The sequence below is a fragment of the Elaeis guineensis genome, chromosome 2 (genome assembly GCF_000442705.2).
Source record: "Elaeis guineensis isolate ETL-2024a chromosome 2, EG11, whole genome shotgun sequence".
Classification (NCBI taxonomy): domain Eukaryota; kingdom Viridiplantae; phylum Streptophyta; class Magnoliopsida; order Arecales; family Arecaceae; genus Elaeis; species Elaeis guineensis.
Window position 1 is genome coordinate 89,087,846 of NC_025994.2, and position 144,179 is coordinate 89,232,024.

The 144,179-nt window shown below is 39.1% G+C and overlaps 9 protein-coding genes across 14 annotated transcripts in view; 5 read left to right on the top strand and 4 right to left on the bottom strand.

Moving 5' to 3' along the window:
* Window positions 1-22,475: 22,475 nt before the first annotated feature.
* LOC105054395 (carbon catabolite repressor protein 4 homolog 1) lies at window positions 22,476-37,575 on the bottom strand. Of its 4 annotated transcripts, none has more exons than XM_073252100.1 (12): window positions 36,878-37,575; window positions 28,409-29,171; window positions 27,917-28,003; window positions 27,743-27,826; window positions 27,584-27,670; window positions 27,408-27,494; window positions 26,489-26,542; window positions 26,300-26,391; window positions 26,073-26,187; window positions 25,848-25,998; window positions 25,558-25,711; window positions 22,476-22,793 (listed from the first exon to the last, which is right to left on the bottom strand). In XM_073252100.1, the coding sequence occupies exons 1-11, from the start codon at window positions 37,024-37,026 to the stop codon at window positions 25,566-25,568; spliced, it is 1,815 nt and encodes a 604-aa protein (XP_073108201.1). In that variant the 5' UTR covers window positions 37,027-37,575; the 3' UTR covers window positions 22,476-22,793; window positions 25,558-25,565. The 4 variants fall into 4 exon arrangements, with proteins under 4 accessions (XP_073108201.1, XP_073108198.1, XP_073108199.1 ...); XM_073252097.1 differs by having other exon boundaries at window positions 36,869-37,574; XM_073252098.1 differs by lacking the exon at window positions 22,476-22,793 and adding an exon at window positions 23,252-23,527 and having other exon boundaries at window positions 36,869-37,574.
* A 6,315-nt stretch (window positions 37,576-43,890) lies between these two features.
* On the bottom strand, window positions 43,891-50,564 carry LOC105054388 (uncharacterized). The gene is made up of 5 exons (XM_010935872.3): window positions 50,370-50,564; window positions 50,150-50,288; window positions 49,946-50,062; window positions 49,781-49,865; window positions 43,891-44,264 (listed from the first exon to the last, which is right to left on the bottom strand). The coding sequence occupies exons 1-5, from the start codon at window positions 50,450-50,452 to the stop codon at window positions 44,095-44,097; spliced, it is 594 nt and encodes a 197-aa protein (XP_010934174.1). The 5' UTR covers window positions 50,453-50,564; the 3' UTR covers window positions 43,891-44,094.
* A 6,953-nt stretch (window positions 50,565-57,517) lies between these two features.
* LOC105054377 (hydroxyproline O-galactosyltransferase GALT6) lies at window positions 57,518-64,297 on the top strand. 3 transcript variants are annotated; one of them, XM_073252101.1, is made up of 7 exons: window positions 57,519-58,707; window positions 59,224-59,364; window positions 59,549-59,838; window positions 59,927-60,055; window positions 60,156-60,329; window positions 63,000-63,107; window positions 63,658-64,297. In XM_073252101.1, exons 1-7 carry the CDS (start codon window positions 57,834-57,836, stop codon window positions 63,862-63,864), a joined length of 1,923 nt encoding a protein of 640 aa, XP_073108202.1. In that variant the 5' UTR covers window positions 57,519-57,833; the 3' UTR covers window positions 63,865-64,297. The 3 variants fall into 3 exon arrangements, with proteins under 3 accessions (XP_073108203.1, XP_073108202.1, XP_010934169.1); XM_010935867.4 differs by having other exon boundaries at window positions 57,525-58,707; window positions 59,224-59,456; window positions 59,551-59,838; XM_073252102.1 differs by lacking the exons at window positions 63,000-63,107; window positions 63,658-64,297 and adding an exon at window positions 62,671-62,980 and having other exon boundaries at window positions 57,518-58,707; window positions 59,224-59,456; window positions 59,551-59,838.
* A 6,571-nt stretch (window positions 64,298-70,868) lies between these two features.
* LOC105054366 (hydroxyproline O-galactosyltransferase GALT6) lies at window positions 70,869-75,989 on the top strand. Its single transcript, XM_010935859.4, has 7 exons — window positions 70,869-71,880; window positions 72,134-72,369; window positions 72,465-72,752; window positions 72,837-72,965; window positions 73,081-73,254; window positions 75,112-75,219; window positions 75,630-75,989. The coding sequence occupies exons 1-7, from the start codon at window positions 71,037-71,039 to the stop codon at window positions 75,834-75,836; spliced, it is 1,986 nt and encodes a 661-aa protein (XP_010934161.2). The 5' UTR covers window positions 70,869-71,036; the 3' UTR covers window positions 75,837-75,989.
* Window positions 75,990-89,091: 13,102 nt separating this feature from the next.
* LOC105054355 (glycerol-3-phosphate acyltransferase RAM2) lies at window positions 89,092-92,735 on the top strand. Its single transcript, XM_010935852.4, has 2 exons — window positions 89,092-89,807; window positions 91,590-92,735. Exons 1-2 carry the CDS (start codon window positions 89,187-89,189, stop codon window positions 92,487-92,489), a joined length of 1,521 nt encoding a protein of 506 aa, XP_010934154.1. The 5' UTR covers window positions 89,092-89,186; the 3' UTR covers window positions 92,490-92,735.
* A 14,651-nt stretch (window positions 92,736-107,386) lies between these two features.
* Window positions 107,387-108,819, top strand: LOC105054345 (LEAF RUST 10 DISEASE-RESISTANCE LOCUS RECEPTOR-LIKE PROTEIN KINASE-like 1.5). The gene is made up of 2 exons (XM_010935843.4): window positions 107,387-108,382; window positions 108,475-108,819. Exons 1-2 carry the CDS (start codon window positions 107,531-107,533, stop codon window positions 108,484-108,486), a joined length of 864 nt encoding a protein of 287 aa, XP_010934145.2. The 5' UTR covers window positions 107,387-107,530; the 3' UTR covers window positions 108,487-108,819.
* Window positions 108,820-109,915: 1,096 nt separating this feature from the next.
* LOC140855299 (uncharacterized) lies at window positions 109,916-111,161 on the bottom strand. The gene is made up of 4 exons (XM_073251173.1): window positions 110,849-111,161; window positions 110,649-110,741; window positions 110,387-110,488; window positions 109,916-110,293 (listed from the first exon to the last, which is right to left on the bottom strand). Exons 1-4 carry the CDS (start codon window positions 111,011-111,013, stop codon window positions 109,916-109,918), a joined length of 738 nt encoding a protein of 245 aa, XP_073107274.1. The 5' UTR covers window positions 111,014-111,161.
* Window positions 111,162-120,915: 9,754 nt separating this feature from the next.
* On the bottom strand, window positions 120,916-123,520 carry LOC105054334 (probable prolyl 4-hydroxylase 7). Its single transcript, XM_073252104.1, has 7 exons — window positions 123,329-123,520; window positions 123,163-123,220; window positions 122,943-123,047; window positions 122,119-122,176; window positions 121,867-122,042; window positions 121,731-121,791; window positions 120,916-121,299 (listed from the first exon to the last, which is right to left on the bottom strand). The coding sequence occupies exons 1-7, from the start codon at window positions 123,457-123,459 to the stop codon at window positions 120,992-120,994; spliced, it is 897 nt and encodes a 298-aa protein (XP_073108205.1). The 5' UTR covers window positions 123,460-123,520; the 3' UTR covers window positions 120,916-120,991.
* A 16,861-nt stretch (window positions 123,521-140,381) lies between these two features.
* LOC105054318 (probable prolyl 4-hydroxylase 6) overlaps window positions 140,382-144,179 on the top strand; it is a 4,121-nt gene continuing 323 nt past the window's right edge. Inside the window, exons 1-7 of the mRNA XM_010935818.4 lie at window positions 140,382-140,592; window positions 140,701-140,758; window positions 140,872-140,976; window positions 143,113-143,170; window positions 143,250-143,425; window positions 143,501-143,561; window positions 143,938-144,179. The exon at window positions 143,938-144,179 is cut by the window's right edge and continues 323 nt beyond it. Coding sequence (XP_010934120.2) covers window positions 140,423-140,592; window positions 140,701-140,758; window positions 140,872-140,976; window positions 143,113-143,170; window positions 143,250-143,425; window positions 143,501-143,561; window positions 143,938-144,179 — 870 coding nt within the window. The 5' untranslated portion in view covers window positions 140,382-140,422. The remainder of the gene's footprint in view (window positions 140,593-140,700; window positions 140,759-140,871; window positions 140,977-143,112; window positions 143,171-143,249; window positions 143,426-143,500; window positions 143,562-143,937) is intronic.

Sequence of the window (144,179 nt, forward strand, 5' to 3'; positions counted from 1 at the left end):
ATAAATTTACCATTGGATTGCGCAATGGCTGCTTCAAGATCTGTATATATGGATGAATAAAAATGTTCGGAATGCTTTGAGATTTATGCATGAATCGATCTAACGATCGACGTTGCAAAAGAGGATCAATCATTCTTCCCTGCAAAGGATACAACCCAAACCCATTTGAAGTGTATAGATAGACCTGGATCGAAAATAATGTGTAACCAATTATGCCAATGCGCGCATTCATAGCTTCAATTTAATTAGGATAGAGGTGGAAAGGCTATGGATGTTGCTGTCTGTCGTCTTCCTTGAGAGCACGTTTTCCATTCGAATGAGATCTTGATAAGATAGTAGCATACTTCATTATCAAAAATTTACATTTTTTTTACCCAAAAAAAGATTTATATTGTTTTGGTAAAAATTTTTTAAAAAAATATTTGCATTCTTTTTTATCCAAAAAAAAGATTTATATTTTTGGGTAAATTAAAAAAACGATTTATATTCATTGTTCTGTTTGACATATTAAGAGATATCAAACTTTTTTTTTTCTTGGAGAGGATATGATCCGGAGCCAAATTCATCAGTAAATGAAGAATACATCCTCTTGAAGAGAAACAAAAACAAAGAAAACCTATCCCAACGAAGCAAGCATTACCATGCCATGACGATCCTACAGGAGATCAAGCCTGGTATAATTACAAAAGGCGTGGACGGCTCCTTACCTTAGCTTTAAGAGGAACCTGCGAAGTCCCGTCCATTAAGAGATAAATTTTAGCGATCAATCCATCTAGTTGCTCAGACTTTGTGCAAGAAAACACTCTCGGCGTTTTCTTCATGCCACAATAACCAGCCAACAGCATTATGACCAATTTTCCAATACACCAGTTGAAATTTTCAGAGTTTTTATTCACTTACTTTGTGGTTAGCATCCTGATCGATGTAGTTAATACCCTTTTACTTAGTCCATATCAGCCGACACATTTGGATATTTCATCGATCATAAAGTTTTTCAGCCTTTCCATTTCTTGAAGGCAGTGACCAAATAAGATTGTTTAGATTGCACATTATCCGCCTATAATTCTTTGTTTTCTTTTGGGAGGGTGATCGATGATGGAGAGTAGTTGACCGTGGGAACAGCCGGTGAGCATTTATTAACTGTGTCATGGAACATGACCACAGAGGGACCCAGCCCAACCGTGAAGATAGAGATGGCTAACAGCTTGGCGTCGTAAGGGTGTACGTCAATATTAAAGCGTGAGAGCGCGCAATGTGAACGTGGCTAGGATAAACTTGGGCCGCTCATGGGAGAAATTATAGTAGGATATATTTTGAAAATATTTATTAAAAAATAGATGACCGTCTGTATTTATTTATATATATTAAAATATTAAAAAAATAAAAAATAGATAAATTTTAAAAATATTTGAATAGTTTAAATAAACATCATATAACCATCTCTTTTTTTATGGATGTCTCAATATAAACACGTGGCAGACGATGACGATCCAATCATAATTCTTTCTATGATTGATCCGATGATAGAAGAATGGCTATCTGAAGCTAGCCTGCTTCCCTCCTATGGAATGATAGAATCTATCACAAGCAGGATCAGCACACATTTGTTCTCAAGGGTTTCAGTTTCTATAACATGCAATTAAAAATTAACTGTTAGCATGATTTTAGATAATTACATAATGTTAAAGATCAATTTATAATATTTTTTTATTAATATAATGTTCGCTTGTATTATTTTTTTTTTTATAGAGCCTTATATATAACTCCTGATGATGTATTGAATGCAATAATATAGAAATACAAATTTCTTTTTCTCCCCCTCTATCTTCTATCTTTCTTCTGACACTAACCTTGTAGTAAGGTTTAGCAGGATTATAGATTAATCATGAGCTCATGAATTGTCAAAGATGATGTACTCACCAGCTCACGAGCATTTCAAAAAGTATCCATTCTTGATTAAACTTGAAATAAGGGATGAAAAGAACCACGAGAACATGGTTTACCTGCGAAGCAATGAGCCACTTTAGCATTGTGCCAAAGAAAAGAGGTGATCGAGCAAGACCCTATAACTTTTCTTCTCGATTTTGGTCGAAATCAAAAAAAATCTTAATGAGTCTGAGAGTTCTCCTGATCCTATACAGTCTTCGTTCTGTGTAGTTGCTTCATATTTTCAGGGAGGAAAAATTGTTATTGAGTGGGAATCCAAATGTGCCTTAGGATTTACTCAAAAAAAAAAAAAGAGAAAAGATGCCTTAGGAAGATGATTTTCTTGTTTGATAGAGCAGAAAATCATGGACAAAAGATGAGAAAAGAAGATTGTTCAAGTTCAACTTCAGTTTATCACATTCTCTTCTCACATGTGTAACCCCAGTATTCTTGCTTGGAGGGGTATATTCTTCTTAATACTTTGCTCTTTGCGCTGTTCTTATATACTTTTTCTGTTGCACATATCCATCTGAATAAAAATTAAATTAGGTGGCAATTCGTTGCTCCCCTTTTCTATCAAAAAGAAAGATGATGTTTTTGAAACATTTGGAACCATTGATATTGCTATCAAAATCCAATTGAAATACTGAGGTCGAACGAAGGCCGAGGTGAAGTGGCAAGGTCAGTTCCAAATTGAACAGTTTGCTCGGAGGAAGGTCACCCAGTAACCCCCGACACAGAGAGGGGTTAGTGTCGGTTATCGGGTGAGGCGGAAATATATCCTAACCGCTCGGTAACGGCTCCCATGTTGTGCACATGGAAAATCTTAACTGTATTAACCATGTGATAACGGTCGATCTGCTCGAGATGAGCTGTAACCGCCTCTTAATTGATGAGATTGGGTCATGATTTTAACGGGTGTTAACTGCCTTAAATACATCTGAATTGGAGGTACATCGCTTATTGCCGTTGGTTGGTCTGCTCGCTTTGGCTGACTTATCGGCTTTGATCAGCACGTCAATTTACACCGAGATCAACAGCTCAATCAATCCCTGAGGTTGGTGGCTCGACCGATTGTCAAGAGTACTGCCAGTTAGTTTGTTGATGCTGTGGTTGTCTCTTTGATCAGTTACCTAAGTTAGGTTGATGAACATATACCACATCAGTTGGCAAGACAGTTTCACCTAAATATTTGCTAGGATTATGCTCATTCTTGTGGGATAGTTTTCCCTTTTCCTCAAAAAAAATATGGTTATTTATTTAGCCATGTATTATTTTTTTTTTTTCAGTCTTGGTTCGCTCTTTACAAATGTTTAAAGAGTTTAAAGACTCAGGAAAGAGGCCGACCATCCCAAGTATTGATTTAGGTGCAGGGGTGGAATGGAAGACAAACGAATTCAGAACAGCAAAGTACACTGTAACGAGTATAATTGCACATGCATCCAAAAATATTTCCCCCTTCCTTTGGCGTGTGAACCGTATAAATACCAAACAAAAAACATGACAGATCACAACCGTATAAATACGAATTCAGAAAAGTTTCTCACGGAATTTGACCATTTTATTCCCGGAATGCCCCTGGATGGCCTTTCTGGGAAATTAGGGGCATGACAGATCTCGCGGCTCTTTACCAACCCAGGAGGTGAGCCCCTAGATGCCCCTGGACGGATCTATCATCAGCATATGCGCATAACTTATTTGCTATATAATAAAATAAATTCTTATACTTTGTCTTTATTAACATTTTAATTTTATAATATTTCTTGAAAGTATGAAAGATGCATGTACAGAAATATTGTATAGCCGATCTTCTGCCTATTAGATGATGCAGCTTTTTTTTCTTTTTTCTTTTCTCTTTTTTTTTTTAATTTATAGCGACAAGAGCATTTGTTATAATTTAAACTAGAATAATTTTAAAAAAAATATAAAAATATGTGATGAAGAATGGCAAAATATTTGTTAATGTATCAATGAAATTAAAAACTTATTTGGCTACGTAGAAGTGTTGTCATCAGTCGGACTGAGTTCGGTGCCAGTTGAGTCGGACAAAGTTCATAATAATCCAAAATATTACAGACAAATTTTAAGATCGAAAATCGAAGATCTGCCCGAAGATCTTTGATATAGAAGGCCACTTAGCCCGAAAGAGAGTTATTCACCCGACCATCAGCTCCAGGGGTGAAAAGTTAAAACTACTCTGGAATACAGAACTGCTCCAGGAGCCGCTCAATGTTCGATCCCGAAAGCGAAGAGACCTTCACATCCAAACTTGATAGGGATTTATCAATCGGATTCTCTGACCGATCGTTCGGAGAAGGAGAAGTCCTGGCCATAAGAACGATTCCAAAGAAGACAAGGATTCTAGAGGAAAGAACTCAAAAAGAAAAATGAACTTGATCTGAAAGTTGAAAGTGGTAATCTCGAACGTTGGGGCAACAATCTGGCAGAGTCCCGACACCAAAGACAACGAAAAGTAAAAATTTAGCTAAGAGCGACCCTATATATATAGGATTTTCCAACAACCAAGATGAAGGCGGTCAAATCTAGACCGACCATTGATCGGACGGTTCGACGCATCTGCCCCAGATCAAGCCACATTACCTCTATCCTAATAAACAACTCTGACCCAATAATATTTGAACATGTGGCATAAATCTACTTGTCAAAATCATATCGTCCGATGCCGAATCGACTTTCCAAAATGACACCTGACACTGACAACTGATACCAGATCGATCGATCAGTGTGACAGACGATCGTACCTGCCAACATGATAAAGTAGCCGATCACTCATATTTCGGAGAAAACGACATCAAAATCAAGACTTGATGTGACAAAACTCTCTTCGTCTAACGTGATAAACCACGTGACAATTCACGCATCGGCTCACCTTGGACTTGAGAGTGGCGGGCAACCATTGGGGTAAACCGACCGACCCTCGACTTTAGTCACTATGACTCCGACAATGCATCGGTCAAACAGATAGTACCGATTCTCCATCGAATGATTGAGCTAAGTGCACCGACCTACTGTCAGCTAATCAACTAAGATCGATTGACCGACTAGTATTCGACTACCACCGATCGACAGCGGACAACTTAGACCGTCGGTATGCGTCGGCATGACAGAGCTAATAGCCGACGGTCGCTCATAGATTCTGCCGACATAAAGTCGGTCATACCGACATATGGTCGGCAATCTGCTCAACATATCATAACCGTCACGAACGGTTATCGACTATATCACGGCTATTAAGGGGAAGTAACGCCCCACTAATTCTATATTTATGGTCCGATAATTTAGTGCCATAAAAAACGGAATCACGTACTCGACGGTTACACCAAAATCACCTATAAAAAGGAGAGGTAAGTGAACAGTACGAGTAAGCCGACTTTGGGCCAAAGCTCTGCTACTTCATACAATTAAAGTTACTGTTCACTAATTTTCTCTGACTTAAGCATCGGAGAGTCCTCGCCGGACATCAGTCCGATCAGTGTAAACGCTGTCTTGCAGGTGCTCGATACCGACGACAGACGATGGGGAGTTGGTCGCAATATTGGACAATAATCGTTTGCTAGTTCTTTGAGAATTTGATTGGTCTTTGATTTTGCTAGATACGTATCCTTGTCTGGTCTAGCGAGTTGAGTTGTCGAGCGAGAATTTTAGATGACAAATCCAAACCATATCACTTGCTCTTCACTTCCAAGCTCCAGCTATATTTACTCAGGCTTAAGCAAAGAAGTAGTCACATCAATCACTGGGTGAGACAATCGAGCAAAATTCGATCGATTAAATTAGCTTGATTCTTCTAGATCTTGCATTTAGTCATGGGCCCAATTTCTGCAGAGTTGGTTCTACTTTTGAAGTATCATGTGTGCGGATGGTAGATTTGGACAGTGGGCCATATCTGGCACGGTAAGATCCAGACCCATTGGGCCGTTGCCTTAACGGGTCGTGCCTGGCACATTTAACCCAACCCCCTAACCTGGCCCGGCTCGTGGCCCAGGAGATGGCAGACCGTGCCAAGCATGGCACGGCACGGCATGTGACCGGCATGGCCCATGGCCCGTTAGGCCCACCAACAGCCAGAAACGGTCATTTATATTTTTACCATTTTACCCCCCCTCTCGGTGGCTAATTTTAGGGGTAATTTGAGAAAATAAAACTATGTACAATTTTATCCCCTCCAACAATCATAAAACGGTCAGTTTTAGAAATAATTTGAGAAAGAAAATATTTAGATTTTTATAAATACAACATCCGATGGTGGCAGCACAAACACTACCAACGATTAGTAAGATTTTTATTATTTATTTTTAATTTTTAATTTTTTATAATTATATTTTTTTATTTTTTAATTATTAAGGTGAGTCGTCTCAATTTTTTTTTTTCCTCATTATAATTTGGAGGTTAGGCCTAGCCCCGTCCTTCTTGTATCATTTTGATTTTTATTAATAAACCAAAACCCCCCATCATTAGTCCATTATAAAGCGACTTTTTATGTTTATAAAAAAAAAATCCAACATCTCCTCACCTTTTTTTATATTTACTCCCTGATCCTTTTTAATTTATAAAAAAAATATTTTTTAAAATTCAAAAAAATCATTACAAGCCGTGCCTAGCATAGCTCATGACAGTTATAAATGGATTATGCCTTGCTTAGTCCGTGGATTGTACCAGCCTAGGCCTTTATAGGCTAAGCCGGGTCTAGGCCGTAGGCCACAAAATCCTCAACCTAGCTTGGCCCTCCTATATGGGCTATCCTGGCACGGCCAATTACTATAGCAAGTGGATTGTGCCTGAGTGCCGGGCCGTGTCATGAGCGGTCTGGCCCAGTATCCATGTCTAACGGATGGAATTTTTACGGTTGTTACCATTCCTTCTGGCGGCTCAGAGAAGGATCGATCCATAGGAGAATAAATCCTCCAAATGCTAAACTTACATGTGGCAATTGATGGATAGATAAATGGACACATGATGAAATAAACACTGATCAAGGCTCTATGTAATGGGACGGATATCTAAGGTGGTTACTCCACTTTACAGTAGCCATCTATCCTTTGGAGTCTTTCATCATGTGGAAGCTTCAATTCTTTTATCTTCTTCCTTTCCTTTTTCGATGTCCTCTTATCTGCTAATTCTTCCAACGAACCACCATCGGTTGGCTGCTTTCCTTCTCCTCTTTCTTCTACCTATTCCCATAGCTCTCTTTCGGGAGTGAACATCAAGCCAATCAATCAGGTCAGTTCGTTTTCTCTCATTGTTATGATGGCTCAAGTGGCATTGAATGAGAGATGGTGGATCCCAGCATAGAGGAGTATGTCTTGGATCAAAATGAGTTGAACCGATTTCACCAAGGTCATTTTGTTCTGCCCAATTTTTTATTGAGGTTACTCAGGATTGAGGAGAGGGCCAATGCTTGTTACCCTACCTAGATTAGCCTTCATGAGAACACTCTAAAGGCTGGGCTAATATTCCCTCTCCCTCCTCCTGTTATTCTTCTTCTGAAGAGCTTTCGATTTGTGCCCACTTAGTTGGTTCCCAATGCGTGGCAGACGATCATCGATTTCTTGTCTCTTCTATTTTTGCACAACATATAACTTACAATTGAACTATTCCATGCTTGTTAGATATTGAAGGAAAATCCTTCTGAGCAAAACTAGTGGCATATCTCAGCCTAGAAGGGGTTCCAGTTGTCTAGAATGGTCCTTCTTCATTCCACGACTAGAATGACTGCGACTTTTTTATCTTGTCTAATCAACCTTGGGGTTTTAATGCCTACTGAGGTACCCCCAATACACGTTTGAACCGAGTTCCTGCTCTTTTCGACACCAAGTGGTAGATTTTGGAGTGTTTATATAGCTTGAAGGCTCTTTCTATTTGAGAGGTGCTGGTTGAGCAGACTATGATTGTTGGATGGATGTCTGGTCAGAACATCATTTTTCAAGATCTTTTCAGTACTACGTGATGCAGCAAGAAGAAAGAAGAAATAAAATAAAAGAAAAAATAATCAAAATACGTAGATCAGCCACAAAAGGGCTCACCTTCACGGGACATGCAAACTTCACTATGAAAAGAAAATTTTACAAGAAGAGACCTCACCCTCAATCCTTGTACACCCAATTCTCTCTCACCTGAAGTTCCCCTCACAAAAGCTCTCTCTCTTGGAGGCCCCCCTGAACCCCTGAAGAGCCTGGCGACTGCTGTCCAGGAGCCTCCTGCTCCTTCTCTCACAGCATCCTCACGCCTCTCTCTCTCCTCTAGTTCGTACGGCGGCGAGAAAACAACCACGCCCTCCTCTGTTTCGTCACAGGCCTTTTTAAAGGCTTAAACAGAGTTTAAACCTAATCTAATTAGGTTTAAGAGTCCTAAACAAGCCAAATCAGCGTCCCAGACCGTCGGATCAAGACAGGGAGCCACCTGGGCCGTTGGATCGCGCTCCGGTCCACGGAATAGTACCGTAGACCGCGAGAAACGCGTGGGAAACGCCCACGCGGTCCACAGGCCGCGCCGTGGACCGCCCGATCCACGGTGGACCGGGGCAAGGGGGCCAGCAGGCCGCTGGCCTGGGCCGGAACGCGTGCATGGGTCTGGGCCGCGCCTGCGCGCGGGCCTGCGCGCGCCAGGGCCGCGCGCCCCGCTGGGCCGTGCGCCCACCTGGGCCGCGCACCCCGCTGGGCCGCGCGCCCGCCTGGGCCGCGGGCCTGGAACGCGCGTCCCACGCGGGCCTGGGTCCCGCATCCCGCGCGCCGCCGCCTGCGGCCGCGCCGCTGCCGCCTGCCGGCGGTCCTCCGCCGCCTCGATTCTCGTGCCGACTTCAAAAGCTCGTATCTCCTCCATCCGAGCTCCGTTTCAGGTGATCTTGGTCTCGTTGGACTCCGTTTTTCGCCGCAAACCTCGCTGTGGGCTCAATGTGGGCTGAATCTCGAGGCGTCAAATCCTAACAATCTCCACCTCGACTCGATATTCGGCCTCCTCCAATCTCCGAGAGCTTCTGGATCTCCTCGCCCCCATGCCCTGGGGCAATCGCCTACTGATCATGGATGGGCAAACATGGGAGTCGAGCCAGGCTGCTCGATTCCATCTCCGTCGTATGCTGTGCTCCTCCTGACCTGAGATCTGCTCGGGGCATCATCCTGCGGCAATAGGAATCTTACCTTGCGACGTCGCCTCTCGTCCTCCCGAGTCTCCTGTCTCGTGCCCGATCCGCCTCCTGGAGCTCCACCTCGCTCTGGACTCCACCTGGCTCCCGATGCTCCACCTCGCACTGGACTCCCTGCCAGGTAATAATGTCCTCTGCTCCCCTTCTTCCCCTCCAGCACAATCCTATCGCCGCGTAGCACCCTCAGGATTTCTCCACCAGCTACCATCCTGTAGCCTCTCGAATCCAGTCTGCTAAGTGAGATAAGATTCCGCCTGAAATCGGGTATGTATCGGACCTCCCCCAATCTCCTCACTGCACCGTCATGTGTCCTCCAGCTGACCGTCCCAATGCCGCTGATCGCACAGCTCGATCCATCTGACAGATATACAGTGCTCTCACTGTTCTCCAGGGAGTCAAACTGCTCCTCTCTGCAACATACATGATAGGGGCATGCAGAATCTAATATCCACTGCTGGGAAGAAGTAGATACCTCGTCAGATATCTCCAGGACATCTCCATCTGAATCACTGCCGGACGTCGCTACAGCAGCCACCGTCCGATTTTTCAGTTGAGGGCAATCTCTGGCTAGATGCCCCAACTCTTCACACCGGTAACACCTGGTTTTGCTCAAGTCTCTCCTGGACTTAGACCGCCCTCGTTGCGATCTCCTGTCGCTCCGTCTACCGTCTCCTGCTCCCCCAGAAGCCACCAAAGCTGAGCTACTGCCACCTGAGCTCGAAACTGGGTTCTCCCTCCTGAGAACCTCATTCTGGAGTATCGCCGCGGTGACCTCGTCCATCTTGATAGTGCTCTTCCCCACTAGAAGAGCAGTCACCAAGGACTCGGACGAAGAGAGAAGCGACGCCAGCAAAACCAGCGCCCTGGTCTTCTCCTCAACGTTCTCGCCAACCTTGAGAAGGTCGGTGAGGATCTTCTGAAAGTGGCTCAGATGCTCCTGCACGCTCTGTCCCTCAGTCATCCGCAGTTGGTAAAACTGTCTCCAGAGGAAAAGTATGTTGGTGAGAGACTTCGCCATGTACAACTCCTCGAGCTTCGACCACAGCACCGTCGGAAAAGTCTCGCTCAGCACATGGATCACCACCTCATCCGCCAGGTACATGCGGATGGTACTCACCGCCTGCATCTGTAGCCGTTTCCAATCCCGCACCTCCATGGTGGTCGGTTTCTCATCGCACAAAAGAGCATCGATCAACCCCTGCTGGATGAGCACGTCCTTCACCCTTGCCTGCCACAAGGAGAAACTGCTCTTACCATCGAACTTGTTGATCTCCATCTTGATTGTTCCTGTTTTCTCCATCTTCAGTCTTGCTCACCACCACTGCAATCTGCATCTTTGTACCACCTTGCTCTGATACCACTTGTTGGGTGGATGTCTGGCCAGGATACCACCTTCCAAGACCTTTTCAGTACCACGCGATGCAGCAGGAAGAAAGAAGAAACAAAACAAAAGGAAAAACAATCAAAATATATGGATCAGCCACAAAAGGGCTCACCTCCACGGGGCATGCAAACTTCACTATGAAAAGAAAATTTTACAAGAGGAGACCTCACCCTCAACCCTTGTACACCCAATTCTCTCTCACCTGAAGTTCTCCTTACAAAAGCTCTCTCTCTCTTGGAGACCCCCCTGAACCCCTGAAGAGCCTGGCGACCGCTGTCCAGGAGCCTCCTGCTCCTTCTCTCACAGCATCCTCACGCCTCTCTCTCTCCTCTGGTTCGTACGGCGGCGAGAAAACAACCACGCCCTCCTCTGTTTCGTCACAGGCCTTTTTAAAGGCTTAAACAGAGTTTAAACCTAATCTAATTAGGTTTAAGAGTCCTAAACAAGCCAAATCAGCGTCCCAGACCGTCGGATCAAGACAGGGAGCCACCTGGGCCGTTGGATCGCGCTCCGGTTCACGGAATAGTACCGTAGACCGCGAGAAACGCGTGGGAAATGCCCACGCGGTCCACAGGCCGCGCCGTGGACCGCTCGATCCACGGTGGACCGAGGCAAGGGGGCCAGCAGGCCGCTAGCCTGGGCCGGAACGCGCGCATGGGCCTGGGCCGCGCCTGCGCGCGGGCCTGCGCGCGCCAGGGCCGCGCGCCCCGCTGGGCCGTGCGCCCACCTGGGCCGCGCACCCGCTGGGCCGCGCGCCCGCCTGGGCCGCGGGCCTGGAACGCGCGTCCCACGCGGGCCTGGGTCCCGCGTCCCGCGCGCCGCCACCTGCGGCCGCGCCGCTGCCGCCCGCCGGCGGTCCTCCGCCGCCTCGATTCTCGTGTCGACTTCAAAAGCTCGTATCTCCTCCATCCGAGCTTCGTTTCAGGTGATCTTGGTCTCGTTGGACTCCGTTTTTCGCCGCAAACCTCGCTGTGGGCTCAATGTGGGCTGAATCTCGAGGCGTCAAATCCTAACAATCTCCACCTCGACTCGATATTCGGCCTCCTCCAAACTCTGAGAGCTTCTGGATCTCCTCGCCCCCATGCCCTGGGGCAATCGCCTACTGATCATGGATGGGCAAATATGGGAGTCGAGCCAGGCTGCTCGATTCCATCTCCGTCGTATGCTGTGCTCCTCCTGACCTGAGATCTGCTCGGGGCATCATCTTGCGGCAATAGGAATCTTACCTTGCGACGTCGCCTCTCGTCCTCCCGAGTCTCCTGTCTCGTGCCCGATCCGCCTCCTGGAGCTCCACCTCGCTCTGGACTCCACCTGGCTCCCGATGCTCCACCTCGCACTGGACTCCCTGCCAGGTAATAATGTCCTCTGCTCCCCTTCTTCCCCTCCAGCACAATCCTATCGCCGCGTAGCACCCTCAGGATTTCTCCACCAGCTACCATCCTGTAGCCTCTCGAATCCAGTCTGCTAAGTGAGATAAGATTCCGCCTGAAATCGAGTATGTATCGGACCTCCCCCAATCTCCTCACTGCACCGTCATGTGTCCTCCAGCTGACCGTCCCAATGCCGCTGATCGCACAGCTCGATCCATCTGACAGATATACAGTGCTCTCACTGTTCTCCAGGGAGTCAAACTGCTCCTCTCTGCAACATACATGATAGGGGCATGCAGAATCTAATATCCACTGCTGGGAAGAAGTAGATACCTCGTCAGATATCTCCAGGACATCTCCATCTGAATCACTGCTGGACGTCGCTACAGCAGCCACCGTCCGATTTTTCAGTTGAGGGCAATCTCTGGCTAGATGCCCCAACTCTTCACACCGGTAACACCTGGTTTTGCTCAAGTCCCTCCTGGACTTAGACCGCCCTCGTTGCGATCTCCTGTCGCTCCGTCTACCGCCTCCTGCTCCCCCAGAAGCCACCAAAGCTGAGCTACTGCCACCTGAGCTCGAAACTGGGTTCTCCCTCCTGAGAACCTCGTTCTGGAGTATCGCCGCGGTGACCTCGTCCATCTTGATAGTGCTCTTCCCCACTAGAAGAGCAGTCACCAAGGACTCGTACGAAGAGGGAAGCGACGCCAGCAAAACCAGCGCCCTGGTCTTCTCCTCAACGTTCTCGCCAACCTTGAGAAGGTCGGTGAGGATCTTCTGAAAGTGGCTCAGATGCTCCTGCACGCTCTGTCCCTCAGTCATCCGCAGTTGGTAAAACTGCCTCCAGAGGAAAAGTATGTTGGTGAGAGACTTCGCCATGTACAACTCCTCGAGCTTCGACCACAGCACCGTCGGGAAAGTCTCGCTCAGCACATGGATCACCACCTCATCCGTCAGGTACATGCGGATGGTACTCACCGTCTGCATCTGTAGCCGTTTCCAATCCCGCACCTCCATGGTGGTCGGTTTTTCATCGCACAAAAGAGCATCGATCAACCCCTGCTGGATGAGCACGTCCTTCACCCTTGCCTGCCACAAGGAGAAATTGCTCTTACCATCGAACTTGTTGATCTCCATCTTGATTGTTCCTGTTTTCTCCATCTTCAGTCTTGCTCACCACCACTGCAATCTGCATCTTTGTACCACCTTGCTCTGATACCACTTGTTGGGTGGATGTCTGGCCAGGACACCACCTCCCAAGACCTTTTCAGTACCACGCGATGCAGCAGGAAGAAAGAAGAAACAAAACAAAAGGAAAAACAATCAAAATACATGGATCAGCCACAAAAGGGCTCACCTCCACGGGGCATGCAAACTTCACTATGAAAAGAAAATTTTACAAGAGGAGACCTCACCCTCAATCCTTGTACACCCAATTCTCTCTCACCTGAAGTTCTCCTCACAAAAGCTCTCTCTCTCTTGGAGACCCCCCTGAACCCCTGAAGAGCTTGGCGACCGCTGTCCAGGAGCCTCCTGCTCCTTCTCTCACAGCATCCTCATGCCTCTCTCTCTCCTCTGGTTCGTACGGCGGCGAGAAAACAACCACGCCCTCCTCTGTTTCGTCACAGGCCTTTTTAAAGGCTTAAACAGAGTTTAAACCTAATCTAATTAGGTTTAAGAGTCCTAAACAAGCCAAATCAGCGTCCCAGACCGTCGGATCAAGACCGGGAGCCACCTGGGTCGTTGGATCGCACTCCGGTCCACGGAATAGTACCGTGGACCGTGAGAAACGCGTGGGAAACGCCCACGCGGTCCACAGGCCGCGCCGTGGACCGTCCGGTCCACGGTGGACTGGGGCAAGGGGGCCAGCAGGCCGCTGGCCTGGGCCGACCCGCGCGCGGGCCTGGGCCGCGCCTGCGCGCGGGCCTGCGAGCGCCTGGGCCGTGCGCCCCGCTGGGCCGCGCGCCCGCCTGGGCCGCGGGCCTGGGACGCGCGTCCCGCGCGGGCCTGGGACGCGCGTCCCGCGCGGGCCTGGGTCCCGCGTCCCGTGCGCCGCCGCCTGCGGCCGCGCCGCTACCGCCCGCCGCCGGTCGCCGGCGGTCCTCCGCCGCCTCGATTCTCGTGCCGACTTTAAAAGCTCGTATCTCCTCCATCCGAGCTCCGTTTCGGGTGATCTTGGTCTTGTTGGACTCCGTTTTTCGCCGCGAACCTCGCTGTGGGCTCAATGTGGACTGAATCTTGAGGCGTCAAATCCTAACATTGGTCAGTATCGAATTGAGCCCTGCTCGGCCCCAAGGTAAGAATTCTTCCCATCTTTTCAATTCTTCGAGTGGTTACTCATTTTTGTCACATCATCATTTTTTTCTGCAGACATTATTGATGTAGAGCTAGTGAATAGAATAAGGCAGCCATTGTCAAGCGCAGGACGACGGTGGAAGATCTCTCATTACCGGATGCTAAGAGGCCGCACGAGGCCTCACTCCCTCCTTCTGGTCGAAACACTGCTCCGACCACCCTGACCCATTGACCTATCTTGGCTCCTGCAACCCCCGTGCAAACCCAGAGGTGGAGACTCTACCAACTCCTCGGTCTGCTCCTATTGAAGTGCCGATGCCTCCCACTCGTTCTACCCCCAAAGAGGAGGTTTACTGTCCAATTGGGCCATTACATCTTCTTCCTTGGCTCTGGTCAAATCCAAAGATGGCTTGAGAACTGATAAGGGACATTATTCTCTGTCACACCCCCGATTCGAGATTGTGAATTGAGGATCGCGACAACCACCGCATACTTATGAAGAACTCTCTCCATAAGCATGCAAGGCATCTCATCACGATATCAATGCATCACAACGGAATAAATTTAAATAATTATTATTCAACTGTAATTCAAGTAATTAAATCAAATGTCTTACCTCCAATAATTTTTTTTTTTGCTATAATAAAATAATAGGTCTAAGTTCATTGAAGTTGACAATGCTAATCTCGCTTCTAAAAGCTCTGTCCCAATATTTCGTCCCACGCTCGAAATTAATTATCTGAATCTGAAAAATAAAAAGAAAGAAATGAGCTAGACAGCCCAGTAAGTAACAAATATCTCAACTAGATAATTCAGATATTATATAATTTTCAAGAATAATACTGCAAATAAACATAAGAGTATATTTCATGCTGATTTAATACAAATCAAATATTTTCAAATATTCACATATAATATAATCATAAATCCGATTCGATTCAAAACACTCGTAACTCAACAGCCTTGACTATGACCAACGTTTAACCCCCATTGGCGGGGTCCACAGAATATCAGCGCACAACCCCCATTGGCGGGTCCACAGAATACCAGCGCACAACCCCCACTGGCAGGGTCCACAAACACCAGCGCACAACCCCCACTGGCAGGGTCCACTGAGTACCAACGTATAATCCCCATTGACGGGGCCCACTGAAACATAGTTAGGCTGAGAGCATAAATTCGATCTGTATCAAAACACTTTGTATCATAATATATCATAATTTTTCTCACTAAACGTGTGCATAATCTACGTACCATAATATTTCAAACGCACTTTTCTTTCAAAACATAATTTCATAAATCATGCATAATATTCAGAGAATAATTATTTATTTTCAGAATAAATATGGAATATCTCGAGAAGATGATTCATTACTTACTTTCACGGAGCACTGATTGAACAGATCGACTAACTTCTAGGAGATTCTTCCGTACCTATTATCCAAAATTATATTTTTACATTAATTTTAATTCAAAATTCAATCTAACAAATCCCAAAATCAAAACCTCACTTAAAATCAGACTCTTTCTAAACTCGACCAAAATTATCAGATGAAGCCTTCCACTACGCTAATCCTAGAGGAATAACTTTAGAGAGAGAGAAATCCATCAAGAGAGAGAAACAACCTAGAGAGAGAAAATTTTAGAGAGAGAAAGTTCAATTCCAGAGAGAGAAAGTCAGGGTTCAGACTGAAAGAAGAGAGAGAAGAGAGAGAAACTCTCTCTCTCATCATTTTTTATTTATTTATTTATTTATTTATATATATAAATATATATTTATTTATTTATTTATTTATTTATTTTTTTTTTTCTTTTCTTTTTTTCTTTCTTTTCTTTTCTTTTTTCTTCTTTTTCTTTCTTTTTCTTCTTTCTCTTTTCTTTTTCTTCTTTTTTTCTTTTTCTTCTTTTTTCTTGGTTCCTTCCAAGCCGAATAGAGGACGGCAGTCCTCCGGCCTTGACCGGCCGTTCGGGCCACGGTCGCCGCGGCGGAGGCCGACGGTAGAGGGGGGCCATTCCCCCGATCACGGAGGAGCATGGCCGGCGATCAATTGCGATCGTCGATGCCGAAAAATTCACGGGAAAGAGACCAAAACAGAGGTCCCTTTCTCCGACCGAAAATCGGCGACTCTCGTCGCCGGCAGCCGCGCACAAGAGCATGGGAGGAAGGAGAAGAAAGAGGGAAGAAGAAGGAGACTCATCTTGGCCTCCGGTGACCTCGTCGGCGGGCAATCACGACGAGAATTAAAACGGTGTCCGCGGCTCTACTTCGAGAAAATCGGAGAGGAAAAGAGGGGAAAAGGGCCGATGTTGGGTTTCTAGGAAGGAGGAGGTCTTCTTATAGAGGACCCTAGGACTCCGAGGGTCCTAGGATTCCCGATTTTGCCCGGTCTCATCGGAGAAGAAGACTCCTATCGGGAGTCTTCTTCCCGGTTTGAATCATCTGTTTTTTTTTTTTTTTTTTTGGGCTTGGGTCTGCTGGGCTGGGCTTGGTTTTGGGCTATGATATTCTTCACCCCTAAAAAAAAATTTCATCCTCAAAATTTTTCGTACCTGTCACCATTGTATTGGAAGCCTGTGGATTCTGTTGAGTAAGCGTATAGACTCTTCCCTGGATTTTAGAAATCTGTCCACCACCCTTATGTTGTCCTTTATGAGTTCTTTGGCCAACTTGATTTTCAGTATTTAGCGGGCAGCTAGCAATTTTATGATCCTTCTGACCACATTTGAAACAAGCACCTGTATTTCAATAGCAATCTTTGTCTGCATGATTTTTGCCACATCTGGAGCACGGCTCACCATCAATCTGTTGAGTCTTATTGTCTACTGCTCCCTTAGCTGATCTTTTGATGTTTTTATTATTCTGTCCTTGTGTATCATTTGATTTTGCTCTCTTTCTTTGCTTTCTTTCTCTTTCCATGCGTTCTTCATTGACTTCCCTTTCAATTATCAGTGCTTTGTTTACCACATCTGCATAAGTTGTCAATTCATATGGAACCACTTGTTTTCGAATCTCAGTTCTCAGTCCCATCTCAAACTTGTGAACACGTTCTTGCTCACCATCCACTAATCTCGGAGCAAATTTTGCTAACTCTGTAAATTTTGCTTCATATTCAGTCACACTCATACCCTTTTGCTTCAAATAAATAAACTCTTGCTCTTTCTGGATCCTTATACTCCGGAGAAAATACTGATCATAGAATGCAATCCGAAATCTTTCCCAGGTAAGTATTTCGCCGTTTTGTTCATGCTTGCGCTGTAGTCGCTGACACCAGTTGTATGCTTCTCCTTGTAGTAAATAAGCTGCATATCGAATCTTTTCTTCATCAAGACACTCTTGGACAGCGAAAGCCTTCTCCATCTCCATTATCCAGTTGTCAGTCTCCAAAGGTTCAGTAGTCCCCTTGAAAGCTGGAGGAGCAAGCTTTTTAAATTCTGAAATATTGTTCCGTTGTATTGGTTGCTCTCCATGTTGTGGTGGTGGATGCTGATGTTGTTGTGTATCTCGTTGTATCTGCTGTTGTTCAAGCATTTGCTGCTGTATTTGTTGTTGCGCTTGTACCATCCTGATTAGGGTCTGCATTAACTGAGCCATATCTGGTTCCTGACGTGCTCTCGAAGCACTCCCATTAGGATCTACGACTCCCTCCTCCTGAGGGGTGCCACTGATCAGATGGGGAGTGCTACCATCCCGTGGTTGTGATGTCTCTCTTGCAATTCGTGAGTAGTTCTTGTCATTCTACGGGGAGGCATGGTAACCTTGTAGTAGTAAAACCTTATTAGATTCATTTATCTATTTGTTAGGATGGGTTTATTATGATGCTCATACTCTAACGTCTCAATATTCCTAATGTTTACCCACCTACACTCATACTATGTCAAATTCTATGTGTCATAATTTATCCACTTATGCTCTGATACCATATTAATTGTCACGCCCCTGATCCGAGATTGTGAATCGAGGGTCGCAGCAACCGCCGCATACTTACGAAGAACTCTCTCCATAAGCATGCAAGGCATCTCATCACGATATCAATGCATCACAGCGGAATAAATTCAAATAATTATTATTCAACTATAATTCAAGTAATTAAATCAAATGTCTTACATCCAATAATTTTTTTTTTTGCTACAATAAAACAATAGGTCTAAGTTCATTGAAGTTGACAATGCTAATCTCGCTTCTAAAAGCTCTGTTCCAATATTTCGTCCCATGCTCGAAATTAATTATCTGAATCTGAAAAATAAAAAGAAAGGAAATGAGCTAGACAGCCCAGTAAGTAACAAATATCTCAACTAGATAATTCAAATATTATATAATTTTCAAGAATAATACTGCAAATAAATATAAGAGTATATTTCATGCTGATTTAATACAAATCAAATATTTTCAAATATTCACATATAATATAATCATAAATCCGATTCGATTCAAAACACTCGTAACTCAACAGCCTTGACTATGACCAACGTTTAACCCCCATTGGCGGGGTCCACAGAATACCAGCGCACAACCCCCACTGGCAGGGTCCACAAACACCAGCGCACAACCCCCCACTGGCAGGGTCCACTGAGTACCAACGTAAATCCCCATTGGCGGGGCCCACTGAAACATAGTTAGGCTGAGAGCATAAATCGATCTGTATCAAAACACTTTGTATCATAATATATCATAATTTTTCTCACTGAACGTGTGCATAATCTACGTACCATAATATTTCAAACGTACTTTTCTTTCAAAACATAATTTCATAAATCATGCATAATTTTCAGAGAATAATTATTTATTTTCAGAATAAATATGGAATATCTCGAGAAGATGATTCATTACTTACTTTCACGGAGCACTGATTGAACAGATCGACTAACTTTTAGGAGATTCTTCCGTGCCTATTATCCAAAATTATATTTTTACATTAATTTTAATTCAAAATTCAATCTAACAAATCCCAAAATCAAAACCTCACTTAAAATCAGACTCTTCCCTAAACTCGACCAAAATCATCAGATGAAGCCTTCCACTACGCTAATCCTAGAGGAATAACTTTAGAGAGAGAGAAATCCATCAAGAGAGAGAAACAATCTAGAGAGAGAAAACAAAAAAATAGAGAGAGAAAGTCAATTCCAGAGAGAGAAAGTCAGGGTTCAGATGAAAGAAGAGAGAGAGAAACTCTCTCTCATCATTTTTTTTATTTATTTATTTATTTATTTATATATATATATTTATTTTTTATTTATTTTTATTTATATTTTTTCTTTTCTTTTCTTTTCTTTCTTTTTTTCTTCTTTTTCTTTTCTTTTTCTTCTTTCTCTTTCTTTTTCTTTTTCTTCTTTTTTTCTTTTTTTCTTTTTTCTTGGTTCCTTCCAAGCCGAACAGAGGACGGCAGTCCTCCGGCCTTGACCGGCCATTCGGGCCACGCCGCCGCGGCGGAGCCGGCGGCAGAGGGGGGCCATTCCCCCGGTCACGGAGGAGCGTGGCCGGCGATCAATTGCGATCGCCGGTGCCGAAAAATTCACGGGAAAGAGACCAAAACAGAGGTCCCTTTCTCCGACCGGAAAATCGGCGACTCTCGTCGCTGGCAGCCGCGCACAAGAGCATAGGAGGAAGGAGAAGAAAGAGGGGAAGAAGAAGGAGACTCACCTCGGCCTCCGGTGATCTCGTCGGGGGCAATCACGACGAGAATCAAAACGGTGTCCACGGCTCTACTTCGGAAAAATCGGAGAGGAAAAGAGGGGAAAAGGGCCGATGTTGGGTTTTTAGGAAGGAGGAGGTCTTCTTATAGAGGACCCTAGGACTCCGAGGGGTCCTAGGATTCCCGATTTTGCCCGATCTCGCCGGAGAAGAAGACTCCTATCGGGAGTCTTCTTCCCGATTTGAATCCTCTGTTTTTTTTTTTTTTTTGGGCTTGGGTCTGCTGGGCTGGGCTTGATTTTGGGCTATGATATTCTCCCTACCGATCAAGAGAATATTGAGGATGGTAGCATGAGGACTCTTTTTGATAAAGTCTGTCAAGTTGTTCAAGGTACATAGCTCCTTATATCTTGTAGATGATCTACTAAGTAATTCATTGCTAATAACTAGTCTTCTTTTTTCCAAGTGTTGCTTGTACCCCACTCTTTCGTGAACAATACTGCTAGCTTCGGCAGCATGATCTAGACATGGAGCAAGAGTAGGACTAGGAGGAGGTGAAGAAGTTAGATTTGCGGAGAGCCAAGCTGAAGTCCGCCATATAGAGCTGAAGAGCTTAAAAACTCAATGTGACATGGCACACCTTCAAACCGTCGAAGCGAAGAAAGAGGCGGCCGCCAAGCAATGAGCAGCTTTAATTGAGGAGGAGGTCCTCCAAGCTATGGAGGCTTAGGAGACTTTTGCAACTTATAAGAACAAGCTTGCCTCCACTACCACTTGACTCTTATCTTGCTGGCTTCTATGATTACTGCTGCAAGTGCAAAGATGCTTCACCAGGTTGAACGTCACCTGTCTTGTCCCACGCCGAGGAGGTGGATGAGGACGAGGATAAGGAATGCGAGGGCACATTTTTAGAGCACATGCAACATAGTGGTGATGTCCTCAATCCTTGTTCCCAAGCAGCTAAGATTTAGTGCATGTCTTTTTCTTTCTCTTCTTAGCGCCGCCTCAAAAGTGAGCTTAGTAGTCAACCTTACGGGGCCAATCTTCTTCCTGCTTCTCAATTGTTGAGGTATCCTAAAATTTTCAAATACTATTAATGAAGATATCTTTTATTCGTACCTCTATTTGCGTCATAATGTTCTCGCTATTGTGTTGTAGCTTGTTCTTGAGTAGGTTGAGCTCTTACTGACTACCTAATCAACTTGTTTATTCAGGACAATGTAGGGACCATCCGTGTAGCGTAGAGGCCTTGCCACCATTTTCATCGTTGTTTTGCCGAGGTTGCAGATTTTGGCCCTTTTAATTATACTAGCGATAGTTCAGATGCTGGAGTTCTTCGAGCCCCTACTCAAACTGGACGAGGTCGGGAACTCCGTATAGATTTTTCAGGGTGCATCTATGGTCAGTTCAGACCCTCACCTCTAGTTTATAATTAATTTCTAGTAGATGAGTTAAGCCCATTATTTTGCTGTTGCTGTGCAGCTTGATTCCCGACTTCAATGCCTTATTTTCGCACTTCAAAAGGTAGGTTGCTCGGTTTGTCGGATTTTTACTTGGAACGTCGGATCTCCATCCCAATACCCAATTCCCCTCATCTGAATAGGTAGATCATTTGGCACACCGGATCTTTTATCAATTGGATCTTTTGGATAGTTAACACTCGAGTGATTAAGATGATTGTCTCCCATTCCATCCTAGCAAGTGGGTACTTGGAAAGCTTATCCTAACCTACGTGACTCAAGTGTGGGCGTGTGGCGTCATCGGCAGTCTCTCAAAAAGACTTGTCCAACATTTCATTCATGATTATTTGGCTCCTTGGCTAGATCCATGAGAATAACAAGCCAGTAATATCTTGCAAGAGTCATCCTGACTTGCAATGCTCTTACGCAATGCCATCGATGGTCTCTTGTAGGACTCACGTGATATCTCGAACATGATTCAGCATTTTAGCTCATAGCCAGACCCACGAAAATTTTATTCAGGATCTTTGATAGGCTTGCCTCATCTTATTACTTTAAAAGATTTCTTAGTCAACGATCAATATCTCAGATTTACATCACTCAGCTACTTCTAGAACATAAAAGAGAGCAAAGAGCCTAATACACAAACATGGAGAACCACCTATCATACAGAACCGCCTGTTATTGAAGTAATATCATCTAAAAGTTGATCCTAAAAAGTGTAGAGCTCAAGAGTAACCATTATGACTCCAAAGCCTTTTTGACTCGGGTGGCTACGTTATTCTAGGAACTTTGGCACGCAACAGCCCTTTCCCAACTAAATTTCAAGAGCTCGACCCACCTGCCACCAAGATTGTCGGCTCACCCTAATTATTAGATGCCATGATCGTTAAAGGTCCTTAAATTCGAGTAATATACCAGTCAGGAAAGAGAACCAGCAATTACTAATTATTAGAGCAGATCACCCGATCATAATTCCTCGTTTCTCACTTTGCTATGTCACCAGTTACACTACCCAAAAACTTTATACATCGATGGCACGTTCTATAGAATGGTACCTGATGTCCAGTGTGAAGATGGCGTTCCCAAAAAAAAAAAAAATCAAGTTGATTCCAGGTCAACATGATCTAGAACTGCGAAATAATACCAAAAAAAAAAAAAAAGGCTCTCACACTCCCCGCACAACGCGATTGAAAATTCCACTTTGAGCGTTCCTGCACATCACGATTGATTAACGCAACGTTCCACCTTGCGGACAAGATACGGAGACTGATATATATATTCCGAACTTGTAATGGGTAACCTTCTGAAAAAAATTATACTAGACAATGGCTAAACAAAAGATTAGCCCTTAACTGTTCTTTAGAAGAAAAAAAAACATATTCTGCACAATTTCTGTGAGACACTGACAATGATACAAGTAGATCAACAATGAGCCCTCAAGGGAAACATCGCCACAGAGAACAATGAAAATTCTCTACCTCCTTTAAGAGCATCACCGGATGGACCTTTTATGATCCAACTACCCATACAAGACAAACAGGTCGAACAGGACGGAGAAAAAGACCTGTGGAGAAGAGGGAACATGAAAAAAAATAAAATAAAATAAAATAGGAGCGTCAAAACTCAGTTATTTATATAACCAAAAAAAAAAAAAGACTACAGATCCATTTTTTTCTCCAATATCCCTCTAGCAATACGAAGAGAAAACAATAAGGTATAGAACCATAGGATAACCATTTCTATACAACGGACTTTATTTCACACGAAAACGCTGCAAGACAACTTTATTCTGACTGGCAAGTATCTGAATCAATATTCTTGAATAATTTCACCTTGACTTATTCATAGTAAACTCTAATTCACAAAAATATTTTGCTAAGGCCACATTTAGCAGTCTAATCACAGAGAAAAGAAAAAACCGACCAAACCTCAAACAGACCCAAAAAATAAAAGCAACGCACACTCATTTGGCGGGTTCAACAACAGAAGCTAATAGCAAGATGACAAAAGCAAGGATTTCAGTTTTGTAAAAGATTTGCACTCCAAATAAAAATATATCAAACGGGGAAAGAGGGGGAAATGGTATTATTCTTCATTTCCTAAATTAATCTGCATGCCTACTTATGGCAAATACTTGCACAGACCTGTATTAACCATTATGCCCAACAAAATACTAAATTCCCTCTATTCGAAGTTTCAAACATGATGTTCCATTTAAAGTAGTATATTTCCAAAATATTCCGATGTAGTATATGTTAAACCAACATTTTCCTTCCATTATAGCAACCTTGCTTGATGCTGCAAGAAACAAGACCACTTTCAACATTAGTATGAATAGATGGATATGCCATCATAATGGTGTCCAACAAGTTGACATCGATATAACCAGTGGCCTTAATATCCTTGGCCACCCTAAAACCTCCGTTTGAAAATTTGAGCATTCTTAACGCAAGAAAGGAAATGCCAGATGGTCCTTATTTTTTCGAGGGAAACGCCAGAAGGTTTTTTCAGATGTGAATACAAGTTACTTATGAACTCGGTCCATGACAGTCACATGCAGAAACAAGTAGTATATTCTTTATCTTTGGTTTAGCTTACAAAGTCCACAAATCAAAAATTCTAATTTCATTATATTGGACACAGTCCTTGGAAAGCCTAAGAGGTTAAAGCTCAGATGACATTACATTTTTACCGATATGAAGTGAACAAGGCCAATGTATAGCAGGACTGCTCAATCACCAAAAGAAATGACAAAAATGCCTGAATTACCTAGTGCTGCCTTTTGCAGGTTCCAAATTATCATAGCTTCATCCCTAATTTGTTAGCACAAGGCATTGTTCTCATATAGTTCACGTTGATCATTAACAGTCCTTGCTATGTAGAAGTCCATGAAACCAGAGGTTAGGGGTAGCAAACGCCCTGGACAGCTCACGCCCAGCTTAGAAATGACTTGGTTCAGGATTGGTTCAAATGTAACCTAATTGAGCTTGAACCAACAACCTAGGGCTCAAAGGTAACTTCAAACCAAGATGAAAAATAGACCAACTGGATCATGCTCAGCTCTATTCGGCTTAAATTTATTTCATTTTTGAGTCTCCATTAAATGTTAATCCATATTTGAACCAAGCTCTGATTCAAGCTTAAACCTAAGTTGGTTCAAGCTTGAATCCATTTATAGCTTGATGTAGGATTTTCAAGCTGATCAATTACACCTGCTTTTGGCTCACTTTGAAATTAAAATTGAATCAAGCTTGAAACAGTGGTAAACAAATCACGCTTCATCAGACCAAGGCTCATTCAAGCTTCATCAGACCCAGTGCAACAATAAAATGGAATTAAAACATTATGACCCAATGTGCGCTCCAAGAATGCTGCCAAGTGAGCTGCTTTGAGGAAGTGCATGTATGGGCCTTCAGTTCAGTCAGCTTATCTCAATCACATGCTTTATTCAATTTAGGATTCACGCAAAACTTGTTATGAAGTTACACTCTTAACCTTTTCTTCCATCTCAGAGCTAAATCAAGCCAATAATTTCAGTGAGGAATAAAACAAGAGTCCATCAAAAGAAAAAATAATGAACAAATTGATTTATTTTACCAATCCTATCTGCATGCCCACAGCTGTCCACCAAACATAGGAGGATATTTGCATGCCAAATCACATTGTTGTCATGATAACGGCTAAAAGATCAACTGTCCTTAGATACGGAAGACAAACAACCAACAGCATGAATGGCACCAACAGTATGGCTTGCACATTGTTACATCATGCAGTGAAAGCATATGGTCAGAACATATACCCCATTTCATTAGAGAAAGAAATTTCCCAGCTATGTGATTTAGAGTCTATGGTTTTGCCACAGTAGTAGTTTTGTCTTAAGCCTGTCACAAGTTCAAGGCCAGGTGAAGAGGGGGAAATATCAGGTTAACTATTTGAATACAGGCAGAAAATATGATCTATCGCTGCTTCATAATCTAATTCCAGCTAGCACCCACATAAGAAAATTGTTGAGATTGTGTTTTAGGAGCTTCTATCTAGGTCATTTCAGGTTAGCTTCAACGTAGAAGTGTTTTCTATGGATAGCAAACAAAGCCGGTAGGGTCACAATTATTATAAAGAGTTCATACTTCTTTTAGAAACATCTGACAGTTTGTTACTCCATCTTATAAATATTTTGAAAAACACCAGATATGCATGAGATCTAGCAAGAAAATAAGTAACCTGATGGATAAGGGCATAACACACATTAAGTTATATAAATTCATGTCTTGTATAGCTTAAGAAAAAATTAGAGCAAAGTAAAAATAAGAAAGAATATTTGCATGCACCTCTAATTTCAACGTCGGACTCTAGGCTTGCACCGGAATTCTGCTAAAAGCGCTAGATGATCAGATGACCACTCAGCAGAAGGAATAGCTGTGTCTTTCCGCAAGCTTTCCTCATCCAGGAGTTCCAATAGTGATTCTACTGTCAAAGAGTCGGCTGAAACCACAAGATGCAACACAACTTAAGACAAATTGAACATGTGGTTTCCACATATCTCCAGACGTCAATAAAAACCATCAACAAAATAATGCTGATTCACTAAATTATAATAATAATTATAAATGTTGCCTACCTGTATAAAATATGTAGTCAACAGTGCCTATAAAGTCCCTAGTACAATTTGTGAATAAAGGTTCATTTGTTGTGGGATCCATTCTCCTCCTTTGTTGCTCTAAGCTATGACCAATCCCCATCATTCTTGCAAACGAAGAATATGCACTAACCTGTGATGCAGGCTACCAGTTAACAATGTTCATTCTAGAAGATTCAGGTCAAGTAGTGCAAGCATGAATATTACCAATGGAAGCTGGTGAGTTAACTTGCTAGCAGGACGCAAGATATTGAGGGGGTCCACAGCCAAGTCTGGATGCAGCTGATCTACTTTGCCCATTGCAAGAAGTGCATGAGGAGCACTACATCCATGACATTCTCATTAAATATTCATGTAAGCATGCGTGCATGTGTAGATACACACCAAAGGATACATGAACAAGCACTGAAAGAATCAAGAATAAAGCTGCATACCTTCCTGGAACTGAATTAAAATCGCCACACACCAACATTGGAATGTCTGCACTAACAGCAATTTTCTCCAATCCTTTTAAAAGAGTATGCACCTGAGATGATTACATCCATGATGACATTAAAGATGATTGGAATGAAAAACATACACAAAATAAACATATGAATATTGAAATATGATAGGATCAGAACCTGCCAGAGTTTAACATCTTTGTGATCCTGATGGACATTTACATGTGTATTGGCCTGCAAGGAAAGACCAGAGCAAAAACAACCCCAATAAATGAATAATAGTACGTGAAATAACACATGCACTTCTACAGAGCATGCCCATCTCTATTGCAAAAAACACATGTGAGGCTGCACATGATGACAGGTAATTGCATATCATATCAGCACCAGGGCACAATGAATTTTTTCTAACATAAATTAAAGACAAGCAAATAAAGAATAATTTTCATATTAGCATGGTGATATAGAACAAAAGCTACTCTTCAAGACCTGCAGTTATGTCTACCATAGCTAATGGCTCATTTACTAATGAAAATCAGACAAATAGATAGGTTGGACGCTGGGCTTAATCCCCAGCAAATGGTGTACTTGGGTTCAGTCTCACTTGAAGGAAGTTGTGCTTTAGTTGCCCTTGTTTGCAGATGACAACAAATATGCCAGCCACAAGACTAGAACCTAAAGGTCCAACAAGGTTTCTAACCTTATTCACTGTTTTCATAATGCAAATGGCACATTACCATAAGACAAATATAGAGTATTCACTTGGGTAGATTTGATTGGTTTGCCAAGCCTTCAAAGAGAAGGTGAAATAAACACCAGCCTGTAAAGGATTGCCTAACTGTATGACCATCAAGCCATTTTCTCCATGCTAAGACCAAAAGCCAATATGGACATCCAAGGAAACAGGGTGGGCCATTTAAATTCTGTATGGAACAGGAAAATGTGATATTTTAAAAGAGTGTGAAATACAATGCAAGTAATGTTAGTCTAGACTTTGGTCATATATGATAAATATGTTAAAAATCAAACGTATCCATCTACCCAAACAAAAACTAGCACGCACAAGTTAGCATGAGAAAAAGAAAAAAGCTTCACATACCACACAAAGCAGCTGCCTTTTTCCAGGATTATCAGCACCTTGATTACTGAATTTTGCTTCAAGTACCACAATAAGAGCTATATTATCCTATACACAAGGAAGACAGTTATGAAGGATCTTTAAAAAAACTTGCAAGTACAAGCTCAGAAATTTCAAACCAAGTGCAGGCCAGCAACCTTAATCAACCGACTCAAAGCCACTTTCTTCTGATTAGGTTGAATAACAGCATCTGTCAAAGATTGTGCAGCTTTATTGAATTCAACCTGCAAAATGAAATGAATTTGTCAGCTAAATGACATAGCAGTACTCAATGACTAATCTAAAAGTGTATCTACCTCATATTTTTTGACATGTGAAAACTTGTCCCTGCGAAAAAATGTTGCGCAACCATCAACTGCATTTGGATTTCCACTATAAACCTGAACCAACCACCGGTAGTTAACCATATTTACAAGCTGAAAGCAATGGAAGTTAAAGTTCCAGAAGCAACTGAGCATGTGAAACTTAACCTCTGATGTTTTTTTCTTGTAAAGTGCTTGATATCCATGCTTATCTAGTTCAGGTGCAAAAAACTCCTCAAAATGGTCACTTTGAACCTGAAAAATTTACAGCAATGCCACATTTAGTTTGCATAATTCTGTCCCAAGACTGAACATAGGAATAGTTTTTTCGGAATATTAAACCAGCCACATAATGAGTGATAACCACAATGCAGCACCAACATCTTCAAGTTAGTTAAGCTGCGGAAAGAAAAGAAATAGGAGCCAAAAATCTTTGAGACACAAGGCCAATATTTTTTTCCATAGCCAGAGACTTTGTATTCTATGTTTACCAACAAAATTCTACTGAAATTTAATGGCATCATTTTAAATTACAATGCCTAAACAAGAAATGAGGGAACCAAATTTATATTCTTCTACTCAACAAAAATTGTTCTAGAAACTGACCACTCTATATGATTCTCTCCATTATAAAAAATACCATAAATCAGAATTATGTACCTCTTGAAGACAAAGAATGTCAGCATGGTAACCAATAATTTCCCGTAACAAATTCTGTCTGCGGTATGGCCATGAAAGAGCCCAAGAGGGGCAATAGCTATATGATTCATTGGTCGCATATGCATCAGAGAGAATGTTGTATGAAAGAATTGAGAAGGTTCCAGAAGACACACTTCGGCTATCAGGGTCCATATGGCCCAAGACATCAACTCCATTCACTTGAATCATGCGTCGTGGAGTTGGAGTTGGAGGTGGTATCACATGTGACATCATAATGGTACTTGTATTTCCTATAGGTATTTTTGTATCAGCATCTATTGCTACACATTCAAACTTCAGAAAATGACCAATATCATCCGCCGTGGGTGTATATGTCCTTGATCGTCCGACTTCAAACAAGTTATCACCACTCCTTTCTGCCACAGTTGTGGGATATATTGGTGTGGAAGCATTGCTCAGGCTAGGGCTCTGGCCGGCATTAGATGTTGACGCAGAAATCCCTACATTTTTAAACCCAGATCCAGTACTACTAAAGCGTCCAAACATTTCCTCCTCCTCTGTTCCATTTTCATTTGAAGCATTACTTGCTCGCTCATGTAAAGCACGATGGTGCTGCCAGGCATCTGAAAAGCACATAGGTGTGCAATGGTAACTCCTGGCAACAGGTACTTTTGCCTTTAAACAAATCAGGCATTGCAATGTCGCTTGCTCAGTTGGATGTACACTGCATATGGCAAATTTTTGATCACCATGTACACGATACCTGCAGAACAGAATAACAAGAAATATATCTGAAACACCAAGTTATACCACTGGAAACAGAAGCATTTTCCAATTATGAACTTGTAAGAGCTATCATATCTGCAGCCATATATGTCAAACAATTCACCCTTCTGATCAAATATTAATTCAACTTGCATGCAGCAGGGGTGGCAAGAATTTTGTCAAACTGAAATTTATTCAATTTTACTTGCATTAAGGTTACCACATGAGAATTTTCAAAAGATCAAGTAATTTACTTGTGCATAAAGTGAAAGACAAACATAAAAACTGATACTTTTATTAAAGCAGAGTATTTAAAGGCCCAATAGCAGGCACAGGGTTTTATTATGATCACTCTATGAAATTTTTATTCTTGTTGGTATTGTACAATGCTTTCTCTAGTATGTTTAAATTTTTTTAAAAAATCTGCATAGCCAATATGTAATCCATCACCAAAGCTACAATGCCCAGCTTCCCCTACAAGCCTCCAGTGTTGCATTTAAAACTGGCACCTGGACTGCCACCATATGTATGGTCGTGCTGACATAATTTACAGATTCTTGGTAATTAAATTGCATTCCTTAGGGCCCATCGTTCAAGGTAACTTATGATAAAGACCACCATAAAATCCACCTTTTTCCTTTGAAAAAATATGGAGCATTTCTGGATTTATAAATATTTCAATTTAACCAGATTTGTTACATATTTAGCCATAAGATTTACAAATGACAGAATCTCAAAATTTTTACATGCAGTCTTAGATAATTAATATTTAGCTTTCAAAACAACTTTCAGCATCAACATTTTCAAAAGGATACTGACCTCCACATCCTGAACTTATACAACGCCAACATGCAACTTCACAAAATTTTCCATTATTGTTCTAGCATATACCATGCAATATCATTAAGATTCAAATGATAAAGCACCTAAAACCTGTTTCCTTTACCCATAATCTAAATTCAATATTGAGGTCGCAAACAGAGATGTCATCAAACTGAACATTATCAAAAGAAAAAAATCGCAAAGATTACTCCTCAAAAATCTAAACTCTTCATCGATGCAGCATCATTAAGTTCTTGTCAATAAGAATTAAAATAGATTTTCAAGAGATTGTTTACCAGATAAATGAGAGAAAAAAAAGTAGATGCTATCAGCAAACATGATCAGTATTTTACCATCAAAAGGCACTTCTAATGAAAGATCAATAAACAACATGCATAATGCAAATGATGATCATCTTTTTAGCAAGGAAACATGATCAGCCCATTTAGGAAACATTCCCAGTGGAAAGAGTCAGCAAGAAACGTCGTTATATGTTTAAAAGAACAAAAAGAAGAAGAAAATTCATCATTTCTGCTAGGAACAATAGATGCATAACAAGAACAAGAAAATGGTTAAGGAATATTATCTAAGAAGAGAAAAAAAAATATCACGCCTGCACCAGACCAAGTAAAATTTAAAGGCAAAAAATTAAAAAAGATCATTTATCAATACATGCTTATCTACATTATGACATAGAGTATGAAAGCACAAAGTCTATCATGTTGCTGGACTCTGAAGCCTTTGCATGTATTATTTATTTATTAATTATTAATTGATGCTGATGCTTCTCACGGTCTGAAGCTTCGCCGCCCCCCACCCCCCCCCCCAAAAACAACCAAAACACCACCACCCAAAAACTCTCCTCTTGAACAAGACATGCTGATCATTGCTTTACATACCATGAAAACTATGTTTCTACAATCTCCAAGATTTCCAGAAATGTCAGAAATTTTTGCAGAATTGGAACTGCAGGATATAATATGACATGACACAATCCACCTTTAGGTGTCCTACCAACATTGGCAGGAAGTGTTCAACATGTGGTATCTTTTCTTTTAAGTGCCATGCAGGGGCACTCTTAGTTTCAAGTGTTGAATACTTTAAACAAAGTACCACTAAGTTTTCATCGAATACTTTATAAAGTGTCACTATGTTTTCACTGGAAAGTTATCGCAATATTTTTTAATTAAAGTATCTTAATATGTTTTAAGTAAACTTAATTGCAGCAGAGGGATAATTTAAACGACTCATGAACCAATGGTCATTCTATAATTTCATTTGTTAGACAGCATCTCTCTCTCTCTCTCTCTCTCTCCCATTCCTCTTCATTTTCTGCTTGAAACTTAGGTACATATCTATCGACATGCATTTATGTACACAAGTATCCAAGGAATACTTAAACAACTTACAAACTCATGGCCGTTCCATTATAGTGTTTGTTAAACAGCAATATGTCTTGCTCTTTCCCCTTTTTAATTTGCCTTTTTTAAGATAAGTGACAAATGACAGATTATATCATACTGTATAGAAGCACAATAATTTCTCTCACAAACATTCACAGCCTCAGAGTTGGAAGAGTATCCTCGTCCTCCAAACCAAAATTGATTACTTTCTCACTTACTGCTAGAAATTCCTTCCATGTTTATGAGACTTTCATCCTCATCCAACACCAAAGGAATTGCTTTACTTTATTAGCACTCTATTGAGATTTTCTCTAAGGGATTGGTTTCCTGCTCAGCAATTAGTCATTCCCACATGAAAACATGGGCTGAGATACACGACCACAATGCCTCAGACCCCCCCCCTCTTTTACACCCTCTGGTTATCAAAACATCAAAAAGAAACAATAATAAATCAAGGAGATTACATCTATCAGAAGTTTGGGCGGAAGAGATGGTGTAGGTATTACTCTAACAAAGTTTCAAGTGGTTGGAAATTTGTAGTTGGATTCTCTCCTATATCCTACTCTCCCTACTTTGCTGATCTCCACTTTGTAGTTTTCCTCCTCTTCAAACAACAAGAAATCAACCTTCTTCTCTTTCTTACTAATTACATTAACTGCTCCTCAAGTAGAAATAATTTTCTTTCCTTCTCCTCTTAGTGGATCAAAGAAAAGCATGAATTTATTGAGTACCGAACATTTTTCATACATCCTCTTTTTGTTTTTTTTTTAATTGTTTATTTTTTAAAAGAAGAAGTTTGCTTTAGAACAGAAGATAAATTTTGATCACTGCATATGAAGGAATCTTCGATGACGAATCTAAGATTGTTGAGATTTTTTATCTTAGGGACATCGGTTGTTTTTAGTAATTCAATCACAGTTTTTATTTTGTAAGTACAAATTCTATCAACAATTTAATCTTTGTGTTATTACCTGTTCCTTGTTTTTGCACTTTAATAGCCTTCTTTTGCTCCAAATAATCTGTACATTTGTATTCTTTTGCTAGTTAACTAGTCTGAGTTTTCGATCCACCCAAGTCACCAAAAATCCAAGTGAGTTGAGTTTGCAATAAAAACTACTATTCAATTGCCTAGAGGAAGTGGTTTGATTCAAAATGAACACCAAAAACAGTGGGTCACACGATCAAATCCAAACATTCCAATGCACACCACTTCAATGGATATGGCTTTACCTACTCCAAACACCACCAAGCCCCCCATCCAAAACAAACACCAGTGATCTAATGGTACTTCAAGAGAATCATTTATGTATCTTTACGCATCTTCTTATTTTATTTGTTTGTCTCCTTCTACCTAAGCTTACTATGACGTGCCTATCTACAGATGCAAAACTGGTAAAACAGCTAAAATAAACTAATTATCCTAGCAATGTTAAATGAAATTAACAAAGGATAAAATGACTAGTCAATATTGTATCCATGTAAACAATATTTTCACTGTTACTAAAACCAGGTAATCATCAACCCAATTAAAGCAAGTGATGGTGCTAGATGGCAACAGCTAACCCCTAATAAAAATAATCAACCTTTTTGAATGATAGAATCTTCATAAATCAGCAAACTCTAATCAACCTCGGTCCTCAATCCGTAGCTTCTGGATATAAATTGTTGGCCCTCATAGGTTCCTCATCTCTTCATCCATTTAAAATTTTATAGAACAATGTTAGTGATTTCCTTTTTTTGCTTAATTACTTGTCCATTAGATGCTAATCAAGCACTCAAATAGGAGAAGCCCTATCTTATGAAATGTAATGATCATATGACAAGTGTTTCTATTTCCAAGCTATAAACATTGATGTCTCAAACAATATATGATATTTAATGAATTTTTATATTTAAGTATATCCAATCATAAATTTTGATTATTCCCCTTCTTAATGTGCTTTTGCATGTGAGTTTTAAACAGTACATATTCATATCTACATATATGTATGCATGTATGTATGCATGTGTACCTATGTCATAGCCCCATGTCAAGTTATTGGGATGTTATTTTGTATGACACCTAAGGGAGCTTAGACACAGCACTTTTGCCAATTATCAACATAAAATTGCATAAAATCCTCGGAGTATAAGCCGGAAAATGCCTTCTCTAAGGGGCCTCATTTCAATAATAAGTCTTGCTAATGTGAGCACCAAGCGCACATCTCTATGGAAGCTACCAACATCTCCCCCCACATGCATAGCACGTGCCAAAAAATGGTATATGCTACGAAACAGTCTATATGGGGAAAAAAGGAAAAGACAAACAAGTAGTTGATGACAAAAAAATCACGCATAATGGGTATGTGAAAAAGTACAGACAACATTGGTTTCCGTCAAATAGTGTGGTTTTCCTAACTATAAAAACAGCATTGTTTTCATCGGATTCAATTGGTTTATTCCTTTACTAGTGTTGTCATATATGCACTTGAGGTTAAAAAGAGAATACTGATATTTGATTTTTTTTTTTTAATGCAGTATCAATCACGTAAGGAATATAACAGAGGATAATGGTTGACTTGAAATTCAGTGAGAAAAGTATTTCTGCCCATGGTCAATGTCAGTTTAAGTGAATGATGAAGTCTTGCCAAACTGTGCCCTTATGCAGAAGGAGAACAGAAGAGAACAACATCTTAAACATGGAGGGGTGAATACCCTTCGGAATATAATAATGACAAAATAGCCGGATTAGCCAACAATGAAGAGCTACAAAAGCAATTAGAAAATGGCCAATTCTGATAAAAAGGATTAACATCTTGATTGTTTTGAGTAGCCCAAAAATTGACTTTAAATTGTCTAAATATCTCATATTTGGCTAGGGTATAATAAACACCCGAGAAAAGAAGTGTAAATTTTCCAGCACAAGGCAGCTGGCTGAGCTGTGTATTTTTCAAAAAAAGAAAAGAAAAAGAAATAAAGAATTACCCTCTTTTTAGTTACACCAAATCAGGTCCTGATTTTCTAATCATCAATGCGGTATATAGAAAAAGGATGAACAATATGGAAGTATAGGATATACATGCAAAAAAAGATGTTACAACAGCAGGCAAATGAATCATTGTATAAGTGCAACCAGTTAGGGTGGATGGAGCACTCATTCTAGATTTACTAAACTCAACTCAAAAATTAACATCCTTATGCATCCAAAGATCTCTTTAGATAGTGAGGAGGTAAAAACAAAATCGCAAAGCTGGTTGAATAAGTGAGTACTGGACAAGCAGAAGATCTGCACAAGCTGCCTCTGTAAAGTAGAGCCCAAGAAACTATGAAACTTGAACCACAATATAAGAGAAAGTTAGAAGGTCAAGTTTCTTCAATGAGAAAATTATGCTGGTCATCATATTCTTATCATTGAGAATTCATTCAAATAATTCTTGAGACAAACAAGATAAAAAAAGAAAAAGAAAAAGAATACATGCATCATTGCTACACATTTTATGTCATATCAGAAAACAAAGTGCTTAAAATATCAAAAAACTTAGTCTGATGTTCTTGCAAGGTTAATGAAAGCATCTAGAGAGCTAATGATAGCATTTGATGTGAAGGCCTGTTTGGAAATGATAGGAATGGCCCGAATCCTATAGGATCAATGGATTCTATGCATAAAAATCCTATTGTCATTCCTGGCCACTGTTTGGCTGGTTGAACTATGGGATACTAGAGCAGTGGGAAGTGGTGAATCCTATACGAAAAAATATATCCTCGGAAGTTTTTTTTTCTTTGCGATTATCAGGCTCTACCTTCCTGCCATCATCACACTCCACCTCCAAAACCTGATATGCCATACTCCACTTCCCTTGTTTTAAAGAGGACAAGACACAACAGGGTATGGTCCACTCCATATTGTCCTCCCCCATTAAAGTAGCATATAGGAAGAAATCAATAAGGCCCAAAAGAGACAGCTATATGTACACTAACTTGCTAAATATTCCCTGCCCTAGCACTGACAACCCAATTCAATAGAATTCAAAGCTAACCCAAAACCAAAACATGAGCAAACACCTTGTGAATTACTGTCTTGTTTTCTTGTTGGGAATATGGCTCCAAGCCTTGGTGGCTAGCCATAAGGTAGCCTTCAAGACTTTTCATTATCGATAATAATATAGATTCTTAAAAGAAATAATTATTTATAATTTATAAAATTATTTATTCTACAACCATTGTAATAAGAAATGACACATTTGGACAGTAGAAACACAGCTTGTTTAAAGATGCACAGATATATAAAACAATCCAAGTTTATTAAAAGAAATCATGAATGGAAAGATATTTTTACAAAAATAAAAATAAAGTGAGTTATCTACCTAATTGTTGGAAATGTTGAAAAGGGTAAAACAAGAGGTAGAGAAAGGAGGAAGAAGAGGAAGGAGAAGAGGGGGATCCTAATTTATTATCCAAACATATGATAGAATCAGTTACATGAGGTTTTTCTCCCAATAGGATTTTGTGTATAATCCTATGGGATCAAAATTTACATCCCATCACAAATTTTATCCTGAAGTTATAAATCCTAAGCACCCAAAGAGGCCCTAAATGTTGAAGTAATGCAACAAAATTAGTACAGAAGCTTGTAAACAATGTCCTATTAAGGCCAGAATGATGAATAATCTGCACAGATAACAATTTTGGCATCATCAACTAAGCATGCTCACCATGTGAAAGCATGTACCTTGATTGACTTTAATCTACCGAACAAAAATTAACAAATCATCCCAAATAGCCTATAAGATTTCATTAGACGTAATAATATATCTATACATATGGGGAAAATGGATTAAACACTGTTCATTTCGAAAGAGACTGTTCAATATATATTTCCAGGTCATCAGTCATAAGCCTCATACTATACAAATATTATTAACTATATTTTGATTAGTAATAGCATGCAGCATGCAGCAACCATGGAACCAGCAGGTTATCGATATGGATATTTCATTATCTAGAATACCCACATGATTCTCAACAACTAAACCTAATAAGCAAGAAAAGACTTAAAATGTTCGTCTTGGCTTCCAACTTCTGCAGAAGCTTTAAAACCGACAACGTGGAATTCCTCTATCAAAAACTTATTAGACTCACGTAAGTGTCCGAAAAGGTAAAGATACAAGAAATGCAGCATCAAGATGAAATACACACCTTTAAAAAACACATGAATGAATTCAAGAAACCATCATTTCAAAACATTGATATTCTGGAAACCGAGAAAGTGCCACTGGCAACAGATGATAAGGAGTACCGTCACAATATGAAATTTAAGCCGCCATCCAAGAGGGGAATATAATAGAGAAATCTTGGAGAGCCAAGAACCACAATCGAATCAAGAAACACCGGAAACCAATATCAAGAAACGGCATCTGGAGAGACAGTGTGTGCGTGTGTGTTAGCGCGCGCGCGCGCGCGCGAGAGAGAGAGAGAGAGAGAGCGCGCTCACCATTTATACCTCATGCAGTAGCCGTTGATGGGGGCGGACTCGGGGACATCCTCATTGGAGATGGAGTTATCCGGGCGCCTCAAGAGCACATACGGCGTTATCTCACAGCCGATGACGGGGATCTCCGACGGCAGATGGACTCGCAGCACGCTCAGCATGCTTCCCTTGCCTCAAATCCTTCGCTCCCAAGCCCAAACCCTAACCCTAACCCAAGAACCTCCTTCTCCGTCGCCGACTCCACGAATCCAAGATTATCACCGGACCGGGGGCGGAAGCGGCGCGGATCCGCCATCACCCGACCCTGGAATCCGCCAGGGTTGACAACTCCAATCTAAACCCTAGAATCGAGGGTCTCGAATGCCAACCAAACCAAGAAAAGAGGCTCCCTCTTTGGATAAACCCTAGGGCAGCTGAAAGAGAGAAGACATCAATCTCAAGAACCTCCGCTAGTGACCGCTCGATCGCAAACTGGAAACCCCTGGAGGAAGGGATGGAGAAAGGTCAGGCGAAGTGATTCGGGGATTGGGAGAAGGAGAGAGGCGAAGGAGAGGAGAATGGAAGGAGGGTAAGAGAGGAGAAAGTTTAGGGTTTAAAAGAAGGGAATGAGGGGAGTAGGATTACAGGGCGCTGCTACAAGAGAGTTTTTTTCTTTTGGGTTTGGGAGTAGTGGGGGATGCTCGCTCGCTCGCTCGTTCTTGGGGGGTCGTCTCTCCCGTATTTAAACGTGACTGTGAGGTAAGAACTGCCTTTTTTCTTTTTTTTTTTTTTTTAATTCCTTTTCCATTATCTCCTATCCTTATCTCCTGAGAATTGACGGAGCCTCGTAAATGTTCACCGCATTTTGTAATTGGCAACGTATTTCGAAAACAAGCTTTATTTTTGGCAGTTGGACTACCGTTTCATGCATGCCGGTCATTCTATGCCATGTAACATGAGACGAATATTGCGACACATAGAAGTGAGGGTGATTGTTTACCAAAAAAAAAAAATCAGGATTGTTGGGGGATGACACATCACTCATGCCAAAGAGACGTACCAAAAAGAGATCCATGATGATCATCATAATATTAATTAAATATAAATGAATACAATCTCAATGATAAATATGTCATTTTAAAACTATAGCAAAGCTATTTGAAGGAAACCATTCAATACGTAATGAGACAGTGAAAGATCTTAATTCGAACTCACCAATCTTTGCTCTCTGACTGATCTTTTTGAATGAAGTTTCTGATGGAGAACTCTATCGATCTCGTTCTGACCGCTGATCCTAACTTCGATCGTCGATCCTAACTTTAGCCGCTGATTCAGCCATCGATTTTGGTTCCATCGCAGGTCTTTAACCACTGGCATCAAAGTGATATTCGGACATCAGATACAATCTTAAAAGATTCTGACCCAACATCATCTTCAACAGAGGATTCTCCACCGATCCTCACCTCCAGTCGCAAGCTGTATTCTCTTCACTATTGTTGGCTACTATGTTGGAAGAGTCAACATCCATGCGGTCATATGAAGTCGCATCACTCCACGTAGGACCACGCTCTCCAATGACTGGTTGCGTATCGGATAAAGTCCTATCAAATCATGCTATCTCTGAGAGTGGCTGACTGGGCGTCGGATAAGATGACGTCCACCACCAAAATCTAAATCAAAAGAATTATTGTCTGGACCATGCCCAGTAGATACTCAAATCCCATAGTGGATAACATGTCACAGTAAACCTTGTATTTTATGAATCCGGACATCATGAGTGGTATGGATAGAACGGTCGGAATAGTCCCCCATCACTTTTCTCTTATGGCTCTTGACTCCTGATAAATAGAGGTAAAAAAGAAATACTTCAGGTATGCATATTTACATTTTGAAACCCTCTCGCGCTCCTTCTTATCTGTCTCAATTTCCTGACTTAACCATCGAAGAGTCCTCGCCGAAGCCAACTCCGATCAGAACTTATTTTACAAGATTCATCAAACTGTGACTCCAGTCGACTTCGATCAATCCGACCAGAGTCGAAAATCTATAGCAACAAAGGTGACGTGCAGAAGACTTGCAAGGCTAAGTTGCCCAGATTGGATTGGCATTAATTAAATGCACCCAAGGTACATTTCAAAGTTGTTCTTCATAATTTGCAAGAATAATTGATCATAGGATAAGATTGTATGATAAATCATAATGCAATTTATGGCATATTGATCTTAGTTTAAAGCTTTATATGTGAACATTACTTATGTGGAGACCTAGTTTCTAGGAGGTAAGAGGGGTGGATTGTCTCGCGCACCAATCGGAGGCTTTGCAAATTCCTGGATGACACATTGATCATTTTGCCTCTTTTTTTTTTTTTTTTTTTTGGAGCCGATAAGATGTTGTTTTGCTTTTTGTGGGTGAGGCAAATTGATTGATTTAGCAATGCAAAATGTTAAAAGAAAAATAATAAAACAAAAATGATGAGTTCTGTTGGTTGCAGAGTCACATTCACAAATAATTGGAGATTTATTTGATTTGGAATCTTTTATCGTCGCATCCCTTATGTTTGGAATTGGCTCATTATGACCAGCAAGGTGGATGGTTTCTGGTGCTTATTAGAGAGCGTCATCAAGGTGCAGGAAAGAGGGCTTGCCACTTTACACATTTTACTATTAAAGCAAAATCCTGGCCAAGGATTGAAATTTAAAATAGAATTACTGGTGCAAATGATTACTTTCACTGGTTGAAAGACAAGGCAAAAATGATATAATGCTACTTTGCAAGCACATGAAATGCATGTCAAATGTAAAACTAAAAATGAAAAATTTTATAAAAATGCAGTGACTAGTTATTGGCATGGTAATAAAAAGAATTATATAAACAAATATACTATTTATAAATAACCAAGCAATAAAAAGGTAATGGTCTAATGTTTAGATGGTTTTACATGAAATGCATGATATGAGTATTTCTATTGAGGTTGGTCAGAGAGATGGGGGTGGATGTGACTATTCAGAATGGCATCAAGAGAGATTGTCTTGATAAGTTTATTCTTCACAGTAAAAGAATTATATCAAGAGGTTAAGTTCCATCTTTTCTACCTTGTATCCACATTACGCTTGAGTATGGACTTTAGCAAGAATCGAATCCTATTTTCCCTTGCACAAGTGGCAAGAGATGGTACCACCATTTTTGTATCATTCTTAATTTTATGCAAATAATAAAAAGTTTAATCATTGAATGCTTGCTTAGATGGTACTTGGGCAAGAGGATAGGGATTCATTTCAGTTGGAATCAACTCCTAATGGTGAGATCGATATAAGATAGATAATGTATAGATTGGCCCCTCTTACTCTAAAAAAAATGTTCAATAAATATACTTTTTTAACATAAGCAAATTTAATATACCTAAAGATCTTAACTCTTAGTTTCATTGTTTAAGATCAATTATATTAAATAATGATGAGATAGGTGATGTGTGTGTGTGTGTGGTGTGTAATAGAAATAATAGTGGATTGAATGAAGTGAAAAGGTGCTTTTAGAGTATTAAATGATCAATGTATAGCTTGAAGAGAAAAATTATATAAAATAAAAATAAAGCTTGCAATATTACGTGACTCCAAATATTGGATAATAAAGAGAGTTCATGTAAACAAATTATGGAGGAAATGAAAAAGTTGATATAGAGATAGTAAAATTAAAAAGATAGGTGAGAAATGAATATATTATAAAAGTTACACAAATTATGAATGAAGTAATGAAAAATCAATGGAGATGGAATGTAGACATATGATGAAGATTTTAGAGTCTTCAATAAAAAAAAAGGACTTTTGGATTGTGTTAAAGGTGATGATAAAAAAGGAAAGATCATGAGATAATATAAATGAAATTGTTAGAAAAATATGGAGAAGCTTTGAGTAACATTAAAGATGATTCTCGATAGAAATATTTGACAAATGATAATTCACAAAGAAAATCCCAAATGGTTGAAAAAATGATTGGTGGTTATATCGTTAGCATTCGTTGAATATTATAATATTGTTAAGGATGCCAATCATTATAGTTTATAAAGTATTTGAGAAATTCTCATTATAGACATACTTCCCATGCACATCTTAACTTTAGCAAGGGTTTTCTCCCAAATAATTATTATAAGAATAATACAATAATATCCTTGAAGCTATATTTGTAAACTTTTAAAGGATGAAACCCTCATATGTGGCATGCAACAAAGGTTAGAGATTATATAAAAGTAGAAACTTCATTAATCTTACAAGTTTTAAAGTATTATTTATTAAGGTTTGAAATTATGTGAGTAGTATAATTACTTAAAAATACATTACAACTATAATAATATCATAAAGAGAAAGAAACCTATCTAACAATCTCAGAGCAACTTGATCAATTGAAGGAAAACAACCAAAGCATAACTTATAGCTCATAAAGGATGGATAAACAAAATCAAAAATAAAGTCATCTATTAAATTTAAGTCTCTATAATAGAGAAGTGAGATAAAATAAAAAAAAAGAGCAACGAAAAGAAAACTCATCGTTCATAAAAAAATGAAGAAAGAAAATTATAATTAAATTTAATTGTCTTTTACTTAAACTAGATTTAGAACCCTTGCAAACCTAGCCTTCAATGTATCTATATTCATTCATAGTGAGAAAAAAGTAAGATTTTATGAATATTTTCTTTAAAAGAAAAATAAAGATCTCTACAAACATGAAGTGAAAAGGGGGAAAAAATCAAAGAACTTATTCATGGCTTGGTTTTGCAATCAACAGGGATTTAATGAAATTGATGATTTATTATAATGTTAGATTTCCTATATCAGATGTTCCATTCCATCTTTTGCTAGACTTGGTGATGCTAACTTTATGTGAGCCATGTATATATTATATGAGAAAGAGAGTATTCTAAATTTTAAAATATTCTTCTACGGATACAATTTGTCAAGTTTTTGATCAAAAATATGTTTTGATAATTAATTGAATATGTGCTAAATCTCTGTTATTAACAATTTTAGGAGTTAATTGTGAGAATAATATTTTAAGCCTCTCTCACATTCATATGTTTTTAAATGGCATCCTTCTACAAACAAATTAATTGTTTGTTTCTATATGGAAGGAAAATCTGGTCATAATATCAACATGCTAAAGTCATTTTAACTTGAAGAACCTAGCAAGAGCACATCATGGTGTGTCCATGGGATGGCATAAATATTATGTTTTAAGAAAGAAAAGCATAAATCTAATCTTTATCTCATTTATATTTTTTATGATTCCACTTTTGCCAATTGGCTAATTGGTAAAGTTGATGTGATACTGATAATTTAGGTTCAAATCCCGCCCTCATCTGATTTCTAGGAGGCTTCCTCTAATCCTAATTATTGAAGAAAAAAAAAAATCTTTTCTAAGTATGAAACATAATCAAAGTATGTATTTTATTTACCAAACCTTTCATCTCCATCATAGATGAAATTATTCATTGGCTTTTATCCAATGAGAAACTGGAGGATTATTCTAGTTACATACGTAAGAAATCAAGAGATATCTAGCATCTTTCACGGCCAGATGCATCACCTTACAAATGAAATCATAAATCCAATGACATGCAAAATTACATATAATGTTGGTGAGGCAATCAGTTGCCTCAATGCTCTCGCTAAGAATGTGGGAACCATAAAAATTGGTGCAACCGATCCCCAAGGCTTGAGACTTCTAAGATATCCATGAGCAGAACCATTTTGGTATTTATCAAGCTTATTGCTGTGCTTGAATCACCATCAACCACAATTTGAAAGGGTGGAAAGTGGATAATGCCATGGTGATACCCTTCATGCTACCTGTAGCTCAATTAATGGTTCCAAACTAGCTTGTGATGAAAAATCTCTGGTAAGTAATTGCTCTAGCCTGACAATCATCCTTTGGGATTTGTGATTGTTAACCTCATAAAACCCTGGTTGGAGGGGAGCCTAAGAAACAAAGCAGGATGGAGAGAGCAATAGAGCACTGCCCAATAAAGCACCCTGATGTCATGGTTAACATGTATGATACTTGAAATATTCTAAGGCAAGAGAGTAAGCTAAATGGACAAAATATTGATAGAAAGATGTATCTAAACAAAAAACAATAAGATCATATATTTAAATATTTAATCCATGATTATGATAATTAGGAAATGTTTTTTTGGACATGCACTGCACATGCTTGGTTTTTGGCTTCATGATTTGTTTCCTCTGCTTTCTTTGAAGTCACAACCTCTTGCTATCCCATTTCTTCAGAGACTAGGAGGGACTAATTCCTATGACCACTTACCCTATACTTACCCTACATTGACTTCAACTAGAATAAAGCACTCAATCTCTTGCCCACCCAGTGACGAGATGATATTGTCCGGGCTAGTGCTCCATAGTTTTTTCTTCCAATAATAAGTGCAAAATATTCTAGAAAATCTTATTGAGATGAATTATGACCAAAATTATAGATTTTCAATTCTCTATCAAAAATACTTCACTGCAATCATTTTTTAAAGATTAATCACAGATTCTTTTTTCCCTCGGAACGGATCAATCTCATAGACTTTAAACATGACATTTTCAGGAAGGTCTCATCTAAATCTTTGTCCTTGCAATAACATGACTTTCACACAAACCATAAATAGTGTAGAGCATCAAACCCCAACACACAGCTTTTTTTAACAAACCAAACCCAGATCCAAGTGATGTTTGCCAGCAGTGCTTCGATATGTTCTGCTTGTTCAGGAACTAATACCAGCAATACTAGACTACCACTGAACTATTTCAATATTGTCAAGCATAACATTCTATTGCCTTCTCAGAAAAAGCATAACATTCTATCGAAGCTCTGCCACATGCAAAGGTTGAAAGTCTGTGAATATGGAGAGCAACCAGCAAAATGGCAGTGAATCATTCGGCCAAAACATAGTTTCTTCTGATGCTTTGAGAATCTATTATATGTGCTAAGTGGCCAAGATTGATTTACCTTCAAATTTGAACAATATTTTGACCATCATTTATGACCTGCTTCCGTTCCCCATATAAATTTCTGGTCATCAAAATTATGCATTGAATATTGTAAGAATTACAAAAGAAAGAAGGCGAATGAATTTTATACGACAGGTTAGACTACTGATCCTCAGGCTCTAGCATCACAACCTAATTCGAAGATTTTAATAGACAAGAACTAAATTGCACATTAGATCAATGTCCCTATATAGCAGGCCATGTTACAACTTATGAAACCTTTGTTGCAGCCACACTACTTGATTGAGAGCTTGCATTCCTCAGCAACAGATGTGGTGAGAGGAAAGACGGAATGATCAATGCCAGCACCAGACAGAGGAGACCTGCAATTGCTACCAACCAAGCATCATGTGGAATCCCGAGCATTAACTCATCACACACTGCAAAAAGAAAATAATATTACAACAAAAATAAAAGAAATTCCATGGTGTATAAATTGCAAATTCTCAACATTGATCCTCTAAAAAAAGAAAAAGAACGTTTTCACAATTAGCAAGGGGACTTTATGAGGGGTAATCTTATAAATGAAGAAAAGTCAAGGTCATATTTCCTAGATTTAAATGGCTCTCTATTTGTATTCCACCAGCAAATACAAAGACAATGTCCAGAACAGACTCAACACCTTAAGTTGGCATTACATAAATGTTGGCTCAATATGTGACTAACATTTTACACTAAACAACATTTGGAAACAGTTTCCTGATGGAAGTGTGCATGTGCAAGTCCCCTACTTTAGCAAAGACCCTTTTAACGTTCAAACAAAGAAAAAAGGGGAAAAAAAACCACCCATTCCACCAGATGATAACATTATAGTACTTATTTGCAAGACTGTGACCTGGATGTCATGGGTTTGAAATACAGAAACAGTCTCTCTGTATGTAGGGGTAAGGTTATCCATATCTGACCCTTTCCAGAACCTGCAGTGGCAAGAATCTCATGCACTAGCAATCCCTTTAGTATATAAATCATATAGAAACAATTGAAAAATTGTTTTACTGCTTTGACAACACAAAATAACCAATTAAGCCCACAGCATCTTGTGATGAGACCTATGATCAGTGTCTCACGCTCTCAGTAGAAATGTACACACTAGTTTACCTTCCCATTTCTTCCAAAACCACATAATTTTATATCTAGAATTTCATCTGCATCCCTTTGGACTTCTTGTTTCCTCCTCTTGCTCGATAGTACCATTTTCACTTTCTCCATCACTAACAAGTTGCACTGAAATCAATCAAGAACACCTTGTTTATCCGAAATTACATATACGCTAAGCAGGGAAGGCCAAAGCATCATCGCACATCACCAGCTTCATCTGTAACTGATTCAAGAACAATATCTTTGCTGGAACATGCTGAAAAAAATCAAAGGCTTTGTAGCATACCATACCCTTCCCAGCTAAGTTACCAACCAATATGAATTCTGAAACATCTCTGTTTCTTCCAATTATTCTTCTCCTATCTTCATTCATATGATGGGCCATAAGGATATTTTCATGTTCAGTTCTTGATTGCCCAATCAATTTAATTTTACTCATAGAACAAGCTTTACAGGGTTACGAATCAGTGAAGTTATTGGGCCACTGAAGTTTGTAAGAAATATAACTTCAACAACATAACCCTTGATGAGATTGATTACTAACCTATACACTTCACTTATAAAAGTATCAGCAGCACTCGCATAGACTCAATTAACTCTAAAGACCACATGAGCTAGTTTTGCCATTATTTTAACTTTAGGCATGTCTCTTAAGCTTTACATCATGCTGTTCGATCAACCTTAGATGTTGTAGCTTGGTTGTTATAATGACCAGATATAGCTGATATTGGAATGTCCAGCCAAAGCACCTAGATTTTTCTCCACCATGTAGAGAAAAATGAAAGTTTTGCTTCACATAAATGCATGCTGATTTCTTTAGTTTTATCATTATCTTTGTTCACATCTGTTCTACTTTACCCTTCAAGTCCAGTAAAGCATATTTAGTGTTATCCCTTTTTACCAAGTATCTCATTAAAGAATTCAAGTGATGCTGGTTGGACTAATGAGAATCACTATCAAGTCTTCCAATTAAGATAAGCATTTGGCATATTGAATATCATAAAGTGCATCAAATTCCAATAATTTGAGTCTTGTGGTAGTGCTAAAGTGATTTTCATTTTTTTGATACTAGTTTGTTACAAGGTATGACAGAGTTCTAGATCTTTTAATAACATTCTTTGTGCAGCCCATTTTTTAGAGGTTCATCTTCAAATTGATTATCCGTAAACCAAAACTTTCGTGTTAAAATGAATTGAGATTCCTTGCAGTATATCCCTTTGTGTTTGCCTCAATATTACAAAATTATATAATATAAACAAAGAACCATAGTTTCACAATTCAGAACCTTGATGTATATGAAGCCTATTGGATTCAAAATTAGGAATCCGAGATAGTACTTCTTGTTCAAATATCTCATGCCACTGTTCGGATGTTTGCTTATGCATAGAAAATATGGTAATCTACACACTTTGTAAAAAAAATCCTTTAGGCTTAACACAACTTTCTCCATCCCACTCTTTATTAGGAAATACAGTCTTTTCATCCATTTTATGGATCCTTCAGATTGTAGAGGGATGCAAACATAATTAACAGATAGATAGTGGTTCTTCTGATAACAGGATAATAAGTATCTTCAAGGTTAATGTTTTCATGCTCCATAAATCCCTAATCTACTGATCTAGCAACCTTCCAAAAGTTGGTGTCCTCAAGAAATTCAAGGCTTTAACACCCATATATGTTATAGGTCCATTTCTTGTCAAATAGTTGAAAAAAATCTGAGGTGTTGTATTCAGTTCAGATTACTTCTCTAAGGTCGGGGCTCGGGTGTATGTTTGACTTCAGGTGTACCAGTAATTTCATCTGGAGTATCTTATATATCTTACCCCTCATATTTTATCAATGAATATTGTTCTTCTTGATACAAATGTTTTATTGACTCGTTTCCCATTTCATAAACTGAAATGTTTTGGGCAAGGCCCAAAACACACGTTTGCATAAGGTTTTGATTCTTACTTTTGGCTGGTTGAACATCTATCTGGATCAGACTGCCCTTTAAGAATCTTAGGTCGAGTGCCTCTGTTTCCAAACTTTATAAGGTGTTCCAAATGAAACTAGATAAGCTACTCGCTCACCTTCCTTAATCTTATTGGATGACATTGGTTATTATGTCCTGAATGCTCATTTCCCTCTCAGCGACTACATTAGATCAGGATTGGGTGTATAAACAAGATACAATTTAACAGATAATGGCAAAGTCCTTGTAAGGGATGATGTTTATTGATATGTATTCCCCTATTAGAATAAAATGCTATGTTATATCCGCTTAGCCGATCCTTACTCAAGCCTTAATAGATTGGAATTTGTTTAAAGTTTCATTCATACTATGGATTAAATATAGAACTCTTTTTTTGGCGATTATGTATGAATGTAATGCAATGTTGAGAAGTTCCTCTATTTGTCATCTTTCATGCCACAAATATTACTATTTATCATTTTGGCATTTTCTATTTTCTTTGATGATTAGTTTAAAAAGAAATGTTTTGATTTATGAGTTCTATTGAGTTTGAATTTTAAGTCCATATCTATTGATGTTCATAATATATTTGTACTAGACTCATGCCAAACCTCACATTGCTTCTACAATGAAGAAAGAAACAACGAAGAACTATGATAGTTTCATTTGACAATAGTGTTAAGCACACTAGCAACCTACACAATGTATATTCATCCCTCTTACCAGAAAAAACACATACATACGCATATATTATTCAAAAAAGAAGTCTGCCTTGATTATTGCAACCACGGGGGACAAAATTAACTTGTGAGAAGTACAGCAAGTGACCTGCAAAGTGTCTTTCTAAATGTAAGATATACTTGGTGAAGAGAGAGAAATCTTTCAAAAATAAATGGAAGTTCCATGCTGCCTTCTTCACAAACTCACCATGTTAAGTTTCAACCATTACCATACCTTGTCCCTCTATGACCTGATAGGTTGAACATAGAGATGTCAAGATCAATTTAATTTTCACAACAATAGCTACCTCCCTCTTAATGCATCAAAATGCTAGGTGAATCTCATCGTTAATGATTTCAAATTATTCATTAGATATAATGGGTCTGCTCTCCATAGTCATATCAACCAAAGAAGAACGGACATTGGATGGATTGATTGACTATTCACCTTCAAGTATATGGCTACATTGCTATGAAAGAAGTGATCAGGTTTCCCAAAGTTATAGCGCCATCCAAGTTATATTTTTTTTTCTCAAAAAAATTAGCTTGGGTTTAGAAGATTTAAAAAAAAAAAAAAAAAAAAAAATCTCCTGTTGAAGGGAGTCACCTTGGAATCAAAATTTTCTTCACAACATAAGTAAACAATTATTTATTTTTCAGAATGTATATGAGTTTGAAAGTTCTACTTATACACTAAGGGAGGTTGTCAGATCATCAAAAATCACTCTTCTCATAAAGGTATTGCATGCTAATGATATGGCATGACATGCCACTGCTTAAACACACTACCAGATTTATGTCCCAAGCACTAGGTGTAACTAGTACACCACTGGTGCTGTGCTGGAAAAACACTAGCATGATACATACTGTGCTGTATCTTAATAGCCTACTGATGTTTTAATCCATTACTGAAGTTCCTATATGAAAGAACTGACTTGTTTATGAGCATTCAGATAGGTATGACTTAGCAATGATGCTCACAGTAAAAGATTCCTGCTCATGTACTTGTTCAAGCACAAGATCAATGTTCACGATTTAATAATTAAAATGTCCATTCTATAATATGCTTCACTGTTATCCCTTTTTTTTCCTGCCCATAATTCCTTTCTAGAGTCAGCAGCTCATTCTATGCCAAAAAGATTAACTTGGTGCTTATGATCCCACATTGACAACGAAAAATTATGCTGTGAAAAGTTCCCATGTTGACTTGACGCTGTGAACCAGATTTCATCTTCCTTTTTTTTCCAGGGTATTCTGGTAATAACACATGATTACTTGGAAGGGGTTAGCTTGTAATGCATGTTTTGCAACTAATTTTAAAGATCTCTCCATGAATTACATGGACATTGCCCAGCTTTTATTTCCAACGTCAATGTTACACAATCTTTACAAGAACCAGAAACATAAAAGACGAAGAAAGTGGGTTAAACAACTTGTTTTGAATTGTCCGAAGATTGTCCTCTGAGATTGTTGCATGAAAATTAACATATGCAGGCATGTTATGTTATAGCAGAAACCAGAAAAAACAGTAATAGAAATAGTTAACAGAAGCATGGAAAGCATAGAAGGCATGGACCTTAGTACTAGGAGTGTGCCCTTTAAAAATGGAGCTAAAGGTTAACAGGAAGAGAAAACATGGAAACAGTGTCTGTAATAGTTCGGACATTCCAGCAAAAAGAGGAGGCAAGAAAGCTCAGGAAACAGATCAAGTAGATCTTCGGAGGCCGCCCAGTGTTCAAAAAACCAAAACATTTCATCAGTATGACAAGAACCAAATTTTGCTCTCCCTCAAAAAAGTTCTCTTTTTTAAACTGGTTAGAATAACTCTGACAAGACTCAAAAATATCTGCATAACTTTCCCAGACAAACCTTCCCCATCTTTCAAAATCCAAGTGAAAAGAACTATATCCATAACTCTCATCTCACTCAAATTAGGCCGAACACATTCTTCATATAAGCTCGATATGTAACACATGAAATCATATGAATAACAAGAATCAAACACAAATCAACAGTATATTGTATGCCTATTGCCCTGTCGCAAGCTAAAAAAAAAAGAAGCAAATAAACACATAACAACCCATCAGAATGCACAAGACAAGAACAGAAGCAATCCACCGCTTACCAATATTGAAGACCACCAGTTCCCTCTCCTTCACATTTGGCTTCGCGACAACCCCCTCAGCCTCCACAGTCACAACAACATATACCTGAACACAAAATCATAAACCCTCTAAACATTTCACACCAAACTATACGCATCAATCATCCACAAGAACCAAAAACCGACCGGCCTATGACTGTCGGCGTTGAAAATTAGCTTCTCGGTGTTGAGCAATCTCCGGTTCTTGCGCAACCAAAGCTCCAACTCACCAGTCTCCAATTGGATAGAAAATCTAGCAGGAATCTATCATTACCAGTTCACCACGATGTCAATGACTTCAGAGTCATGAAAAAATGAGAAGCAAGAACTCGATGGGGCAAAGGATCATACAGAAGCCGGGTAAGAAATCTTCACTTCATACCAAGCGGATTCTTTGAGGCCCCGCAGCTCATAAATGCGCTGGCCCATGTTTAAGGGCAGAGAGTCGTTCTTGATCTCATCTCCAACGGTCAATGCTTTTATGTCTGCACTGAAATCATCAAGGAATGGAGTCAGACACAGAGAGAAAGAGACGAAGGATGAAGAATTAATGGGTGGGTGGGAAACGGACCCGAGAGGGAGAGGGAGAGATAGAGAGGTGGCGAAGAAGAGGCAATGGAGGAAGAGGAGAGCGGGCCATGGCGGATAAGTCATTGAGAAGGGCGCCGAGTCAGAGAGAGAGATGGGTCGGATCCGATTTGTGAGGCCGGACTGCGCTGTGAATCGTGACCTATGCAACGCCAAGTGCTCCGCCGCAATCGGGGGGCAAAAAAAAGAATGAAGCGAGACTCCCGGAGAAGGGTTCTGATAAAAAGCAAGAGAGTTTTTTTTTTTTTTTTTTTTAATAATCTTTTTTAAATATTTCTTTTGAATTTTTTTAGAGAAAGGATTAAGGGGGTTGAGGTTTGTTTTGCTAGCTCAGCGCCTTTTTATTTATTATTTTTATTTGTAAAAAATAAAATTCAAATAAAAATATAATTAGATCTACTATTTTTATTTAAAAATATTTTATTATTTAAAAAAATAAAAATTTTATTTTTGATACTCCAAAATTCATGATTTTTACTTTTACCGTCAATATGCAATCGTTCTTATATCCACACCTCTATTAATGTTATGATTGTTACTTCATTATTATAATTTTATTTTATTATCATCATTATCCTTATAATTGTCACCACCTTTGCTATATCATTGCTGCCATCCCTTAAAACAACACCATTACTTCTATGATTATTGCCATTACTATCTTCATTATTATTATATTTATATTTTTAAAATAATTAATTATATCAAATATTTTTATATTTTTAAAATTTAAAAAATAAAAATAAAATTATTTTTGCTGGTTATTATGGAACAAAAAGAAATGAAAATAATGATAACCTACATCTCAATTTATTGTTAATGTCCTCGATATTAGTTTTAGATGGATGATTTATGCAAACTAAAAAGATGCAACTCCCAGTCATCAACTATTATGCTGTTTATGCTGTGTTTGGTTGAAATCATAAGAGGATGAATGGATGAAATTGGAAGGATGGATAATCTCCATCCATCGATTGATTGAAGATGGATAAAAAAGATAAATTATCCATCCACTTTGACCCATCATTTTGCATCCTCTCAAATTGAAAGGATAGAGCATTGAAGGATGGATGGAGCATTGAAGGATGAACTTTGACATTGACAAAATTATCTCTCATTATACTTATTTACTTTTTCATTAATATTATTTATATATATTTTTATATATACTATTAATTGTATATTATTAAATTTTATTTGTTATTATTTTAATTTTAATATATAATTTTCATAATTATAATTAAATAATTAGATTATCTTTAATTTTTGTATGTATATTTATTTTTTTAATTAACTATTTGTATAATATTAATTAACTATTTAAATTAAATTATAAATTAGTTAGTTATTTATATAATTAATTTATGACATCATGTATTAAATTAAATATTTATATAATTTTTAATATAATCATAAATTATAAAGATTATAAGTTTATAAATTATTTACTACTTTAATATAAATAAGTATTGTAAATTGATAATAATAAAATTTTTATCAAAAGATAGTTTAATAAAATATTATAAAAATATTATCTATCCTTTCTCTCGCTCCTTCTATATCAAATAGAGGAGAAAATTATTTCTATCCATCTTTCCATATTTACCAAATATATGAGAGGATGGATGAAAAATCTATCTATCCTTCCTTTATCCATCCTTCTTTCTCTATTAATCCTTTCTTCAATCCATCCTTCGTACCAAGCAGAAGATTAATGTATCGCACAAAGGTTGAAACAGCGGAGCATTTGCAGATGAATGAATGCGGATGTATCCCTAATGGATCTTAATCATCAGTCCTTTTATTACACAAAGGTAATTAATGATGAATAGAAAATGGACGTTGCCGGAAGAGAAATCAATCGCTCAAGTAGATCATATGAAAGAGCTTATTAATCTTGCACATAACATTGTCTTCATCATGGTCGTGCTTTTTAGGTGGTAGGGAGTTTGGAAGTAAGACAAAGCACCAGTCGTGTATATTAACTACTCATTAATTACCGCTCTCTTCTCTAAGTTGCACATCTATGTGTGTCAGTCGTGTGATGGCATAATAGCATGGGTACAATTGGTCATAATTCATATAGAAGTGTCATCATATTAACCTAGTCATATAATTTGAGTTTTATGCATGCTAACGGACCTCAAAGTTCAAACATGTATGAAACGCATTTGACTGCATATTTTGTCTATCTCCATGGAAAGAAGTAAGAAAAATTAAACTATGGATCATGTGCGGGGATGAATTTAATTTATACTCCATCGTAACCAGTCAAATACATCTCAAATGTTAGTTTCTATTTTTGGAGGAGCATGATGTGGAATCACCACCATTTTCATCAAGAAATTAAAATGGTACAGAAGAGAATACAGATAAATAAGAGCGAGGAGAAAAGAAAAAATATAAAAAAAAAGGTGCAAATAATATATTGGATGGAACTAATTATATTTTATATTTGCCCTTCTTGCAAATCAGCTTTAAGGAGCTGCATATGATTGGAGGTTCCGTGGGTTTGTTGTCAGCAAAGTTTTCCTTGTTGCATGTCGGTACTTGAAGGCCTTGTCGTGAATTGACATTATCGTAATTTTTCATAAAATATTATAAAAAATATTTTTTATTATTAAAAAAATTATAATTTTTTAAAAAATATTTTTATTATTTAAATTTTAAATAAAAAATAAAATTATAAATATTAAATAAATATTAAATATATATTGATTATATTTAAAAGATGATGCACTCTACGTTAGATTTTCTACACTACAGGCGGTGTACAAAAAATTTCTTATCTAATATAAAGGAGACAAATATAGAAAAGACGAGCAAGATTTTTGTCGAACGAAAAGAAATGATGACTGAATTGGATTTAATTGCATGACAGCATCTCCATTCTTGTCCCGATATTGACATCTTCGTTCATCACAATCGACTTGTTCAATTGGTGAATTACACAGAGCGAATGATTTTATTTGTGATTACGATGTTCTGTACTGCTATATTAAATCACACGTAAAAATTAGGCTCAAGTATCTATTTTCGTACACTCCATTCTGAAAAAGTATGTCCTACAACATGTGCATTATATGATGGTGCACCATATCAATCACTTTTTTTTTTGTGACCCAATTGTAATACTTTAGTGATTGAGGGTATAATTGAATCGAGTCGAATTAACTAATTAGAGGCTCAAGTTTAATTTCATTTAAAATATTTAGATTCAAAATTTATTCAAAATTGTTCAAACATTAATATCTAAGTTCGAATTTAATTGGATCGAAATAAAATAATATTTAAGATTGATTTAACTCAACTTGAATATCAATCAAACTATATTTAAACTAAAATTCAAATTTTGATTATAATTAAAAATATAATATAATATATTTAATATATTAATATAAAAAATATATAAAATAAAATATAATATTATTAAAAATAAATATATTTGATTTAGAATATTTTATGATTTTATCTTGATATAAAAAATTATTTAAACTATTCAAACTTAATTTAAATATTATATTAATTAAGCCGAACCGAGCTTGAGCAATTGGTAAGCTGCTCGGCTCATCTGCACCTTTACTCGTGACTTCCTCGAGTCCACAGGGATAAGATAAGGCATTTGGCACGGCACACCTCCATTTGGCGCACATGGTGTGGGTGTGTAATTTCTCCTCCATCTCTCATCATGAGAACGTTCGCCATAATTTAGCAGTTGTACATCACTGGTACAGATTCATTAATGATGCGTAATTTGCTTGCTTAATTTAGCAGAAAACTTCCATCTATTGCGCATTAAGTGGCACGCCCTGGCTACCCTGGTAGATCACATGAAATTACTGAGCTACTAGGCTTGGATAACTGGCTTAGTTCTCCTTTATGTCCTCCTTAAGCTTCATGGTTTTCTTGGAACACCAAAAAGCCGGCACTCGCTGCTTTTAAAAAAAGAGGGTCCAAGTGGAATGGGGTAAGCAGGAGCTATTACTATTAGCATCACCTTATTTTTGTGCAAGTCTCCTCTAAAACAATCTATTAGGTCTCACAGGGTGCATATTGAAGACTTCATGTAATTATTGGTTCTCTTTAATTTGGATTAATGTACAGCGGTCTCGAGTTATAAGAGATCTCAAAGATATACATGAAAAGCCACACATCCAATTGATATAGAAAATCATATAATTATGTTTTTTGTGGATAAAAAGGATGTTAATATTGCTTCATGCTCCATTACCTACTCGATTATTCCATCTTTAGGGTAAGAGAGATAGTACAATATATATGGAGATATATAAACCATTCTAACCAATAAATTCTCAGCAGTGAAGTAAGAAGGACAAGCTTTTTATCGGCATTTGAATTCAATTTTTGGACTGTTCATTCCCAAGAATATCCAGACGCAGTAATTATATTGACAAGGTCTTGAATAGAAGTTTCAAATTTTATTATATTATGATATAATATAGATATGTATAGCTTGGCGTAGGGCTGGAAAACCGCCGCACGATCATTCTAGTGCCAGGCATATCAAATGAGGGAAGCAAATAGTTTGGTTGATCAAATCCTTTGGTACCAATGCATTGTCCCATGGTACCACATTCTTGCTTCTTTTCTTTTGAAAGATTGTGTGATTTCATTCAAGGGTTAAAAAATCATTTGATTGCCTACAACTAAACCAAAAGTGTAGGTTGGATCTCTTGGGTGAGTAGCGAGATTGGAGTTTGTATTGAAATACTAGGCAGGGGAATGAAAATATGTTTGGGGCACTAATAAGTGAGGAAAAAAATAATTACATGCACCTAAGATTCGTAGTTCGGCAACTCTCCAAATCCTTTATGGTATGCTAATTCTTGTAAGTCATATTATACCATGGTGCCACTTGCTAGAAAAGGAACTTTTCATTTGACCAGACGTGTACCCCCAAAAAGTACCTTACTGGATAGTCGATAGTTCACCCGTTAGTTTTATACCTTTCCAATTAGCATTACTGGATCCAAGGTATTTATTTATTAGATTTTCTGAAACTAATGCTAAGATCACTAAATTAGCAAAAGAGATTACTAAATCAAGCGTAGCTCTGGTAAGAGAAGAAGATTTTTTTGTAAAAAAATAAATTGTTTCTAAAAAAAGGATTTGCTTATTCAAAAGATGCATTCCACGACTTAATATTATCACCATCCATACAAGAATGTCTTGCTACAGATGCGTGGTTTTTTTAGCTTAATTAGAGTCGCGGCCATTAGTGAGTGATTGACATCGATTGAGATATCAATTTATTTTAATTGAGATAGAAACTTGGATTAAAAAAAAAAAGTATAAGATTCGTCAAGACCAACATTTTAGAAATTAAGCTAATTTTTAAAAAATATTTTAATTTATAGCGTTCCATAAAATATCGGTCAAGATACTAATTGTATCGTACAGGTAGATGCTTGATGCAGATATAAGCCCAGATATCGGTTGGGATCCTGTCCAAGAAGAGAAAATTGTGAGAGAGTTTTCCCTTCCAAACCAACGCGGAAAAGAAAAGGATCAAATTTCCATCAAAAAAGAAACTGGGCAAATGACCGTTGGCTATTTTAAAACCTGGTGCAAAAGTAGTGCCATCAACCCCGATGGTCACAAAAAGTTTGACAGCCTTCCAAAGAAACTTCAAACGGGGGCTTGATTCGCCGTTTTGGTCACCTGCTCATCATTACACCTCGTGCACGCCCAGCCCACAGAACACGGACGCAAGGAAATCCCAGGGACCGTCTGCAAGGATCCAGCCCCGTTGGAGATGAAAATTTAGTTAATCCATTGGGTATTCGATCCACCCCATCCGAATGAAATAAATTTTATCCGATCTAACTAGTTTTGTATATAGATTATAGAGAAAATATTAAAAATAGGTTCGAATCGATATGGATAATGATATATTCATTTTGAATCCGATTCAATATAATTTTAATTTATATTTTAAAAATTATAATTATTTTATAATATTTATTATATTCGATCTGATCCATATCTTTATTTGATCAGATATGAAATAGATATGGATTGAAAATGGATGTAAAATTTTAAATCATGAAATTGATAAAGATATGGTGGATTCGATCTATCCCTGATCCATGTTAGATTATTCTTAGAAAATAAAGCTAAAGATATCAAAATGAATGGGTATCCAAATATTTAATTTATTTTTAAATATTATTTTAATAAAAATTAAATATAAATAATATAATAAATTTAAAAAAATCGATCGATTTTGACTTCAACTATGATTTTGATAATTTTTTGATTCGAAATCAAATTTGACATCAAATTTAATACAAAAATCTCTTTCAAATTACTAATCCCATAAAAATAACTCAAGATATGTAAAATTTTAAATAAATAAAAAAGTTAAATAGCCTTCAATTTTTCAATTTTAGTTATGATTTTCTAGTTCTTTCCCAATAGTAATTAAGGTTTTCTATTTCAAAAATTATCTGACTTTGATTTCAATTTTCACGAATGATATTGAATCTTGGTTTAGATTTGAATTATAATTTTTTCATTAATTATACGGTGTCCGTCTTAATGGCATTCCTAAACAATGCATCCCAAAATTCACTTACGGCGGCCGAATGCACCTCCCTCATCTCATGCTTGCCGTCTATTTCCCTGCTGGATAATTAATCATCTAATTATTTAATCAAATCAACTAATTATAAAAACTCAAATAACAGAATAAGTCAATTAGAGCATCTCAACATCCATTTCTCGTCATCCGTTTGAATTTTATTTAAATCTTATAACTTAATCAACTCCTACCTAATATCCATGACTCTTCTCCTGTCCTTTTCACATCTCCATCTGATCCATCCGGTCCTTATATTTGTCTTAACTCCTCTTTATTGCGGCACAACTGACCTTCCAAGGTGCCTCTTGTGGCCCTTTACGTAGACTTCAAATTTGCAAGCCCAATGTCTCCATCGTTCGTTGGACCCATCCTAATGTCTCAGAAAAGGCTGTGTATTCGTAGTCAGTGTATACGTGTCCATGCCGAAGAGGCTTGATAAGAGAATACTGTTCGGTGCTGGATAGCAGATAGTGTGAATCAACGGTCGGTGCCGCCTGTGCTCATGGCTTTTCTTCCACCAAGCGCCCTGGTAAACTCTACTTCGTTCTTTCCTCCTTTCCGAATATATTCAATAAAAAAATAATTAGAAACTAAAAAAAAAATAAAAGCCAACCTAAAACGGCTGGCTTTCCTCTTTGGTTCCTCACTCCCCGTCTCTCTTCTTTCTTTCTTCGGGGAAAAAAATCGGGAATTAGGGTTAGGGTTTGGAAATCTCTAGTCTCGTCTCCCCGCGATTTCGATCGGAATTTACTTAAGTTGAGGATTTGGGACCGGTTGGGGGTTTCGATTTCTTCCACCGATCCCCAATTCTTTTAGCGGGGGGAAGGAGCGGGAGCAGGGACGATGAGGAGATCGAAGCTGGATGTGATGGTTTCCCTCAGCCGGCAGCGATCACTCCAAGTCCTCCTCGCCCTGGCGCTCCTCTATGTTGCTGTTGTCTTCTTCTTCGAGTTCCCCTTCCTCTCCCGGTGGATCGCCGGCGGGGGCGGGGTCATCGGCGGTGGGGACGCTATGACGCGTGTTCTACCCCTCGGCAGCGAGGAGGCGACGGAGGAGAAGTCCGCCCCCGCAAGACCGTCCAAGGGTCCCTTCCGGCTCCCACAGCCTTCCGGCCCCATCCGCCCCCGCCCGTCCTTCGATCGCCGGCGTCGCCACCGGTCCCTTCTCGTCTCAGGCCTTAAGTTCGCGGAGCTCAACTCCACTGGCCGCGGCCCTATCTCGGAGCTGCACAAGTCTGCGAGGGACGCGTGGGAGGTCGGGTCGAAGCTGTTGATTGAGCTAAAGTCGGCGCCTTCGTTACCGTTGCCGGTGTCGCCGGTGGAGAATCGGACGGACGAGAGATGCCCACATTCGATCGTTCTGACGGGGCCCGATTTCCGGGAGCGCGGCAGGGTGATGGTGCTCCCCTGCGGGCTGACGCTGGGGTCCCACATCACTCTGGTGGCGAAGCCGTATCAGGCCCACCCGGAGTATGACCCCAAGATCACGATTTTGAGGGAAGGGGATCAACCGATCATGGTGTCGCAGTTCATGATGGAGCTGCAGGGGCTGAAGACGGTCGACGGCGAGGACCCGCCGAGGATCCTCCACTTCAACCCCCGGTTGAAGGGGGACTGGAGCGGGAAGCCGGTGATAGAGCAGAACACTTGCTACCGCATGCAATGGGGTGCGGCTCAGCGGTGCGAGGGGTGGAAGTCTAGGGCCGATGAGGAGACTGGTACGTTGGCAAAGCCTTCACTTTTAGCTAATTTTGGGGTCCAATTACCGAATTCCACTTTTATTTACACACTCAATCATCTAATTTCTAGCAAAAAATCCAAATCTTTGTTCGATACAGATTTTCATATTTGCTTTTCGAAGAAGGAAGTGATTGTTTTTCTTCCAACAGATTGGTAATTTTATGTTTTGAAATTTTCTAGGGTGGCTTGGAATATGTACGAAGCAAATCCTGGAATGTCCATTTTTATTTTTCGACTTTATATATTTTTCAATTCAAATGTGGGGACTGTCATTGCTAGCAGTATTAACTTTTCTCATCTGGTTGACTGGCCTGAGAAGAAAAATCTACTCGACTAAATCCCTGGTTTTGTTTTTTTTTTTTAAAAAGATAAACCGATCCCTTTCTAGAGGAGGTGGGGTCTTTTAAGTCTGCATCGATCATGGAAAGGCATGCATATATATATATATATATCCTATAAAAATAGTGGTAAAGTCTGAGTCGCTGTCTCTACAGTTGATGGGATGGTAAAGTGTGAAAAATGGATTCGCGATGATGATAACCGTTCAGAGGAGTCAAAGACGACTTGGTGGTTAAACCGTTTGATCGGCAGGACAAAAAAGGTTTCGATCGACTGGCCGTACCCATTTGTAGAAGATAAGTTGTTTGTCCTTACTCTTAGTGCTGGTTTAGAAGGTTATCATGTCAATGTTGATGGGAGGCATGTAACTTCTTTCCCTTATCGCACTGTAAGTTGTGCTTTCAAATCCCTGGTGTTTGATGTTTTCTGGCTTTGACAAAGTGCGTTAGTTGTTATTTGACAGTCCATGCTATTGGACACAGGGCTTTGTTCTTGAAGATGCAACTGGCCTGTCATTGAACGGGGACCTTGACATCCAATCTATATTTGCTGGTTCGTTGCCTACATCACATCCTAGTTATGCTCCACAGAGGCATTTGGAGTGGTTGACTGAATGGCGGGCCCTTCCACTTTCTGAAGATCCTGTTGAACTGTTTATTGGCATCCTTTCAGCAGGCAACCATTTTGCAGAGCGTATGGCTGTGAGGAAGTCATGGATGTCTGCCATTAGAAAATCATCAGATGTTGTGGCTCGATTTTTTGTTGCATTGGTAAATTTCAGACCTGTTATTGCAATGCTTCTCACATTTCTGTTTCTGCTTTAGAATCATTAGTTTATTGAAACTTTGTTCCGGACAGAATGGAAGAAGGGAAGTAAACATGCAGTTGAAGAAAGAGGCAGAGTTCTTTGGGGACATTGTTATAGTGCCCTTTATGGATAGCTATGATCTTGTGGTTTTGAAGACCATTGCCATATGTGAGTATGGGGTATGTATTATATATCAAAATTTTGTTGCTTCAATGATGCTCAATTGCCCCCTCTCCGATAGAAAAAGGGTCTCTTCCAACTTTTATCTTGCTCATGCAGGTTCGTGCACTATCTGCAAAGTATATAATGAAGTGCGATGATGACACCTTTGTTAGAGTTAATGCGGTAATGAATGAAGTAAAAAAAGTCCCAAGTGGCAGAAGCCTGTATGTGGGAAATATAAATTACTACCACAAGCCTTTGCGAGAAGGGAAGTGGGCTGTGACATATGAGGTATATGTTCCCTACTAGCTGTACAAAATTTCTCCATTGTGTCTATTGTCATTTATCAGCTTACCTGAGAATCCTTCAGACACCGTGATAAGTTTATAAAAAAGTTCTGCATAACTGCTAATATAAAGACAAATAAAATCTGGTTCTTAAAGTTTAATGTTTTCCTGTTCTGTTATTGGGATAGGTAATTATTGAGCAGGCAATATATCATGTATATTTCTTGCCATTATATGGTTTGTACAATTATTAGCTGCTGGTGTAAGTATCTTGATATCGACGTCCCTTGTTGTCATGCGCCTTTCTTGTTGACGCTGGAACAATATCAATTTAACATTCATGAATATGCTTTTCCATTTTCGAAATAATACATGTTTGCCCTGAAAACTCAATGGAGTAGATGGTTGATCAGCACCATCGATTCTTAACCAACAATTCATTGTATAAGTAGTTTAAAAATATACATGTTGTCAACTCCTAAGCATTCACTTCACCAAAGGTGTGTCAGCATGTCACTGCTTGAGTACTAGTTAATAATAGCATTAGGGTTGCTAACTGCATTATATTCAGGTCATCATGATGCACAACTTTATTTAACTAAATGGGTTTGCAACTTCGATTAGGTTTTTGTATGTTAAAGTGCATGTTGTCATATCAAGTCATGAATATATTTGCTAATTATTATGTTATGGTGGATGTGGACTTGGGTGTCACTGTCATAATGATATAGAAAGTTAGAAACAGTGCAAAACCCTGAAAACTAACATGTTGAGATGGGGAACGGTGTCTATCTGTATGCTACTGCACGTGTATGAGCAAATTGACAACTCATATAGGATAAATTTGTCACATGAATCTGTAAGTCATTAGGCCATAAGCTTCTTTATTTGGGCACACAGCATGACAAAAGGTAGCATTGCCAACATGATAAGATTCTCTATCTGGCTCTTGGCCTTACAAATCTGATAAATATTTTCTAGTTATCTGGCTATTGCATCTCAATACTCGTGTTACCATGCTCATGTATTTCATGACCCATTATCACTTTGACTTGTGTATTGCTTCATCACCTTCTAGAACACAAATATAAGTGTTGGTCAGAATGTGTCCAATACTGCATGTTTCACACAATGGTTGAAGCTGTATTTTTAGCTTTTAGCGATATTGGCGTAGTTTGTCCTCCATCTGTAATCATAACACAAAAATCAACTCCGTACTACTATTTGTATGGATCCTCGTTCTTAGCTTATTAAAAATATATCCAGATAACGTATCCTAGAAAGATTCTTGTTTTTCCATAAGTCAAAAAAGTTAAAGGCTAAGAGGAGGCTCCAATGATTCACTGATGTGTCATAGATAGAGAATCCAAAACCAAAAATTCGAATATCAAGGATTGTTATGGTATTGATGGTTGCTGGTAGGAACATCTGTGATGCATTTCTGTATGCATTGATATGCCTGGATACGGCATGATCTGGCACTTCAGGGGCTTGCTTTACCTAACACATTTGCCTGCCCCTAACATACTGGCTCATGGCTGGTACAGGGGTGGCATGCAGGAGATTTCAGCCTGTGGATGAAACAGAATTCAATAAGTGTCTCTAGATGGATTGTTTAAGTCAATTAGGCTCTTCTTGCCATTTATTCATTCGAACTGAAAGTTGAAAAGACAAAGTTAAGTTTCATGTTGATCTTGCCCCTACATAGCATATGGGTTATGAAATCTCATCCATGCAGTCTTTAAAACTTGGGTTCTATTTTTAACTTAATATTATTTTTTGATTTGAAAAGTAAAAAATTATTGCCATGATATTTGCTTTTGTCAACACTGGAACTGTTCTTTTTATGATTTTTAACTTGCATTCCTTTTTTCCCTGGACCATAATGTTATAACTTCTAACCTGTTGTGGGATCTAAAAGCTGTTAATACTTTTGACCAAGGAGCTGCAAGAGAAGATGAGTTGATATGTGACTCCTACATAGCATATATTTTGTGAAATCTCATTATTCCTATATCTAGAACTCGGTTTGTACTTTTATTACTTGTTCTTTCATTTTGATGATAAAAAATATTGTAATTACCTTTAGGGACTTAGCAGCACAAGCATTTTTCTCTGCTTATGATGTAAAGCTACATCATTTTATTTTATTTTATTTTCTCTTGGACCATGATGTTTAACTTTTAAATCAGTGCTGCTAGTGTTCAGCTAATTATGATGTATTCATATAGTGTAACATATATTTTTTTGAATATCTTTCATCAAAATATTCACATTACGTTATCTATAACTGAATTATATTAATGTCCTTATCTAATACTTAGATTTCTCTCGCACGTTCGCAGCCTTTTGTGGCAACATCATCTTACTGGTCAGTAACTAATCCATTTTCCTTGCAATATGATTGCTCCATTTAGCAACACCTTGCGGTTTGTTCTAAAACTAATTTGATTCAACTTGAAGAATGAACCTCTGTGTGGTGTGATTTTTGTTAATTTATACATTTTCTCTTGGAAGCAAAAGTGCCCATTCTACCAGTTCCTAGTAATCAGCTAGTCTAATTGTGCTTGTCTAACATCTCTGTGTTCTAAAAATTTATATATCTTTGTCATTGATGCCACTTGATAAATGCATATGATTTGTTTCTGAAAGATTTTGGTGTCTCCCTTTTCAGGAATGGCCTGAAGAAGATTATCCACCATATGCAAATGGTCCTGGCTATGTTGTCTCTTCTGATATTGCAAGCTTCATTGTGTCAGAGTTTGAGAAACAGAAGTTAAGGGTAAGCATTTTTTATCTTTTTATGCTTTGGACATTCTGAACCTGTTAATTTTTTTAGACAGGCCTAAGATTGGTTGCAACCGAAATCTTCACGTGTGTTAATAACATTTTCATCTGAGGGATGGCCTTTGTGATGCCCATTTGAAATCAAAATCAAGAGACAAAGCGTCCTGTGTTTTGTTGATTTTTTTACTATTTAATCTAGTAAAGGTCCCTTCTTGCCTAGGAATGTCGGTTTCTGTACTCACGGCACAGATTTCTCTCTCTCTCTCTCTCTCTTTTTTTTTTTTTTTCCTTTTAAAGTTTTAGAACCTTTCTGGTTTCAATAATTGGTTTACTTGGTATGCCTTTGGAAAGTAACAAAAGGAAATGGAATTATGTCGATGAGTAGTAAAAATATCTTCCTAGTGGTAACATCTTGGTTTCTTTTGCCATATGCGTTGATTGACACCAAGTTTAGTTCCCCCAGTTTCTTCAAGGATGCTTTTGCAAATGTTACTATTATGCATAACGGTGATAAGGCTTTTAACAAGAGATTGCATATGATGCAGCTGTTTAAAATGGAAGATGTGAGCATGGGCATGTGGGTCGAGAAGTTCAACGCGACAAGACCTGTGGGATATGTCCATGACATCAAGTTTTGTCAGTTTGGCTGCATAGATAATTACTACACGGCGCACTACCAGTCCCCAAGGCAGATGATGTGTTTGTGGGACAAGTTGCAGACAGGGAAACCTCAGTGCTGCAACATGAGATGATACAATAGGAGATAGCAGAGTAGAAGCAAAGATTTTGCAGTTCTAGCAGCATTTGTACATTTGCTGATGATGATAGACATGAGGCTCGTTCAAGGATGCCTTTCCAAATTCATTTATTATTTCTTCTTCTTCTTCTTCTTATTTCATTTTGGTGGAGGATGGTTGGTGGGTGATGGAAGAGGCACGCAGCTGCTTCTGTGTATATGTAAAAGAACACATAACACAGCTCCTGTTACTTCTGATGCCTCTGGTGGTGGTTGCCGTAATTATGAACAACCCATCAGATACAGAAGGGCGGTATGGCATCTCTTGCCTCGGAATTTTGCAATGTAATTTCTCAGCAGCACAAGCCAGCATGCCATACTGTGAAACCGCACCGTGTTTTAGTCCTCGATTCAATACATCAGATAGAACACAGAATTTTTGAAATTTATGGCCGAATCTACATTTTTCTTGCAAATAAGACAGAGCTTCCCTTTGTAGTTTGGAACATCCAGGTCATTCATTTCATTTGTGAGCAGCTAACTAATGCTATTGTTTCGCTGCATTAGGATCATTCTAAATCCTCTGCTAAGTTTCTGAAGTAAATCAGGCACATTTATCTGGCGTCCTTTTTTGGGTGACGACCTGGTTGTATGTCAAAGTTGACCGTTCCCCATGATCTTGATAAATGAGTGATCTCATGTCCCAGACACGGTAGGCGGGTGAGCTGGGTTTTTATTTTTATTTTTTTATTTTAAATAATAATAATAATAATATTATTATTATTATTTAATGTTGGGATAACTAAAATCCATATTATGATGCACCAAGTACATCACAAAGCAGAAAGCAAAATACCTCCCAAGGAAGGTGGAACAAAGGTCAGCTTGTCCATGACAAAGTCCTCATTGATCACCTGCGCTTCTATCAATTCTGCTGCCCGTTTTTTCCTTCATGGCGGATGTGGGTGCCTTGAATTCAAAGAATGCTTCCACGGCAGAACAGAATATCTTTCAAAAAGAGTTAGAATCTCCTTTCTTGAGTTACCTGCACGGATCTAAGACATAATGGTAGTAGAATCTCCTTCAATCCAAATCTGCGGCACCGAAGTGTAATGCCATACACCTAACGCCAACCCACACATGACACATCTAATGCCAAACTGGTAGTTCATTGGACTTCAATCAGGTAAATGCCAAGTTAGCATTCTGGAAACAATATGTTTTTCTTTCTTCTCTGCTTTATGTCAAATTACTAACAGAATATGACTTATCTGAAACCCAAAATTTTTGTAATCTTTACCTTTTTCTATGGTTTACTGCCAGATGTCGTAGACTTTTGGTTTACAGTTTTTTCTTCTCGAATTTGATAACGTCAGAACCTTCCATTGTTTGTCCTCTTTTTGTTTTTTTCCTTTGAAAATTTTTAGTTGTTCACATTCTCCTACCCACTCGTCTGATTTTACGGGCTTTTTTATATTAAATTCCAGTCTATATACATAGTTTATTTGTTGTGATGCTTCAAACCAAGTTCTAGAAAGCTACGTACTCAACTTCGGCCCCACACGCCCTACCGTTTGCCGTGCAATGACGCCTTAGCCGTTTTTCACCCTGTATCTGTGATCACCCTTTGCTCGTTCTTCTGCATGCAGTATTTGTTGACTTAGATCTTCACGTATGTTATCCTTAAGGTCTCAATCTTCTTGGAGGACGATACGTCTTCCTCTTTTTTCATCTCCTAGATTCAATAATTAATTAACAATATTGTGCTGCATTACGTTTAATGAAGAATTAATTCGTCGTCTGATGAATAAAAAATTATTATAATTTTAAATTATTGCTAGTTGAGAGTGGTGTGCTCAAAATTTGTTGTAGAGAAAATAACAATTTTTCAGTTACCAAAAAAAAGCCTTTGATACCCTTGTCGAAAGCTCGAACATGTTAGGTGGTGCCGCTCACACTGGAGAAGGAAAAGAACTATTCTATAAAACAGGTTATAGTGTTTGGTTGAGGAACAGGTACAGAAAATAGGTTGAAGGAATATACTATTTTTAATGCATAACGAATTTCATGATTGTTTGGATTTATCATAAAAGTTAAATTACTTTTCAGTTTTTAAAAATATTTATAGGGTTGTTAAATGTAAAATGATAATTAAAGGGAATATGGACAAATTTCTTCCACAGTTTATATATATTCTACCATTTTGATGAAATAAACCAATATCATATCACAGTTTCGGTCTGAATTTATTGGTGCTCGGCGAGAATTTCAAAGGATATCTTCCATTTTGGGAGGATATTTCTCATTTATATCACAATCAAACACGAACTTGAGATCTGATTGGTAGGGATTGGATCTTGAATCGGTTTCAAAATTTTGAAAAATTCTATTTTGCGTAGATAGAATGAACTCTGGAAAAGTCATAACTCATAATCTAGTGGGCATGAAGGCCCGCCAGCAAAACATCGATACTTTTAAATATACTCTAATATATTTTTTATTTTTGCTAATATTATTTCTCATCATATTCAAAACTACTACAGCAATCTCAAAGCTAATCTTGGCCCCTATTTTTGTTCCGGCCAAAAAGGGGTTAAACGTAATCCGATATTGCTCAATTTTTTACCTGAAAAAAAAAAAAAAAAAAAAAAAAAAAAAGACTAAATGCAGTCTGGATTCCTTGTGGGCACAATTCCACTTGTTGGTAAAAGGCTTTGCCCAAGAGCAATGGTTTTAGACTCCCAATGGAAGTCCAGGAAACGACACCTGGCCAATGTAACACAGGCTGACAATTTCGAGTTCACATCGTAAGTTTTCTCAATCACGGCTAGTACGCTAAATATGCATGATAGTGATAGATAAACAAGCTCTCTCCAATCACGAATAGAAAGGAACCCGAACTCTTTGACAAATGCAATATATGTGCTTGACTAAAAAAAATTATAAAGTTAAATGCGTAATAGAAGAAAGTACAAATCTTCCACCAAAGAGAGGAAAGGTGAGTACCTCCGCTGCAGAAAGACATCATGGAGAGAATAATACTAGTGAAATCTCAAAAAAAAAAAAAAAAAAAAAAGATAAATATAGAAGACAATTGATGTGGTCCTAGCTGATACCACGATGATAAATAAGTGAATATTATAAATTAGTTGTTGGTAGATTTGTCCTATATTTGGGTTCACAAGTATGTTCATATATATAGAGATAACCGTAATTTCTTTCGATGCCTACCAATTTCTGAAGTGGTATTTAAGTAAAACCCATATATTTATAACAAAGTGTGAAAAAGAAAATTTAACTGGATAATACACTAAGGTAAACAGAATAGAAGATTAAGAAACAACTCTCTTGTATTTAATCAACTTACTTTCAATTTTCCTAGATGTTATTGAAGAGAAAAGTATTTTTAGCTCTTGGTCCCTCTTTTCTGCCACTGACCTGCATAGAATGCGACAAATTTTAGTTGCATCGCATATGGGGCAAATGAATTGTGGACTGGTCGTGGTAGTACTCTTGAATTCTGCATGAAATCAGTGGGAGAACAGTCTGCATGGCTAAACCGCAACTCCCAAGGAGTCAAATCTAACGGTCATGAAGGTCCATCATAAGAACATCAGCATTTTTATCATATTTGCTAATATTTCCGTCACCATTCGCAGGACTTCTCCACCAATCACAAAGCTATCGTTTGGCCCTCTCAGTAGGCAAATAAAAATTGTATGCAATCAGAGCCGGTCTACCTCCAACAGGATATGTATTCTAAAATTGTGGGACACGAGGACTTCTAGATCTTTGAAGGGTCGCAAACTTTGAATTGGTCTGATGGCTATATGGCCCCATCCAGTGGCATGTCAACTAAAAAGTCTTGACATTGACCTTGCTTAACGTAGTTTGGTACCCTCATACACATAATATTCACGAGTGGGTAAAAGGTTTTGCTTCAGACGCAAAAAGCTTCGGACGCAAGAATGGAAGTCAAAATGAAAAAAAGAAAACCCGGTCGGTGAAACGCATAGAGACAATTTAGGGTTAACGTCATTAATTTACGTTGCATGTGGTTGGGGGTGTTTCATTTGGGATTTCCTTTCTAGTTTCCAATGCCTTTTTTTATTAAGTAAACGATCAAATAGGCCGCAAATTACATCTCATATTTCATACACCTGACGTATCTATATATGACATTTGGGCAAGCTCAAAAAATACACTGCCAACTATATACGGTCTATATTTCTTTCCTCATTTCCGTCATGGTTAGCTACAACAGTATCCTCTTTGGGTGCATGTTATGTTGGAGGAAAATTTAAATTTGACAACTTAAAATTTTCCAAACGGATTTCTCTCAAGAGGTATTTTTTCATCTTGATTGAGATCTTCATTGGAGTGGAAAGATTTTTCTAGGCCTTTATATAAGAAAAAAGTTTGTCTAAACCGTTTGAGGAGGTTTATGGTACAGATGTGACATTAGTTTTTAATTTCTGAATGTTGGACACTTCAATTTAAGAGCCGATCTTCTTCTTTTTAAGCTTTCTCCAATACATCTTTTTATCTAATTCATCAATCTCTTTTATGATCATACTCGTAGGCAGAGGACACCGATTGTATCTTGAGATGGTATTTTCAAAAATTTTCTGTACGAGATATGGAAATACATTTTAGGATATGCTTCTAATTATTTTTCAATTTTGCTTTAGCTTCGTAAATTTGATTTTCTATAAAGGAGAGAATGATATTTTGTTAACTTCCTTAGACTACATCGGATCTATTCACAAACTGTGATCCAATTTGCTATAATAATTTATGTGTTAGATATGAGAGCTACCTTACCTTCATATAGTGCCCATGCTTTAACAATAGCAAGGGATTTTTTACTGGCAGGACCTTGGCGTCTACATGCAAAATCAAAAAATCATTACTTCTAACTAAGTTTTGATTTATGCAAAGCATATACTTGATTAAAATTGAGTATTTAATGGATGATTAAGATCCATAATACTTTACTCATTACAGAGTTAAATGTATGGAAAAGAGACGCACGGACCTCCACCATAGAAAGATAGCATGGAGAGGGTAGTATTAATGAAATCTTAAAAGAAAGGATAAATTTGCATGACAATTTGTGTTTATGCATTTCTATTAGCAAATTATCAATATATAGTCCTAGCTGGCACCATGATGGACCATGATGACAAATAGGAATGAGCATGGTTCGATTTGGACTGATTTCATGCTCAAATCTAAGCCGAACCAATCTTAAACGATTTGATATTTTTAAAAATCAAACTGGACTAATAGAAGATTGAAACCAAACCAAACTAATATGATTTAAACAGTCTGATTTGGTTTGGTTTATCGGTTTATATTATTATTATTATTTTTTTGTGATCTATAAAGACTTGTTTTCTTTTTACATAAGAGTACCATCAAGATAATTTATTAAGTAAAATAATTTAAATTGATATAAGATATTGTCACTCAATAAAATGAAATTCTTAAATAAACACCATCATTAAGGATTAAGATAAAGATCTTCAATACATTATAAAAAAATAAATAATCCAGTAAGTAAGTCACTTAGAGTTTAAAGCTAATCAATACAAGATCAAATTGATAAATAACACCATAAATTCAAAATTATTTTTTAATACATTAATACTCCAATATAAACAACACTCTAATTAAAATGATGTCGCTTTATTAAAGTTAGTTCGATTCGATTTGAGAACGATTTTATTTACTGAGAAATTTGAACCAATCTAAATCTATTTTTTATATGTCAAAAATCAACCAAATCAAATCGAATAAAATTTTAAACCAAACCCAACCTGTGGTTTTGTTCGATTTCACCAATTTGATTGATTCAGGTTTGATTTTTGCTCACTCCTAATGATAAATATATTAATAATATAACTTAACTACTCATAAATTTATGTATTTTTCAATCCATCAAGTATTTCATTATGAGAGGTATCTATAAACTTTTTTTCCTTTAAAATACCTACCAATTTTCTAAAGCACCATTTCTACCCAAGAAATTAATAAGTATGTTGGAGTCGAAAAATTATTTTCACATATGATTTCAAGAACTATTTTTTCAGGGAGTTTCCATAAATAGGATAGAAGAATAAATTTGAAAATTGCTCGTTTGTACTCTTTCACAAATTTTCTTTAATTTTGTTGCCAGTTATTTAAAAAAAAAAACATAGGGCCTTCTTTTCTGCCGTGCATGGGGTGTGACAAGATTTTAGTTCCACGAGGCAAAATTGCGGACGAGTCCAACCCAATAAAAAGCTGGCTCCTTTCTGCCGCGTTGTATTCCCTCTATAATCTATTAAACTATTTCATATATTCTACTTATTCCCGCCCACCATGGAGGAAGCTGTCATCGACCCCGGTCCAATCCCAATTTCCAGTCTAGCTTTCAGACTTCGAAAGCCAGGTCTACACGGTTTTGTCAAAGTTTCTTCCTCACCTTACAGTTCAACAACAAACTTTCAAATAATAAAAACATAAAAAGTTTTCTTACCAAAAAAAAACATAAAAAGTTTACACAAAGATATCTTAGAAAAGTTCGCTAACATCACGTCGATGTCCTAACTTCGTAATGGATTCCACCACTTTGCCGGGAGAGGATTGGGTGCAAAGTTTCGAGCAATAGAGCAGTGGAACAAAGGGGAGGTCATCTATGTAGCGTGGCAGGATTTTGTGGGATCGTTCTTGTAGTTTGATGTTGTGTATCCAGCAGCGAATCTCACGTGGTCTGTTTCTTTTCCGCGTTGTCTTGTTCTTTTCACCCACTTTCCCACTCCAGGCTAGCTGTTGCAAATAAGAATAACAATATAACAATACTAATAATACGACTCACTTCAAACAAGGATTTAAAAAAAAAACAATCAATTAAATATTCGAAAAAAGCCGACCCCAAACGGCTATTTTTTCTTTGCCCCTGGTTTTTCTTCTCTCCTCCTCTATTACGCTTCCTAGCTTCCTCTCGGCCTTCTCCCCTTCTGCCATTACTCCAAACTTCTAGTTTGGATTCTTTTAGGTTTGGGGCTGGGTATTTTTTCGTGTTCGTCGGTCGAATCCAAGTTCCGATTTCTCAAATCCAATCAAATCTAGTTATAAGATTGATTTAAAAGATCGCTTTTTTTTTTTTTTTTTTGCCTCCGTTCCTTTGTACGCATCGGGAAGATGAGGAGACTAGAGGCTGTCGTCTCTTTCAGCCGGCAGAGATTTCTCCGTATCCTCCTTGCCCTGGCTCTTCTGTACTTCGTTTTCCTTCTTTTTTGCGAGCTCCCCTTCGTCGCCCGGCAACCAGGGCCTCCCGGTGGCGCCGCGGGGTTCGTCCCCGGCGACGCCATGGCCCGCCCGCGCCACCTCGGCAGCGAAGAGGAGACCCAGGCGAAGTCCGCCCCCCTCCGTCCCTTCAAGCGCCCTTACCGGATTCTCTCCCCATCCTCCGGCCCCCGTCGGCGGCTGCGGTCCCCCATCGTCTCCGGCCTAGTCCTCATGAAACCCAACGACACTAACCACGGGGCCTTCTCGGAAATGGACAAGGCGGCGAAGGACGCGTGGGAGGTCGGAAGAATGCTCTTTGAGGAGCTGAAGTCTGCTCCACCGTCAGCAATGGCGCCGGAGGGGAACCGGGCGGAGGAGAGCTGCCCGCATTCGATCATGCTGTCAGGGGCGGAGTTCGAAAAGCGGGGAAGGCTGATGGTGCTCCCCTGTGGCCTGACGCTGGGCTCCCACATCACTCTGGTGGCGAGGCCCCGCCCGGCCCACGCTGAGTATGATCCAAAGATATCAGCACTGAAGGAAGGGGGTCGGGCTGTCATGGTGTCGCAGTTCATGATGGAGCTCCAGGGGCTCAAGGCCGTCGATGGCGAGGACCCGCCGAGAATTCTCCACTTCAACCCCCGGTTGAAGGGAGATTGGAGTGGGAGGCCTGTCATCGAGCAGAACACATGCTACCGCATGCAGTGGGGATCGGCCCAACGGTGCGACGGAGCAAAATCCAGAGCTGATGAGGAGACTGGTACGCCACAGAGTTCCTCATCTTTTAGAAGTAAATTTATGCACAAAATTATCATAACTTTTGAAGTCGAACGTTCATCCAAAGTTTTGGAAAAAAAAAAAATCCTTCTTTGTTGTAAAGAAAAGTAGGGGCTTTGAACTATAATTGGTGGGTGGCTATAAATGTTTGCAAATAATAACTCTAAATATACACAAGTTTTGATTACATGAAGTTGTTTGGGTCCTGAGTTTGATGTGTGGAACTGCCTCTGCAGTTGATGGGATGGTGAAGTGTGAGAAGTGGATCCGTGATGATGATAATGATCGGTTGGAGGAGTCGAAGACAGTGTGGTGGTGGAACCGTTTGATTGGTCGGACCAAGAAAGTTTCTATCGATTGGCCATATCCATTTGTGGAGGGCAAGTTGTTCGTTCTAACTCTTGGTGCTGGTTTGGAAGGTTACCATGTCAGTGTCAATGGGAGACATGTGGCATCGTTTCCTCATCACACTGTGAGTTACAGTTGATGCTTTCTAATTAAGCTTACTTGGCTTCTAAGTTGTGAAATCGTGGGTTCTTAGCTAATGTTCATGGTCTTGTTTTGCAGGGATTTGTACTTGAAGATGCAACTGGCCTGTCTTTGAATGGGGATCTCGATGTCCAGTCCATATTTGCTGCAGCATTGCCCACATTACATCCTAATTTTGCACCACAAAGGCATCTAGAAATGTCTGCTCAGTGGCAGGCTCCACCACTTCCTGATGAACCAGTTGAACTTTTCATCGGAATCCTTTCGGCAGCCAACCATTTTGCTGAGCGAATGGCTGTGAGGAAGTCATGGATGTCTGCAGTGAGGCCATCATCAAATGTTGTAGCTCGGTTTTTTGTTGCCCTGGTAACTTTCGGAGCTTCTTCAATGTGCTCTGAGTTGTTGCATTTGTAGTGTAGTAGTTCTAACTGATGCAAACATTGCACGCAGCATGCAAGAAAGGAAGTGAATGTGGAGTTAAAGAAAGAGGCAGAATTCTTTGGGGACATTGTCATAGTGCCTTTTATGGATAACTATGATCTAGTTGTTTTGAAAACTATCGCCATCTGTGAGTATGGGGTAAGTGAAGGTGCACTCTACTTAACTTTGAACTTCATTTATCGTGGTCAGAATTTCGTTTAAGATTTTTAGTAGTGAATTATTGGTTAAACCTCTTCCCATGTTTTGTAAACAGGTTAACACAGTTTCCGCTAAGTATATAATGAAGTGCGATGATGATACATTTGTTAGAGTTGATTCCGTGCTCAAGGAAGTGAAAAAAATTCCAGGTGATAGAAGTCTGTATGTGGGGAACATGAATTACTACCACAAGCCCTTACGTAGTGGGAAATGGGCTGTCACAGTTGAGGTATATATTTGCTACTGCTTGTTATTATGTGAACGATTTGTCTCAAATTACACTTATGAAGTTTACCATACGGACCTTCATTAGGAACATATACCAGCCTTTGCATTACTGATAAGTTTACTACATTGACCCTCGTGTTCCTTTAAATTAGAAACATATACAAGGTTCTGCATTTCGGATAAGTGAAGTGGATATAAAGTCTTGTTCTTGTTAACTTTTTCTTTTGGGCCACCAAATGACATTCCTTCTCTGCATTTGCCATGGGTGTCTTCCTTTTTAATGCATGAATGATCTGTACTGCCTTTGTTCTTTGAAATATTACTGTATCTCAATTTTTAGTGTTATTTGTGCTTGTTGAGATGTCAAGGCAAAGATTTGATCATGGTGTTCTGTTGCCACCTAGGTATGGTAACCAGATTGATCCTACCAGTGGAATGCATCTTATTCTTCATGATTTACTAGGCATATGTCCCTCATTTGCTTTCAAGTGCTGTATATGGGCAAAGCATCTCTATGTTTTCTTCATCACAATGTGTGGCTTGAACATCCATGCTTCACATTGTATGGCACAGGCATTGCCTCATCATATTTGGTTATGTAGCCTTTGCAGAATATATATGATGGCTGGCTGAATGTCTATGCATGCAAAGGAAACGTTAGTCTTCCTCTTAATGGGATTACCTATTGACTAAACCAATAGAATTTCTAAGTGCATCTTGTCCGAGCTGAGATTTTTATCAGTATTTGTTACTTTGTACTGGTGTCCATTTTTGACATTCGCTGGCTGTTTGAGGTTGATTTACAGTTAAAATTAACTATAACATGGCAGTTTAAAGCGTAATAGGTTCCCATGATTTTTATATTTTAGGCCCACTCTTCATATGATACCATGGATTTGAAGTATAAAAAGATTCATTTTATATTATTAAACTGCATGGCATATGCTCCTAGTGGTGCAGTGCAACAAGATAGACTGGTAGCCGAAAGATATGGCATTGGCTCCAGAATCCTGTTGTACTTATCTACCATTTCTAGGTACTTGCATGGTTATGTAGATATAACAACTCGTTGGTTAAATTACATTTTCAGAGCTCGCATATTTTGATATAATATTATCCATGGTAATATGATTGCCGGACTTGCTTGATAGACCTGCATGTCTAACAAATCTTAGTCTACCATATGTGTCTTCGAGATGATTTGTTTGGACACAATGGTTCTTGTTATGGTGTATCCTCTGATACCTCATCCATGATATCTAGCACCGGGTTTGTTCTTATTCTTTTCTTTTTCTTCAAAATAGTTTTACATATACTTAAAGTGGTGCATTTTAAAAGCTTTGTTTTCTCTTTAAACTATGATGTTTTGCTCTTAAAGTTTGCTGGTTTCTTTGGATGATAGCATATAGGTGTGAAGAAAAGGCATCATATATCCACTTTTGCATGGGAATTTGATATTCATCATTTATCATCTCTTACTTCAGCTTCTGAAAGCAAGTTGGTTAGCTATTTGTGGTGATATTCTAAATGTTCAAGCTTCCTTTTTAGATTTTATTCTTTTCATTGCTGCAACATCTAATGACACTGCATTTGTGGATGAGCTTGATACATTCACATACCACAGGTTATGTCATTCAGTGGGTATCATAGGTTTCCAGATGTTAACTTTTTGATGCAAACTTGTTAGTATGACATCATGTTACTGTTCAGTTATCATCTGCTCTCATAGCATGCAATTGTGCTAAAAAACAATAATCTGCAATGCCATAGATGAAGTATGCTGATAACATTGTCTCATAGTGTAACCATATATGAATTCATTTTTTGCTTCTTGAATGATTCACATTTTCTTTTTCAGGAGTGGCCGGAGGAAGTCTACCCACCATATGCTAATGGTCCTGGATATGTTGTATCATCTGACATTGCCCGCTTTATCGTTACTGAATTTGAGAGGCCCACATTGAGGGTAAGATCTGTTAACTTGTTATTCATTCATTTATCCTTCCTTGGTAGGATAGTTGTTTCAGACATACAATAACAGTTCATTTGGTGGAACCATCTTGCACACGAGTGAATAACCTTTTCTGCTGGAGGGGTTGAGATCAGCTGAATCCATTTGGGATCAGAACTGGCAGTCCCTCTTTCAAGAGATGTTTTCATTTCTTGCATAACGGCTAGGTTGTATGACCCATCTAAAACTACACCAAAACCAAATGAAGATCAAGTCAATCCTGCAAGGGGAAAGATTTTTTCCTATAATGGCCAATTTTTCTAGCAACATTAAGGCAACTTTCAATTTTCTGAACTGCATAAATATATAGAAATTGTACAACTTGGCAACAGGGTTTCTGACAAGGGAACTGTGCATATTTGCAGCTATTTAAAATGGAAGATGTGAGCATGGGCATGTGGGTTGAGAAGTTCAACGACTCGAGACCTGTCGAATACCTCCACAATCTCAAGTTTTGCCAGTTTGGCTGCATAGATGATTACTACACCGCACACTATCAGTCCCCTCGGCAGATGATCTGCATGTGGGACAAGCTGCAAGCAGGAAAACCACAGTGCTGCAATATGAGATGATACTGATAGGAACTTGATGCACGGTGCAGCAAGTTTTGCAGTGTTAGAGGCACCTTACATGAAATTAAGGCTTTCTTGGAGAATATGAATGGGTTGCCTCTTTATGTTCATTCTTTAATTCTTTCAATTATGGTTGGGGGAGATTGGCGGGCGGGGGGGGGGGGGGGGGTGTGTTTGCTGGTCCTGGAGAGAAGGGGTTGTTCAGTTGCTTCTTTGTATGTAAAGTGAACGAAAATAGCTCCTGCTGTAACTGCCCCAGCGCTATACTTCTTGTATGATCACATCTTGTCCAGATTCTTTATTGCTTGCCATACATCTTGTAAGGTACAAGATCAATGATATATGTTTATGCTTAATGATCACTTGTTCCTTTTTGAGTTGTTTCGGAAATGGTTCTGTCATGTATAACGTTTTCTTTTTAAGAAATTTTTGTACACAAAACACTTATATTGCATTTGGGGGTTCAAAATCTTCAACCAATCTCATGCACAACTGATGTTTGGCCTTTATGGGAGAAGAGCTGACTGCATGGTGTGATCAGATTACAGGCTTACTTTAAAGTAGTGTAGCGACCATCACTTTTACAGCCTTGAAAAATTTTGAACAGGTTCGGCCTAATTTATCGGGCTCAGCTGGTGAGCTCTATACTTGACTGAGACATGGCTGCTTTGAATCTGGTATGCTTTGCAAGCTTGGATTGTCAAATATTTGCCTTTTTTTATTGATCTTCGCAAAACACTTCTCTTTGCACTAGAGTTTGCACCTGAACTGTAAAGCTTTCATTCCTGTTGTTTTAATTATTACTATATGAAGGCTTACTTCTCTCTCTGCATGTCTAAACGAATTCACGACTCTCAGGACTCGGATGTTTCCTTCTTTATTTTCCTTGCCGTCTCCATTTTCTTTTGAACTTTCCAGCAACTATCCAATGCTTAGAACTTCTTTCCTTGCGGGTTTTAGTGATTTTGAATCTCATAATATCGGATTTGAAACTTGTTGAATGTTAAAGGGCTGCGGCCTGGGGGTTTATCCAGTATATTCTTTTGCAGGTGGTTCCTATGTAGAGAAGAGAAGCAAGAGGGAAAGGAAAGGAGTCACATGATGCGTTGCTCATATTTTCAGATATTTTATTATCAATATCGTATTATGCAAATGAAGTTTTGAAATTTTACATTGTTGTGACATGGAAGAGTGGGCATCATTGATCCCATGATGGTTGAGTCAACGAAGATTTTGACTTGTATAGAAAGAGATCATTTTTTTTATATAAATTATGGATAAAATTATGAGGCTTATGAATCGTACTGATCGCAATACACATATTATATATAAGTATTATTATTTTATAAAAATATTTTTAATTATTTAAAATATTTTTGTATTTCCAGAGATATTTAAATGGAACTGTCATGGGTCCTCTTTGCATTCTTACAAAATAAATCAGTCCTTTACTTTTAATTTCTAATAAATAAAAATATTGTTTAGAAAATAAAATTTGATTTCCTAATTTTTTGGAGTAAATATTTAATAATATCTATAAGAAACTGCCTCACTATTAAGGACAATATAAATCATCTTTTAGAGTGAATCTATTGTCCAACGAGCGCCTTAATCAGATGTCCAAGCAACCTTTTTTTTTTTTTTTTTTGAGAAATATCTTGGGAATTTTTTGACCTCTTGATCCTTTCAACCTGTCTCTTCGGACCTTTCCACCTACCTGATTAATAAGCCGGTTATCTACCCAAACGGTCTCCTAGCAGACGTGACACTCCAAGCCAACCATATTAAACTTGATGCTCCAAGCCGACCGTATTTTATATCAGTGTGACCTACCATAATCAATCCCTATCGATCAATTTCTTCCTTAACGGTGACTCTTTTTCCGAAAAACCTTTTCAACCGACCAACTGCAGGTACACCGGCTTCTGATGAGATTAATATCGTACAATATAAATTTATTTATTATTATTTTTTTTAAAAATATTTATTTTATTTTTGAAACTACTGCTCACATTGAAATCGTCATTTCAACTGACGGTTTCACGATCACATTGGCACTAATATAATTTTTTTTTTTTATGACAAACGGAGAGGAAGAGAGCACGATCGGTGGGCAAATGGAGGAGAGCATAGTCAAAAGAGGTGCTGGGAGGAGAATGTGGCTGGGGATCGGAGGTAGTGTCGAAGGCGTGGCGGATAGGGGCCGCGAGGGAAGGGGAGCACAGAGCAGCGACGGATGGTGCGGTTGCGGGAGAGAGCCACGGAGGGGTGGCAGTGGTGTCGAGCAAGGGGGAGGGAAGGGATAGGTCGACCGTCGGCAGAGGAAGATCGACCGGGGGTGGGAGAAAGGAAAGAGAGAAATAAGAAAAAAAAGAAAAAAAAAGATAAATATAAATTATAAATAATTTAAAAAATATTTTAAAAATTATTTTTTTAAAAAATATTATTTTAAAAATATTTTTAAAAAATAATTAATTATTATTATTTGAAATCACCATTTAGATGTTCGATTTCAGTGAAATCATCAGTTGGACTGGCGATTTCAGTAAAAATATTTTTAAAATAAAATACTATTTTTTAAAAATAATTTTAATTTTTTTAAAATTATTTATTAAAATTAATAATTTATTATTATTTTAAAAATTTATTTTAAACTCCTGCAGCCCAGTGCCGAACACCCACAACTCCCCCTCCGATGCCACCCACGACTCCTCTTCGCCCATCCATATATTTTTCAAAATTATTTTAAAAAAAATAATATTTTATTATTATTATTTTAAAAATAAATTATTATTATTTTTTAAAAAGTAATAAATAATAATAAATAAATTATTATTATTTTTAAATAATAATTTTTAAAATAATAATAAAATATTTTATTATTGTGTCAAGATACAGCGGTAACTACGGTTCCGAGTCAACTTTCTAATCTGTGTTGCAGCTGCAGTAGACTCAGACTCATCATGGACTGAGGTGTCTGGTGTATTTTTTTTTTAAAATTATTTTTTAAAAAAAATCACCCACCGATGCCACTGCCCTCACCCACCTCCAGTCCCTCACACCCCACCCTCACGGCCCCATGTTGCCCCATGGCCACTCGCACCACCACCCTCACCCACCCGCATCGCCTGTCCAAATGGTGATTTCACTGTAATCACCGGCCCATGATGAATCTGAGTCTGCTGCAACTACAACACAGATCAGAAAGTTGATTAGAAATCGTGATTGCCGCTGTACCTTAATGCAGTAATAAATATTTTTATTTTTTTTATTTTTTATTTTTAAGTATTTTTTAAAATTATTTCTAAGCATTTTTTGAAATTATTTTAAATTTTTTTATTTTTTTAAAAATAAAATAAAAATAAATAAATAAATAAAATATTTAAAAAATATTTAAAAATAATTTTTTATTTATAATAAAAAATAAATTTTTAAAATATTTATCGAGTAGAGAAAAGAGAGTCGTCCTATGATAGGGCGACTATATTAGTTGCCCTATAGTAAAACGACTCTACCTGGGATTGGATTTTTTTTAAGTAACGGAAAGAGGGAATGGGGGCCAGAGTGAAATCGCGGGCCCAAATGACGATTTCAGTAAAATCGACAGTCTAAGCGGCGATTTTTATTGATTTAAACTAATATTTCATTATTATTTTAAAAAATTATTTTTTTCTTTCTCTTTTATTTGAAAATATATTTTTAAATAATAATAAATTATTAATTTTAAAAATAAATTTTAAAAAATATTTTTTTTAAAAAATATTTTTTATTTTTTTAAATTATTTATAATTTATATTTATAATTTTTTTCTTTCGTTTCTTTCTTCCCTTCTTCCCACTCCACCAACCGATGTTTCTCTGCTTGCAGTCGACCTGTGCAGCACCACTGCGCCCCTCCGCGTCTCCCCTTCTATGACTGCATTGCCCGCTATTGCTCCACGCTCCCCTCCCTGCGATCTCTTGCTTGTCGCACCTTCGGCTGTGTTCCCCTCCCGACATCAACCCTGATCCCCCGATCGTGCTCCCCTCCCCTCCATTCGCCCACCGACCGCACTCTCTTCCCCTCAGTTTGTCCAAAAAAAAAAAATCACGTCGGCGCCAACGTGGCTGTGAAATCATCGATTGAACTGACGATTTCAACGTAGACTATAGTTTCAAAAATAAGATGGGAGATGAGATACTTTTAGAAATAAAAATAAAAAATAATAAAAAAATTACATTAAGGCTAGGATACCTTTCGAGACAATAACTTTTCAAACTTCGTGCCTTGTAAAAAAATTGCATCTGATCATTGTTCTATCCCAAAAGCCACTTTGAATTCGAAAATGGGAGACATATATTGTGGAAGAGATCTGTTGATCAAGATCAATTTTCCATAAAGATTGCCCAATATGATATCATAAAGTCACACCAGCTATGAATCCAAACACCATTTATACGGCCAAGCTGTGCAAATGAAATCTGCATCTGGCATCTATGATCAATAACCTCGATTTGGAGGAGTAAAAGAGATTCTTTCTGTGATCAAGGTCAGAACATGACCTACTGGCTTGCAAAAAGCTCGGCCTAACAAATAGATTTCGATTACTAGCCTACGGGCTCAACTTCTAGATAAAAGAGGTAGGAAAGGACCTTCAAGATAAGCAAGCTCATTCTATCTTTACAATTTTTTCTTTCCATTGTTCTTAAAATTTTGACTAACTAAAGTATCGAAAGGTCTCAACGGAGTACTCTCGATGAGTGTAGACTTCTTTTATAGATATCCTTCAGCGACGCAGATTCTTATTGATGCTCAACTTCAGCTACATTAGCATTCCACCAGAGTCTTATGACAATACTTCTCATATTTTAGATATTTTATTACCAACATCGTATTGTGTAAATGAAGTTTGAAATTTACATATTATATGTAATTGCTATAATTTTATCAAAATATTTTTTAATTAATTTAAGATGTTTTTATATTTTCAGAAAGATGTTGAAATGGAAATGTCTTGCTCTTTTTTGCATTCTTACAAAATAAATCTGCCCTTTACTTTTAATCCTAATAAATAAAAATATCGTTCACAAAATAGTGCGGACAAAATGCGATTTTCTAATTTCCTGGAGTAAATATTCAATAAATTTATAAGAAACTCCCTCACCATTAAGGACAATATAAATCATCTTTTAGAGTGCATCTATCGTCCAACGAGCACCTTTATCAGATGTACAAACAAACTTTTTTTTTTTTTTTTTTGAGAAGTATCTTGGGAATTTTTTGACCTCTTGATCCTTTCAACTTATCTCTTAGGACCTTTCCACCTACCTGATTTATTAGCCGGTTATCCACCCAAACAGTCTCCAATCAAACTTGATGCTCCAAGGCGACCATATGTTATATGTGTGACCTACGGTGACCAATCCCTATCGATCCATTTCTTCCTTAATGGCGTCTCTTTTTCCGAAAAACCTTTTCAACCGACCAACTGCAGATACACCGGCTTCTGATGGGACTAATATCGTGCAACATGTGTTGAGGCTAAGATGCCTCCTGAGACAATTACTTCTCCAACTTCATGTTCCATGAAAAGTTTGCACCTGGTCGTTGTTCCATCTCAATATACGGTTGTAGCGAAAATTTGTTTTTCCAAGTCCAAAGCATTTTGAAGGGTGCCCTGAGTTGTTTTTTCTGGGCAATTTGACTTCATGCTATAGCCGCCTGGCTAGGATGTAGAAGGCGATGTGCATGGCTGAAATTATCAATCGGTTTTTCATCGTCAAACAATGTTTTATGATGCAACTTTCACACCATAAAATTCTATATTATCATCGATAGTCACCATATCATCCATTCTGAAAATAAAATTTATTTATTTTTAAATATGATGAGACACTGTTAGTGTGATACATGATATATCGTGGTGATAAAAAAACGACTTATCTCTGACATAGATGGTGTCATGATGGTATATAAAAAGTTCTATTAATGGTATTCATAATGGTTAATAAGGACCACATTTATCGTCTTGTTCGATGGATATGTGGAGTATTTTTTCGACACTTTGGTTTCTTCAGATTATCCCATACGGTTGTATGGATGCACCGATTAGCCAATCATATTTCTGCTCAGATGGACCTCAATCTTGAACTGCTGATTGGGTGATTTTGTAGTTTTTGATGGTTGCGGATGTGTGTCACCAGATGATGTAATCTCTTCCAAAAACACCTTGTTCACCAATAAGATAAATGAAACTAAAAAAACATCTTTCCTACAAGTATCTATTAATTTGCTAGACTCTATCTTCTCTATATCTGATTAAACCTCTATTTTGTTAAAAAATAAAGAGTCTAAAAAAAAAGTAAAACGTTTAATGCATGGAAAGCCCTGGAATCACTAGTTGGCCTCCAACCATCATATGCGGCCCTTTAATGGATTAGCGCCACCCACCTCCTTCCACTATATACTGCATAGGACCGATGGACCAAGTGGTGATCCAATCGGTTGATACGATTACGATAGCATCACTCTAGACACAAAAGCCAGCTAATTTTGTAGGTGATTTACTTCGCTGAAAGGTTCGAATCATGCATATTATTATAGTGCCAAATTTCGTGTCGCACTGTTGCTGGATCAAAGAACCAACTTTGTTCGATCCATCCAATACCAAATGTCCAAGGGAAGCGCATTGATTACAAGAAAAGGACCCTGATCATCAGAAAAGATCACAAGAAAAGAAGGGGTTCTCCCTTTTGCAGTACGGAATGAATGAATATGCTGTTGAACAACCAATGGCAATGGCAATGGCAACATGGGAAGAAAGTGGGGGGACGAGCGCCAACCGGAGCTCCTTTCCTGCTGAGGAATCTTGCGACATGCTCTAGTGGCCTCTGGCGGTCCAGATGCAATTGTTGCAACAAAAATATTTGTTTGCTGGCGATCTAGGTCGAAGCTATGCTTTTAATTTTATTATATCGGAGGCATTATTTGAATTTCTGAATCCATCTATATATCCGAATTCATTTAATTTTAATCCCAAATGCCACAATTATCTCGTGGATGGTCTCCATTAAACCTATACTGCAGTAGTATCCTCGATCCTACATAATTAGGATCCACTCCGATAGCATTTATAGTAATTTGAGATCTATGTAAAATAATATCTCTTACTCCACAGTGTTTCATCTATAGTCAGCTCCATATAATTAGTTTGTGCTACGGTATCTCTTTACTCATACGGATCATAGATGTGACCTTGTGTATATACTCGTTGATCCAATTTGTAAACGAATATTCATATTTATAGTAGTAAAAATGATCCATAATAGATTGGATGATCTCGTTGCGTTAAATATATTGCCCTGTACCATATAAGAAGGTTTAAAATAAAGAAACCGTACTTCTCACGCTGCAAGAAAGACTTGCATGTCTTTTCACCGATTACTATCATGCGGAGGATGAGCATCAATATTAAACTTCAAAATGGGTATTATTCCAACGAGTATACAAACGATCAATACTCAATTCGGTCATCATGATGTCAACAAACCATGGAAATCACGATTTCGAACCATTTGGACGTTGATATTCTCAAAAAAGATCTCATATTCCATGTACCATCAAAATCATTGTTGATCACGTCTTTTGTATTTTGTTCATTTTAAATTGTCTCTCTGAAAAAAAAAAATCCAAAAGCATGAGAAGCAATGGGGATGCAAGGTTGAGTGAATTAGGTTTGGCATGGAAACGAGACTTGGTGGTTGAAATAACACGCAGGGTTGGTGGAAGGAGGCGTGCATGATGGTCAAGCGCAGCACAACATCGGTCCCATTACTTAATTCTTTTACGACATAAGGTGATTGGGACAATGGTACTTGAGCTACCAATACCGCCATGCGGCCCACAAGTTGTGCACCCAAACCGTTTTTGATGCCAACGTTGGGGCCTATACGTCTCTCAAAAAACAGGATGCCTCGGCATAGTTTTTTGAAGTATTTTTCATACAATCAATTTTTTTTTCTGAATTTAACTTTTAGCAATTTTTATATTAGAAACGGTATAATGTCTGATTAGATCATGAATTAAAAATTCTTTCCTCGGCGTTTATCTCCGGTTGGATTTGGAGATCGAATCAATTATGAAAACATGAGTTTAATTAATCAATTTATTAGTGAACAAAAAAAATATTATTTAGATAGATGAATAAATTGATCTTGAAATAATAATAATTAATTATTATTGCTATAAAATAAGCTTGTATTTTATCTTTGTTATGTTTAATGAGAAACAAATTATTACCGAGAATCAAGATCCCAAACCAACGGTCAAGAAGTTGATCGGTGCACTAGAATTTTATCTAGGTTTACTATGGTATTCTTTGCATGTTGGTGCAATAAATATAAAAAAATTATAATAAATAAAAAAATATAAGTGAAGTTATGCTGGCTGTTCATATGAAATTGGAAGTTTTTTTTTTTTTAGAAAGGAAGCAAGAGCCACTTGAGATTTATTAAAGAAGTTGTTCTATACAAATTGATGTTATAAGGATGAAAATCAATGGCACCAAATGATACCATAGGAACAGCCACGCTTTATTATCAATTAGTAATAGCATGTTTTTTTTTTTGATGTAATCATATTTATGGCCGAAGTTCATGTGGAAATTATGTATAACTATAAAGGGCATGTTTGGTCCAGAGAAATTGAGCTTTAGAATGGAAATAGAAATGAATAGATCTTAATGCAACTGTTTGATTAAAAAAAATTTTATTCCTATTTTGATTCTAAGAAAGAGTGGGATGTCCTAATCCCTTGAAATCCAATTCAGATTTTAATCTAATATTCAAATCATTTTTTGATTCTAATTTTAATTTCAATCATAAACTAAATACATGTGAGAATATGATTATTTTCATTTTTATTCCAATCCATTCTAATTCTAATTCTGATTTAGATTTCAATCATAAACCAAAAGCATCCTTATATTTTGAGGATGTCAGAATTTTTTGGCTTTCTCAAGATTTGATTTGGCTTCTTTCTCTGGTATGTACTGATTGGATAAGGTGCCCTTTCAGGGACCAGGATGGTAGCAATGAGATTAGGTTTTCCATCACAACCCTTTATGTATTGTATGATTGAGTAGATTGGATATATTGTACATAGACATATCTGTATAATATAAGGAACTTCTCAGTCATGAATTGTTGCGCAACACACCTATAATTGCCGATCAAGAATGACAACTCTCCAATTGAACTTGGAGCCATAGAGGATCCTAACTCTATCAGTATATTGGCATAGATTTTTCAAACTTTTCTCTACCATCTAAAATATATATTTTTTTGTTTGAAGATTTTTAAAATTGATATCTCAAAAATCATAGAAATTCATCTCAAGTACTTTGTTGTTGGCCAAGATTTTGATGAAATGCACCCAATATGTTTATCAGTCAGTCTGATATGTATGGTTGATATTTCAACAAGAAATGGACGGGCATCCAAAGAGGATGGATTACAACTACCATCAATCATATTCGTACCATGTAAACAAAATGTAGGAGGAAAATTGTATTTTCTTTTTCTAATTTCATGGGGAAAATGAAGCTATCAAAACAAGAGTACAGAATAAAGAGTAGTGTCCAAACATTGGAAGAAAGAAAAAGGGAAAATCATAAGCTCCACCATTTTTCCCTTTCTGTGAGGAAAATTGCTTAAAGATATGCCTCCACCAATTTAATATATATGAGTAAATATGTACTAGATATTAGAAATTACATTAATCAAATATTATAGCAAATCAAGAGGGATTCTAGTAGGTTATTGAGATTACGTACTGAAAAAAAAAGCACAATATCAAATTATATGATGTCTCTATGATCTGTTGAGACCTCGGTGATCCTATTGACACAACCAACCTGATTTGCCCAACCCACCAATTGTAAATCACGTAAGCTAAACTGTGCATAGCTTTTCCCTAAAGAATGGTATTTGTTTACATCATTGTCCAGATATGGAAAGTAGCAACTATCTTCCACAAATAAATTTAGTATTCCATCTGCATCCTTTATGCAGAAAATCCAAACTTTGAGCTCCTTCAAACCAAAATTTGAACAGAATTGGTGACCTACTCAATTAAAGGGGTTAGTTTACCATCATGTCGATGTTGTGATTAAAGATATACGTGGTTAGTCCTACACCTATAGCAATTCAACAACTCCATTAACAGAGGCCTGAAATCTTGAGGAAACAAACAAGCAGAATTAACTCTCATTTCTGCAAGGACAAACATCCAACGTCACATCTCTATCTCTTGTGCAAGAAATGCCATTCATCATCTTCCAACAAATTAACCCACAAGCTCATCTAAATTAGCAAACTATTAAAGAGGCTGCTATATACCTCGTGACCATATTCCGCAGCGATTAATTTTGTGTGTAGATGATCCTGCACTAGTGAGCTTCAATGTGGAGGTTGAATTAATGTTGGAGAATTAAGAGTAGTGCTTCAAGTTTAGGTGGTTATTTACTCTCATCAATCATTCAGTGTGTCAATTAAAGTGATCCAACACTTGGTAGCTAGTTGTCCTTGTGATGCAAGTTGCCATTGGTCTGGCTAGGACTTGCGTCTGTGGTGATACCATGAGAACGAGATGGTGCAGTTATGCTTTCTGGGTCCATGAGCAGTGTCGGTGGACTATAATGTTAAATACTAAATCTAAGATGTAGACTGGTCAACTTGGTTATTATTAATTTGAAGCTAAGCTAGTAAGAAAGTCACATTTCATCATGCGAAAGCGTTTTGATCTCCTTGTTTATCTCTTATTGTGCTCCGAGATTGGCCAAATGATGCATGAACCCTGTCACACACTCATCTTACCACCATGTGTTGCATGCTGCTACGTATATAAAACCAGAGAACCAATCCAGCTAGATATTTGTGTCATGCTAGTAGCTTTTGTATATTTTGTCTATAATATTCAACATGTATCCTTTGGTTTTCACGTAGAGTTCGTTGTTAATTCCTTCCCTCATATTTAGGAAGGTATGTCTCAAACACTGAAGTTGCTGTAAGACTGTAATTTTACACCATCTATTATTACGGGTAGGAGTAAATAATACGATGCTGCTATCTTGATCATATCTAAATCTCACTCTTTTTTGGAGGATGGAGAGGAGTCTCAATTATGACGGCATGTGCATGTCGAGAGCCCTTTTATTTGCCCTTCTCACAATATGCCATTCTCCGTGGCTGTTTGAGGCCCAGTTTATAAAGTATGGTAGACACCAATTAAATTCAGCCATATAGCATTATTATTTTTCAAAAAATTTACAGCAACATCTCTTCAAACATTTTCATTCATATCAAAACTTTTAAATTTTTTCAATTAGATTTCGAAGCTCAATTTTTTGTTACAATATAGACCAGTTATCTATTAGCATCTTAACACCATTAACCAAAAGTAAAAAATGACTAATTTTCCCTCCGACTGCCCGTAGGTTGAGGATATTTGTATTAGTGAGATGGGTTGGTGCCAAAGACCCTTCTCATTTAATAGTAATGGTATCTTGCTATTACGAGCAATTATATGTTCATGAATTTCGACAAAAATAGACGGCCGGACCACATCGCAATGAAAAGTTAAGTTTTGAGATTTAATTAAAAAAATTAAAAAATTTAAAAAATATATATTTTTCATCAAAACTTGAAGGATGTAGCTGTATTATTTCCTTATTTTTTGCAATGCTTGATATTATATCGTGTACATACTTTTTACTCTTGCGCCAAACTGCTCAGTTTGTTGATATGGCTAGAAACGATCACGAAGTTTTTTTTTTAAGAAAAAAAAACCTATAGTTGGAGGTATGTATTCAAAAATTTTTTTTTTTTTTGATGGAAAAGGGAAGCAATGAATTACCATCTGGCTTTTATTCAAATGGATATGTACAACAGAAAAGATAAATAAGAATACAGCAAAGAGCAAATATTAAGAAAGATATGCTCCTCCAAACAAGAGCATTGAGGTTACAACAATAGTTAAAATAACAAGGATATATATGCTCATTTGTATGTGACAAAGAAATCTAATAGATCCGAGATAAATTTGAAAACTCTTCTTTGCTCATCTTTTGTCTATAATTTTCAGCTCAATCAAATAATGGAGCTGCAGAGACTTCATATGCTGGTAGTTCCACTGGATCTTGAGGAGCTTGGAAGTAATCTCTGTAATTTAGTCCATAGAGTCTCATATCCGGTAAACCTCTTTGAAGAGCAAGGGTTCTCCTACATCTTGAATTCATGGAGTATTTTTTGAAGGACTGGATACACAGTATATTTTTTCCAGAAACTATGTATTCAAACCCTTCTTTGTAGGACTGATATGTATTCAAACTTGTCCAGAAACTATGAAACCCAGCCAGTTTGCCTTGGCCCAGTTTGCTTGGGGAATAGAAAGTACAACAGCTTAAGTAAGAATGTGGGAGGATGATAACATTGATGTTTCCTCTCACATTATCACAACTATCCAATATGCATTGTTCATACCCAACATTAGTACATACACTAATAAAACCCTCCAACAGTCTAACATATATTAACGCACTCAATATTTACCTATATGTCTTCCCATATTAAATAAATGTCAACTCTTGCTGTCTCTGCTCGTCAGAGAACAGAGTATATATATCAGACAAAAATAAAAATAGTGTTCCTGAATCACATGAATAGTTAAAAATCGTTATCAAACAAGGATCATAGTCACACATGCTTCATCTAATTGACATAAATGATTGCACCGGAAATTAAACAGCAATGAAATTTTGAAGCAAAGTTCGACAACGATATATACAACTTGCTATAATTTTTTTTCTGTCCTCATGGCAGTTCCTACAGACTAAAATTCTTTCCGAACTTCTCTCCGTAGCTTTCAGTTTCAGTCCGCAATTCAAGGGTAGACAGAAATGAACGAGTTTGGCTGCACCAGAACATGATTAAAGTATACGTGGAGGCGATGATTCCTATAACGAGAGATTGCCCACGCAATGCTACCTTCCTCTTGGGAATAAACCCCACCCACTTCGATTGTTTCGAAGCACACCACCGCCTCGTCCACTTCTCAACTCTCATTATAAATCCCGAAGAAAATTGGCCACTTCCAACTACCAACCAAACTTTCGCTCTCATGCACTCTATTTCTGTTCTCCCATGCCAACCCCACTCCAACGCTATATATAGCAAGTCTAGTGTGTCCCACGATTCCAAAGGGAATAGAAAAAAAAAAAAAAAAGAAAGAGCAAGCTTTGATGAGAGCTTTTCCTCTCTAGCAACTAGAGCCAATTCTCCAAAGTCCAGACCTTTATCATACATCAAACACACGATGGTTGAGATGAGTTTTGAGTCGTTTAAGACCGTCGATAAATGCACATCGAGCGGTCGTGACGGGCACACGGTGGTCGCCGACATGGATGGCACGTTGCTCCGGGGACATAGCTCCTTCCCTTACTTCGCCCTCTTCGCATTCGAGATTAGTGGCATCCTAAGGCTCCTCTTCTTGCTCCTCGCCGCCCCTCTCGCAGGCATCTTGTATTACTTCGTATCGGAATCGGCTGGAATTAAGGTGCTAATATTTGCCACTTTCTCTGGTGTGAGAGTTGGCGACATCGAGTCGGTGGCGAGGGCGGTGCTGCCCAAGTTTTACTCCATGGATCTCCATCCCGAGTCATGGCGGGTGTTCTCAGCGTGTGGGAAGAGGTGCGTGCTCACTGCTAATCCAAGGATCATGGTGGAGGCCTTCTTGAAGGAGTACTTGGGGGCGGACATGGTGATTGGGACTGAGATCGCCACTTACAAAGGCCGGGCGACGGGCTTTGTTTGCCACCCCGGAGTTCTTGTTGGTGCTAACAAGGCCGCTGCTCTTCGCAAGGTATTCGGGGACGAATCGCCAGAGATCGGATTGGGTGATCGGAAAACCGACTACGCTTTCATGAATCTTTGTCAGGTCTGTGGATCTCCATACTTGTTCGATCTCTATTTTTATGCTCAATAAGGATCGTCGATAGGATGAAGGAAGCACGAAATGCGTGCAGCTGAATGATTTCATTAGTTTTCATTTCCTTCGTATACTTCGTTACCGTATAAAACTGGAGAATTTAAGGTTTATTTAAACACAACAAACGAGTTTAAACGTTGCATGCGATGTTGGTTGGTCGAACCAGTATCCTTCAGGTAATTAGGTGGAAATAATTGGTGTACGGCAGCCGTGTTATGGGCATGAGTAGAAACCATTGAGCGAGCGAGAACGGTCACACGTTTTGTACTTAGTAATAAACCAGTCCGAGAAGAATAGTAGGAACTGAAAAAAGAGCAAGTTACATGCATAATTCCAGCGTCGTGCTTCTTTATATACATATTTGAACCATCCATATTTTTGATGTGAACAGCTAAGATCTCCTCTTCTAACCACATAATAATTTTTTTTTTTTTTTGGATGATTAGGGAGGTAGGGGGTGCCATGCCCATCAAACCACATAATAACTTCATATAAAAAGTTTATCTTTAAATAAAAGTCCTAATTTTAAGCTGTATAAGATCTGAGAAATGGAATGGATCTGAGAAATGGAACGGCGATCCTCCCATCACTTAGAATTTGAATCTCTATATATCTCAGACGCAAGTCCACCCCTCCCCATCCCTCCCTCAGACCTCTTCTCTCTCTCGCGCGCGCGGATCCTCTGCATGCGGTGCACAGCGAGCACACCCGCGCACGTGCGCAGCTATGGGATGCGTGCCGTGCACGGCCGCATGTACCATCCATCACACGATGGATGGTGTGTGCGATGCACCGCACGTGCACAACAGAGGATCCTTGTATCTCTCTCTCTCTCTCGCTCCATCCCCCTCGTTCTCTCTGTTACTCTGTTATACCCCCGTCAATCCTCTCTCTCTCTTTCTATAAATCTATCATGTCCCCTCTCACATGTTTATCCCTTCTCGTACGGTCGAACTTTTCATGCTCATGCCTTCTCCAAATTATCGTTCTCTCTCATGCTCATGCCCCTTGCTTCATTTCAGTTCTGTTTCTCACACTGATGATTGCCGCCTCCCGTTCTGCTCTCTCTCTCTCTCTCTCTCTCCCCCCCTTTCTTTTCCTTTTATTTGTCCCACGGGAGAGAGGGGCAAATAAGATCCACTTGTACTTTTTTTTGGGGTTTGAAATGATTACCAACTGAATTGATTAACCTGTTAAATATGTTATTATATTCTTTATAAATTTAACAGTTGAGTTTTAATGTAGAAAATGACCACGAGTTAGAAAAATATATTGAAACAAAACTCATAAGTTTTAATAAGTTGGACGATTTACCAAATTCCCCATCCATCCTAAGCTAGCTTATTATAAAACAAACCTGAGAGAGCTAACAAAACCTAAATTGCAGGCATTTCATGAGAAAGATAAGAGAATAATTAATATTACAATAGAGCTTAATTTGAGCAATTCAAATCCTCTTCAGTCCTTAATACAACCAGACAGCCTGGTAAATCACTTATCAATAACATACAATGATGTTCACCCATCATTAGAAGGTGACTGATCAATAGGGTCATCATCCATAACTTTTGGGCCAATTTAAATCGAAAAGAAAAATTAAGCAAAACTTCCTAGCTTTTGGGATCATGGGCAATTTAGATTGAAACCAACATCCCGTCGTAGCTTTCGAGTTCCGTCCATATCTAAATATGAATGCCTGCATAACGTTTGCCGCAACCACCATTTCCGCAGGAGGGCTACGTGGTGCCACGCGAGCCAGACAGGGAGGCCGTGTCCCGGGACAAGCTGCCCAAGCCCATCGTGTTCCACGACGGCCGGCTGGTCCAGAAGCCGACGCCGCTGCTCGCCCTCCTCATCATCCTCTGGATCCCCGTCGGCTTCCTCCTCGCCTGCCTCCGCATCGCCGCCGGCGCCCTCCTCCCCATGCGCCTCGTCTACCATGCCTTCCGGGCCCTTGGCGTCCGCATCACCGTCCGTGGCGTCCCCCCTCCACCCGCCGAGAAGTCCCTCGCCCGCTCCGGTGTCCTCTTCATCTGCTCCCACCGCAGCCTCCTCGACCCCATCTTCCTCTCCGCCGCCCTCGGCCGCCCCATCGCCGCCGTCACCTACTCCGTCTCCCGCCTCTCCGAGTTCCTCTCCCCCATCAAGACCGTCCGCCTCACCCGCGACCGCGCCCGTGACGCCGCCATGATCAAGAAGCTCCTCGAGGAGGGGGACCTCGTCCTCTGCCCCGAGGGGACCACGTGCCGCGAGCCCTTCCTCCTCCGCTTCTCGGCGTTGTTCGCCGAGCTCACCGACCAGATCGTGCCGGTGGCGATGGCCAACAGGATGAGCATGTTCCACGGCACCACGGCCCGGGGGTGGAAGGGGATGGACCCCTTCTACTTCTTCATGAACCCCAGTCCGGCGTACGAGGTGACGTTCCTCAACAAGCTGCCGCCGGAGCTGACGTGCACCGCCGGCAAGTCGAGCCACGAGGTGGCGAATTATATTCAGAGGCTGATAGCCGCGACCTTGTCATACCAGTGCACCAGCTTCACGAGGAAGGATAAGTATAAGGCCCTTGCCGGGAATGATGGAACGGTGGCAGAGAAGCCCAACTTTGAGAAGGGAAAGGTGATGGGGTGTTAGAGCGGCTTCCACTACTACTGTTCTGGATACATATTGCCCCAATTGAAGAAGGATGGAGTCTTTAGTTGTTGAAGATTGAGGTTAATTTCAACGCAATAATCGTAAGAAGCACTTTCTGATCACTAGTGAAGGTCCCTGGGAGACACATGAATGAAATCATAACCATGGTGAACGAATGTTGGCAAAAGTATTTGTGATGCTGGTATCGATCATGCTAAAAATTTCTAGCATTTGATTAGTTTCGACAGAAAAACTACTTGATATGTAAGAAAACTCTGAAACAGAAAAGATGGGGAATTGTCATGGACGGTGATCCTTCTGGAATAATCATGAATTAATCAAAGCAATAGTACGAAGGAAATATGAGTTTTCTAGAATGGCAAGTAAAAGAAAAGAATCATTGTATAACCCCTTTATTTGATGTTAAGAGTTTTATTTTTCTTAGTGAAAGTTTAGTCAAATATCAAGATGAGGTTTAGTCTTATATGAAACAAATAATGTAAGAATGAAAGATTAATATATGTGGCTGTGCTCAAAATTTGATGATTTAAGTTTTTTGATGGAGCTGGGTTCCAACGTGTATATTTATATATCAAAGTCCGATGGTGACAAATTCTAGATACATGACTCTTTAATCTATAATCAATGGCATTGGTTTGAGAAGATATTCTTAAGGACACAATACACTGTGTTGGGTATAAAATATCCCTCAATCGAAGTTTGTAAAAAACCGATCCTTTCAGGACTATTTCGGCTTCCGACCTTGTGTGGTATCTCTCTGAATCCCCTTGACCGTTCGAGCTTCCGGACTTCTCCAACAATGAGATTCTCCATTCATCTACCGGATCGCTACAAAGGCTCTCTAGACTTCACTATTAGCCGACCTTCTACAGTGATCAACTATTCTCCGAATCCCTTCCAGACTTCTTCCGACCGCGGATGACCCTACTCCGAACTTCTTCCGGACTTCGTCAATATCCGAGCTTCTCCAACGGTGAGATTTCTACAGTAACCAGACTCCATCCAAGTTTCTACGGTGGTCGACCGCCTTTCGGATTCCAACCGAGCCCTTGCGAGAGCCGAACTCCTACTGCAGGCGGTCTACTCTGGATATCTACTGTAAGCAAATTCCATTCGAGCCTCTACTGTAAACGAATTATTTTCGAACTTCCATTACAGGCAGACTTCAGTCGAGCTCCTACAGTGGATGGATCTCAGACGAGCTTCTACGATGGGATAGGATCCACCGGTCAGGTCGCTACTCCGAGCTCCTACGACAACCGATCTTCTACAATAAGCGATCTCCTTTCAGCCTTCTACAAGAACCAGACTCCGTTTGAACTTCCATAGCGGATGGATATCGGACGAGCTTCTACGACGGACGGACTCCGGCAGCTGGATTTCTACAATGGCCGATCGCCTCCGGTGTCTGCCGAACCTCCCCAACGCCATCCGAGGTCCACCGCCGGTCGACCCTCCACCAGATTCTTCATGAAACCAGACTTCTCCGGTGGATAATCTTTAGACGAGCTTCCACATCAGGCAATTCCAGATGGACTTCTCTAGCAATCGGACTCCTATCGGACTTCACCAACAGAAAGTCTCCATCTGAGCTTCTACAGCAGATGACTCCCGTCTGTAGCATCAGCGCCTGAGGCATCCGATAATAGTAGACTCGTCAGCAGCCTCGAAAATATCCGAGCTTCTCCTAGATCGACGGAATAGAGAGCCATTCTGCTCCATCAGATATCCCAGCCGAGCTTCAGCCGAGAGATCCAAAATCTCTGGCAAGTCACGACAATGGCCACTACCCTACTCCATTCTCTGCAACGGATTCCGCGTGGCTCCACCACTCTCTGGCAAGTCACGACAACGGACACCACTCCACTCTCCGGGCTCTACCACTCTCTGGCAAGTCGCGACAACGGACACCACTCCACTCTCCGTAACAAACTCCACGTGGCCCTGAATGACCCCTGACGCCACTACTCTCCGTAACAAACTCCGTGCAGCTCTGAACAGCCCACTACCAGGCGGTTATAGACGTCGCTGTCAATCAGTTACGCTCTCCGTCTATAAAAAGGGACCCCCAGATACGTTCTTCTCTAAGCTCTAAACTCTATCTCGAAACTCTGCCAAAATTTTCACTCGAGCACTCCATTTCTGTTGAAGTAGAGTACTGACTTGAGCATCGGAGGGTCTTGTCAGAGCACCCCTAACTCCGGTTTAGACTTTTCTTGCAGGTCTCGACAGCGGTTGCGGTCATCTCAACTCCAGCAACTCCGACTTCGGCAGAATTCTGCACCAACAGAATTGATGCTAGAAAGAGGGGCTTGTGTCTTCGCAGTATCTTTGTTCTTAAAGGAGTGCTCAACGGGACTGCCTCCGATCATCTTCTCCGACATCCTCTTCTCCTTCTCCTACTAGATCTCCACCTGATGCCTCCCCGAAAGGCATCCACCAGGTGATCCACGACCTCTGCGGTCAGATCTCAGGCTCCAGCCTCACCTCCAGTTTTTCAGGCTCCTCCTCCTCCTCCGGCTCTGGCAACGATGGTCGGCATGGAGTAGTTCGACCTGCTGGTTCAGCAGATCAGAGGCCTCACCGAAGCAGTGCAGGCCATGCAGCAGCAGCAGCAACAGCCGCAGACATCAGTGCGGTTGGAAAGAGCATCGTCGGAGTTCCAAAATCCGGCAGTAGGATGGGCCACTTGGGCCAGTCGCCCTGTCTTCCCCGGAAAGAAAAATTCGAGGGTGGAGAGCCCTCAGTCTGATCACGATTCCACTCCCAGAGGATCCCTACCTCTACTCTGTCAGAAGATCCTCGAGACTCGCAGTCGAGAGGACCTCCTGGATTGAAGGCTCCAGGAGATGAACCGACGGATCGAAGAACTCCGCCATGCTCCCCCTGCTTATGGTAAGGACATCTGTACTGACCCTCCTTTCTCTCAAATGATCATCAACACCATCTCTGGAGGACCCCGGAAGGGAGCGGCCAGTGGATCGGCTGGACCGCTCAAGCGGTAAAGAACTGAAGGATCTATAACCTTTACTGAAGAAGATGCCCGGGAGATCCAATTCTCCCATAATGATGCGGTTGCAGTTTCTTTAAATATCGCTGATTATGATGTACGCCGCATTCTTGTTGATAGTAGAAGCTCGACCGATATTTTATTTTACGATGCATTCTCAAAAATATCCATCCCTGATGGTTGGTTAGGGCCGATTAGCTCCCTGTTGGTAGAGTTTACTGGCGATGCAGTGCTAGTGGAGGGAGTAATAACTTTGACTGTAGTGGCAGGTCGGTATCCGAAACAATCTAGAGCACTAGTGGATTTCCTAGTAGTGAGGGTGTCGTCTGCCTACAACGCAATCCTCGACCTACCTGGCCTCAACGTCCTTCGTGCTGTAGTATCGATCTACCATTTGAAGTTAAAATTTCCTACTAGCCAGGGGGTCGGAGAAGTCAGAGGAGATCAAGCCCTGGCAAGACATTGCTATAACATAGCCCTTCAGAGAAAGGGACAGTCTGACCCCTGCCCAATTGATAGATTGGATACTCGCGATGATCTTGCTGTAGAACGGGGTGAGCCAATTGAAGATCTTGTCTCAATTCTTTTGAATGATGGGAATGAAGAGCACATGGTGAAGATCGGCTCCAACTTGGGGAAAGAGGTGCGGACACAGCTTATCAATTTTTTACAAAAGAATGTGGATGTTTTCGCTTGGGCCCCGACGGACATGTCAGGGATCGACGCTGAAGTTATTGAACACCGTCTGGCTGTTGATCCCGAACATCGGCCGACGAAGGAAAAAGTTTGAAGTCATGCGTCGGAAAGACAGATGGCAATAGCTGAGGAAGTTGATAAACTTCTGAAAGTCGGGTTCATCAGAGAGGTCAACTATCCGAGTTGGGTTTCCAATGTGATCCTGGTTAAGAAGGCGAACGGTAAATGAAAGATGTGTATAGACTTCAAAAAGTTGAATAAAGCCTGTCCGAAGGACAGTTACCCTCTGCCCAGAATCGACTAATTGGTGGATGCAACCTCGGGCCACGAGCTTCTCACTTTCATAGATGCGTTCTCCGGCTACAATCAAATTCGGATGGCGCCAGAGGACGAAGAAAAAACTGTTTTTATTACTAACCGTGGCTTTTATTGTTACAGGGTCATGCCTTTTGGCCTCAAAAATGCAGGGGCAACCTATCAACGGCTGGTAAACAAGATCTTCAAAGAGCAGATCGGCCGCAACATGGAGGTTTACGTGGACGATATGCTCGTAAAAAGTAAATCCTCGATGAACCACGTCGTCGACCTTGAGGAGACCTTCAGCGCCCTCCGAAAATACAAGATGAAGCTGAATCCAGCTAAGTGCGCTTTTGGAGTAACCTCAGAAAAATTTCTGGGCTTTATGGTATCGGGGTGCGGAATCGAACCAAATCCGAAAAAGATTCACACCATCCAGAAAATGACCGCCTTGAAGTCAATAAAGGAAGTTCAGCGCCTTACTGAGAGAGTAGCGGCCCTAAATCGCTTCATCTCAAGATCGGCCGAGTGGTGCCTGCCTTTCTTTCAGACTCTCAAGCAGCCGAAGAACTTCTGTTGGACCTCTGGATGTCAGCAAGCGTTCGAAGAACTGAAGAACTACCTCGGCTCATCTCCACTATTGGCAAAGCCCGAGCCTGAAGAGGAGTTGTTCTTGTACCTGGTTGTCTCCCCTGTGGCCTTTGCAGCAGTTCTGATTAAGGAAGAAGCAAAAATTCAACGACCGATCTACTACATAAGTCGAGTACTGAGAGACGCCGAAACCAGGTATACTAAGTTAGAGAAACTAACTTATGCCTTGTTGGTTGCAGCTCGGAGGCTCCGACCTTACTTTCAAGGATACACCATAATACTGTTCACCGACCAGCCGATCAAGGCGGTTCTGCATCGAGTGAATGCCTCTGGGAGGATAGCGAAGTGGACAGTCGAGCTCATGAAGTTCGACATCGACTATCGATCTCGACCGACGATAAAAGCTCAGATATTAGCAGACTTCGTGGTGGAATGCACTATCCCAGAAGAGGCCGAACTTGGACGAGATGAAGCCGACAACCCAGGGCTCCAGCCGAACTCTCCTGAAGAAAGAACAGATCTCCCTGATGGTTTTTGGGCCCTCTATGTGGACAGTTCTTCCAACATATCAGGTGCAGGCGCGGGCCTGGTCTTGGTCAATCCAGATGAAATTATCGTGGAGTATGCGCTGCGCTTCGAATTTTCTGCGACAAATAATGGAGCAGAATATGAAGCTCTGATTGCGGGACTAAGAATCGCCAAAGAGTTAGAAGTAGATCGGCTTCACGCCTACAGTGACTCTCAATTAGTAGTGGGACAGGTCAGCGAAAATTATGAAGCTCGGGAGGACAGTATGGTCAAGTATCTAGAAAAGGTAAGGAAGATCATCCCTACCTTCGGCAGCTTTGGTATCAGGCAGATCCCAAGAGCAGAAAATATCAGGACCGACCTTCTCTCCAAGTTGGCTACACTGGCTCCGGCCGAACTGCCTAAGAAAGACTTCTTCGAAGTTCTGAAGCACCCAAGTACGAAAGAATCACAGCTTGTGATGGATATCAGCCATGAACCCAGTTGGATCGACCCACTGGTTGCATACCTCAAGGACGGGGTTCTTCCTCCTGATTCAAAAGAAGCTCGAAAGCTTAGGAACCAGGCCTCCCGATATATCCTTTACGAAGGCAAGCTATACAAGAGATCGTACTCTTGCCCCTTCTGAAATACCTCCGGCCTTCTGAAGCCAACTTCGCCTTGAGGGAGGTACATGAGGGAGTCTGTGGAAGTCACCTGGGGGTCAGATTTTTATCCCACAAACTGCTCCGACAAGGCTATTACTGGCCTACCATGTACCACGACTCCATCGAATATATCAGAAGGTGTGATCGGTGTCAGAGATATGCAAATATCCAGAGGTAACCTGCCTCCGAACTTACACCATTGAGTGTCCCATGGCCGTTTGCGCAATAGGGGATGGATATCCTCGGACCTTTTTTCATGGCATCCGGGCAGCGAAAGTTCCTCCTGGTGGCAATAAACTATTTCATCAAGTGGATCGAAGCTGAGCCTTTGGCAAAAATCACAGAAGCTAAAGTGTAGGACTTCATCTGGAAGTCAATTGTCTGTAGGTTCCGCTTATCCAGAACCCTCATTACTGATAATGGGCAGCAATTTACTGGAGCAAGGTTTGCTGAATTTTATGAGGACCTAAATATCTCCCATAACTTTACTTCGGTAGTCCATCCGCAGGCAAACGGTGAGGTCGAGATGACTAACAGGACTCTGTTGCAAGGAATCAAGGCGAGACTTGAAAAAGCAAAGGAAACTTGGGCAGATGAGCTTTATCATGTGCTGTGGGCATACCGAACTACTCAGAGATTGTCCATGGGGGAGACCCCTTTTGCCTTGACCTTCGGGACAGAAGCCGTGATCCCGATTGAACTCAAGCTTCCGTCGGTGCGAGTCGTGGCATTCGACGAGCAGCGCAACCCACAGGATCTCAAGGCCAACCTCGACTTGTTAGAAGAAAAGCGGAAGACAGCTCAAGTTTGGATGGCGGCTTACAAACAGAAAGTAGCCCGCTACTACAATTTTCGGATCAAAAGCAAAGCTTTTAGAGCGGGGGACCTGGTACTTCGGTGAGCCGCTGTCTTACAACCTCAGAATCAAGAAAAACTTGCCCCGAACTGGGAAGGCCCGTATGAAGTCAAGGAGGTAGTTCGGTCCGGAACATACTATCTAAAAGAGCTCGGAGGAGTGGAGCTTCCGCGACTATGGAATTCGAAAAATCTACAGATGTATTACCAATAACTTTGCCTTCAATAAAAATTTTATATTTGCATATTTATCCTTTTAGCATGAGCTTATAACGGCAGAAAGTAACTCCCTCATTTAGTCAAAATTAAGCATGTTAGGAACAGAAAAAAAATCTCGTCTTAACATGAACAAAGTCGAAGGTCTGGTTACTTAAAGACCGGATGGGAGGAGAGGCCCTCACAACGGTCCTTATGTGCCCCCACAACCTTATTAGAAATAGGAGGAGAACCTCGTCCTAACATGAGCAAAGTTGAAGGCCCGATTACTTAAAGACCGGATGGGGGGAGAGGCCAGCGCAACGACCCTTATGTGCCCCCATAGCCTTGTTAGGAACAGGAGGAGAACCTCGTCCTAACATGAGCAAAGTCGAAGGCCCGGTTACTTAAAGATCGGACGGAGAGAGAGGCCCTCACAATGGCCCTTATGTGTCCCCATAGCCTTGTTAGGAACAGGAGGAGAACCTCATCCTAACATGAGCAAAGTCGAAGGCCCGATTACTTAAAGATCGGATGGGGGGAGAGGCCCGCGCAATGATCCTTATGTGCCCCCACAGCCTTATTAGGAACAGGAGGAGAACCTCATCCTAACATGAGCAAAGTCGAAGGCCCGGTTACTTAAAGACTGGATGGAGGGAGAGGCCTTTGCAGCGGCCCTTATGTGCCCCCACAGCCCTGTTAGGAACAAAAGGAGAACCTCGTCCTAACATGAGCTGAAATTGACTGTCGGGAATAAGAGGAGAACCTCGTCCTGACGCAAATAAAGACCTAATCGATCAAGACCGGATGAGGAGGAAGGCCTCCTCAATGGCTCCTCTACGCTCTCACGACCTCGTTAAGAGCAGAGGAAAAACCCTCACTCGAATACAAAAAAAAAGAGAGGGGGAGATGTAAAGGGAAAGCGACGAACTACACCAGCGATAAGTGAAAAATAAACTACATTAAAGACACAAGAGACCTCGTCTTAACGAGGAAGGATACTCCTATCAATAAACCCTCAATCACTAAAAGGAAACTCGACACAAACTGAGGAGAAATCGACTTTCTCAAATAACGAGAAGTTTGGATCCCCAAGCTCGAGCACCGGAAGGAAGCATCAAACTCAAATGGCCTCGAAAAGATCTATGATCGTGAACAAAAGAGGCAAATCAACACGACGACGATCGGAAACCTTCAAATAACATCGACATCGAACAAGATAAAAGATAAAAGAAGTTTGGTAAATAACGACTCAAAGCAAGAATAGACGAAGAATCACAAACAACACCGACGCCAAACAAGATGGAAGACAAAAGAAGTTCGGTAAACAACAATTTAATACAAGAATGGACAAGGTAATGGAGAATTTTCTTTTCATTTTATTAGTGAAGTGTATATTACAAAGCCTTGAAGGCCAAAAAAGAGAAACAACAAGAAAGGAAAGGAATACAAGGCAAAAGAGCTCCAAGGAAGCTCGGTACCATCAGACTTCGAACTCTCGATTTCATCCATCGTCGAGGATTGCTTTAAGTACCCGACTTCTTCTTTCAGCCCCCCTTTGGATTAACAATTACTCTAGCATTATCTTCAAAGTACATGTAGACGCTGTCCTTTTTGTGCCATGGCTTCCGCTGCCTCACAATGACGGCAGGCATGACCTTCTTTCTGAGATCGGGTTTCCCCTTCTTTCTGACTTCTTCTTCCAGTCCCCCTTTGGCTTCCCTCTTCCGCAGGATCGGAAAGTACTCGCGCTCGAAGATGTGCCACAAGCGCGGGCTCTGGGCGATCAAGGGAAAATGCGGCCAGATCTGTCTCTTCTACCCCCGCCTTCTTCGCCAACCTGGAAGCTGCAGCATCTTCCCTCTTGTGGGCTTTGAGACTCTTGGCTGACATCCAAGCTGCATCCGCGTCCATATCGACAATGAAGGAGGGACCGAAGAAACTCCTGTGCAAACTGAGATCCCCGAAGGGGGGAGGCTGGTTTAAATAGGCGACGAGGTTTGGTGCAATAATGATTGGAGGACTCTTCTGGCCAGTCTATAACCACCGCGTGGCCCACTTACTGTGGCAAGCGGCTGAAGGTACCGACAGTTGGTAAAACATTATTGCACCATACCTGGGGCAGCGCTCCAGCAGAAATTTCGAAAAAATCTTTTCGAATCGTCTTGATTTGAAAAGACTCCGGCACCAGCGCGCCAAGCATCAAAATATCTGGCAACCATCGAGTGCAGAAATCGAGGGAGGCAACTTCAGTCGAGAGAATTTTTCTGTACTTTCTTCATTCGAAATTCGAACTCGAAAGTAGGGGACTGGTGTTGGGTATAAAATACCCGTCGATCGAAGTTTGTAAAAGACCGACCCTTCTAGGGCTTTTCCGACTTCCGACCTTGTGTGGTGTCTCTCTGAACCCCCTCGACCGTTCGAGCTTCCGGACTTCTCCAACAATGAGCTTCTCCATTCATCTACCGGGTCGCTCCAAAGGCTCTCTAGGCTTCACTATCAGCCGACCTTCTACAGTGATCAACTATTCTTCGAATCCCTTCCAGACTTCTTCCGACCGCGGACGACCCTACTCCGAACTTCTTCCGGACTTCGTCAATATCCGAGCTTCTCCAACGACGAGATTTCTACAGTAGCCAGACTCCATCCAAATTTTTATGACGGTCGACCGCCTTCCAGATTCCAACCGAGCCCCTGCGAGAGCCGAACTCCTACTGCAGGCGGTCTACTCTGAATATCTACTGTAAGTGAATTCCATTCGAGCCTCTAATGTAAACGAATTTTTTTTGAACTTTCATTACAGGCAGACTTCAGCCGAGCTCCTACAGTGGACGGATCCCAGACGAGCTTCTACGATGGGATAGGTCCACCAGCCAGGTCGCTACTCCGAGCTCCCACGACAATCGATCTTCGACCGAGCTTCTACAATAAGCAGTCTCCTTTCAGCCTTCTACAAGAACCAGACTCCGTCCAAACTTTCATAGCAGATGGATATCGGACGAGCTTCTACAACGGACGGACTCCGACAGCTGGATTTCTACAACGGTCGATCGCCTCTGGTGTCTGCCGAACCTCTCCAACGCCATCCGAGGTCCACCGCCGGCCGACCCTCCGCCAAATTCTTCATGAAACTGGACTTCTCCGATGGATAATCTTCAGACGAGCTTCCAGATCAGGTAAATTTCAGACGGACTTCTCTAACAATCGGACTCCTACCAAATAGAGGAGATGAAAGTCAAATCGAGTCCATAAAAATCAAACCAAATCTGCAGCTTGGAAGGGGGTATGGTGGCCACCTGTAGATGTAGATTTGAGGAGTAGAGGCAAATCTTATCTCCTGCTTTCATATTTGGCCAAAATGGAAACATAATTTCTTTCTTCCTCTTCTTCTTTTATGGATTTAACTAATCATGTCCTACAATGAGAGAGAAAGAGAGGTTTGATAGGTTACAATTCTCTCTTCCAATCGAAGAGAGGTCAATGTCAAAACATATGAATGGCAAAACGGCAAATGCCACTCCTTTAAAATACAATTCAAGTGGTTTATTTTATCATAAACTCACTCTTCTTATCTAATTAAAACTTATCTTTAATATCCTTAGTCCATGGAATTTATAAAAAAATACCGGATTTAACAAGGGAGAAGGAAAGAAATGGCTGGGTGAGAGGGGATAACATGGCATGCGTATTTCGCTCTTGCAACAAATTTCACCATTTTTTGGAGAGTGGAGTATCACGGATTACATAATCTATTTTAAATCAGGGCTATATCAACCTAATCCCTCTTCAACTCAAATTCTATGGGAAGGAAAAAAAAAGGCAAGCATAAGTTTTTTTTTTATCATGTAGCCCAACAGATCCATAGATGGGACTTGGACCAAAGTTAGAATGGCTTTTAGAAGAAAATGGGCTGAGTAAGCTAATTGATCTGATTTTTATAGGAAATCCAGCCCAATCTTATTGGGACTTGCTATTATTTAATGACTCGAGTTCAAATAAATAAAAAATCACTGGATCTAAGCAGGGTCGGTCCCATATTTTTTAGATCCAGGGCCAAATAAAAAAATAAAGCATTCTCTATTAAAAATTAACATATTAGGATCAAGCCGTATCCCTTCTGCTGGTCTTCTTATCGAAATTTTTGTCACAGAGCAACATCGGGCCGACGTGCCATGCTTCCTTCTGATGAGCTTCTTATAGTGGTTTGCGAAGTCCAATTCGAATTCATAAAAACTGTTGACTAGCACGTCGGAGCAGTCCATCTCAGCCTCGCCCAGCTGATAGAAGAGATCACTTAAGAAAGAGCTGACTTTGGATAAATCTGGGATCTGCGACCGCTTCAATTCGATGCGATGTGGGAGGCCGAGGATGACAATGGTCTCGAGATCATCGGGCAGGCTCTCAAGAGGGGGGTTTGGGTGGTGTATGCTATGGTTGATGCAGAGAGTAAGAAAGCTCATGCCATGAAAGAAGAGCAGTGGTATACCGAGGTCTTTTGCGAGGCTGACAGTCTAACGGATAGAACATATCAGCGATGACGTAGTCAAGACAGTGCTCTTTGAGAACCTGATCGAATGGTTGGCGTAGGCCGGTGAGGAAGCCGAGAAAGTTCTGTTGGGCGGCCTGTGCCGGAAGGCAGAACATGTTTTCACCGTCAACGGAAAAAACACCTGGCACTTTCGGAGTAATGAAATGAGAAACTATCCGTCTTTTTTTTTTTTTTTTCTGTTTTACTACAGGAGGTGAGAGTCTCACATGGGGTCTGGGCCTGGGCCTAAGGCGGTCGTCCAGTTTGATTTGCCTTAGGACCGGCTCTGTATCCAAGGGAGGAAAGTCGGATAACTTTAGGGACGATAATTTTTTTTTTTTATTAGAACTTTTTTTTGATTGGACTTTAACACATGATACCTTGACCGTTATCAATTAAATTTAAGTCCTGCACACATTTGTCCAGGATCTGCACATACTTACATTTATATTTTACAAACTTACACTCATTCCTGTGCACAGTTTTATTCTTCCTACACACTTATATTTGTGTACATACAGTTATTTCTAACTGTGTACGTGTTTCCCAATTCAACACTTCGGAACAACCCTTCGACTGTCATCTTTCAAAAGCAAGTAGCATCCTATTTTAATTTGTATACATATTGCCACAATTTTGGGACCTATTCTTTGGTGGGTAAAAAGCTTACTGAAAAATTTATATTTTTTTAAGTAAATATTTTTTAGATAAAAAAATAATTGATCAATATTTTTTTATGTATAGAGAAATAGTTTTGGAACCATATATCCATATTTTTTTATATTACTATCTTTCAAAATAATTGCTAAAATCTATCCATATTTTTAATAATATATTTTATTATATAGATATTATATAATATTAAGGGTAATTATGCTACTTGAAAATTTTCTTGATGGTGCCGACTATACTTTTTAACTGTGACTTCCACTAAAGAATTCTCAAACTTAAAATTACGGATTGCTCTCAAACTTAACTATCAAGCAAGCAGATGAACTGAGCCCTGATTAGATTTTAGAAAAAGATTATTCACCATGATTACTTTCAAGGACATTAATTAGGGTCTATGACTTTCAATTCCTTCTGTTTGCCCAATTGTTTATTTTTTTGAATGCTCTCTACATCATGCCAGTCCTATGTTCTAACAATTCACATGAGTGACAACCACAAATTGGGTGAGATAAATACTTAGTTGAAAAGGGAAATCTTGAATGGCTATTTTGCTTTAGATCGATGTATTATGCAGAGAGGTTGAGACTACTTCAGTATGAATGTTTTACCTACAATCTAAGATATAGGGAGCATTTGATTTGCGATTGACATCGAATTGATTATATTCTCTAATGTGTTTGGTTCATGATCAAAATCAGATTCGGAATGAAATTTGAATTTAAAAAAAAATAGAGATTGAATTTGGGAGGATTGAGGCATTCGCATTCCTTTTTGAGATCGAAAAAGAAATGAGACTCCCTCCAACCAAAAAGTTGATATGGGAGTCATTTATTTTCATTTCCATTCTAATCTTAACTCTCTCTGATCAAACATGCTAATGATATTTTTAATTTTATTATTATCTTGGATGCTATCAGTACAATTACGTAGCTATTCTTGTAACTATCACATAATCACTAATTCTACACATGCATTGAACAAAATTTAATTTGAATAAAATAACGTAGAAGAAAATTTAAGAAACTCCAGAATTTCAAATGGATCAACTGATCGTAGAAGATAAACAAAATCAGGCTGACAAAATCTTTAGTTGGAAAAAGCTCTAAAGAAGAAGCTGCCGGATTTTAGGACTCTTCTTTCACCCAAAACCCTACGACTGGTAATTGGTATGAGATTTTAACAGATATATTTGAATTTCTTGTAAATGAAGAAGAAAACTATTATTTTCCCTCCAAGTTTTATTGTTTGCATTTTTTTTTTTTTTCAAGCTAATCTATGTAGTCAAACAGATGATCATTGGTGCCGATCGATTTCATCACGGGGGTTGGAGCATCGTCCTCCACCCGAGATTTTCTTCGTAATGATCGTTTTGATTATTCTATTTTGCAGAACAACCTGGCTCCGGATTGTTAATTTGAGCTGATAGCTGGGGCTCATATCCCGTACTTAGTTCAAACCATCTTTCTTCTTTTTCCATAACCATCCTCATTACTGTTTGTAACTACAAATAGATCAGAAACGTCTGGACAATTAAAAAAAAACCATCGAAGGAACTCCCCAAGATAATTCTTGGATACACGTCTTGAAAGCCGACGACGCTCTTACTTGGGTAGACGCCGTCAACTATTCACGTTCTCCAGGTACGTTGTCTCTCCGGTATTCAAATTTATGCCACCGACGGGATGCGTCTTCACTCGTCAAGAATTAAAATTCGGATGCAGAGAGATGTTCCAGCTCATGCAATGAGAAATATGGCTAAGCTGTCGCCTTTCCTCCAAAGAGTACCATACAAGAAGAAAAAGAATGCTTCCAGGAAGGTCAAAGGAGACGGGAATATATATATATATATATATATATGAAAGCTATGGTTGAGGGTGTGGGTTGACCATTTGCATGTGAGCCAGCACAGCAAGGCCCAAATATTATTATTCAATTTATAAACGATTTGATGAATCTCAGCGGCAAGACCCTGTTAGACTCAGAGTGAAGAGTGCAGAGAAACTATAGTGTTTAGGCTTAAGCTAATGATGGATAGATTGTAGGATTGCCATAAAGCTAGTTGGAGGCCAACCAAAATTAAATCATCTTCTCTGTAATTTATAATTTTAAATGCAACCCTCTTTCCTATGAAGAGGAAGTGGGGGAACTTTGATCAAAGCTTTATACATTGTGCGTGATAGTTTTAGTTTTCTATGATATGGTTATGATTATGTCCACTTATCTGTATGAATATCAACTGGAATCCACCATTTGATTATTTTTACAGCCAAATTGTGTTAGCGAAGTCATTCAAAAACGCAATTTATTAAATTTGTAGTGCATACTTATTGTTTACTTTTAGAAAAAAAAGGGTAACACACACTGTCGGTATCATCTTCTTCTAGAGGATGTTTACCAGATCTTAGATTTCATATTATAGCAAGTATCGTATTGTTGAACATACTTGTGAAGTACTATAGATGGCATAGAGGCTCATGGTATTGATAGTGGTTAGATGGTTACACTTCAACGTTATACGACCCAAGGTTTGAAAGTTTTGTACATCCAACATTGTGTATATATACATGACAAATGCGTAATCTTTTCAAGAGAAGAAAAATATCTTCCATATCTTCTTCCTCCTCTTTCCTTTGTGAATCTTGTGAAGGTTGGATTATTAACTACTTTTTACATTATTTAACTAAGCACATGATTTAAACCCAATTATCGACATATTTTAGTAAGCACTTAGGCTTGCACTAAGCACTATAGCCAACTAATGCTAATAAAAAACTAATGCTACCAACGCCTATGCTTCCACAAGGTACATCAATGTAGCTAAAACTAAGAGCACCTAATTCAAAGTCTGCCCCCCACTGAAAGCAAGCACATCCCAAAAGCTCACACGAGCACATGCTCCTCCTTCCTCATCATACTCCTCCAAGGGAAGACTTTTAGGCTTTTAGCACCCATCCCCCCTCTTCCTCCCCTCCCCTTTATTCCACTCTACCAACCCACAACCATGACTTTAAACTTCCCCACCACCTTTCTTCTCCTCACTACCACCCTTCTCCTCCTCCACCCCACCCCTTCCTCCTCGGATTATGCCTGCAAGAGCTCTTGCGGCTCCCTCGCCATCCACTACCCCTTCGGCACCGGCCCCGGCTGCGGCAGCCCTGCTTTCCAGCCCCATGTCACCTGCGACTCGGACCACCAGACCCTCACCCTCACCACCCACACCGGTTCATACCCCATCCAAGCCATCGACTACACCAATCAAGTCCTCTACCTCACCGACCCCTCCATGTCGACGTGCTCCTCGACCAGTACCAGCAAAGGCTTCTCCCTCGACTGGAACGCCCCCTTCACCTTCCTCGACGGCAACATCTTCGCCCTCCTCGACTGCTCCACCTCCTCCTCCCCTCTCTACTCATCCAACGCCACCGACGTCCCCTTATGCGACACCAGCAATGCACCCATCTGCTCCCTTCTTTACTCCTGCCCGGCCATTTCTCTCTTCAACGCGCCGATCTCGACGTGCTGCATCTACGCGCCGGTCAGCCTCGGGCCATCATTCGAGATGGATCTCAAGAAGCTGCAGTGCAGCTCCTACTCGGGGATTTATAGCTTCAATGGCGCCGAGACTGATCCCAGCGGGTGGAAGTTTGGGATCGCCCTCAAGTACCGGTTTAGCGTCGACGATGGCTATCCAAGTGCATGCGCCGACTGCGAGAAGAGCAATGGAGTGTGTGGTTACACCGGGCAGTACAATTCCTTCACTTGTAACTGTGGCGATGGGATGAACTCCTCCACGAATTGCTACTTTGCCTCGGCGTCCTGGAACGGTGGGGGTGGACTATTCCATCGTGGATTGGTAAGATTAACATAATGCAGCAGGATAATTCTAACTGATTGGATTAGATCACTCGTTATGGCTATAACTATGTTTTGTTTCATCTGTTACAGGAATTGGATTGATCTCCTCATGGTGGCTAGTTGTTGCTTGGATACTGTAAGAGATTTGGACAGATGTGGGTACAAGTGGATTTCGGTGTGCAATGGGAATTATAAAGCTAAAGTTTGGATAATTTGAGTTTAATTGTGCTGTTCTTATCTTTATGGATATCCATAAAAGGCAGAGATCTTGTAATCATGTTTCCTTGATGCCATTTTGTAGTGCAGTCCAAAGATTTGTACATTAGGAATATCAGAAAGGTGCAGCAAGGACCATGGAATAAAGACTAATTCCATGTTATCATTATCTCTTCTTTTGGTTACGCATATTATGGAATAAAAAGGATGCATGGTTCCTTTTTCTATATCCGTGTTATTTTTGTCATAGTTATCATGGAAGAGCTTCTTCATAGATGGGAAGTCTCTCTAACCGTAGGATACCTAGTTTGGCTTCCTGAAGGGGCCATATAATGGAACATATTCTAAAGCCAACATTTGCTAGGTGGCTTTTTCCTCAAAAAAAAAAAAAAAAAAACTTTAGCTAGGTGGCTCCAAGGAATCTGATTCACTTTTGTGTGATGACGATGTATTATGCCTTTGAAAGAAAAAGAATGAACTCAAGAGTCAATTAATTAAATTTGGCCATAAAAAATTTCAGACCTGTGTTGATGTTGACTTGACTGACCTTCGTCCACTACAGTAAAAATGATGAAAGACGACGCTATAAAAAATATTTTACGACGTAATAAACATCGTTAATAAGATTTACGACGCTTCAAAAAGTGTCGCGAAAGCATCGTCTATGTTAGAGTGGAGACAAAAAGCGCCGACGTTTTTTAAAAACATCGCAAAAATTTTCTACGATGCTTTAAAGCGTCGTAAATTAAGCTTCTAATGGCACTTTTTAGCGTCGTTAAAAACAACGCATCCTCCACTCTACCAAGACGCTTTTCGAAGCGTCGGCAGTTAAGTCATTAGCGACGCTTATAAGCGTCGTTAAACAGTGTATTAACGACGCTTATAAGTGTCGTTAAGTTTTGTAACAGAAAAAAAAATATACAAGTTTTATATACAAAAAAAAAAGAATACATACATTCCTGTACAAAATTATATCAATTATTCAAACATAAACCTGTACAATCACCACCATTCACACCAAAAGTAAACTTCAATAGCAAATTTAACCAAACCAAAAGACATTATTTTATATAAATAAAAATAAAGTACTAATCGTCCATTACAATCAAGAGTAATATAAATAAATATAAGAATACAATAAAAATAAAATAATATCAATCTGCAGGCGGATGGTCGTCGCTGTCTCCACGTGACGTGCCGCTGTCTCGACGGGTGTCTGATGTGCCAGGAGCCTACAAGAAACATATCAAAAGCATGATTTGCATATCTATAAATAAAAATATATAGATCATTAAATTAATACAAAAATATATATTTAGTAATATGTGTTTACCTGAGATGGGCCATACATCTCTAATAAAGATATAAGCCGATCAATCTGTCCCCTCATGGCCTGCATCTCGGCACGGCTCTGTCGCATCTCCTCCATCTCAGCGGCACGACTCTGTCTAATCTCCTGTATCTCTGCCTCGAGTCTGCAGATGCGTGAATCCTGAGCATCTGCTGCAGCATGCTGCGTATATCTACTAACCTCGGATAACTGAGTGGGAGAGACTCCTACTCCATAACCCCTCACTCGGCCATAGCGCTCTGGTCCCATCAACTCTGTGAACACATCGGTCTCGATACGGCTCTGCTGCGTAGATGCTGCAGACTCGTCGTCACGCTCCGCAATGAGAGATGTGGCCCTCTTCTATATTTATTTTGAAAACAAGAGTTATACATTAATAGCAAACAAAATTAAATTAAAATTATCGTCAAAAATAGAATATTAATAATGCCGTACATATAAATCTCTCGACTCATCTCGAACAAAAGTATCATCCTGATGAGTATGAGTCATCCGGTAAAACTCTACTTTATCGGGTTCCCTCCCATGCTCATCCACCTACACAAATAATTTCAATTTTAAGCAAACAGTTATAATAATTTAAAAAAATATATAAGTATCATGATACAGACATAGTCCACGATACATAATGATATTAGTTATATAAATATTTCAACATAAAAATTAAAAATTAATTATGAAAGTTTAAGGAACATACAAACTCCTGTCGGAGTCGTGCATAACTCTTTGACCCCGATGTATGAGGAACAGACTGAGCTGCTCGTGCAGCTCTACCAATAGCAGAATAAGTCTGTAAAATGAAGTAAAGAACTTGTTATATGTATAATATATAATATATAATATAAATCAATATTTTTATAAAATATTTAAAAAAAAGATAATGAGCAGATAATATACCTGTGCCCTCTCGGAGAACCAATAATGAACCAACTCCATCCACTGATGAGGGGGTACATCAGGAGGACAATTCCTAGCAACCTCCTCCTCTGTCATACCCTGTCTCATATAGTCCCTCTTCAATTGTGCTCTATATTCTTTCCATTTGCGGTTGAGAGACTTCATTACAAAATCATGAGTGGATGGAGGGAGAACAAACTTGCTCTATAAAAAAAAAAGTTAAATGAAATAAATTATATAAGTGATTAACAATTAATATACAGTATGAACATCAATTCATTACCTCTATAACTCGGAGGAGCTCAACTTTGTACGTTGGAAGTATGTCATTCCATTTTGCATAGCCCAACGGACATAGCTGAGGCCTCCGAGCAACAGTCCCAAAAATGAAGTCAATAAGCAGGCAGCTTTCTTAATTGGCTGACCTAGCTGATTGCACTCCACAATAATTCTCTCACCCTCATGCATCTGCCACACATCTCGTATTACTGTGGGTCTGCGTCTGGGGCGTACTCTCTCGGATCCGTCTGCAAAAAATACATAAAAGTAACTATATCATAAATATACATAAAATGAAATAAAAATAAAATTACATGAAAGACAATATATACACTGCATGTGTATCTCATCATCTGGCTGATGAACAGGAGGATCGTGCTGTGCTGATGATGAAGGACAGGGCTCAGAATGCTGTGCAGCTGAACTGCCTCAGGCTGCTATGCTGAAGAAGACGTACCGGCCTCTGTCTGTGAAAACTGAAACTGCACACCAGCATATCATCCCTGCGACGCATGATGTCACCTAGCATTTATATAAATAAAAGGTAGAATCAGTTAATATATGGAGTAAAATAACATAATAATTAATGCAAAATATATACATCATAAATAATTATTACCAGTAACAATCAAGCAGTAGTGTTTCCTTCAAATTTGTTCTAACCAACGTCGTCGTAGCATTTAAATCATCAGCTGGCACAAAATTGTAGGACATACATTGTGTATAAGTGTCATCGTCATCATCCTCCACTTGATTTCCCATATCATATAAGTCTCTAGGTTTTGTTTTAATGACAGTAAATCAATCTTTATCTTTTGCATCTTGTACATAAAATACTTGACGAGCTTGAGATGAAAAAATGAATGGGTCATCCTTCAATAATACACCAGTGTGTATCAACCTTGAAAAATTTACAAGTGTAAAATCATTTGCATCTTGTTTCAAACCCTTGGTGAGTTTATGTTATCCAATCACATCTAAATAATACTACTTTAAATTTTTCATAATAATCCAACTCATAGATATCTTTAAGTGCACTATAATAGGATTTTCCATCCACTTCCACCATAACACCGCTATTATGTATTTTTCTAAATTTCTTCCGTTCTCTAGTATGAAATTTAAAGTCATTAGTTATGAAACCGTTATATCTATTCACAATCTTGTTAGGTCCTCGAGCAAGAGCTATTAGTTCATCTGAATTATTTGTCTCCATCATCTTTGATACCTAAAAAAAATGATATGACGAAGTACTGTTGAGTTATCTGATATTAAATATGTATCAAAAATTAATATATCTCATAATTAAATATAAATCATACCTGATTCGAAAGCCACATAGGGAATAACTCGACCAACCATCGCTGTTCAATCCTTGCATTAGGACGAATATTATGATTGGCTCGTCTCTGATAAATTAAAAATTACTGCATAAAATATAAATATATTATTTAGAACATTATATCTAATATAAAATTTAAATCTTGATGTCATGCCTTAAATATACTAACCTGCGATGGTCAGATATTATGTCACTATGAAGTAACACATAACGATGTGCTTGTGCTAAGGATTTTTGATCAAGTACAATACTTTCAGCTCTTCCCAAGAATTTTTCAGCAGTTAAGAACTTATACAGTTCTGCATTCTCCACAAAGTCATTATGTCGTTGAGGTCGACTAAAAATAGTCTATACACCTTGAAGATATCTTGAACAAAATGTCAAACATTCATCCGTAATATATGCTTCAACAATCGAGCCTTCGGGATAGGCTCTATTTTGCACATAATCTTTAAGACGCATAAGATACCTTCAAGAATTAAATATTTATTAAAATATCAGTATGCTGTTGTTTCTAATAAAATTATCAAAAGATTTAAGGTTTGCAATAATACCTCTCAATAGGATACATCCATCTATAATGTACCGGTCCACCAACTTTAACTTCTGAAGCTAGGTGAATGAGCAGATGTACCATAATAGTGAAAAATCTAGGAGGAAAATTTTTTTTCATCTGGCAAAGTGTAATTGCAATATCGATTCTAACTGATCAAGTTCTCGAGGATCAATAACTTTTGAACATAATGCCTTAAAGAATGACGATAATCGAAGTACAATTGCAACAACTTGTTTCGGCAATGACGATCTTAAAGCTATTAAAAAAATATCTTGCATCAATATGTGACCATCATGACTTTTAAGATTTGAAAGTTTTCGATCCTTTAGATGCACACATCGTGAATTATTTGATGCATATCCATCAGGTACTTTGATACTTTTCAAAACTCCCAAAAAATTATCCTTTTCTCGAGCAGACATTATGTAACATGCAGGAGGCACATACATTCTATTATTAGCAAGCATTTTAGGATGAAGTTCCTATCAGATACCCATTTCTTTTAAATCAAGATGCGCCTTCATGTTATCTTTGCTCTTTCCATTAAGGTTTAAAAATGTTCCAAGTAAATTATCACAAATATTCTTCTCTATATGCATGACATCAAGATTGTGCCGAATAAGATTATGTTTCCAATAAGGTAAGTCAAAAAAGAACTTCATTTTTTTCATAAATATTTACTGCGCTGTTGTGTAGATGCTATATGTGTGTCTTCTCATTTTCATTCTCAAATAATTGTCTGGATCTTGAAACACCTCTGCATCTACAGTACTGATACTAACTTCCTCTGGTAACCCTTTGTGCATTGAGCTTTCAACATCATCCCTTTTCTTTTTTGAGAGGACTTTGAGTGCTTACCATAGCTGTAATTGATGCCATCCATTTATATATGAACATCAGTTTCAGAAGGTGGAATAGGGGCACATCCCAATTCCATAGTACCATCAAACAAATCTTTCTGAAATCGAAACGGATGATTTGCTTCCAACCATCGACAATGTCCCATGTAACAAAATTTACCTCTATATTTTAACCAAATTGAATGTGTTGAATCTCCACAACAAGGACATGCGATCCGTCCCTTTGTACTCCAGCCAGATAAATTGGCATATGTTGGAAAATCATTAATAGTCCATAACAAAGCTGCCCGTAGTTTAAATGTTTGGCCGTTCGAAGCATCAAATGTATCAACACCCTCCCACAACTGTTTCAATTCCTCTATTAAAGGCTGTAGGAAAATATCAATATCATTGCTTGGACCCTTATCTCCTGGAATAACCATTGACAAGATAAGTAATGATTGTTTCATGCACATCCACGGTGGCAAATTGTAAGGTATCAAAATGACTGGCCAAGTGCTGTGGGTAGAACTCAGGGTCCGAAATGGATTGAAGCCATCAGAAGCTAAGCCAAACCTAACACTGCGAACATCAAAGGCAAAATCAGGATGCCTATCATCAAATACTTTTCATTGAAGACTATCTGTTGAATGTCTCAATATTCCATCCTTTGTACGTCCTTCATCATGCCATCTCATTGATGAAGCTATTTTTAATGATGCATAAATCTTTTTCAATCTAGGTCTAAGAGGAAAGTAATGCAATATCTTGGCCGATTTCTTTTTACTTCGCATTGCATCCAATTCATTCAGTACATCGTCTCGATCTTCTTTTTGTGTTATCCATCTTGAAGATCCACATACATTGCATGACTTTTGATTAGCATTTTCACCCTGATATAACATACAATCTTTCGGACAACTATCAATCTTTTTGTATCGAAGATCCAATTCCTTTACTACTTTCTTGGCTTCATAATACGATGGTGGTAAACGAGTGCTTTTTGAAAATGCATCCTTTAATAACTTGAGCAGCATGGTAAAATTCTTTCCAGACCATCCATTCAAATATTTTAAATGAAATAAATATACAAGAAAAGAAATCTTAAAAAATTTCGTATAATCCGGATATAATTCTTCATCTGCATCTTTCATTAAGGTGTGATAACTAGCTGTCTCATCATTAGATGTATGTATAGGCTCCTCAACATGCATACGTTCCGTATGCGTACATCCATCAAACATCCCAACTGTTTCTTGTATACTACTGGATTCTCCTAAATTTTGAACACCAAGTCCAAAAGCATCTGTGATCAAACCCCTTATATCATTATTTCTTGCAGAATTATCTTGTAGGCTAGTGGATCCAAAATGAGTTAGGGGTTGGTTACATGATGATGGCAACATAGATTCTCCATGAAAAATTCAGTCAGTATAACCTCTTAAAAAACCATTTCATACCAAATGTTCTTCAATAATTTGTGGATCTAAAGAAGAACTATTTACACATTTTCGACATGGACATAAAATCTTTCCATTCAAACTACTTTTCTCCATACCAAATTTAATGAAGTCATGAACTCCATCTAAATATTCTTTACTATTTCTTGATTTATTTATCCAACTTTTATCCATTGTAGGATAAAAATGACTGAACTTGCAATTTATCTAAAAATAAGAAAAATTATACAATCTATACTAATGCAATGAGTAAAAAATATCAGTCATTTCATAAAATCCAAAAAAATAACAGCTAGATAAAGTTTACATAGTAAATGCTTGCTATCATCAACTAATAGGTAAAGAAGGTCCTATCCCATTCAAAAAATGTATTAATTCTATAGGTCAATTACAGAAATCAAATGATATGCAACAAGAGCCGAAAAAAATTTTGGCAGTATTTTTCTTTAGTTCTTCCGTATAGGAAGAACAAAAGAAAAATACCATCCAAATTTTTTTCGAACCCTCAGCATACCATTTGATTATGGTAATGACCTATAAAATTACTCATATTTTTCAAACTGTCCATACTGGACAATCAATTGATCAATGTACATAATTCTTTTATCCGTACAAAAATAAATAAATGTATGGATACAATAGAATATGTATATTAATCAAAAGATGGGTCTATGATTCTATGCAATGCATTCACTCTATGTACAAAAAAATAGTTCGTTATTAAATTGAATGAATTTAGATGTAAAACAAAAATAATATGACATCATCATCAACTTGTGGATTGACACTTGGCAGGGCAAGCTCAACAATGGGCAGGACATAGCTGTGAAAAGGCTATCTGAAAAATCATCACAAGAACTTGATGAATTCAAAAATGAGGTTACATTGATTGCTAAACTTCAGCACCGGAATCTTATACGACTTCTAGGTTGTTGCATTCATGGAGGGGAAAGGATGCTAATCTATGAATACATGCATAATCGAAGCTTAGACACCTTTATATTTGGTTAGTTCTTAGCACTTCCTCCTACATAATAACTAGTAGAAAGTTAGAAGACATAAGTCACATGAGAGTCTTCATGTAGAGATGTAAAGCTGATAATAGGGCTTCATGACTGCGTTCTAGCAAAACGTCCATAACATTTTGTTACTAAACCTCACAAAAAGTAATGCTTGCATTTGGCTAATATTTACATTCTTCAATTAAAGCATAAATTGAAACCCTAAATTATGTTAACATCACTTGAAGAATGGGCAGATGAAGGAAAGCGTTCATTATTGGGTTGGCAAAATCGCTTCACCATCATACTAGGGATCGCACGTGGACTTCTCTATCTTCATCAATATTTTAGATTTAGAATAATACACAGGGACCTAAAAGCTAGCAATGTCCTAAATTAGAAAATCTACTTTTTTAATGTCTTCCCCGCATCAATCACCTCAACCAATTCTACTACTCCAAAGGCAGGATCATGAGAAAGGTGATCTCAAACATCAGTTGTAGTTTATTTTACTTGATGCATGCTCTTTTTCTAAAATAAAATAGCCCTACCATCCTGACACCACTTTCTTTCTCCAATATAAATTCAAGTCACAGAACAAGGTTCATGGCAAGTCAACAGCTGATATGATAATCTCAACTAACTGATGACCTAGGATTGTCATTATGATTAATCACCAACGGATTCAATGTTTTACAATCAACTATAAAAATTCAAGTTGTTTGACAACGGAGTAGAAAACTGGAGGACTAAAAAGGAATGTTAAATATACCGAAGAATAAACTATGTCCAAATTTCATCAACACTGCATCCGAAATGAGTGCAAGCTATGAAAAATCGAAAGAGATAGAAGCTTGCGGTCATACCTCGCGCTCAGAACAGATCTCCTTGGCTTTCTCCAACAGAGCAAGCGAAACCTTCTACTGGTGTTCTTGCACCGACCGAATCAACTCGGGGGCTACACGCAACCCACAGAAACGATAAAAAGAGTCATTCGCATGATTAGATCAAAAGACACAGGCAACCTATCTAAACAGTTGGAAATTGAAACCAACCAACGATCGGACGCAATCGAGCTGCAATTTTTGCTCAACGGAAAGGGCAAAATCTCTTCTTACTGATAGACGGCCGCCAGGAGGGGTCTTTTGGGCCTGCGAAGATGGCCGCCGGGAGGGGGGAGGGGAGGAGGGCCGGTGGGGTGGCTGCTTCCAGGAGAGCGGACGGCATACGGCTTGGATTGCGCGGGTGCAGCGTTGACGGACGCGGCAGCAGAGGGGAGCGGCGGACGGCGGTGCGGCGTGGACGGCGGGTGCGGTGCCGGCGGCGGAGATGGGGTCGGCGGAGGAATGGATGGAAAGAAGTGGCGGTAGATAGATTAGGGCATGGGAGGATGGGGTATTAAAGGAACCTAACGACGCTTTTTAGCGTCGTTAAATAATGACGTAAAAAAGCATCGGCATTTTCTTTATTTAACGACGCTTTTGCTAAAAGCGCCGGCGTTGACAATACTCAAATTTTACGACGCTTTTAAGCGTCGTCAACACACGACGCTTTTTAAAAGTGTCGGCAGGTCAGCGCAACCTGCCGACGCTTTCCAAAAGCGTCGGCAAAAAAAGGTCGCTAAATCACCTTCTTACTGTAGTGGTCCCTGGATCACCGCTTAAATCTAAATGCAATCAACAACTTGGATCGATGACGAGTTGGATCTAATCTAGTGGATAGCAGATGTTCTTGGTGAGAGTCAATTTGGCATCATTTTCAAAGACTTTTTAACAAACTACTCGAGGATTGGTCGGCTAGCTCACAGCTGTGAATTTGCGATAAGGATTAGCATGAAATAGGATTTTTTTTCTTCTTTTTTCAGTTGTTCTTGGAAGACAATATAATAATATAATAAATTATAATAAATAAAAAATTTTAATATCTAAATTTTTATTATGTATTAAATAATAAATTAATGATAGCCATATAAAAATTTCTATCATAAAAATCGATATTTATATGATGAACAAAAAACTCTAGATAAGAATCTCTATTTAGAAACTCTGGTGATCAATGCTGGCATCAATAATATTACCCTGCATGATCATGATATACAATTTTTTTTTCTCTCTTTTTCAATTGTATCTTCAAATGCAATAGAACAATTTAACAAATTATAAAAGCTTCAATAGCTAAATTTTTATAGTATATTAAGCAACGGGCATTAATAATAGCCAAGTGCATTAATACCAATATGATTAATACTGACTTTTATATAACATATAAAAGCTCTACACAAACTTAGCCTTTATTTTACATATCTATAATAGATTTTGGACAGTGACTAATTTTAAAAATATAAATATGACAATAATTATGAAGATAATGGTAACAATATTGTGAGTGTGGAGGAAGTTGTGGTTTTGGTGGTTGGGGTGACAGCTATATGATGGTGGTTGCAATATGGTGAAGGGGCCAGCTATGAAGCTGGTGGTGATCGTGGAGACATCGAAGATACGGTAGTAGTGACAACAGTGGAATGGTAACATTGTAAAGGTAGAACTTGTAATTGTGATAGTAGAGTGGTGGTAGTGTTAGCAAGTATGCCAACGATTTGGCAAGGGCAATCACTATGATGATGATAATAATTATATGATGAAACAACCGCAGCAATATTGGTGATATTAATAAAAAGAATGGGTTTCTTATTTTAAAATATTGAAAGCAAAGATTTTTTTATTTTTATTTTTTAGAAATAATAAGAATAATTTTTAAAAATAAAAAATAAAAATAATATCTCTAAAAATATTCTTGTCTTGATTTCTATAATTTTATTTGAAACAAAAATAAGAATAAAAATGATGTCAAATGTTACTCTGGAGTCAACATTTCCACTTGTGCTTAAATCTGGACCCTTAAGTTGATAGACTGAGCCAAAGCTTGCATAACCAAAATGGCCAACAATCATTCAAAATCGAATCCCAATCCCTTGTTCAAATGGTGAGACATAACACCATCCGAACAATGCTAATATAAATAGAAAAGCTAAACAGAACCAAATCTTTTTGAGATTATTTTAGTCGAACTTTAAGGCCTCGTATCAAAACCTCTAGCAATAAAATTAGATCTAAGATTTCGAATAATATTTGTGAATTGATTTTAAAATTTAATAATAATAAGAATTTATTTAAACATAAAATGATGGTTGAAAATAAAAATATTAGATAAGATAGTTAACATCCAGATAATAACACTCATATTATTCTATATATTATGTCCAAGATGCCTAATAGCCGTACAAATCAAAACATCAACCACAACCACAGCCAAGATTGCATTTTATAAATTCTCAAGAGTAACACCGTCAGGTAACTCTATCTTGCAATAGTAACTAAATTATCTTCACTATATATTGAGAGACATTTTGTTCCTCTCAAGAGGAATGGATATCTACATCTCTCAACTCCAAAATTAATAATAGAATATCTAAATTAAAGATCTATACTATCGATCATGCTATGCCACTAAAAGTATGTAGAAATTTAAGAACTTGTATTTTTGTGATCTAAAACCTATCCGTCATATGTTGCAATCTTCTCCTTATTTTTCTTTCGTACATGCTACATATATCTAACATACCCAAAGAAATTCTAACCAATCAAGTGTGATTTTAGCCATCATATTGTGTCTCTTTCAATCTCAAGATGAGCTGCAACTTGAGACCTCGGCTTAACTTTAAAGAAGAATCAACAACTTGGACAACGAGTTGGATCTAATCTTGCGCATAGCAAATGCTCTTGGTGAGAGTCATTTTGGCATCATTTCCAATGACTTCTTAACAAACTACTTAAGGATTGTGATGAGGATTATGGCTAAAAGGGTTCCTAGTTTTTGAGATTAATGATAAGATAACCTTATATAAGTGATGACCCAATAGTTGAGGTCAAACAATATGCACATCCTCATCTTTGGGAAGGGAAATAGGATTCCTTTCTCCACCTGGAATTAATCCATGAAATGACTTCAGCAAGTGGGTGAAATGGAAACAAATTGGAAAGAGCTAGGAGACCTAGAGGTAGCCAAGAAAGGCTAGCTACATTGAAGGAGCCCCTACCAGGCTGCCAGCACCAGCAATACAGAGATGGCTCAAAGATTGGGAACCCAAAGAAAATAAGAGAGAGACATGATGGTCAAACATAAAACCCAGAAACAAAATCAGAGATCCTATGACAAATTAGGATTTGCATACATGTGTAAACCATAACCAAGCAAAAGGCCTGGAATATGCCCTTAAATTCAATCAAAGGATCCTTATGGGTGGGCTTAGAACTTGGGCTAGTGGAGAGGGAAACTAGCAGGATTTCTAAAATTAGGACACTTTTCTTCAGGTACTTGACTCCATGATCAATCTTGTCCCTGTACAAACATTGCACTCAAGGGAAAACAGGGACTAAGTAGAGAAATATAGAGAATGCAAAGCAGGGATTCACAAGAGGGACAACTCGGATCTTATGAATGATAGATGCTCAGCCTTCAAGCTCTACTGAATAATTCTCAGTTTTCTTGGAGATCATAGTGCCCTCCGGAAATAACAAATATTAGATGGTGTGCTAGAAAATATATGACATGCTATTGTTCAATAGGGTAAGATTCAAGTTTCAGGCTTTACAGTATGAACCAGAGCTTAAGATTTGCAAACCCCACAACTCTTACGACAGTATCCATCAAAGTCTTTGCTTCCTACCATGTATAGATAATTCTTTTCACACTCCCCTGCAGCAGCCCATTCTGGGCAGTGCTCCTCCTCATCCGAACATCCTACGACTGAGCTTTGTCTAACTGGATGGTCAAAGGACCTCACATGAATCCATTTTGTTGCAGCCCACTTTTCACCTTCTACGACCGGGCAGCTTCCATGCAGGCTTTTGGGATCTAGTGTTGCATCTGTGTGAAGGCTGAAGAAGAGTAGAGCATCGCCCTTATCAGGTTTTACTGCAAGGAAAAAAAAAAAATCCCAGTGAATGGAGAAGGCAGAGGTTCTTATATTATTGTCAGATGCATCAGGACAACAAAATTAGCTTTTAATTTACAAAAGATTGACCATCAGATTTTAACTAGAAACCACAATTCCAAGACAGTTACTAGAAAAGAATATTTACAAGCAATCGGATGACATCCTTAACCACAAGCATAACATTTGATGCTGCACCAACTTGTGCAAATTACTCATTCAAATTCCCCAGTCCAACTCCAACATTAAATCAGCAAAAAATAGTGTCTACCTGTCCACCATCATGTGTTCCAAAAGCAACCATGTCCAATATTTTTTATTACAGTTAGTTAAATGTTCATGAGTGAACACAATCAGATAATTAGTTGTTTTAGGTAAGGTTTTTCTAGAACAGAAGTCAGTCATATGGTACCTGCATAACCGGCAGTTGCACAGTCAGACCAAGTTTCATCTTTGTATTGAGAAGCTGCACCCTGCAATTGATCCATGATGCTGCTATAAGGGAGAGACATTTTGATTGGGTAAAAGGTGAATCACCAATTATTTACCTCTGCAGATGGAAAGATGGTTTCACCACCCTTCTTAACATTGGATAAGTACATAAGCACCGTAGCAAATCGATGACCTCCGCGTGCTATATTGAATTTGTCACGAAAATAGTCGAAATGAGGCTCATACTTCTGACCTTTTTGATACCGAAGCACTTGTATAGGCTCCCCATTTTCTGATTCAGAAACAAGTCTGTTAGAAGAAAGAAAGCGGAATGCCTAAACTAACCGAGAAAGGTGACATGATCTTACCTTCTGGAAGGAAGGTCCAAGCAGCAATCCTGCGTTCAATTCTCGCGACAATTTCATCCTGGGAGCCAAAATAATCTATTAGTTTTCCTATTTTTTTTCCTTCTCGGTGACTGCAACAGTAAATATTATGATACAAAAATTATTGTTAGAATACAGTTTTGCCACAATAATCTCTGTGCTCATCATAGATTATCTTCAAGATCAGGGGAATCCTTATGAGATGAAATTTTAGTTCAAACGTTTTTAAATGAAAAGCCAGAAAGCCATTGTCCATTCCCATATAGAATTCACGTCCATTGCAACATAATATGACTTAATTGAGTCTCAACCTTGGTGACCTATGTTGAACAATTCTTTGGGAAAAATAAAATAAACTAAGTGCATCAGCAATGCAAGATAAATTCTATCTTTTGAGCAGGTACCGTTATGAAAGACCAAGAAAGATTCAAGAAGGGATTATCATGAACATTTGCTCATTGAGTTTATTAATGTGAACATTAACAATATAATGAAAATATTGTTTTTTTTTTTTTGGTCCCCTCAAAATAAACCACAAAGTCGAAGTCGATTTGCAAGTTGTGCTATGACCTCAAAAATCAGAACCTAGGCAAGCCAAATTTCTATCCCATAACAAAGATCATGCGACACACTCAACTTCTCGGCACAAATACTCTTGTCAACAACGCTATCAGCAACAGCAAGCATTACATCAAACAGTCCAATATGAGATCATCACCGATCATGCAAAAGGAAAAGCAAATAAACAATTTTGCAATCAACCAATCGAGGCAAGAAAATCTAGCAAGCCACGATTGGCCAATTACCTGATGCTTCCTCAGGAATGTGCCGGAGCTCGTGCGGATGTTGCTCATCAAATTCTTCCCCGAGTTGTTGTCCGCCACCATCGACTTCTCCAGCTGACCCTCGGCCTGCTCACAAACAGCCCACGGCCATTCAAAAAACCCCTCTTTTTTGGATCTTTTCTCTGGCCATCCGCCAAATAAAAACAAGGAAATAAAAAAAAGAAACGCCAATTCCTCTCACCAGTTTGATGAAGTGATCGCATTCTTCATAGGAGAGGAAACCCCTGTACAAAAAGGCCCTGCACCGAAACCAAATCAGATGAACTCCGAGGTGTTCTGCTATCATGATGAAAGGAAACTTCCCTATCGAAGAAGGAATAAGAGAAATAGCAAGGAGGTACGGGTACCTGGGTTGCCAGGAGAGTTGGGTGACCCGTTTGGGGTCGTAGAAGCTGGGTTCGGGTACCACGCCATGGACGAGGATTGGGATGGAAGCGAAGACGAGAAGGGAGAAGGGAAACGCAGAGCGGAGTCCCATCTTGAGAGAGGGAACGCGAAGAGAAGGAGAATAAGGTAACGGCGGTAGAGGGTTTTTTTTTTTTTTTTCTTTTCGATGTATAGAGGAGTGGCGCCCACCGAATGGGTTGTGGAATGCTGTTGTTTTGCTGCCGCGGTCCACTTCTGGAAAGATTTGCTTGCAAACCGATTGACGGGTGGTAATGTCCGAGGAAAACAGCCCACGGCTTTGAGGGTCGGGCCCGTGGATATTATCGGCTTTTTGACGCTGGAAGGAGACTTTGCCGGGTTGACTTTTCATTTGCACCCTTTTTTTTTTTCCTCCACTTTATCACCAAAATAAATTCTCTATTTTTTTAAAATTTTAAAAAATATTGATTTACAACCACCAAAATATATTTTTTCTGGCTATTTTGGAATAGTAAAATTTTGATCCACATCAAGTAATAAACTTTAGTGATGATTGGGTAGAAACCTGTATCACTAATATGGGTATCCATGTGGTAGATAGAGAGTTCTACGCAACTTGGACCTTTAAGAAAAAATAGTTGTTTGTAATATGAGCATCGTGGATATTCATTCTCTACGATGCATGAGGTATGGATTTTGTGATTCATAAAATATATTATAATAATATAATAAATCATAATAAATAAAAAATTTTAATAATTAAATTTTTATCGTATACTAATTAATAAATTTAATGATGGACAAATAAAATAAAAAAATTATAAGAATATTCTTTAACTATAGTTCAATTTCATTTACACCTCTTGTATTTTAAAAAGTATCAAATTGACCATTCTAGTTATCGATATATTTCAATGTAGTCTGATCATCTATCTCTGTTAACAAAATTTTATAAGATGATGAAAATATCATTATCTTCATCTCCTCCCTCTTCACTCCTTCCTTCTCTCCAATTGATTCCCTCTTCCTCCATCGCAGACGTCCATCTTTCCCCCTCTTTCTTCCTCCTCATCCATTTCTATTCATCCCCTCTCTCTTCATCCATTTTTTCTCCTCTATGGTAGCTTCTTTTATCTCCACATATTCCTCCATCTCCTCCACTTTCTCCTCATTCACTTCTCCTTCTCATCCTCCTTTTCCTCCTCCAAACTATCCATAAACTATCCCTCTTCATGGCAGCCTTCTTTATCTTCATTCTTTCTTGTCGGTAACCCATTCTTCCCCCTTTTCTTCCTCTCCATCCTCTTCTTCTTATTCTCCTTCAATCCATTCCTTGTCAGTGGCCCCTCCCCTATTCTCCTTTCTCCTCATCCTCCTCCTCTAAACCTATCCATGAGTCCTATCCCTCCATGATGCCCCTCTCCACATTTGCCTTTTCTCATCGACAATCTATCCTTCTCTCTCTCCTTCCTCCTAACCCATTTCTCCTCCTCCATGATAGCTTCCTCCATCTCTATCTATTCCTCTACCTTTTTTCCTTTTCCTCATTCTCCTCCTCCAAACCGCCCATAAATCCATCCCTCCATGGTGGCCTCCTTCACCTCTGTCCCTTTTCATCAGCAACCTATCTTCTCCTTTCCTTCCTCTCTTTTTTCTTCTTCTCATTGTCCTCCTCCTCCAATTCATTTCTTGTCGGTCATCCTTCTTCCCTCACCTTCCTCCTCATTCACTCTTCTCTTTCTCATCTTCTTCCTCCTCTAAATCCATCCATAAGCAAGAGGTATTTTCGTTTTTTGAAAGAAAAAGCTAATACCATTTATTGGTAAAATGAATGATTGGACTATATTGAAATAAATTGATAACTAAAAGAATCAGTTTGATATTTTTTGAAGTACAGAAATATAAGTAAAATTGAACTAAAGTTGAGAGGGTGTTCCTATAATTTTTTTAATAAAATATTCTATCATTAATACTAGTATCTATATGAGAATTTATATTTATAAACTCTATTCATTAATGCCCATATTAGTATTATTGACTCCATGCAACATGCAGGATATGATTTTTTTTCATATTTTGACTATTTCTTAAAATATAATATAATAATTTAATAAAATATAGTAAATAGAAGGCTTCACTAAATTTTTATTGTGTATTAAGCAATGAGATTTAATAATAGCCAAGTAATTAATACCAATATTATCAATAATTATATTCTATACTACATAATAAATTTTAGTAATAGTCGAATATATAAATACCTGAATAATTGATACGGATATATATTACATATAAAGAGCTCTACATAAGCCTAGCTTCTATTTTAAAAATATAAATATGGCAATAATTATGGGAATTATAGTAATAATAATGGGAGTGGAGGTATTGGTGGTAGGGCAGATGCCTATATGATGAAGGTGATAGTGGTTGCAATATGGTGAATGTATAAGCTATGGTGTTGGTGGTGATCATGGAGATACTAATATGCAATAGTACTGATAACAATGATAATGGTAATATTGTAAATGTAGTAGCTATCACAGTAGTGATGGAGTGGCAATGTATTGGCCATGAGAGTACAGGTAATATGGTAAAGGCACATCTATGATGACAATAATAATGATATGATGAGGCAAATATAGCAATATTGGTGATAGTAGTATATAAAGAAAAAAAATGAGTTTCATATTTAAAAATATTGAAGTAAAGATATTTTATTTTTATTTTTAAGAATTAATAAAATATTACTTTTAAAAATAAAAATAAAAATAAAATCTCTAAACATGTTCTCACGTTGATTTACATAATTTTATTTGGAATTAAAATAAAAGTGATGCTAAATATTACTCTGTATTTAATATCATTCCACTTGTTCTGAAATTTTAACCATAACTTTACAAATCAAGGATTGAAGTGGGGCCAACAACATTCAAAATTAAACCCTGATCTCCCCTTTTTTTTTGATTTAATGTGGGAGGTGAGTACCACCCAATTTTTATTAATGGTGTTATAAGGAAGAGTTTATGTACAATGATTTATTTACAAGTATTGACCACTTTGATCTCTACATGAGTTGTATGTACATGTGGATTAGTTAGAGCAGTGCTTAAAGCTTTTGGACTGCCGATTTGTCCGCTCTTCCACTTTTTACTTTACTATGCTAATCCTATTTTTCTTTCTATTGACAAATTCTGGATCAACATGATGATGCTTGGTTTGAGTTTCTCATCGTAAATGGATGTCCAATTTTATATTAAAGTGACTACTTTGTCGATCATCCATGATGAAGAGATTGCTTTATGTTTGAAGATTCTGGCATTTCTTTTGTTCCATATATATCAACAAGTAATTGCCACCATGCAATCCAAATGATAAGAACTAATACCATCCAAACAAGTGCTAATATAAATAGAAAAACTAAACGAAATCAATTTTTTTTAAAGATTATTTAAGTCAATTTTTAAGACCTCATATCAAAACCTCTAGCAAAATAATTAGATCTGGGATTGCAGATTATATTTATCTATTGATTCTAAAATTTATTATTAATAATATATTTAAACATAAAATGATGACTGAAAAACAATATTAGCTAATATAATTAATATCAAGATAATAAGATTTCAATTGTGCTAGTGTAATAAAATATATAATAAGTATTCCAATTGGGAATATGCTTTATCGAACATGATCTATATATATCAAAATAAATAGCCTAAAATCTATTAATTTTAATTCTTATGTTATGCCAAAACATTGTTCCCTATCATTTTAATCGTTTATTTTGATAATATACAATGCATTTGTGAGAAGACCGTAGAGTATTCGATTTTTTTGTCTCTTGACATTTTTGTGATATTGATGATGACTGGTGATATAGATCTTCAATTTTGATTTTCCATTGTTGATTCTATAGTTGAAAAGAGTGGATACACTTCCCTGTTGAGGGGAGCAAAACTCTGCATGCACGCGTGTCCACTCTAAAGCATTGCTCAATTAGCACAACCATCCTCTAAGAGCACTATTCAATTAGCACAACTCCCCACAGCCAATTGAGGATCAAAATTAATTATTATAACGCAAGCTTGTTAGTCCAGAGAGCTGCCATCAGCAACACTTGGCACCAAATCTTTAGGACTCCTTGGAGGCTCAAATGAATTCCGAGAGGAACATTAATTAAGAGCATCATTTGAGTAGCACGATTCTGGTCAGCCAACTGATGATCGCACTTATTATCATGTGCGGTTTATAATGCACGCTTGTTAGTCCAGGGAGCTGCCATCAACAAGACTTGAAGCCGATCTTTCCGGATGCGTTTCGTTGGTCATTAAAAAAAATATATATTTTTTTATTTTTTAAAAAATAAAAATAAAAAATAATATTTAATAATATTATAAAAATTAAAAATTAAAAAATTAAAAAAATAAAAAAATTATTTTATATGCAAAGCAAAAGTTTTTTTATTTTTCAAATCTTATTTTTTATTTTTTTTTATTTTTTTACGTCTAAAATACCAAATCAAAAAATAAAGAGCCCAAATCCTTCTCTCTCGTTGAATTTTCACCTTCCACTCCCTTTTTCTTTCTTTCCGAATTTTTTTTCTCGTTGAGCTCTTCACTTGCTGTCTCAAATATTATTTTTTACTTTGTAGCAACGTAGTTATCAAATATATTTTTTATTTTTTTTATTTTTATTTAATAATAAAAATAAAAAAATATTTTTTTAATAAAAATTAAAAATTAAAAAATATAATCAAATGCATCCTGCGAGGATCACGGCAATTGCTTCTGAGAAGAGAGCAGCATGAAAAAGGGGACATGGATTGAAGCAGTATAAAAATGCAGATGGAAGTTTCAGAAGGTAGATTAAGACAACCCAGATCTTTTGGACAATAGCAGCCGGCCTGTAGTTTCTGGTAATTACTTTCAAGTTCTTGTGATGGCAACAATGGCTTCTCGAAAGAAACAAAGCTTTGATGGTGTCCTGAAGAAACAATATGAAATGCCATGTTTTTTCTATAATGGTTTCAGATACTCCTGTTAGCTGAAGTGGAAGAATTGAGTGGCATTTCAAACGAATGTCCTGCTTTTTATACACACAAAGCAGCGAAGTGATAGCATGAACCAGAACCTATGATTCACAAAGCCCGAAACTCTTCCTTTCAGAATACCCGAAATTATTTGTTTCCTGCGATGTATACATGATTCTTTTCGCACTCCCCAACAGCTGCCCAATGTGGGTACTGTACATTCTCATCCGAACTTTCAATGGGGCTTCCATTCTTCGAGAGGTCAAACGATCTCACAAGAATCCATTTTGTTGGAGACCATTTTTATCCTTCTGTGATTGGGCAGCTTCTGTTGCGGTTAACTCCCCATTGTCATCATGAAAAATAAACACCTACAAAATAGATCCATATAGATCGAATTTGTGTCCGATAGAGACCCTCTAATATTTAATTAGAAAAAAAATTGATGAATAAGAGTTGAATGTAAACAGTAGCAGAGTTTTGACCCAGCATAAGCTTACCGTCCGTTTTCTTATCCCTTTTTATAGATGACGTTTTTTAATCGTCGGTCGTGGTCCATATTTTATGGCGCTAAATCATCGGATCATAATCACGTAGTGGATCATTAATTCCCACTGATTACGCCGTGATATGCGGCCGGTAACCGTTCATGACGGTTATGGTATATCTGAGTTGACTGACCGATCATATGTCAGTAGAATCGATCATAGCGGAATTGATCGGGCTAGTAGTTCTGGTATGTCGATGGTCTAAGTCGTCCGCTGTCGATCGCTATAGTTGAATCATTAGTCAGTCAGCCGGCAATAGATCGGTACGGTTCTGATCGATGAAGAGTCGAACCGCACATTCAGCCAATGCAAAGTCGAATAGTATGTCTGACGGTCGTCAGTTGTTGAGTCGAAGTCGGTTGACTTGAGTCGGGGATCGATTGACTTACCCCAACAGTTCCCCCCACTCTCAAGTCCAAGGTGAGTCGACGTGTATATTACCACATGGTCTGTCACGTTGGACGAAGGGAGTTATTTTTTTGTCACATCGAACTTCGATTTTGATACCGTTTTCTTCGAGATATAGGTGATCGGCTATTTTGTCGTGTTGGTAGGTACAGTCGTATGTCACATTGACTGGACGATTCAATATCAGTTGTCAATATCAGGCGTCGTTTCGGAAAGTCGATTCAAATCTGACAATATGATTCTGACAAGTAGATTTGTTCCACGTGTCGAAAGTTATTGGATCAGAATTGTTCACACGGATAGAGATGACGTGGCTCAATCTGGGCAAGTGCGTCGAACGTCCGATCAATGGTCGGTTCAGATTTACCACGTATCGTCATCTGGTAGATCTTAATGTGACCGCCTTCATCCGACATGAAATCCATATGTCACTCTCAGCCAAAATTTCACTTTTCACTGCTTTTGTTGCTGGGACTCTGTTGGATTGTTGTTCCAACACCGAAGGTTATCGCTTCCAACCTTCAGGTCAACTTCGTCTTTCTTTCGAGTCCTTTCCTTTTTTTCTCTCAAGTCTCTATCTTCTTTAGAGTTTTCTCATGGCTAGGGCTCTCCTTCTCAGAAGATCGATCGAAGAAGCGACTGATGAATCCTAGTCGAGTCCGGATGTGGAGTCCTCTTCACTTTCAGAACCGAATGTCGAACGGCTCCGGGAGCAGTTTTGTATCCCGGAGTAGTTTCAACTTTTCACCCCTGGAGCGATGGTCGGGTGAATAACCCACCTTCGGGCCAGGTGGCCTTCTACATCAAGATCTTCGAGCGGATCTTGGATTTCTGATTCTTAAGTTTGTCCGAAATATTTTGGATTATTACGGACTTTGCCCGACTCAGCTGGCACCAAACTCGGTCCGATTGATAATTTGCTTTGCTTTGCTGTGTCAGATGTTGCCGACCATGTCCCATCTTCTCTTTTCCAAGCCTTTTGTCCTTTGACCTCATCCGAAGGCTCAAGGTGGTGGTTCTTCAACCCTCAAAAAGGCCTTTCCTTTATCATCGATCTTCCATCGTCTATTCATGGATGGAAGAACAGTTTTTCTTTGTTTCTTCTTCCCTTCCTTGGAATTTTTTTCTCGTTGGGGCGATCCTCAAATCGATCCCAACGACAACAGTCGGATAGAGGTCGATGACTGGAGGACTTTCATCGACTGAAGATATGTCGGTGCCAAAGCAGAAAGAGCTTGTAACCGAACAGCCCTCTATGTCGCCGGCCTTAGTTCGATTTCTCATCTAGGTATAATATAGTTGGTCGGTTATTTTCTGACTTTTCTTTTACTTGCTAAATTATACTGATTCTGTTGTAATTATAGCCATACAGTAGAGGGTGCGAGTGTCGAATGCCGACATTCGTCTGCATGCTGTCAAGAAGAGGACAGCATTTGAGGTCGGACCTTCGCGACCACCAAAGAAGCATCAAGCACCGGCTCCAGTCGGCATTTCGACGTCGGTCGTGAGACTCGATGCCCCATCGATATTGGTTCCTGAAACAGTCTTGGCATTGTGAGCTCCGACAGTGCTCCCTACTGCGTCGTCCGAGGAAAGGTCGGCAAGGAGAACTACCGAAACAACATCGATAGTTCCGCCACCTGAGGTTCAGGCCGAGGTAAGAGAGCCCAAACAATCTGCAGCTGTGCCAGTTGCTCTTTCAATTGGGGCGCAGGCAAGCTCAAGCTTCCCTTCGCTTTCAAACGTGGGGCCACCGATAACTGACCGGGAGAAAGCACCGATGGCGTCGGTGGATGATGCAGTATCGGAGGGCCATGCGGTGCACTTCGACCTCCAAGTATCCGTCGATGAATCGGCTCTGGCTAATTTTGTACTAGCCAAGTGATTGTGCCAGGCGACTCTCCTTCCGATCGATCGGGAGCATTGGAGGAAACAGTCGATGGTTGAAATATTTTCATCCTTTTATCCGACCATCATCGGGGTAAGTCTCTTTGATAATTTTTTTTTATTTATAACTGGACTGATCCTCTATCTGCAGTTGATCCATGATATGTCTGACCTGGAGGTCGGCTACATGAAATTCTCCGACATCTGTAGCACGTGGAAGAATAAGGTGGCAGCCATCGATATTGAGAAAGCGGCTGCACTTGAACAACTCAAGTCGGCAGCGGAGCGGGAAGCCAAACTTCAGGAGGAGGTTTTTCGACTCAGTGACGACTTGGCATCCTCGAGGGTCAAACTTGCGTCGGCTCACGGGACTATTTTGGCTCTTGAAGTACAAGTCAAGAGCAAGAAGCATTCTATCCATCGGCTTCGACAAGAGCGAGACAGATGTATTGAAGAATTTGCAGCCGAATGTGGATGTCATCGGGCCAGCCTGGAAAGATTGGCACCGATCGAAGAAGAATTGTCCTCTACTCGAACCGATGCTGTTTTGGCCAAGACGGAAGCAGAGTCGGTAAGAGAAGCACTGGGTCGGGCAGTTGAAGGTTTTCGAGGTTCGAAAGAATACAGAAAAAAGATCCTCAAAAATGGCTTCGCTTCATACTGCATTGGGTATGAAGACGGTCGAGATACGATCGAAAAACTATATCTGGATATCGACTTGAGCAGCATCATCCCGCCAAGATCGAAAGATGGAGTTGCTGAAGAAGAAGCCGTTCAAGAAGAAGCACCGATTGAACCTGAAATCGTTCAAGTTGAGGATGCTACACTTGAGCAAAGAAACGATGACGAAGCTTAGTCGATATATTTTGCTTTCTTTTTATAATCAGATATCTATAATCGGACTTCAGTCCAATTTTATAACTTCTTGTTTTGGCAATAAATGGAAAGCATTTTCTTCTAAGTTTAAATTTTGTTCATCTGAAATATTGTTTGCAATGTCTGCAATGTAAAGTAGTCATCGAACATTAATCGATGATCCGATCATTCAGTAGGACTTGTAGAATATCCGTTAGTCATGTAGTCATTTTAACGTACTTGATAGAAATTAGGATAACGATTGTAAGTCGAATATCCCGTGCCCGACATTTAGTCAGGTTTGAATGTCGAATTATCTGATATTTGGTGGCAAGCCGATTATCTCTCGACTGGACGTAGCCTAGTCAGTGTAATTTCAATCTGACCTTGGTTGCTTTGGCATTTCATTCCACTTAGTTAGGACTAAGTTAGCATATTAGTCTTTCGATTGTGGTCAGCTTTTACAGTAGAAAGCCGAGATATAATCGGCACTATGGCTTTTGCGATGAAAGTCTGTGTAGTCGATGTCAGTTGAGATTGCAGTCGATATGTTGGTTTTTGCATAAGAACTGAAATACAGTCATCATCGAAGCAATTGATTCTTCATTTTTTATAGTGGAGGCTGAGATAAACTTCGTTTCAAAGTACAGTAGATAGCTCGACTTTGGTAATGAAAACCGACATATAGCCAGTAGTTGATAAAACTTGTCAAAGATTTGTGATTCTGAAATTTTGATTGCATTTTAAATAATGTACATATCGACACCTTTATTGATAATACATCTTCAGATTGTCGACATTTCATGTTCGAGAAATTGCTGACCCTTCGAGAGTTTCTAGCCGATATGCATCCAGTCTAAGAGTTTTCGATATTTTGTAAGGTCCTTCCCAGTTCGGAGATAATTTTTCTTGATTCAGGAGTTTTGAGACTTCTACTTTTCTTAAGACCAAATCTCCTGATCGAAAAATCTTCGGTCTGACTCTTGCATTGTAATATCGGGCTATCCTTTGTCGATATGCTGCCATCTGAATCTGAGCTTGCTGTCGGAGTTTTGAAAGATCTAAGTTGGCTCTCCGACATTCAGAGTTGCTCGACTCACTGTATTGCTCCACTCTTGTTTACGGCAATCCGATCTCGAGTGGTATCATTACTTCTGTCCCATAAGCTAAGTTGAAGGAAGATTTTTGGTTGGTATGCAGGGAGTTGTTCGATACGCCCATAAGATCGGATATAATTTTTCTATCCAGAGGCCTTTGACTTCATTCAGTTAAATTTTTAGCTCGTGTAGGATTGTTCGGTTGGTTATTTCCACCTCATCATTTGACTGTGGATGACCGACCGATGTGAGTTTATACGTAATATAAAATTTCGTATAAAACTCTCTGAAATTTTGATTGTCAAATTATCGTCATTGTCGGTGATGATGGTGTGTGGCAAACTAAATTTGTAAATGATGAATTTCTGAATGAAGTCTTCCATCTTACTTTTAGTGATTTGCGTCAGAGATTCAGCTTCTACCCATTTGGTAAAGTAGTCGATGGCGATCACTATGAATTTTCTCTGTCCAGATGCTGGAAAAAAAGGGCCAAGTATGTCAATCCACCATTGTACGAAGGGCCATGGTGCTACAATCGACGTCAGCTGACTTGCCGGTTGATGTTGTATATTTGCATACTTTTGGCATGGTTCACACCTTCGGATGAGTTCAGCTGTATTTTTTTCATGGTGGACTAGTAATATCTTTGTCATAGAACTTTATAAGCTAGAGATTTGCCCCCCAAGTGGTTTTCGCATATCCCTTCGTGCACTTCTCTAAGTACATAATCGGCATCTGTAGGTCCTAAGCACTTCAGCAAGGGAAGAGAAAAAGATCTTTTATAGAGATAACCATTTATTATTACATATTAAGAGGCTGTCCATCGGAGTCGTTTAGTCTTTGAGGAGCCCGCAGGAAGGGTTCCATCGGTCAGGTATTGAACGATTGGATCCATCCAGCTTGGTTCAATAGTGAGCTGCAATACCTCCTCGACTTTATCGATACTCGACTGTTCGAGGTATTCAACAAATATCCGACCCAGCGAGTTGTGAAAGTACATCGGCCCGAGCATTTTTGATTCTGAAAATGTGAAAGATCTCAAAATATTTCAAGCTTGCAATAAAATCTTTCACCTTCTAAAGGTACTTCATCATAATGGGGTCGCGGGCTTCAAATTCACCTTTGACCTGTCCAGCGATCAATTATGAATCGGTAAAACCTTCAAACTGTAAATCTCAAGCTGCTTGGCTATCTTCAAACCAACCAAAAGGGCTTCATATTCGACTTGATTATTTTAGGCTTTAAAGTTGAACCGAAATGCGTACTCGATGACCATCCCTTCAGAATTTGTGAGTATGAGGCCAGCTCTACTACTTTGTGCATTAGATGCTCCATCAATGTGCGGCATCCAGATCGACTTTGAGTCAGGTTTGGAAGTCGTAGCCTCTTTTTTGTGTTGTCATCTGTATCTTCTGGCTTATTGTCGAATATAGTACATTCGATGATAAAATTGGCTAGTACTTGCACTTTCATGGATGGTTGTGGGCGATATTGAATGTCGAACTCGTCAAGCTTCACTGTCCACTTTGCCATCCAGCCTAACGTGTCGGGTCGATGTAAGATTATCTTCAGCGGCTGATCTGTCAGAATTAAATCGATGGGCTTGAAAGTACGGACGAAGTCGTTGTGCCGGTATGATTAGGACGTAGATCATTTTTTCTACCCTTGAGTATCAACTTTGGCGTTGTGAAGTACCTTGCTGGTGTAGTAGATTGATCGATGAATTCGTTCTCATCCTCCTAGACGAGCATCGAACTAACCGCTTCTATTGAAGTTGCCAGGTAGAGATACAATGTTTCTTCGACCCTTGATTTTGTGAGCAAAGGTGGAGAAGCCAAATATTATTTCAAGTCTTGAAGGATTGTTGGTATTCATCCGACCATGAGAAATTCTTTGTCTGCCGTAAATTTTGACGAATGGCAAGCATCTCTCGACCGATCTAGAATAAATCGGCTGAGCATGGCAATTCTTCCATTGAATTGCTGTATCTCTTTCTTTGAGCTTAGATACTTCATGTTGATAATGGCTTTGATTTTTTTGGGATTAACCTCGATTTCTCATTGTGAAACAAGAAATTCGAAGAATTTCAGAGGTTACCCCAAATGCATACTTAGTCGGATTTAATTTTATCTGATGCCATTGGAGTATGTCGAAAGCTTTCTCCAGATCTCGAACATGATCTGAGATTTGGGGTTCTTCACTAGCATGTCGTCCACATATACTTTCATGTTCCGTCGATCTGTGTCTTGAATATCTTATTGATAAGCCTTGATAGGTAGCACCGATATTTTTCAAATCAAAAGGCATTACTTTATAGCAGTATATGCCTTTGTCGGTCACAAAAGCCGTGTGCTCTTCATCTTCTGGTGCCATGCGGATTTGATTATATCCAGCGAAGGCATCCATGAAAATTAGAAGTTGGTGGCCAGAAGTCGCATCAACCAATTGATCAATCTTCGACAATGGAAAGCTGTCCTTCGGATAAGCTACATTCAGATCGGTATAGTCGAGCAGATCCTCCACTTCTTGTTGACTTTTCTTACCATTACCATATTGGCAAGCCAGTCGGGATACTAGCTTCTTGATGAAGCCTGCTGCAAGGAGTTTGTCGACTTCTTCATAAATGATCTTTTATCTTTTAAGAGCAAAAGTTGCTTCTTCTATCTCACTGGCTTAACATTTGGGTTGATGTTAAGTCGGTGAGTTATTATCTTTGAAGGAATCCTGGGCATGTCGATGGCGACCAAGTAAAAATATCGACGTTGGCTCTGAGCAATTTTATTAATTATTGTCGCTCTGAGTCGGATAATTGTGATCCAATTCAGACCGTTTTCTTGAGATTTTCTTCTTTTAATGGGATGGAGATCAGTTGTTCAACCATTCATCCCTCTCTTGATTTTCTCTTTGGTCCAATTTGTCAATAGGCAAAGAGTCTTCAGGTTTATTATTTTGGGTGGAGACAAGGAAGTAACGTCGGCGAATTGTTGATCTCCACGCATCTCTCCAACTCCATGTCTTGTTAGAAATCGGACTAATAGATGGTATGTTGAAACCACTACTCTCAGAGCATTAAGCCCAGATCATCCGAGTATGATGTTGTAAGCCGAAGGTACTCGAACTACCATGAATGTTATGAAAATCATGCTTTGTTATGGTTCGGTCCCAACGATTAAGAGGAGAGAAATTTCTTCCTCTACTATGACAGCATCTCCTGTGAAGCCGACCAGTGGCTTTGAGACTTTCTGAGTCGGTCAATCGACAGTCGCATTCGGGAGAAAGTCGAATAAAACAAAACGTCGGTTGAACTTTCATTATCTACAAAGATTCTTTTTACATCATAGTTTGCTATTATTGTCGAAATAATAACAGCATCATCATGGGAGTCTGAATTCTTCGAACATCTTCTTTCGAAAAAATTATTATATTGTCGAGTCATCGTCGCTTTGCCGACTCATCTTCGAAAGTTGCCCTCCTGTTCAGTCGTCCGAAGATCATGTTGATCACCCCGCAGTCATTTGATTGTTTACAGCTTCCTCAATTTGTAGTTGAGGTCGTCGATCAGTAGGAGGTTGGTCGGTGGATCTCTCGATATTTCTCGAGGTAGCTTCATCAAATCAAGGCTTCTATCTCATCCCTAAGTTGGATGTATTATTCAGTATCGTGATCGTGATCACGATGGAACTGACAATACTTCTTCCGATCACGATTCCTCAACAATGCCTTCATCAGTGGGGAGTGTCGTAGATATTCCGCTCATTCGATCTCTGTAAGAATCTGTGCACGGAGAGCGAAAGAGGAGTATAGGAGTCATACTTGTCGTAATTCGGCCTTGGACTCCGTCATCGGGGCAAAGCTCGCTTATTGGATGATAGCTGACTTGATTCGGTCGGAGCTCCTTCTTTTGTTTCTTCTTCTTTTGACTTTTGCCTTCTGTCTGGTGTCGGTCAGAAGCTCCTTCATCTACGCGCATATATTTGTATGCACGCTCCAGAAGTTCAGTATAAATCTGAGAGAGAGTTTTATCCAAAGAATATATGAATCAAGATCTCCTCAGACCTCTTTTCATGGCTGAAATAGCCATATTTTTATTGAGGTCTTTGACCTCAAGCGTTGCCGTATTAAAACGAGCCACGAAATCCCGAAGTGATTCAGTCTCTCCTTGCTTAATCAAGAAGAGACTATCGAAAGTTCGTGACGGTCTTCGACTGGTGCTGAAGTGAGCCACGAAAGAATATTCTAGTTGTTCGAAGAATATATGCTTCCCGACTGAAGCTCGGAGTACCAGGCTCGAGTAATTTTTCGAAGAGTTGTCGGAAAGCCGATGCATAAGAGAGTGTCGGTGGCCCTCTAATCGTCATGAGAGCTTTGTAGCTCTCAAGATGGTCTATCGGGTTAGTGGATCCATCATATGGCTCCATCTGAGATATCTTGAACCGAGATGGGATCGGTTGGTCCAAGACGTGCCGAGAAAGCGGCTGGACGGTGTGGAAGTCATAGTCATTAAAGGACTTCGACCTTCTATCTGAAGCTGAGCAGATTGGCGATTGATCTCCTAAAATTTACATTCATAATCATCAAATCACCGTTGGAAAACTCTAGGGATAGAACCACCCAACGAGTTTGAAGGAGACATGGAGGGTGTTCGCGGTCATTTTTCCTTGCTCATACTATCGATATGGGAAGGAGAGGGGGAACGTCGGGAACGATAAGTGGCACGCCGAAAGTGCCAAAAATGTCGTTATTCATCTCGACGGGGAAGCCGAGATGGTCGCTCCGGAGAAGGAGATGGTGATCACCGTGTATGGTGGCGGCTGTGCCTGGATGGCACCGATTGTGCCATCGGTTGCTTCGCCGGTAGCTGTGGTGGCTGGGTCTGCTGCTGCTGGAGGCTTCTGACAGCCTCCATAAGGACAGTTACTTGCTGCACGAGTGCAGCGATCTGGACGTCCGTGATAACCACGGGACGTGAGGAACTAGGCTCTGCTACTGGAAGAGGGGGAGGAACCTCTTTCCGACGGAAAGAGTACCTCGCTGATCCGGTTGCAGTCGAGCATTGGGCTCTGATTTTCGTCATTGCAAGTTGCAGCTCTCCCTTCCTGGTGCGTCAATCTGTTGTGGCTAACTCTCCGTTGTTTGTCGCCGGAAATGAACACCTGTAAAACAGTGTCCAGGCGGACCGAATTTGTGTACGTCGGGGACCCTTCGATTTCTAAGTCAGAGAGGAAAATGGGTGAATAGGAGATAAATGTAAATAGTAGCAGAATTTTGGCCCAGCATAAGCTTATCAGTCCCGTTTTTCTTGCCCCCTTTTTATAGATAACGTTTTTGTAACCGTCAGACGTGGTCCTGTATTTCATAGCGCTAAATCATCGGATCATAATCACGTAGTGGATCGTTAATTCCCACTGATTACATCGTGATATGCGGTCGATAATCATTCATGACGGTTATGGTATATCTGAGTTGACTGACCGACCATATATCAGTAGAATCCATGAGCGACCGTCGGTTAGTAGTTCTGATATATCGATGGTCTAAGTCATCCACTGTCGATCGGTAGTAGTCGAATTATTAGTCGATCAGCCGACAATAGATCGGTACAGTTCTGGTCGGTAAAGAGTCGGAACTGCACATTCAGTTGATGTAGAATCGGAATTGTATGTCCTGTCAGTCGACTGTTGTTGAGTCGAAGTTGGAGGTCGACTGACTTATCCCAACAGTTTCCATACAAACTTCTTGTATCTGTTGTTGAATCAACATGAAGGCTAAAACATAGCAAAGAGTCGCCCTTAATTATGAGGTTTCACCACAAGAAAAAAATTACATGAGAGCTGAAGGGAGTGTTTGTCATCATCATCATTGTAACAATAACAAATGTATGTATATGGGTTATATTATTGTTCGAAACATCAGAACACCAAAATCAGCACTTAATGGACAGAAGAATGGCCATCAGACCTTACTAGCAACCATAATCCTAAAACAACTTTGTATGAGCAATGCCATGACATCCTGCTAACCAGAAACATAACATTTGATGCTGCACCAACTTGTGCAAAGTACTCATTCGAATCTGAAGTCCAATTCATAAATTAAGTCATCCTAAAATAAAGTCCCCTGGTGCACCAAGATGGGTTCCAAAATACGCCAATCCCAGATTTTCTTCTTCTTCTTCTCCTTCTTTTTGCAGTTGTGTGTTTAGTGTTCACAAGTAAACTTTAATCAGATGGTAGGTTAATTCGGGTAAATAAGTTTTTCAAAAGCAAAAATTACATGGTACCTGCACAACCGGCTCTTGCCCGGTCAGACCAAGTTTCATCTTTGAGTTGAGAAAGTCCACCCTGCAATTGATGTACAGCACGGAGAGACATATTAGAGCATGGATCCCTACCGTGCACGTGCGGCACCACAGGATGTGATGCATCCGTTGATGTCGCCCATCATAGGATGGGCGGCCACCCATGAGTGGAGGCCATGCAATGCATGTTGCATGCGTTCTTTGATGACCATCCATCATAGGATGGATGGCATCCATAAATGCACTGTATCCTAGGTGCTATATCCTCACCACAGGGATCTGTTCGACGTAGATTGGATAAAAGCAAGTTATGATCTATTTACCTCTGCAGCTGAAAAGATGGTTTCCCGACCCTTCTTAAGATTAGGTAAGTACATAAGCACCGTGGCAAATCGATTACATCAGTAAAATAATCACCATAAGATTCATACTTTTGATCTTTTCCATAATGTAGAACTTGCACAGGCTCCACATTTTCTGGTCAAGAAATGAGTATGTTAGGAGAAAGAAAGAAGGTAACATCAACCTTCCTTTCTGAGAGTAACATGGCATTACCCACCTAGTGGAGAAAATGATTCCTGGATTTTTGACCATCCACTAAAACATCGCCATATCATTTAATGAAATTAAAAAATCAAGTAAAAATTGAATTAAAAATAACTAATTATAATTAAATATATATTTTATTTATGTTTATATTTTTCAATTAAATAGAAGGTGTTGAAATTTTGAATGATGGAATGATATGGCAATGTTTTATTGAAATATCAAGTGGATGGGGACGGCCACATTTGCATCTTGCATTTAAACAATTCAATATGGGTGCCCGTCATCTAATATTCTCCGGGATTTGGATTGATCCATTGGATCTGAACCGTATAATAATTTTCGCATGTGGTGGGCGCATTTACTCGCGCTCCACTCCCTCCACAGAAGCCTATGCCACCGTTCCCATGTTCTCCTCCTCTTCGCGTTCCCATCTCATGATCATGATGGGACTCCGCTTTCCTTTTCCCTTCTTCCTCCTCTTCTTCGCTTCCATTCCACTCCTCGTCCATGGCGGGATACCCGAGCCTAGTTTCTACGACCCCAAACAGGTCATCCAACTCTCCTGGCGCCCCAGGTTCCCGTATCTCCTTGTTGTTTCTCTTACTCTTTCTTCGATAGAGAAGTCTCCTTTCTTCTTGATAGCAGAACGCCTTTGAGCTCGTCGGATTTTGTTTCGATGCAGGGTCTTTTTGTATAGGGGTTTCCTCTCCTACGAGGAATGCGATCGTCTCATCGAACTGGTGAGAGGAATTGGCCTTTCCTTTTTATTTCCTTGTTTTCGTTTGGCTGATGACCAGAGCAAAGAAACAAAGAAAGAGGGGTTTTTGAATGTCTATGGGCCCTTTGCGAGCAGGCCAAGGGTCAGCTGGAGAAGTCGACGGTGGTGGACAACGAGTCGGGTCAGGGTTTGATGAGCGACGGCCGCACGAGCTCCGGCACATTCCTCGAGAAGCACCAGGTAATTGGCCAATCCTGGCATGCTAGGTTTTCTTGCCTAGGTTGGTTGGTTGCAAGATTAGAATCTAATTTTTATCGCATGCTTTCACCTCTGAGTTGAAATCCAAGATCGGTGACGATCTCATACTGGACTGTTCGATGTGATGCTTGCTGTTGCTGATTACTTTGCCAAGAGTGTTTGCGCCGGGAAGTTGTTGTAATGCGATAGAAATTTGGCTTGACTAGGTTCTGATTTTTGAGGCAACAGAATAATTTGCAAATCGACTTTGTGGCTTATTTTGAGGGGACCGAAAAAAAAAAAAAATCAAAATTTTCATCAGGTCGTTAGTCTTCGCATTAATACCTCAATGAGCAAATGTTTATAAGAATCCTTTCTTGGTCTTTCATAACGGTACCTGCTCAAAAGCTAGAATTTTTCTTGTATCTGTGATGCACTTAGTTTATTTTATTTTCCCCAAACAATCGTTCAACATAGGTCGCCAAGATTGAAATTCACTTAAGTCATATTATGCTGCACTGGACATGAATTTTTTTTGGGAATCTACTATTGCTTTCTGGCTTTTTATTTAAAATATTTGAACCAGAAATTCACCTTGTAAGGATTCTCTTGATCTTGAAGATAATCTATGATAAGCACGAAGATTGTTGTGGCAAAACTGTATTCTAACATTAATTTTTATATAATAATATTTGTTGTTAGTGTAAAAAGGGAGGGAAGTCTCTCCAAGAGAGCCACTGAGAAGAAAAAGAAGAGAAATTAGTAGTGAGGATTAAAAAGGAATCTGTGGAAAGTCCTATCCAAAAACTCTAAGGTATAAGCAAAACCCCAGCTAATCAGACTCTCCGGCAAATGTTCCATAGAAGCTATTAACATGAAAAATGATCAAAAGTTTGGAATGAGCCTAAAATATAATCATGGCTATTGATTTTAAGCCTTTAGGAAACTCTATATCTCAACCATTGACCTCAAACATTGTCCCTAACCTTTAGGAACCAATCCTTGCTTAAAAATACCAATATTGGAACGAAAAAATTGAATCAAGGTTCACATTCTGCTTCAAATGGCAGCTAGTGCTGCTAGAATAAAGTATTAGTTGCTTTCTCCCTTGATAAGTAATGTAATTAACCTAGCAATTGAAATAAAGAAGGTACCTGGATGTAATCTCTAAAAAAAAAAAAAAAAAAAAAGCTCTTGCTTAATATACAATTCAACCAAAGGAAAGTAAATATGAAGCATGCAATATTAAAATGATTATTAATAAATAGTGGCAAAAATAGGATATTACAAAGGCTTTAAGACATTCTCCTGTTGAAAATGAAATGGATTGTCACAAGACAACATCACAAATGAAAGGGATTGTAGACAAGCTTTTCTTCTTCACAAACCCATGCATGCTAGAAACCAGAGATATAGCTAAGCAGAAAGAACATTGAAACCAGAGACCAATTATTCACTTCTATTATATTTATCTAAAATTGAGTCTCGGCTCATGCAGAGCTCTCCACTCGCCATGTGGATGTCGGTATTAAAGATGATGCTGATATTAAGCATCATTAATATTCATTACTTAATATATAATAAATATTAATAATATTGGTATTAATGTGCTTGGTCATCATTAAAGTTTATGGCCTAATGTGTAACAAAAATTTGGCTATTGAAACCTTCTACTTATTATAATTTGTTACATTGTCATACTACATTTAAAAAATAGTTAGGAAAAGGAGAAAAAAATATACCTATGCATTGCACAGATGGGAGGGGGGGTTTGAGAGGTAGCGATATTAATAAACACTGGTATTAATGATGGAAGTTTTTGCATGGAGGCTCAACTTGCAGAATTCTCAGTTTACCATGTAGATGCCGGTACTAATATTGAAAATTTATGTGCAGCAATTATCAAATTTTGTTGCTTAATATGCAAAAAAAAAAGCTATCGAAACCTTCTATTTATTAAAATATGTTATATTACTATATTGCATTTTAAAAATAGCTGAAAAATAGAAAAAACTGAACCCCATATATTGCATGCATATCTTCATCCAGAGATGCCCCGTACCTCTACAAATAACTGCAGTTGATGCAACTATAACTTGTGACATAAATGGAAACTTAATGGATTATTTTGGCTTCCAGGATGATATTGTCATGAGGATTGAACGCAGGGTTGCTGCTTGGACCTTCCTTCCAGAAGGTAAGATCATATTACCTTTTTCGGTCAATTCAGGCATTCTGCTTTCTTTCTTCTAACAAACTTATTTCTTATAAATTAGAAAATGCGGAGTCTATCCAAATACTGCGGTATGAGAAAGGTCAGATGTATGAGCCTCATTTTGACTTTTTTAATGACAAATTCAATATAGCACGTGGAGGTCAGCGATTTGCCACGGTTCTTATGTACTTATCCAATGTTAAGAAGGGTGGGGAAACAGTCTTTCCATCTGCAGAGGTAAGTAGTTGGTAATTCACCTTTTACCCAATCAAAATATCGCTTCCTTATAACAGCAATGTGAATCTATTGCAGGGTGGAGTTTCTCAATACAAGGATGAAACCTGGTCTGACTGTGCAAGAACCGGTTATGCAGGTACCGATGACTTCTATTTTTCTGGAAAAACTTTACCTAAAACAACTCTGATTTACTTACTCATGAACATTTGACTAACTCAAAGGAAAAAATATTGGATATGATTTCTTGTGGAATACATGAAAGTGGACTGAGAGACACTATTTTATTCTGATTTAATGTTGGAGTTGGACTTGAGATTTGAATGACTAATTTGTACAAGTTGGTCCAGCATCAAATGTTTATGTTTATAGTTAAGGATCTCATCCCATTGCTCGTGCAAATTCTTTTCTAGTAAATATCTTGGAATTGTGGCTTCTAGTGAAAATCTGATGCATCTGACAATAATATATAAGTCCCTACCTTCTCCATTCACTGGTTTGTTTTTTCCTTGCAGTAAAACCTAATAAGGGTGATGCTCTACTCTTCTTCAGCCTTCACACAGATGCGACAATAGATCCCAAAAGCCTGCATGGAAGCTGCCCGGTCATCAAAGGTGAAAAGTGGTCTGCAACAAAATGGATTCATGTGAGGTCTTTTGACCATCCAGTCAGACAAAGCTCAAGCGTAGGATGTTTGGATGAGGATGAGCATTGCCCAGAATGGGCTGCTGCAGGGGAGTGTGAAAAGAATTATCTA

Excerpts from the sequence above, each read along its gene's own strand:
- LOC105054395 (XM_073252097.1), bottom strand. The coding sequence starts at position 37,026 with ATGCTGAGCGTGCTGCGAGTCCATCTGCCGTCGGAGATCCCCGTCATC. Across the intron at positions 26,188-26,299 it reads TTTAATTCAGTTCCAGGAAG|TGCTCCTCATGCACTTCTTG; the intron begins GTATGCAGCTTT and ends TCATGGATGTAG. Across the intron at positions 25,712-25,847 it reads TGACTACATATTTTATACAG|CCGACTCTTTGACAGTAGAA; the intron begins GTAGGCAACATT and ends TTGTGGTTTCAG.
- LOC105054388 (XM_010935872.3), bottom strand. The coding sequence starts at position 50,452 with ATGACTTATCCGCCATGGCCCGCTCTCCTCTTCCTCCATTGCCTCTTC. Across the intron at positions 49,866-49,945 it reads ACGCCGACAGTCATAGGCCG|GTATATGTTGTTGTGACTGT; the intron begins GTCGGTTTTTGG and ends TTTTGTGTTCAG. Across the intron at positions 44,265-49,780 it reads ACTGGTGGTCTTCAATATTG|TGTGTGATGAGTTAATGCTC; the intron begins GTAAGCGGTGGA and ends TTCTTTTTGCAG.
- LOC105054377 (XM_010935867.4), top strand. The coding sequence starts at position 57,834 with ATGAGGAGATCGAAGCTGGATGTGATGGTTTCCCTCAGCCGGCAGCGA. Across the intron at positions 60,056-60,155 it reads TTGCCATATGTGAGTATGGG|GTTCGTGCACTATCTGCAAA; the intron begins GTATGTATTATA and ends TTGCTCATGCAG. Across the intron at positions 63,108-63,657 it reads TTGAGAAACAGAAGTTAAGG|CTGTTTAAAATGGAAGATGT; the intron begins GTAAGCATTTTT and ends CATATGATGCAG.
- LOC105054366 (XM_010935859.4), top strand. The coding sequence starts at position 71,037 with ATGAGGAGACTAGAGGCTGTCGTCTCTTTCAGCCGGCAGAGATTTCTC. Across the intron at positions 72,966-73,080 it reads TCGCCATCTGTGAGTATGGG|GTTAACACAGTTTCCGCTAA; the intron begins GTAAGTGAAGGT and ends TTTTGTAAACAG. Across the intron at positions 73,255-75,111 it reads AATGGGCTGTCACAGTTGAG|GAGTGGCCGGAGGAAGTCTA; the intron begins GTATATATTTGC and ends TTTCTTTTTCAG.
- LOC105054355 (XM_010935852.4), top strand. The coding sequence starts at position 89,187 with ATGGTTGAGATGAGTTTTGAGTCGTTTAAGACCGTCGATAAATGCACA. Across the intron at positions 89,808-91,589 it reads CTTTCATGAATCTTTGTCAG|GAGGGCTACGTGGTGCCACG; the intron begins GTCTGTGGATCT and ends CCATTTCCGCAG.
- LOC105054345 (XM_010935843.4), top strand. The coding sequence starts at position 107,531 with ATGACTTTAAACTTCCCCACCACCTTTCTTCTCCTCACTACCACCCTT.
- LOC140855299 (XM_073251173.1), bottom strand. The coding sequence starts at position 111,013 with ATGAAGTCTCTCAACCGCAAATGGAAAGAATATAGAGCACAATTGAAG. Across the intron at positions 110,489-110,648 it reads CACGACTCCGACAGGAGTTT|GTGGATGAGCATGGGAGGGA; the intron begins GTATGTTCCTTA and ends TTATTTGTGTAG. Across the intron at positions 110,294-110,386 it reads ATGAGTCGAGAGATTTATAT|AAGAGGGCCACATCTCTCAT; the intron begins GTACGGCATTAT and ends AAATAAATATAG.
- LOC105054334 (XM_073252104.1), bottom strand. The coding sequence starts at position 123,459 with ATGGGACTCCGCTCTGCGTTTCCCTTCTCCCTTCTCGTCTTCGCTTCC. Across the intron at positions 123,221-123,328 it reads CAACTCTCCTGGCAACCCAG|GGCCTTTTTGTACAGGGGTT; the intron begins GTACCCGTACCT and ends GTTTCGGTGCAG. Across the intron at positions 123,048-123,162 it reads GCGATCACTTCATCAAACTG|GCCGAGGGTCAGCTGGAGAA; the intron begins GTGAGAGGAATT and ends GTTTGTGAGCAG.